We start from the raw sequence: 144179 nt of genomic DNA, 5'->3' as shown, positions 1-144179 counted from the left end.
AACTGACAGACCCCAGAATGTTCGATCAGGATCCACCTGCTCCACATCCATCACACTCAACACTGGTGTACCACAGGGCTGTGTGCTAAGTCCATTTCTCTACTCCCTCTTCACCTCCGACTGCAAGCCTGTGTATGGAACTAATTCCATCGTCAAGTTTGCGGACGACACTACGGTGATTGGTCTCATCAGCAACAACGATGAGACTGCCTACAGGGAAGAGATCCAGCACCTGGCCACATGGTGCACTGAAAATAACCTGCTCCTCAACACCACCAAAACGAAGGAGCTCATCGTGGACTTCAGGAAGGAGTCAAGAGGCACACACGACACCATCCACATCAATGGAATGGCTGTTGAGCGTGTCTCCAGTTTCAAGTTCCTGGGGATCCACATCTCGGCGGACATGTCGTGGACGACCAACACCTCCAGCCTGGTCAAGAAGGCTCACCAGCGCCTCTTCTTCCTGAGGACACTGAGGAAGAATCAGCTCTCCTCGGCTATCCTGGTGAACTTCTATCGCTGCGCAATAGAAAGCATCCTGACCAACTGTGTGGCAGTGTGGTATGGGAGCTGCTCTGTTGCGGAGCGCAAGGCACTGCAGCGGGTGGTGAAAACTGCCCAGCGCATCACAGGGACTCCACTGCCTGCCATCGAACACATCCAGAGGAAACGCTGCCTGCATCGAGCTCGCAGCATCCTCAAGGACTCCTCTCACCCAGCCCACAGACTGTTTTCTCTCCTGCCCTCCGGCAGGCGTTTCAGGATCCTCCGGACCAGGACCAGCAGACTAAAGAACAGTTTTTTCCCCAGAGCTGTCTCTTTATTGAACTCAAACCCCCGTTGATCCACTTCCCTCATAAACTGATAACTCTCCTACCTCACATCTGCCTTCACTTTGTTATTTGCACTACTGACTGTTTATTACAGTAACACTGTTTACTTATGCATTCTGCACCACCATACCGTAACTGGATTATGCTCATCTGCACTGCCGACTGTATTTACAGTAACAATGTTTACATTTGCATTTTGCACCGTACTTCTAACTGGAATATGCAACCACTTTCCACTGCACTTTTACACTTTCTTTCGGATAGCTCTGTCCATAATTTATTGTACTAACTTAATCCACTGCTATATTCCTCATATTAGCCTAACATATTACTGTATACCTCTAACTGTAAAATTCTGTTCAAGTAATAACCGTCTGTATATTTATTCATAGTACATAGTCACCTGTAAATTCTGTTTATAGTAATAGCCATCTGTATATTTATTCATAGTACATATTCACCTGTAAATTCTGTTTATAGTAATAGCCATCTGTATATTTATTCACTGTATATATTCATCTGTAAATTCAGTTCTACTTATAGTAATAACCATCTCTCTACTTATACATATTTATATATATTCAGAACATTTTTATGTCCTGCACTTACGCAACCATTGTATATATCCTGCACTTGCTGCTATTGCACTTCTGGTTAGACCTAAACTGCATTTCGTTGCCTTGTACTTGTACTTGTGTAATGACAATAAAGTTGAATCTAATCTAATCTAATCTAGAAGGGGCCAACACGACAACGTCATCCGCAAAGAGCAGAGACGAAACCGTGTGGTCCCCAAACCTGACACCCTCCGGCCCTTGGCTGCGCCTAGAAATTCTGTCCATAAAAATTATGAACAGAACCGGCGACAAAGGGCAGCCCTGCCGGAGTCCAACATGCACCGGGAACAAGTCTGACTTACTGCCGGCAATGCGGACCAAACTCCTGCTTCGGTCATACAGGGACCAGACAGCCCTCAGTAAAGGACCCCGGACCCCATATTCCCCCAGCACCCTCCACAGGACGCCGCGAGGGACACAGTCGAATGCCTTCTCCAAATCCACAAAACAAATGTGGACTGGTTGGGCAAACTCCCATGAACCCTCCAGCACCCTGTAGAGGGTATAGAGCTGGTCCAGTGTTCCGCGACCAGGACGAAAACCACACTGTTCCTCCTGAATCCGAGGTTCCACTATCGGCCGGATTCTCCTCTCCAGTACCCTGGCATAGACTTTCCCGGGGAGGCTGAAAAGTGTGATCCCCCTATAGTTGGAACACACCCTCCGGTCCCCCTTCTTAAAAAGAGGGACCACCACCCCGGTCTGCCATCCCAGAGCCACTGTCCCCGACCGCCACGCGATGCTGCAGAGGCGTGTCAGCCAAGACAGCCCCACAACATCCAGAGACATCATCCACCCCCGGTGCCTTGCCACCGAGGAGTTTCTTGACCACCTCGGTGACTTCAGCCCGGGTGATGGACGAGTCCTCCTCTGAGCCCCCAGCCTCTGCTTCCTCAATGGAAGACGTGACGGCGGGATTGAGGAGATCCTCGAAGTATTCCTTCCACCGTCCGACAACATCCCCAGTCGAGGTCAACAGCCGCCCATCGCCACTGTAAACAGCGTTGGTAGGGCACTGCTTCCCCCTCCTGAGGCGCCGGACGGTTTGCCAGAATCTCTTCGAGGCCAGCCGATAGTCTTTTTCCATGGCCTCACCGAACTACTCCCAGGCCCGAGTTTTTGCCTCCACGACCACCCGGGCTGCAGTCCGTTTAGCCTGTCGGTACCTGTCAGCTGCCTCAGGAGTCCCACAAGCCAGCCAGGCCCGATAGGACTCCTTCTTCAGCTTGACGGCATCCCTTACTTCCGGTGTCCACCACCGGGTTCGGGGATTGCCGCCTCGACAGGCACCGGAGACCTTGCGTCCACAGCTCCGAGCAGCCGCTTTGACAATGGAGGTGGAGAACATGGTCCACTCGGACTCAATATCTCCAGCCTCCCTCGGGATCCGGTCGAAGCTCTGCCGGAGGCAGGAGTTGAAGATCTCTCTGACAGGAGACTCGGCCAAACGTTCCCAGCAGACCCTCACAGTACGTTTGGGTCTACCGAGTCTATCCAGCTTCCTCCCCCGCCATCGGATCCAACTCACCACCAGGTGGTGATCAGTTGACAGCTCCGCCCCTCTCTTCACCCGAGTGTCCAAGACATACGGCCGCAGATCAGATGAAACGACTACAAAGTCGATCATTGACCTACGACCTAGGGTGTCCTGGTGCCATGTGCACTGATGGACACCCTTATGCTTGAACATGGTGTTCGTTATGGACAAACTGTAACTAGCACAGAAGTCCAATAACTGAACACCACTCGGGTTCAGATCAGGGGGGCCGTTCCTCCCAATCACGCCCCTCCAGGTTTCACTGTCATTGCCCACGTGGGCGTTTTTAAACAGTACCATTACAGACAAATCTATATACGGCTATACGGATCTATCCATCAGAGCAGATCTAAACGGATAGAAGAACTATATAGCACATTTTGAAAAAATAAAAATTATATATATATATATATATATATATATATATATATATATATATATATATATATATATATATATATATATATATATATATATATATATATATACAATCCCATATAATTTTTTTTGTTTTCTTTTAATAGTTTAATTTTTTTTTTTTAATGAATAAAATATTAAAATAAAAAAATAAAATAAAAAATATAAAAAAATAATCCAATCTAATATTATATTTTTTTATTGTATTATTTAATTTAATTTTTATTTCTATTTTATTTATTTTTATTTATTTATTTTTTATTTTGTTTTATTATTTTTTTAAATTTAATATTTTATTTATTTAATTTAATTTATTTTTAATTTATTTTAATTATTTTGTTTCATTATTTATTTCATTTTTTATTTAAATTTTAATATATTTATTTATTTTAATTAATAATTGTATTTATTATATATATATATATATAAAATAAAATAAATTATGTTATGTAATGTGTGTTCCATTTTGAAATGACATCATTTTGGAACTACTTAAGAATGAGAAAAAGAATGAGATTTGACAGAATTTTCTTTTTTAGATGAACTATTGTTTCAACTTTCTCTGGAAATGAAGTTTCATAGTTTATATGTTTTTTGAAAACAGAAAGAACGATTACAAAACAATCAAATGAATGAATATGAATGCAATAAAAGACAATAACATTTGAGCTTGCGCTCCGTCATTTGCTTGAGAGAGTTTTTTTTTTAATGTTGGATTTGAAGCACTTACAGTAAAATATGTGAATTGGGTCTTATCTGTCATTTTAATGCTCCATTCTGGACGTAATTTGCATTTTAATTTGAGCTTGAACCTGCGCTTAATATCATTTTTTTTAAAGACGCTTTAAAGGTTCTCCAGCCTCTAGTCCGAGGAAATACAAAAACTGACAGACGGGTTCACCCTCAAATATTGACTGTAACACATAAGAATAACCAAAATAATAACAACTCTTCTTTAAAATGCATTATTCCAGCTCTGTGAGAGCCGTCTAAATGAGAGAATGCTTTAACCTTGAAATCCTTCAATGGATCTGTAAACTGAAAGATAAAACACAAAATGCTTTCTATCCATCATCAATTGCTCAGCAATAAGGATAGACATTTTTCACATTGTAGATTGTTTTGCTGTGGATTTGGAAGGCCGTATCTGTGAAATAGGAAGTGGTCTTGTCAAGCGTTTCACTGTTTACAGCGGCTCTGAAATTCACATTTGAGTCAATATTGGGTTAGGCTGGGAAGGAGACGGCGCTCTGATGCATGAAGAGACTGCTGTCCTCCCACAGATGCAGAAGATGAAGTTTCCTTTTCCATAATTAGAGATGAGAGACTCCGGTCGTAAACAACATGTAGGCCAGCGCTGCGCTTTCTCCTCAGCTGGAGAGCATGAACTCTTCTCCAGGGGTTTTACAGCATGTGTGCCCTTTGTTGCCATTGTGTGTTTACGTACGTGTGTATTTTTAACATGTACTGCACGCTTTTTTGCACCTCTGGATTTTTTCACTATGGAGTAGAAAACAAGTGCCGTCCTTCTGTGTGTCATTTGACAAACACGTTTTGCTAAGCCTCAGAAGAACATTATATTACAGAGCTTGGGAGGCTTAATGGAATCACATTTTGTTCAAGTATTATTTTTATCTCTGGTGTTTGTTTTTTGTTTGTTCGGGAGACACAAATGGGATCTCTTCTGCTTTTTCAGGAAAAAAGCCGGGCGAAGAATAGTTTTGTCATCAAAATTGTCCCTAGTGAAAAATAAATGTACCAACATGTTTTTGAAATACATTTATACTATGCCAAATACTGCAAATACGTGTGTTATGTGTTTGTATGTTTTTCAGGAGATCCAATTCTCCTGCCAGGCTGTTGTTGAAAATAAGAACTTGTTCTTAAGTAACTTGCCTGGTTAAATAAAGGTTAAAAATACATTTACATTTTTATGTACTCCATCTAAATACCATACAATTGCACTTTTAAAATACTAAATTGGTATACTTAAAGTCTACTAAATGTAACAACAAATCTTGTGCTGAAGTCCAAGTATATTTGATTACATGTGTTGAATTGGAACTATTGCCAGTATATTTTAGGTACACTGTGCATTTAAAGACTGACATTATACAGTGATCCTTACTAATAGTGGGCTATAGCAGTACTTGATGTATTTATTTGAGTTGATGTGGGCGTCGACTCTGGACTGTCTCAGTATTTGAATCATAAAGAGCGCGCGCTCTGTGGGCATGGTCGCATTACTGGATAATGAAGAGGCTTGCGAGTGACTGACATCTATCTCTTTTCAAGCAGATTACATAAACACAGAATATTTGTTTTCGATTTGGTTTACATTGTGTAAAACCTGACATTTCAACGTTTCTTTAGACATATTTCTCATGTTTGTGAGACAAGTATTCACTAATCTAGAGTTCCTTTTCTGAAGACTATCTGAATGAACATCTTTGACAGAGAGGCTGAAGATCGTGCATCATGTTTGTTTTCTTTATTTTGCAAAAAGCAAAACATTTTGTTTTTATTGTGACTGTACACAAAAAAATAGAAACTTAATAAAATAGAATATAATGATGTATAACACTTGCCTGAATGATAAAAAACGACAAAAGTTATTTGAGTCTCTTGGGCACTGATAAGAAAAAAGCGAGTCGATCGCGCCGGCGCGACCGCCGACTCAAAGGGGTTAAAACACGTTTGGCTTAAAAGAACTGTGCATTGTGCTATAAAGACTATTTCAAATAAAGTTTAATTATAATATTTATAATATTATAATATTTAGGGATGCACCGATACTGATACCAGTACTCTGGTCTCGGTCCGATACTGTTTTCAAGTACTCGTACTCGTAAAACTACCCCGATACAACCGCACCCGATACCACTTTATGGCAAGGCATCTTCGGATGCGGAGCCGCGTGGTACATAATTCGGCGTGCACACCCGCACACCGCGGCGCCAAGTGCAAAGGGATCTTGCGCTCTCAAAGCGCACAACAGCCATGGCGTAATTTTTGCTGCGCGCACCCGAGCGCTAGTGCGGACGCGGCGAGTATAAGCCAAGCTTAACCGCTCGTGAGGCAGATCCTCTCGTTAGTGACTGCCGAAAGTGAAAGGCTGTTTAGTAGGGATGTGCGCAATGACTAGCCTAACCCCGGTAGTATAACAAGCCTCAGCAAGCTTAATTGTTATAACGTTACTAGTTTGACATGACATGGAAGAAAATGGAAAAGTTTTGTGTAAGCTTTCAAAATCCTCCTTCACCCGAGTGGAGATTTATCTGAAGCCTCCGCAAGCGCCAGAGAAAACCAACGCATGCAAAACCTGAGGTAAAATTAAATGATTTTGTTTTGCTGCAGATATACACTTTTCAAAATTATATATTCATTTCAAGATATAACATTAACACGAAAGTAATTTAAACATAGCCTTTGTAAAAAATATATATATATATTTAAAGCAAAACCTTAAATACAAAAAAAAAAAAAAATGTAAACGACTAGTATTTTCCAAGTCCTCTTGCAGCAGCACTAACGTTTAATCGACTAATCTCGCACATCCCTAGCTCAGTGTCACACATTGTAGATGAAAACAGGCTCGCAGCTGATAATGCAGAGAAGCTTATTTTCATCTCCAAAAAGGGCTGTATGGCTATGGTAACATATACTAATTGAATTCAGTGGTTTTGCTACTATGTTGTGTGGTACTGGAATCCACTGAATGTTACAGGTTACATTTATGTGAAATGGGCAGCAGTGCCATGTTTGTTTAGGAAAACACCAAGTTGAATGTTAAAATGTCAGCAACAGCATCAATTTGTGTATTTACTTTGTTACAGTCAGAAAGTGAAAAACATCTGATGAAAATAAAACATTGTTAGAAGAACTGTAATGGTATTAAGTACTCGTATCAGTATATAAGTACTTCTACCCAAATATAAGTACTTGTACTTGTATTTGGTCTGAAAAAAAGCGGTATCTGTGCATCCCTAATAATATTTATAACTTGGTGATGTAAGGCTTGGATGAGCTGTTCGGCCATGGAAACCCATTCCATGAAGCTCTACACACTGTTCTTGAGCTCATCTGAAGGACACTGAAGTTTGGAGGTCTGGAGCTCTTGACTCTGCAGAAAGTTGGCGACTTCTGTGCACTGTGACCCTCAGCATACGCTGACCCTGCTCTGTGATTTTACGTGGCCTACCACTTCGTGGCTGAGTTTCTGTTGTTCCCAATCGCTTCCAATTTGTTATAACACCACTAACAGTTGAGCGTGGAATATTTAGAAGTGAGGACATTTCACTAATGGACTATCACACCTATCACGGCCCCACGCTTGAGTTCTCTGAGCTCCTGAGAGCGACACATTCTTTCACTAATGTGTGTAGAAGCGTCTGCAGGCCTAGAGCTTGAGTTATACACCTGTGGCCATGAAGTGATTGAACACCTGAAGTCAGTGATTTGGAGGGGCGTCCCAATACTTTTGACATAAAAAATAACAAATTTAACGTAGAAATTCACCCGCAAATTATCGCGTTAATTTGCGGGTGAATAATTTTTTCAGTTTTACGCATTAAAAATATTTAACGCAATTAACGCAGCGTCTGTTTTTATATCCATTTTTGCCCAGCGTTATATTTTATGATCACGCGCGACAAGACACAGAGCACGCTGTATGTCAGTGTCCTGTCTGTGTGGCTGCGTCTCAATCCGCTCCCTAGTTCAGTACTCAGGGCACTGATCAGGGAGTCGGCCACTAATCGAGGGACACCCTGACACACACACACACACACACACACACTCCAGTGTCGTGCACACATCGAGTTCTCTTTCGCTCTTGAACAAACAATAACAACAACACAGAGAATGTTGCCAAAATGTCAGTTTTGTGGAGTATTCTCATATTAGGAGTCTTAAGTTGGTTAAATAACGTCTTAAATGAGAAAATGAGATGAGCGGGACAGTGTGTCAGATCCGCGTCATGTTCGGCAGCGGCCAATCTTAAAGTGACCGCAGCACTAATGATGTCTGGCATTAATGTTCATCAAAGAACAACGGGAACAAAAAAAATTTAGCTTTAATGTAGACTGGGTAAACCCAGCCTATGTCTAACAGGGAAGGCCATGGGTTAATATAACATTTATTATAAAGGGTTAAATGTAAAGATTGTTTTAAGTTCAATTAAATTAAAAGTTGTTATTTTTTAAAGCCTAATAAATGTTGAAATTGGTAGCTTTCACTTTTACTGTAATGCAACGTCATTAATGTTTCATAGACATCTATTTTTTTCATCATCTTTCGACATCTTGAAATTATTACAATATCAAAATATTAAAGACTCCAATGTTTTTTAATTGCGATTAATTACAGAAAAAATGTGATTAATTCGTAAAAAAATGTTTATCGATTCACAGTAGTTGAAATACATTTACAGATATCAAGAATTATCATTTCAACTAGTGACAATTGAATTATTGATATCAAAAATCATATCTTGAAATTGGAATTTCAACCAGTAAGAAATCAATTCCTGATTGAATTTGAATGGCAGCCTATGGGGAAATTTCACTAGTGAAAATACAATTACAGATATCAAGAATTACAATTTTTTTTTTTTATTGATACATCAAGTATTTATATTGTGATGACATCATTGTTGATATCAAGAATTTACATTTTACTAGCGGAGATTAAATTCCTGATATCCTGCAAATGATTAAAAGTGAAAACGGCTTGCCAATATCACTACCTTCAGGAAATGTGAAATATAGTCATATGATCTACTTTTATGGTGCTTTTTAGAACACAACAGCCCCCTCACTATATGCTTTCACTGCGTGAACTTTGTGCTCAACATCTTTTGTAATGCAGACAGAAAAATGTAGTGACACAAGGGTGAGGGAACGATGACTTTTGTGCTGAATTATTCCTTTAACTAAAGAGTAAATGAAGACTTTGGCTGTCTCTCTGCTGTCTAACCACTGACATATGAAAGATATCTTGTTTGCCATTGTGTTTCCTACAGACGCTTTTCACCCAGTTCCAACTTTTTCTTTGCAACAGCAGTAGTTGTTATGTAGCCTATATAATATGTGCCTCACCCTGTGGTCTGTTCCTACACACTGCAGTGTGGGTGACTCATCAGAAAGAGGACAGCAGCTCCAGCTCGCAGAAGGAAACGAGGAAGGGTCTGCAGCACATTGAACCAATTAACTCCACACCACTGGCAGTGCTGACCTTTGGAGGCGTTTCACACTGATGTAATTGACACTGCAAAGGCTGTTGCGTTGAGGATGATAAAATGCTGCCGCATTACCATGGAGCAAAATATAATTTGTGCTGTTATGTCAATAACAGCTTACAACATAATTCAGTCCTTTATTTTCTTTTTTTTTTTTTTTTTTTTTTTTTTTACAATCATGGCCCTGTCAAAAGGCTGCTATGGCTGCAGTTCTGTAACATTTATTCCATGCTCGGCAGTGCAGAACCTGTCAAGACTCTAAAAACCATGTAAAAAGAATTTAAAATCAATTCTGAAACATAAATGTAGGCCAACGCGACAGAAATGTGTGCTGACTGGTTTCCCACTTTGAGATGATCACTGCATCAGTGTGAACTGGCACCAATAAATCTTCAAATGAACGTAAAGCAGTAAGGGGACACTAAATATTCAACTATATTACTGATCAGCTCATTTCAATTATCATAAAGTCCTAATTAAGGGATAAAATGTTGAAAATATGGTTTTAAATGTCCTCATTATTAGATAAAAAGTCAAAAATATGATTTTAAAAGTCATAAGTGAGATAAAAAGTCAAAAATACAACATGCTAAGTCATAATTATAAGATAAAAGGTTGAAAATATGATTTTAAAAGTCCTCATTATTAGATAAAAAGTGAAATATGCTTTTAAAAGTCCTCATTATTAGATAAAAAGTCAAAAATATGATTTTAAAAGTCATAAGTGTGATAAAAAGTCGAAGATACGACATGCTAAGTCATAATTATAAGATCAAATGTTGAAAATATGAATTTAAAAGTCCTCTTTATTAGATAAAAAGTCGAAGATACGTAATGCTAAGTCATAATTATAAGATAAAATGTTGAAAATATGAATTTAAAAGTCCTCTTTATTAGATAAAAACTCAAAAATACGACATGCTAAGTCATAATTATAAGATAAAATGTTGAAAATAAGATTTTAAAAGTCATAAGTGAGATAAAAAATCAAAAATATGACATTATTCAACATGACATCATGACTTTGCGTAAACATACACGGCACTTTCTAAAGCCAAATGGCGTGTTATCTGTATGCATTTTGAGCTATCCGCGTGTATGTCTACGCCGTCTGATTCCGCGTGAATGTAAATGGATTTATAAACATACTAAATTATGTTTTTTCGAAAATGTAAAAATGCAGAATGTTTCTTGTGATGGGTAGGTTTAGGGGCAGGGGCAGTGTGTGTGTGTGTGTGATGGGTAGGTTTAGGGGCAGGGGCAGTGTGTGTGTGATGGGTAGGTTTAGGGGCAGGGGCAGTGTGTGTGTGTGTGTGTGATGGGTAGGTTTAGGGGCAGGGGCAGTGTGTGTGTGTGTGTGATGGGTAGGTTTAGGGGCAGGGGCAGTGTGTGTGTGTGTGTGATGGGTAGGTTTAGGGGCAGGGGCAGTGTGTGTGTGTGTGTGTGATGGGTAGGTTTAGGGGCAGGGGCAGTGTGTGTGTGTGTGTGATGGGTAGGTTTAGGGGCAGGGGCAGTGTGTGTGTGTGTGTGATGGGTAGGTTTAGGGGTAGGGGCAGTGTAGGGGGATAGAATGAAACAGCATTGATAAACATGCTAAAAAGCGATTATGTGTCTTGATAACACGCCAAAATGGCATACGAATTGGCATGTCATACATACGCCATTTCATGGGATCAGTCTGCATTATTACATAAAAAAGTCAAAAATACGACATGCTAAGTCATAATTATAAGATAAAATGTTGAAAATAGGATTTTGAAAGTGATAAGTAAGATAAAAAGTCAAAAATATGCCATGCTGTCATAATTATAATATAAAATGTTGAAAATAGGATTTTGAAAGTCATAAGTGAGATAAAAAGTCAAAAATATGCCATGCTGTCATAATTATAATATAAAATGTTGAAAATAGGATTTTAAAAGTCCTTATTATTAGATAAAAAGTCAAAAATACGACATGCTAGGTCATAATTAGAAGATAACATTTTGAAAATATGATTTTAAAAGTCCTCATTATTAGATAAAAAGTCAAAAATACGACATGCTAAGTAATAATTATAAGATAAATTGTTGAAAATATGAATTTAAAAGTCCTCTTTATTAGATAAAAAGTCGAAGATACGACATGTTAAGTCATAATTATAAAATAAAATGTTGAAAATATGAATTTAAAAGTCCTCTTTATTAGATAAAAAGTCAAAAATACGACATGCTAAGTCATAATTATAAGATAAATTGTTGAAAATATGATTTTAAAAGTCCTTTTTATTACATAAAAAGTAAAAAATACGACATTCTAAGTCATAATTATAAGACAAAATGTTGAAAATATGAATTTAAAAGTCCTCTTTATTAGATAAAAAGTCAAAAATATGACATGCTAAGTAATAATTATAAGATAAAATGTTGAAAATATGAATTTAAAAGTCCTCTTTATTAGATAAAAAGTCAAAAATACGACATGCTAAGTCATAATTATAAGATAACATTTTGAAAATATGATTTTAAAAGTCCACATTATTAGATAAAAAGTAAAAAATATGACATGCTATGATTTTGAAAGTCCTCATTATTAGATAAAAAGTAAAAAATATGATTTTAGAAGTCATAATAGTATAAAAAGTCAAAAATATGACATACTAAGTCATAATTATAAGATAACATGTTGAAAATATGGTTGGAATGGATCATCGAAGGTCAGCAGTAAAGACACTGGTTAAAAAACATATTTGTTATTTAATTATTGCAGGTTTGCGTAATATTCTGAGTTTGCGGTTTTAATTCATTTTGAGGAATACCTAAACTTTTGTTTTTGTGCAGGTGAGATGAGTAAATGCTCACATTTAGTCTAGAACTACAATAACCATCATGTTCACACACAACGCCTCACGATTTCACATTTCCTCTCAACAAGAGGACAGGAAAGTGTCATTTAAATAAATGGGAAAGCAAAGTAATGTGCGTTAATTATTTGAAAAAGTAACTTGGATATTTTGTTGTAATTTTAAAAGTAATCAGTTACTTTACTAGTTATTTAAAAAGTAATCTAACGACTTATGTTACTAGTAATGTGTTACTCCCAACACTCTCTGCCAAAACATTGATGGATTGGAGATTGATTTAATATACACTATAATATACATTTTTAATATACACTATATTTTGAAATTCGTAACTGCTTAGCCACAGTTTGGACATGGTTTAATCTTAAAACAGATGATAATTTTCTTACCAGTTTTCTCTCTCATTGTTTGGTTAACAACTACACTCTAAAAAAAAAAGGTGCCATATAGCACTAAAAGTGGTTATTTGGCTCGTAATCATAGGAGAATCACTTTTAGTGCTATATAGCACCATTTTTTTTAGAGTGTAGTCTTAGGGCCCTTTCACACCTACCTTGTTTGGTCTGGATTTTCCGACTTTTCAGTTTGATCCAAATTTACAGGTGTGAAACCTCCCCCGGACCACGGTCTGGATCAAACTGAACAAAGGTTTGGTTCCTTTCTAGTGTGAAAGCATTTTCTTTATGGTTCGGACTTTCAGACCATTTACAGGAAGTTCCGGTAGTTCCCGCGTAGCCTAAACAACTGAGAGAAGACGACAGAGGATAGCAGGTAAAATGAGCCATGGTAGCACATGGGGAGAGGAGCAGAGAAGGTTTTTAATTGAAATATTGTCTGACAACATAAGTAGTAGTCAACTGAAAAAAACCCACAAAAATGCAGACACTTTCCAAGAATTTTCGGAGAGGATGAGAGAGAGAGAGAGAGAGAGAGAGAGAGAGAGAGAGAGAGAGAGAGGTAACCTGTCAGTAAGCTAAGTCAGTAAGTCATGAATATTCAATTAAAACATTTAAATGTTGTTGTTGTTCTATTTCTATGCACGGAGAAATGCATTGAAATAAGGACACAATTATAAATCACCCATGACAACTCATCTTTTGAAACAGACGGCCAGTATGGAAACAAATTGCCACTCACTTTGGTCTCTGCCCAAATTGAGGTGCCAGGGCTCGCAGGATTGCTTGCAGTCTTCTCCTCCTTTCCTGCCGGCGACGATAAAATGTTTGCACAATGAGGACGTTCATTTGGCGAATTTGAACTAGCCTTGAGTTGGTGCTGCAGTAGAAATGCCATAATGATAACAGTATAATGGCAACAATATGTGTCTGTTCATTCATTCTTGTCAAAGTTACCCGCCAAATTGACAACGCACTGACGTCAGATGCACGTCCGTTTACAAACCAATCAATGTCCAGATGCAGCCCACATAGAGTATGACGAGTGGACGAAGTGCGTCATGTAAAGTTCTTTAGTGTGCTCGCATAATTGCAATGTGAAACCAAACCAAAACTAACCGAATGTATAAAATCTATCAAAACATGAACTTTGGTTCGGACCTTTGTAACGGCTGGGACAAATCAGACATAATTACTTGTTACATTTAACAAATATGATTTAAATGCTTTATGCTTAGTAACGGACCTTCCCCCAAAAGTCTTGTGGCTTGAAGGAATGTGATAAGGAAGACCCATAGCCCTTCAACAGACTTTCATGCATTAATTTATAGAAAAATGAACATGCACCCCAGAGCAGGTCTTGTAAAATATCCCTTGTATCATATTTCGTTTTATGCATATCTTATGAGCAAACTACTAGTTTGTGTAACCTCATATATGTCGCGTCTCCTATCAAATTAATGCTCGTTTCAAGACTTACACATTCGTGTATGTCACTTCTTCATAGGAGGCAGTATGTGTTTGTTGTATTAAATGGAGTATAAATAGGCACAAACCCAGTTTAATCATGCTTGAAACAAAGAGCCAGAAAATCTCCAACAGAGGAATTTCTCGCTGAGAAATCCCAACAATCCCATTGGTCAAGTCGACTCTAGGGGGTGTGAATTCACGCAGACCTTAAAGAGAGACGCACAGATTCTCTCTTCTCTTCTGTTTCTCTGGACCGACAACCAACGTGTCACATCAGCTTTCTCGCAGCGGGCCAAGCAGGCCAAGCTGGTAAGGCCCACACACACATCAAGCCACGAGCGTGTGTGAGACAGGAAACCCTGACCACACGGTCACGGGCCAGCAGGTCCAACACCTCAAGTTGTGTGCAACTTCCTCGACAGAGTCGAAATAACTGCATATCTTCTTGAGCCAACGCAGAAAAAATCGATTGCAACTTCAACACCATCGGACCGACCTATCAAGACTTTCTTCTTTGATTTTACATCGGACGCTCTTCAACAGCTCAGGCTAAATGTAAGTACGATATACAAATTGCTGTGTAATTAGTAAAAGCTGTAAACCCCTTTGTTCAGACAAAGGAGCTTGTAGTCACTGATGGCTCTTCCAGGTGTTTTCATAGTTTCATTCCTTTGTTCCGGTTCTTCATTCACTCATTTCCCATCTTACTAATGTATGTGTGCTTTGTGTGTATGCGTTTATGTTTTTGTTTTTTTTCGTGTTCGGGATTTACTTAATAAAATTTGTGCACAATGCATATTTGGTTCTGACTCCCTGCCTGCAAACAAATTGTCACTTAAATGATCGATCTTGTTACGCGCTCTAAGCATTGTACATGCAAAGGAATTATTATTTTTCTGTGGCCATGAAAAAAACCCTTCTATTACAATTAATTACTAATCAATATTGAGTGTTCACAGGATGAACTGTTTGATTGATTGCAATGTTAATGTAGCTACTTCAAGTTCATCTCATTAACTGATTAAAATATTCATAATTAATCATAATGAATAATCATAATGAATTATGAATAATTATTAATATTTCCCCCTTGAGCTATTTCACTACACCTTGGTGCATACTTTCAGCTGTAAAAACGCCAGTCCTCCTTCTGTTCCACAGGTTGTCACAATTCTCTCTAGACCATCATAGCTCTATCAAACAGTGTTCAGTTATGGGTAACCGAACGTAGAATATAAGGTGAAGGATAAAAGATGAGATAAATGTAAATGAGAAAAGATTTGATAACAATTCTCTGTTCAACTCTCTATCCAAACACACAAACCGTCCTCGAGGTTTGGGATTGAGATTGAAAATGGAAAGGTGCCATGTAGCACCAGAGTCATTTAAAAATCTTCATTTCAGGACCATGTTCAGATAGCACTGCATTTAACTGTGCTGTCGTTTCACACACACTGGGCTGTCTGTCTGGACTATACTGCAAGAAACCTGTACATCATCGCCTGTGAGGCAGAGAGCTAAGAAAACTTTGGGCCTCATTAGCAAGTTTTGAAAATTACAAAGAGATCAAACAATACAATATGATACATTATTTACCCAACTGCATAATGAAATGTAAATTTTAAAAACTGTAATGTATATATAGGCTGTAAAATGTTTTATGTAGGTCTATTATTTCATTCTATTTGTTCATCATACAAACTTCTTTGTAATAGCTTTCAAAATGTCAGCGAAAACATCAGAGAAAACTTCTACAGCTGAACACAGGAATAACTTGTCACCGACAATCACGCCTGCCTCTTTAAAGAGCTGGTCAGAGGTGATTGGTCATTGTGTTGAAGCCGAAAAATCCCATGAGAGACCTGCGAATTTCAATGCAAATCCGGTTTTGTAGAATATTCACCCCCTGCTGTGGAGTCCTTTATACTGGCCATGAGAAGAAAGCTCTGCAGCGGATGGAAGTATGCAGAAGCTGATAAGAATTTATAAATCGGAGTGCACACCGCTCCATTGTGAGATATCTTCAGGATAATATTGTGCTCACTGGCAATTCAAGTTGAATTTCAGCATCACTGGTACTGTAATAAACTGGTTACAATACAAATGTGTGGTTTACTAAATAGAGTTTTTTATACAACAGTCCTTTCTGGTTCTTGAATCTGATTGGCTGAGAGCCTTTTCCCGCCGTGCGATATTCACCCAGGATTGGCCCACCGGTTCACTGTTTGTATCACTCCGCTTGAGATGACTTTCGTGGCGGTCGAGCAAATCCACCATAAGTTTTAGAAACACTACTGCTATTGTGTCACGAAATTTACATTTATTCATTTAGCAGACACTTTTATCCAAAGCGACAAGTGAGGAGAGCAATAGAAGCAACTAAACAAACAAGGGGCAACAGCATGCAAGTGCTCTAACAAGTCTCAGTTAATCTAGTTTTTTTTTTTTAACACACAAACAGAAAAAAAAAAAATTGAATAGTTAAGTGCTAGTTTTTATTGGTCAGGTGCTGCTGGAAAAGATGTGTCTTTAGAAGTTTTTTGAAAATGGCTACAGACTCGGCTGCTCGAATTGAGATAGGCAGGTCATTCCACCAGGTGGGAACGGTCCAGGAAAAGGTTTGTGAGAGTGATTTCATGCCTCTTTGGAATGGCACCATGAGGTGTCGTTTATTTGCAGAACGCAAGCTTCTGGAGGGTGTGTAAGTCTGAGTTTAGGTATATTGGTGCAGAGCCTGTGGTTGCTTTGTAGGCGAGCACCAGTGCCTTGAATTTGATTCAAGCGGCTATAGGTAGTAGCAAACTGATGAAAAGAGGCATTACGTGCACTCTCTTCGGCTCGTTAAATACCACCCTCGCCGCTGCATTCTGGATCAGTTGCAAGGGTTTGATAGTGCATGCCGGAAGGCCCGCTAGAAGAGCATTACAGTAGTCCAGTGTGGAGAGAACAAGAGCTTGGACGAGGAGTTGAGTGGCCTGCTCTGATGGGAAGGGTCTAATCTTCATAATGTTGTATAACGCAAATCTGCAGGACCGGGTAGTTGCAGTGATGTGGTCAGTGAAGTTTAACTGGTCATCAATCACAGCTCCAAGGTTCCTGGCTGTCCTGGACAGAGTTAAGGTTGATGAACCTAGCTGAATGGAGAAATTTTGATGAAGTGCTGGGTTGGTTGACACCACAAGCAGTTCTGTCTTTGCAAGGTTGATTTGAAATGTATTTTTAACAGTTTTTTAGATGAGAAAGTAGTAATTTTGACCTCAAATATGTGACTCGTATATGAACATAGCGCCTATTTTACAGTTTGTTTAGTCGCTTTCACAGATGCGAGCTCCTGACCGTCAGCGGCCGTTCATCGGTCCTGTACCCGCAGAGAACAGCTTCATCTCAGACAGTCCTTCGGGAATTTGCCACTGTCTCGTATGTAGATAGTGCTTAAAAATGAGTTTGTGTCATTTGGGGTATATCAAATGTGCAATCTTTGGTCTTATTAATCTCTAACATGCTCCAGAGCAAATCGATTTTGTTTAAAGGTCCCCTATGTAACATTTTTTGCAATAAAATATCCAAAAACCACTTGGCCAGTGTTATATATTTTGTTCAGTTGAGTACTTACAATATCCCAAATGTTTCCAACTATTTGTAAATTGTGAGAAAATTTCTATTTTAACCAAGGAACCGGGACGTGTGAGGGAGTCGCCTGTCGATGGCGTCATATCTGCGTTTCCCTTGGTTTCTGGTTCCCTTATTCTGCAGAATTGCTTTACTCTCACTGCAGTGTGAACAAGTGTCATAGCAGCCGCTGAGAGAACACACAGAGTAATGTCATCAAATCATCAACACACTCAGATGTGTCTAATATGATCAACAGAGCTGCGTTACCTCATACTCATGACCGGAGAAGCGGAAGTGGCGACTGTGGCATAATAAAAGTCCCGCTGCTCGTGAGGCGTGTGTTGTGCTCATCTTATTAACAATCGCTCCAGCGGTTCCTCAGCTCCACAACCCTCGGTCCTGCTTCTGCTTCATACTATAGTAAAGTTAATAATCACATCCATCAACATGATTTCTGCCCGAGTCAGATCCCGATTCTTTCCCACCGGCTGTGAGGTGAAGACCACATGTCCCAAGATTCTGCACTCAAACGCGGCATCATCAAACTACTTCTTCGTTTTGAATAGGCGACCTCTAGCGGAAGGAAAAGTTACATAGTGCCCCTTTAAGGGGAAAGTTAAGTTTCATAACTTTATATTTAGGCTATATTTAACTTGAATCCTGTACTAGAGCTGCTTCTGTACGTTTGACTGAATTGTTTGCTTGAGTTTATTTCCTCTTGTCTTTTATAATGGCTATTGTTGTTCATTTAAATATTAATGTTCAATAAATATTATTCTATATAAATAATATTCAGTATTTGGTATTGAGAAAGGGTCCGTTAGTGATTGTGAAATGGACTTCAGTGAAAGTTACATTATTACACCATTATATGGCGGCAAAGACTGTCTTTATGAGTGAATGGTTGTAAAAAAGGAAGTTGTTTTAGCACTGCCTTAACTGTTAAAAGGACACTAAAACAATTTTTTTTATAATGTATATAATATTATGGACATGTTCGTGAAGTATGAAAGCTATATCAGATGCAGGTAATACACTCGTTTAGTCCATCTTTCTCTCATATAATACTCTACATTATACAACACGCTTCAATGAAGCGACTCAACGTTCCTTTGTTACTAGCTCTAAAGTGATTCTCTAAAGTAAAGTGCTGATATTGCTCATATAATTGTTTTAAATATTGTTATTTTTTTCCTAACTGTATAATGGACTTTACTGCATGTTATTCTGTGATATGCTGCACATACTGTAGTTATACGTGTTAATTTGCTGATGCTGCTGAAGCTTTGTCTGTTAATGAATGGAATATAAAGAGTGTTTGTTTACATTGTAATTCAGTGTGAAAGTAGCTGTGTGCACTTCAAAGTTGAATTCACAGGAAAACCAGATAAAAACAGAGAACAGAAAATATCTATAATTAGAATCTGTGGACTTCAGACGTAAACCTTTGCTGACGCTCAGCAGCCTCTTCTTACTTTAGCTAGTGGAAAAGATCAAATAGGACGCATTTACTCTAATCTGTGCATGCCTTTTGTCCAGGAACAAAACTTCTGGAGCTACCGCTGGTTTGAGTTGGTTTGTTTGTAAAACCACTTTGAAATGGTCATTACTGATGTTTTCTAAGTTTTCAAGAATCATTATTATATGGCTTATTTCGAGGGTTGATGAAAAAAAGTAACTTATGAGCCAACAGCTCTTACATGTCCTGAATGTGCACAGTTCTGACAGCGTGCTGTTAATTTAATAGGCAGTCAAACTTGTGTTGTTTGCATGGCTGGGGATAAAACAGGCAAAAATATCCCATAGGCCTCCAAAGAAGAAAATTAGGTCCAAACTTAATTGTTGCAAGCGCCAAATGCAAGTCTCTTCACAATTTTTCTACTTTTAACTCAAGATGTTTATATATAATGCTTCCTTTTATGTAGGATATTCTTGACATTATGACACAATATTTCTTCATTTTGTGTTTGTGTGTGTGTGTGTGTGTGTTTGTTTGATTTTGTGATTTATGAGGACACAAATTTGTATAATTACAGGGTTATTACACTGGTATTACAACGTAAACATGAAATATGAGGACATTTCAGATGAAAATAGCTTTAAAAACATACTAAACAATGTTTTATTAAAAATTTAAAAATGCAGAATGTTTCCTGTGATGGGTAGGTTTAGGGGTTGTGTGTGTGTGTGTGTGTGTGTGTGTGGGTGAGCTGAAATCCAGTCCAGTAGTCATAGCAACTTTTTTTTTACAGTGCTGTTATGTTTATAATGCCTTAATGCTTTACCATAGAGCAAGTTTTAGGGCGGGCCAATATGACGATGTAAAATATGATACATCTAGAGTGAGTCTGGTGACACTTTGGCATCAAAGAGATGCCATGGAGAGGTGACCACACACAATAACACCGGCCATAGGAAAGTCAATGGTGCGTGCCCACTGGTGTGGAGCAGAACGAGCGTTTTCAATTCATTCCTATGGAAATTGAGCTTCACACTCGCATGGTACATTGTTGGATAGAGAAAAACACACAGCAGCCGATTGCTGTGAGGTTCAGTTAGTGACGTCTGTCTTGGGCATTTACAAATATACAGGTTGTGACGGAGCTTATGCTGGATTTAGAGCGTAAATCATATTGTTTACACATTGGATGCCATGTGGCTGTTATATATTTGTGTGTTAAATATTGCAGTTTGGATGTTTTCATTGTGATTATACTGGTTGAGTTTACGAACGTTTATAATATTGCTTATATCTTTGGGTGTTCGGAAAACAAAGCTTGCCTCTTTCCAAGTGTAATCGTGCATATCTGTAGATTATGTAATCGTATTGGTATCATGTTTCATGTCAAAATAATCCTCGTTTAATTTCTTAAACATTGGTGTATATCTCCTCCTCATAATGTGCATTGTATGTTTGTTATATTAATCAGAATATAAAGGGACACAAAATTACCAGCCCACTCTGATCATGCAAATGAGTCAGCTTCCAAACACAGGTCAAAAAAATTAGTTTAATAAAACTTTTGCGCACATTCATGCATGTGACTTGAAAATGTCCTTTGCAAAAGTGTTGTAAGTCCCGTGTTGCAAGTGTGACGATGCAAATTGCTACAGGCTTTGAGTAGTACTGTATACAGTAAGAAATGGCTATCATCTGTTACAACGAGAATGAAATTTCTTAGGGTTGAGAGTGGTCGCTGGTCAAAAAGGTTAATTTATTGTAATAGTAATTCTGTTACATTAAGTTAATTCTTACAACTCATCCCAAATATTTATAATTAATCATTCATATTTCCCTTTTGAGCTCATTTGCTACAATGTCTTTTCTCATGTAACGCATCAGTCATAGTCCCACGCCGGCTAAACACCCTCTGGCTCCGCCTTCTACAGTAGCCACGCCCCAAACTCTTTCTATTGGTTGATCTGGAAAGAGATTGACGAATCTGAGCGGTCGGCTCCCAATGTTCTCATGTGGCCTGGGTCTCAATGTTTGCAGTTTTGGGGGAGATAAACCCATGAATGACATACTAATAGTAAGAAACAATACACTTTATTTTAACATAAACTTACATACTTCAAATTTAAATATTGGTCTACTTTGTTCTATTAAGAGATTTAAATGCAGTAAGCAATTCTCAAAAAGTATTAATGGAAGTAAGATTGGTTGTCGCAGATGAAAAGTGTGAAACACTTGGGAGTGTTCAAAAGTAATTATGGGATTTGGATAATGGTCAGTTTGTTTCTAAGCGAGAGTGTACCATTCTCAGAAAACATCAGTGAAGATAAGATTAGCTAGCCTGGATGCCAGCCGAACTTAGCTCGCCCACAACATTTTAACTCGGGCAGTTCGGTCTGGACTTGATCCGTAGAGGAGTAATTATGCCCGAACAGAAACTGTTCGGACCAATTGTCAGGGCGGGCTTTAGACGATGATGGACAGATGATCAACAGTAATGTAATCATCCACGTCATCAAAGGCGCTTGGGTTGAATTTGATCTAATCCTAAACGGAGAACTTGTTCGTATATGCATTCACCTTTACTTTTTCTCTCAGAAATGATGATCGTGTTGGTAAGTACTCTGTGTATCCTTAAATTCTTTTTTTACAACACCGGCAAAGATCGTTTACACTCATCTTTTTCTTCTAACGTTAGGCTACTTATTCCAGCGTACAGGTAGACAGGGTTGCCAAGTTATTTCAACAAAACCCACCCAATTGCTACTCAAAACTAGCCAAAAACAAGCCCACTAGCTTTCCGGGGGGGGGGGGGGGGGGCATTTGGCATTTGGGAGGTAAAATATGTGTTATTTTGGCAGGGCTGTTCGAAATTCGAATTCCTGGGTCTGTATATCACATAATTGGGTCGCTTCAACCTGCGGACTTGGCAACACAGTGCAGTTGAGTTCTGTTGACATTTGACAACTAACGTTATGCGTTGCTCCGTTGCTCTGATTGGTTGTAGGTCTATCCAATTGAGGTCTTTCCTGGTTCAGTTGAAACACGCCCCATAATCACAGCCCAACTGAACAGTTTCAGACTCATATTCTGACTAGAATTGAGTTTGACGACGTCAGGCTAAAGATTAGCTTGACTTTAGTGAAAAAGAGTCTGGTGTTAGTTTAACATTTTCCAAATGTAATCAGCAGTCATAAGTTACGATGTTGAGAAATATAAGGCATGTCTTCAATTCAAATGAGTAATTTCTCTGATTTCAGACAGAATTATCATAATGGGATGACATTCCTTACCGTGGTTTAAAATCACTTATCGGCCCGGTTTCACAGACAGGGCTTAGATTAAGCCAGGATTAGGCCTTATTTCAATTAGGACATTTAAGTAGTTTTTAGAAACGTGCCTTAGAAAAAAAAAAAAAAAACATTACTGATGACAATGGATCTGACATCTGACATTTTAAGATATGCTTTCAGTTAAAACAGCTCAAACATGCATCTTAGTTTGGGACTAGATTAAGCTTTTATTTTGTTTAAGGAACCAAAACTGTGAACATTAGGTAAGAACTATGCACTGGCACTTTAAATGATATACTATAAAATATACACTTTGGGATGTCTATGCATAGGAATTTTCAAATATGCAATTATGATAACAAGTATTTTTATCTAAGCATGGATACTTTTTTATCTCTATATGTATGTTTGGTATTATGTTTGTTCTTTGTCTGTTCTTTTGTTTTTTAGTTTGCCTGTTTATCCATCTCTGGGACTACAGATGGAAATGAGCTTTGTGCTAAATCCAGTGTATTTACGTCAAATAATATTGTGCGTTCATCAATATGCATTGTCCCATCCAAATAAATACTTTTTTTGTTTTGTTTTAAAGCCTTGTCTGTGAAACCAGGGGATGTTGTGGTAAAGAGATTGGATGACAATTATGTATATTGTGCAAAGGACTTTGTTTAAACTTAGTAAACTTTGTTTACTTATATTGTGTTAAAGGTTACATTTTATATTAGGTGTCTTTAACTATGTATTTACATAAAAAATAAGTACAACACACTTATTATTTTGATGTATTGTATAAAACGTATTGCTGGGTAAGGTTAGGGACATGTTTAGTGGTATAGGTAGGTTTAAGGGTGGGTTGAACATTAAGGGAAGGGTCAACAGTGTGTTTTTGAGTTTTACATCCTTTTACAGCCATTTAAACGTAGTTGTGTATCTTTGTTTTCACTGAAGGGTGAAGGGCTTTGAGCTGTGGTCATTCTTGCATCAGCCAATGAGTATTGCTATGATGTAATTTTCCTGCAGCGTTAATGCAATTTGTCACATGATGTTTACGGCTGATTGGTTCAAAAGTGCACGTGCCCTTGAGGAAAGACAGCAGAATGCAGGTCACGCACTACCCGAGGGTCATGACCCAGCCAAGCAGCTGCCATTCATATGAATGGAAAAAATAACTTCTTCCAAGTTTAAAAGCTCATCTTATCATTGATGAATAAACAACATTACATTATGTATCATGGGTTGTACAAAAGTGTGCACAGATTATCCACAGGTTTCTAAACTGGTCAGCCTTGGTGCTGCTGGAAAATAATAAATATGAAACGCCGTGTGAATGCAAATATTACAAATAGGTATGAAGAAATGAATGGGCATTTTATCATCAGATACTATCAAGCATCTAAAAAAAAAGACCACAGCTGACATTTATTTGAAGAAAGGAAAGTAGCCACAAAAAAAAAAAAAGAAGGGCCAGAGTGAGTGGCCCTCCTGTAATCTGTCAGGATCTGAGGCCTCTTTGGAGATCAGAGAGATTCATCTTGTTTAATACACAGAGGCAAGCGTGGAGGGAATGGACAAATGGAGGGGGTGAGGAGGAGAGGAGGAGAGGAGGGGACAGAGAGCTCAGATGAGAGGCAGCAGGCAAGGGACGAGCCACAGGGGTCAGCCTGGGCTCTTGATAGGAGTAATGAGGTGCATATCCCCACTGACACGCGCGTCAATGCGAGCGGATCTTTACTGTCTCCTGTGTCATTTATTAAACCTCTAGCACAAAGTCACTGCTGTCTGCCATCCTGGACGCCCGCCCGTCCGCCCGCCCACCACAAAACAAGCCCATGCTCAGATAGCCCTGATTAAAGAGGGCCGTCTGTATATCTTCACACTTCTCTTCGGTGATGTGAGAACGTCACACTGTTCTCAGAACAGCAATAGCAAATTCATTTCTAAAAGAGGCCATGCGTCTCCAAATAGTGGAAAGGATTAAACAAAATTAATAAACATGGGATTCAAATCTACAGTAACACTTTATTTTACTGTCCTTGTTACATATGTTGCATGTAGTTACTATAGTAATAACAGTACATTATGCATAATTACATGCAACTAACCCTCAACCAAACCCTAATCCTACCCTAACCCTACAGTCCTTAAATATATAATTGCAATGACAATGGCATCTTAAAATAAAGTGTAACCCACGTTATTTTAGTGTCTTTGTTACATGCACTTCCTACAGTAATAACATGACAACATTAGCACAGCTTTGTTCACTGAATGATGCAACAAACACCATATTTATCATATAACCATCCCGCAACCTAACCACAAACTCAATTGTAAACACAACCACAGAAACTCTTTTAAATGTCCAACATAATTACCTAGTTTTGTCATGAAACTAGATGGCGCAGGCTGATCGGTCATTAGCTCATTTGGTAGCGATCACATGATTATCTACATAGCAAAGCTGATTGGTTGCTGCTGGATCAGCGGCCAATGAGCTGCGGCTCACATTTAAACAAATAATATAATTAATAATTTGTTACATTTATATAGCGTTTTTCCAGGCACTCAAATCGCTTTCCATAGAAGGGGGAATCTCCTCATCCACCACCAATGTGCAGCACCACCTGGATGATGTGACGGCAGCCATATTGCGCCAGAACGCGCACCACACACCAGCTGAATGATGGAGAGGAGAGATATATGGGGATGATTAGGAGGCCATGATGGACAGGGGCCAATGAGCAAATTTGGCCAGGATGCCGGGGTTACACCCCTACTCTTTATCAAAGGACATCCATGGATTTTTAATGACCACAGAGAGTCAGGAACTCGGTTTAACGTCTCATCCGAAGGACGGGTTACCAGTAGTGCCAGTACCAGTAGCAAATACCAGTAGTGTTGCTGTTGCTGTTAGCAGTGTGCAGCGCGCTTTCAGAAACCCTCCACCTTCCCCAGCTCCACCTGTATAGATCTGCTATGGTTGTTAAAGCTGCAGTCCGTAGTTTCCTCTTTGTCGCCATCTCTGTTTGAAATCTGCAATTGCAGTTTTTCGCGGAATTATCAACTTTACGTGAATTGTGCCTCGGCACGGCACAGCGCAGATTAATCCAATGTTTTTGAGCAGAATGTGCGGCTGTCAGTCATCGTACCGGTGTGGATACTGTCATTCGGAATCACAGATTCTACTTTTTGAAAGCATGACCAACATAAGAATTTTCACCGGAAAATGTAATCTGAAGTAGCTAACATCCAATTTGTTCTGACCAACTAAGTGAAAAAAGCATTGCAATAAATGATTAAATCTAACAATCGCTTATCATATCACGTCAAAACGTGAAAATTATACTTTGTTTTCAAATTGTTAATGTTAACAACATCAGCATTGCATGACTACATTTAATGTGTATTAGGGCTACCTGTAGTTCAGTTTCCATTTCTGTGCAGTCTATTTTATAATCGTCATATACCAACAAATTAATGTGGAGTAGAGGTGAATTGCTCCCTCTCATAGCTAGTGCAACATAATTGATATTTACCATAATGCACATAGCAAAACAAGAAAGACACAACCAAGAAAACTCTGTAACTGTATGAATTAAGCGAACAAGTGACAGTTAAGTGACTGTTACATCATTTAACCAATGAAATGTCTTACCGGTCCAGCAGTGTCCTTTTTGAACCCCTTCAAAACACAGAGTTCACTCCACCTTTCAAAAGCTCTTTTTATCCTTGTTTTCACATGGGCCCGGTTGAAGTCCTTTTTTTTTTCTGTAGCCACTCCGAAAGTCCAAAGTCTTTTGCATTTTACAATGGGTTAATCTCCAGTTGTCACTGGTGATTGTGTTTGAACCTTTCTGGATCAGCCATTAAATTGATAAGTTGAATTATATCAAGTGCTGTGAGAAAAGCCTCTAAATCTCCACCTACAACATCCTCACAGGAAATATAGCCTACTAGACGGGACACCTTCTTAATGTGTACAGATGTGACGTAATGACGCAAAGACATGCTTGAATTTCCCGCGGAAATCCCCCAGTACCACTGGAATTAAAAACATTATTACAAGCTTACCGTTGTAAATCGGGCTAAGGTAAGCAGATAGTATTGAACACTGGCTGGTTATGTACTTGCTCAAATTTATTTTGGATCATTTTTAACCCCAAAAAAGTTACAGATTGCAGCTTTAATTCATGTATGTTACATGTGCAGCAACAGTGAAGCAGATGTATTCTAATACATTAACATTGCCATATCCATTACCATGTCAATCTCTTTTAGCAATCTCTCTGAGAGTTGTCATGATAGAACTGAACATTAAACCCTAGCAGGTCTTTGCCTTTAGTCAAATACGTATAAAATAACACTTAATTTCATTAATTACTCTCCCAATTGAGTTCTTTGAAAAGCATGCTGGAAACTAAAAATCCGCCCATGCAATTTCAAAACAACAAAATGTTGGCTTTCCATCGCTATCTATGGTTGAACGATACACTTGGAGTTGATCTATGTGCATCAGTTGTGCTTCAGCACTGTTCTTCTGAACAGAGGCATCTGATTTAGCATCTGTTTGAGGTCACCGGTGGTCATCATTTCAGGATATGTCATTAAACACCAAGATAATTGATAATGAGAAGAAAGACCTACAAGGCATATATCTGAAAAAGATGTTGAAAAATATGAGCAAGTAGCATTTCTGTAGCAATAATGGAATTTTTTTCAGTTCAATTCCATAGAGCACCTTTAATGCTTAGTAACCGCCTACAGGCTAATACATGAATGAACAATAATTGTTTACTGTGGTTTTTAGGGGTAAAGCACTGAATTGTGCGATGGCACCTATTGTATCCATTAGATTTCTTTTTCTTCTTCTTCTTCTGCCATGGGAGTATATGGCAGCCCATAGATGGAAAAAAGCTGTGAAATTTGGCACACTGATAGAGGTCAGTCCAAACATTCACCACAGCAAATTTGGAGTCTCTAACTAGAAACACAATTATTATCTTTATCTGATTCTTTGGCTCAAGCTAATTCGATTGGAGCCTATGACGTCAATTTTTTTCAAAATCCTCCTAGACGCTTTGTCTGATTTTCATGAGAATTGAACCAGATCATCTTCAGACCACGCTGGCAAAAATGTTTCAAAAGCTTGTTGGTATACCCAACCATTCTCGAATAATGCGCAAACGAATTCGACAAGGAAATTGGTCCAAATTGGACGCAAGGCTATATCTCCGCATTTCTTTAGCGTATTCAGACCAAACTTGGTACATGTCATCCCAAGCATGACCAGAGGCTACATGCAGAGTTTCGGCACAGCTTCACCTACTGGTCGAATGATACCCAATTTTCCCATATTGACTTTTGTGGGTGTCGGCCATTTTGAATTTTAGGCTGAAATGCTGTATTTTACGAACACATTAACGTATCGTTAAGAAACTCGGTATGTGTCATCGGGACCATGCCCTGGAGGTACTCAAAAAGTTTCGAGACAGCGCCTCTTTGTGGTCTAAAGTTACAATGACATTTCAAAAATGATTGTTGCCGTTTTTCTGAAGCTCCCAGCCATGCTTGCATGTCATATTGTTCCTTTTGTGCTTGGCCACAATAATTGCTGCTTGCAGCTATATTTATTATTGTGATTATTATTAGTAAATCTAATTATTGAACTATTGATTTGCATCTTTCATAATATTGCTGTAACTGTTTCATATTAAATCAATCAAACACTTGATGTTTACTGTATGAATGTATTATATAAAATAAAAAGAAAAACAGCAAAAGAACTGTTTGCAATTGAACATGGCTTTAAACACGTTATATGTGAAAGTGAAAAGACTAACTAGCGATCAGCATTCCTCCACAATCAGCCGTGACAGCTGTTTATCAATGACTTATTTCTTATGAGGGGACTGTGATGCCGGGGCTGATCTTCAGAAATGCATCACGCCTGTATCTGCTCGGCCCAGAGAAACGTGTCTCGCTTAACAATAGCCACATGAAAAGCACCGCAATCAATATTTCTCCCGCTAATTGAAGGGCTTTTTATCTGAACTGGTCTCATCGGGCCTGTGGTGCTGCAGAAGGCGAGAAGGAGATTGGTAGGAGCAGCTATTCCGCATTCAGTCCACACGGCATCTTGTGTATCTTTACTGTATGCTTTAAAAGTTCTGTCAGCTGCAGGAAATGCCGTTCAATTGATATAAATGGGATTTCACCTCAATTGCGCTTTGATGGAGAGTTGATGTTGTTTTTCTTTGGATCAGTGTGATTGCTGCTATTTCCACAATAAATGCTATATCAAATCTGATATGCAGAGATTTGTTCAAAGTCAAACCTTTGTCAAAAGCGAACCCATATTTACCTGGATATATTCATTTGGGTGTTGTGTCTTACAACATAATGTACCCGCATAAAAAATAAAACAGGAGACTGATGTATTCGGGTGGCTATTTTGTCAGCATACATAACCTGGCTTTGTTTCATTGATAAAATTAAAAATCAGTATGAATAAAGGTTCTAGACTCCCTGGTGATTCAGTTTCAAGCTTCCTATACAACCCTCAGTCTAAAAAACAAACACCTCAGAGGAGCGCGAGTTAAACGACCCGTGTCTTTACACACATGCACACACTGGCATGAGACATATGCTTTATCAAATGAGTATGCTCCATGTGTCCCTCCCTCAGCTTCATGTCAGCCTCTCGGAGCTGATGGTTCCTGAACAGATGAAAAATGAATGCATTTTTATATATTTTTTTTAAGCAATACGTTACGAGAGGCTGCTCCGTGTCCTGCCAACAACACTCTTTTTTTCCGTGATTATATTGACAATATAGCATTGCATCTGGTAATTCGTTGCAAAAATGCATACTTAAATGATGGATCGATTAATAAATAGAAATACAGCATACATTATAATGTTGTGTAGATACTTTGTTTATATCATAATTGAGGAAGACTTTAATTTACAGTGTCCTTGGTACATGGTCATAACATGTACTTGCTGTATTAATAACAGTAAACCATTCATAATTACATGCTACCAACCATTAAGGGTTACACTTTATGTTAAAGTGTCATTGTTACAGTGTAATCATAATATTGAGTAATATTAATTAACTATAATATTGATGTGCTTACTAGGTTTAGGGTTAAATATGTATGTTTTATTATTTTTATATTCTGTATAAAATGGGTGTGTTTAGGTTTGGGAGTAAATTTACAGATATCTTAAAAAGATTTGTAAATATTTAACATTTTGTAGCTGTAAAAACATAATAATGCTACGTTTAAACATTACCAATATGTTCATATTATACGTTTCAGCATCTATCCAATCGTACAAAAAGGACGTTTCGTGTCTTTGAAAGTTACATATTAATCAACCCAGGCTCATTTTGGAAAAACTTACCTGTGGGAACATTTCTGCAAAACACAAAATACGTACCAATACGTACATATCACTGCAGTTTCAAACAGAGATGAACACTAGAGGCAGTAAAACAGCAAGCACTTTTAATCCTTTTCGATTAATAAAAGCTTGTTTTCACATCTCGTTGCACAATATTATGTTGTGATCTCAAAACACTTTTTACCATAGTGCATGATTTGTAAACGAATACATCTTGGACTTTGCGTCGCTTAACCAGAACCATATGTTTGGCTTTTCTGTTGTAACAAGCTTCCTCGGTAGCTCAGCTTGTACAGAATTGTACTTGGGATGTGAAGAGCTTGGGTACGAATTCCGTGAAGCTTGACTCACGATAAAAGAGCTCAAAGACGAGAGAACAAAAATGAAAACAAGCTAAAATGGAATGAATATGAATGTTTTTATATCACATTGGCTTTTGTTAACACTAGGGCTGGGCGATAAAACGATAACGATAATTATCGCGAAATAATTTTCCTTGATAAAACGATAACAACAGTTCGATAAATGCTCGATATAATGCTTATGCGCTATGCGTAATGCTGCGCATGCGGTGTGCAGAACGGGCTTCTGGGTGCCGCACTCGGTGTTGTTGACAGTCACAGTGACCGACAGGCTGACATGCTTGGAGGATTGGAGCGAGAAAAATGAGCGATAGTGAAGAAAATTCAGCGCTTACGACCAGCTCGGAGGACACAGATATCGTTGACAAGAAAGGTCACTCAACTTCAGTGGTTTGGTGATATTTTGGCTATTTGCAATCCGACATAAAAGCAGAGCGACGTGCACTGCTTATCATAGGTTCACCACACGGTAATATAATTATTCAGTTATCTTGCTTCTTCGAAGTTCTTCCATATAGCATTGAGCCCAACACAGCGCAAAATCTACATTAGTCTGATATCAGTTCACGCACAGGCTAATCGCCTTAGTTGTAGTGGGGGACTTACAACAAGCTAACGTTACCAAACTATAATCACTAAAACATTGGAATTTGTGGAAAAATACATTGGTATCCAAATTTTTTGTCTTTGGTGATTTATTAATAACTCCGCATCACCTGTATCAAAAGAGAAATAAAATCATTTCATCCGATGTTTAAAGTGAATAAAATTCATCAACTACTGAACTTTGTGCTCTCTCCCAACCTCACCGCAGTTGTGTGTGTGTGTGTGTCGGTGAGGTGCACCGTGGACCAATCCACTATAAGGCAAGAGATGGGGGACTCAAAATGTTTCTAAACTTAAACGCATTTTTTGCCCATTTGCATTTTAATTGTTTTACCACTTAAAAAAAATTGTTTTAATTAAGTATATATAACTATATTATTGATATTTAGAGTGTAGAGTAAAAAATACTGACCACATTTAAGATTTTTATTTTATTTATTTATTTTATTTATATTGTCAATGTAATTTATTTATAAAGTTTGGCATGCTGACCAGAAAGATTATCTTTAAAGCACTTTAACTTTGCATTTGTAGTCAGCAGAGCCAAATGTTAGATCATTACAGTTCTAGATTTTACTATAGATATTTATTTTATACATTCTATTTATATAAATAATATTCTACTCTATTAATATAGATTTTATTAGTAATAAATAAATCTACCTCGGTTTTGATAAATTGTTCACTTGTTTGGGAAGTGTTTGTCATGTTTTGACAATTAAGGATAGTTTAAAACCACAATTAAATGTCAGTTTTCTACATCTTTAACTCAGGATCAAAAATATGCCTTTAAACTTTAAAGAAATAAAGATTTGACATTTATCGTGCTAATTATCGATATCGACTGATATGGAAAATTATATTGTGATAATTTGTTTGGGCCATATTGCCCAGCCCTAGTTAACACTATTGGGTAGGTTAACACCATGCTACTTGTCTGTCCACACCAGATGCGACTACGAGATGCGACAAATCATTCAAAGACCACAGCCAATCAGAACAGGATGTGGGCGGGCTCTCGCGGCAAGTGTATGGCACCAGAGATTAATCTCAACGGCACTCTCAAGGAAATGGATAAGTAGCCTACAATAATCAAATTCATGAATATTACACCATTTAAACATTAATAAAATACTTAATGAGTTACTAAAACAATCGTTATCATAGAATATACTTGTTTGTTTACAGTTTGAACGTTCTTGTTTCCATTGGTTGAATTTCAAGATCTGAGGTGAATTATCCATTGTTGCTTTTAGTGCGACTAAGTTACGTTACAAAGCTGGGAGCACTAAATGATATTCAAAGTCACATTACACGTTTTTAACATTAAATAAAGCACATAAACATTACCTGAGATTATATTTTGTGTTGTTGTCCCAGCCGCGACGTCGCAGAAATAGAAACCATTTCTATAATAGAATCATTGCGTGACGCCGTCGCGGCTGGTTAGGACAAAAACTCTAATTAACATGGAAAAGATACGCCGTGCGTTGTTAGGACACAGTGTTAGGTGTAGTGTTGGTGGAACATTATTTTAAAACATAATGGAGCAAGCTTTTAGCGCCACTCACCGGGCATTTCAAATCCGAACTGAGGTGATATGTACAAAACTAACGTACTAAAATCGTACCATATTCACTTTTATCTGTTTCAAAAAAAGCTGAACCTGCGTTTAGAGCCACTCACTGGACAATTCACTTTGAAACTGTCACGAAATGTGCATGACGCTACGTATTTTCGTTTTGCAAAAAATGTTCCCACGGGTACGTTTTTCTATGTGCCTGGGCTGGTATTAATAGTTACGTATTAATAATGAGACCAGGTTGAACAACCAAAACGAAATGATCTGCACAATAGATAATCTTTACAGTGAACGGCATATGGCATATATCTCTTCAATAAAACACCTTACTCACCTGTCGAGTAATAAAAACACCATCATCTCCATCATTTCAATGTCCATCAGTTCTCTCCGTCTCCTAAAGCCAAGCTCATGTTGGTTCTTGTTTTATTACGAGCTTTATTGACAAAAGTTACATAATGTGCCTTTAATTAATATTACTCAATACTTAAATGAATAATTACACTGTAACAAGGACACCTTTAATTAAGTTTAACCCATAAGCATATCAAACGGCCAACTAAAATGTTTTGTAAACATTTTTTGAACATTTCAGACACTGGATGAATGTGTTTTTTATTGCATTAGTATAGTTTGAACATGCGATTTGTTATGTGCTGTACTGAACTGCACAGTGAAGTCGAGTATGTCTTCATCAGAAAGCCTGAACTCTTCTCTCAGTGAAGACAGATCCAGCAGGCGCAGATATCTAGATGTTCCGTTTGAGTGACCAAAGCCAAGATCCATTTGCTCCTTGTGCTGCTCTGCCCGACAGACCATTATATCAGACAATCCTGATGTCGACTCTCCTTCAAGAGAAGCGGCTGAACTCTTCACCCACGCCTTACAACCACAGACCTGGTCAAAACAAAAAGAGGAATTGTGCCATTAAAAAAAGTGTAGCAGAGAACACAGAAGTATATCAGAAAGTTAGATGAACTCATTTGATGGATGGATGCGCTTTTTTGGGCTTCAAAATATCAGGTACCATTAACTATCAGCAATACATATTGCTGCATTTGATTGCGATATATTGTGACACTCCTAATAGTTAAAGTTGTGGTACGACTTTATTTGGAGGGTCCAGAATTATGCATTAGTTAAGCATGAACACACTAGTAATTAATGATTAACTCAACATATAGTAAGAGCATATAAGGCTACACGGTCTCACTCCAACTCGTCACATATTGAAGCTTGGTCAGGACCACTAGGTGTCACTTTTTTTTTTTTTAAAGCAAGGGGTACATCTTTAGCGTCATTGTCTGACGCTCACGGAAATTCATTGATTTAAGTTGACTCACGAGAGCCAATGCAATTTCACTATCACAGCTGATGTAATGTTTCTTCGGGCGGCAAATTTTGAATGTGTGCATGATCTTCGACGGATGGAGACGCTGATCGCTTTTGGGTCTTTTCATCACGCAAATCAATCGTTTGGCCTCAGGACACTTGGAATATTTATACTTTCTGAATAAATTGTGCCTGTAGTTGTATCTGCCTCACTGTAAAAATTTTTAATTTTTTTATATCCATTTTTGCTTAGTGTTACATGATCACCACGCTCTTATTCATGTAAATGCTTCCAAGCGCGACAAGACACAAGAGAGCGCGCTGTATGCCAGTGTCCTGTCTGTGTGTGCGTGTGTGTTAATGCGTCTCTTGTCAGCTAATCAAGGGACACTGACACACACACACACACACACACACACACACACACACACACACACACAAACACAGTCGACGCATGGATAGACTCGCGTCAGTTTCCTGCTAACATCGAGTTCTCGTTTGCTCTTGAACAAACAATAACACAGAGGATTTTGAGTATTATCATATTAGGAGTCTTAAATTAGTTAAATAACGTCTTAAATGAACTTAAAGAGTTGTGAGGAAATGAGATGCGCGGGACAGCGCGTGAGATCCGCGGCTGTTCTTAAAGTGACAGTAGCACTGATGATGCCTGTCATTAATGTTCATCAAAGAACAACGGGAACAGAGACAATTGTAGCTTTAATGATGATTCATCTATATTTCATTTATTATTTATGCAGTTAAGGAAGGTTTGATAACTATTACATTTCTATAACAGGGAAGGCCATGGGTAAATATAACATTTATTATTTTGGGTTTATGTAAAGATTGTTTTAAGGTCACTTAAATTAAAAGTTGTTTTTTAAAGCCTAATAAATGTTGAAATTGGGAGCTTTCAGTTATACTGTAATGTAACGTCATTAATGTTTCATAGAGACTTTAGTATCAGTGATACTGGCTTTCATTCATAAAAAGATGACAATACAACACATATTTAAAATATGCTGTCTTTAAATTGTTTATATATTCATTTGGAGAGTAACTGAAATTATTACAATATCAAAATATTAAAAACTTAAAATATTGAAAACTTGCGATTAATCGCGATTAATTACAGAAAAAAATGCATTTTAATCGATGCCCAGCACTAGTAAGGATATAACATTCACTTAACAACAGGGGGTTAAATTGTCTTTTATTATTACTTTATTGGCTTATTGTGGTCAATGAACATAAAAATCACTCAATAAGTGCCATCACTAATGAGGATATAACTGAAATATAGTACATCTGTCATGATCCCAGCCTGTGTTTCCCTGTCTTGTGAGGACTTTTGTTATTTCCTGCCATGTTTTGTAGTTCTTTGTAGTTTTTCATGTTGATTAGTCTCCCCAGGTGTGTCTGGTTGCTGTAACGCAAGGGGAACAAAAGGGGAAAAAAAAAAAAAGGGAGAGCTGGATCCAAATGCAAAATAGTTTAATAACAAAATAAACAAGGAACGGATAACAGAATGAGTCAAGCCAAACGTACATCACAAGACCTGACAAAGAACACAGGAAACACAGGGGTTTAAATACACAGGGGCAAACAAGCTTACACTGCATGAAAAGTGGGATTTTCGTCAGTATGTGACACTGTAGATTGCCGTGAAACTTCAGGTTTACGACTGTGCACGGCAATTTGCAGGCAACACCGAAAACTGCCGTAAATTGACGGAAATTGACGTGGGCCTTGCTTGGCAGTTGTCCCCCCATGACCCCCCCTCCCCTTAATTCTAGGGGAGGCTTTATCATGTAAATGAAGATGCTGTGAGCTACACAAATGCAAATCAGAGCAGCAGCAGGGGGAGTTTTATCTAGGTTCTCATTTTTTTAAACTAAAACATTTTTCAGTTAAATGTACTCGTTTTAGTTCACATTACTAAAAAATTTTTTTAGGGCAACCAGTTTGCTCCAATTTTTTAAGTAGATTCAACTTGTCCGGGCTAACAGTAGATTAATTACTCTGTATGTCATTAGCAATAACCATGTAAAAAAAAAAAAAACACACAAAATAAAAAGTTACGGTGTTATGCCTATATGTAATTGAAGCACTTTTGCCACACCCATTAACTTAAATAAAGTGAAAATAAATATAATAGGTTTTTCTGGAGCTCCTTGGTGGTCTGAAACCTCAATGAGGTTGAAGAATATAGGGATAAATTAAGCCCCTCTGTGGACTGATTTCCTGACTCTCTCTCTCTCTCTCTCTCTCTCTCTCTCTCACACACACACACACACACACACACACACACACACACACACACACACACACACACACACACACACACACACACACACACACACACACACACACACACACACACACACACACACACACACACACACAGGTCATGGCCATGACGCGTACAAAACTTGAAGACGAGCTTTAAACAGACGTGTTTTGGGCCATGTCCACACAAAGCCAGAACTTTCCCTTTCCGATCTTTTTTTTCCCCTCGTTTCAAGATATATCAGCGTACACACGAGAGCATGAAAACGGCTCAAAACGATGTAGTTTACATGCCAGGCCAGTATGTGGCACTGTAATTCTGCCACAGAAATACACTAAAAATGGAGAAGAAGAGTTGTGGCTAGAAGGGGTACGGCAACAGTCGGAGGTGAGGTAAAATCTCACAATAAAATAACAATAAATAAATTTGCTACTTACCAGATGTGTTTTATTAACACATACACCTATCCCAACCCTAAACATACCCTTATAATAATGCAAAAACAGTAATTAACAACGCAGTATTGATGTGCGCATGCCCAGTGCCCGTAGTTGTATCCCCTTTAAGTCTTCCCTGCGCAGGACGTGGTGTGATGACATCATCGTTTCACAAAATAGACGGATTGGCCGCATACACGAAACCGCAAGGGTGTCGTTTTCAGATGTATCCACTTTAGGACCCGGTTTCAAAAAATAGCGGTTTCAGTCTCCCAAAACGCCGGATCCGTGTGGACGAAACGCCAATACGATAAAAAAAATGTATACGTATACAGTGATACGCGTCTCCGTGTGGACGGACCCTTGGACTCTTTTTGCTTTGTGTTTTTTGCTGCTTTGCTTTTTCGTGATCAACAACGACAGGACGCCATTTCGCCTTCAGCTCCCCTTCAACTCCTCTGCATGGACGCGGCTAACTTTTTCGACTAATTTCCAGCTGTCTTCGTCTTCACAACTCTGAGGCAAACTGCAGGCGCTATGAACCACAGCATGGGTAATGTAACGTTACGACTTAAAGAATATGCTTTTATTCAGCTGTATAAGGAAATGGATGCGTTAATTGATCCGAGCTTAAAACTGCACATTTTGTTTACACAGACTATCCTCGCCTCATAACGAAACCGTGAGCTCTTATCTGCTTGGAGCGATTTCCGCGAGCCCAGATTTAAACAATGATCGCGACGAAATTGTGTGTAAGTAACTTCTAATGTGTTTCTCATTCCTTGTTTAATTTTACCGTGACTGTTTTTATTAATACCAGTCTCATGTAATTGTTTTCCAGCTGCCTGTAAGACGTATTATGAATCGACACGCCGCAGCTTCAGATACAAACAACCTGAACTTACATCGCAGGCAGAAACTGTCGATCAAGAAGAAAAAGGGTAAGATTTATTATATTAGATCCGTTTTTTGTCAATGTGAGTATTTTTCAGGTTGCTTATTGTCTTTATGGATTGTATTACAGTTGCTGGAAGCGAGAGTGTGCTGGATGAGGTGGACATTTGGAGTCCGCGACCATTGAACTCATGTTTGACGAGGAAGACGGCTTTGTTGACAGGGTGTCTGGATGGATTGTGCGGCCACCGCCCTCTCGCAGCCTGGAGCTCGCCGAACTTTACATTACATTACGAGACTTTACTGCTGCACTGTACATAGTTGTGTGTTTAACAATAAAGCTCTTTCTTTGAATAAACAGCTGTGTTTTATAAATTAAGCCCTTTCTTTGAATGAACGGCACGGTCCGTATAATTTTCCCATATATTCCTTGATGGTATGAATACTTCATAGCACAATAACATCAATATAAAACAAATTATTACAACATAAATTATATATTTATTATTATTATTGGGGTTTACATTTATAATGAGCCAGGGGGACCAATAATGATTGGTTTGCAGTGATCTGCCAACCAATCACAAGGGATTTTTCTTTTTTAAATGTAGTGGCTTCAGCCAATAGTGAGTGAGTAAATTCAAGTCTGGCCGTTGACTCTCTGGTTTCGCTGCTATTCATATGTTAATGAGAATCGTCGCACCTCCGCGGGCTCTCTCAGCGGGGGGCTATCCACCTATGTCATGGTTCGTTTACGACAATTTGTGGCACAGACGAAAGCGACGTTCGTTGCCTCTAAATTGACGAAAACTGCCAAAAATTAGGGAGATTTCCGGGAGTATACAGGCGTTTACGGGGGGAAAATCCCACTTTTCATGCAGTGTTAACAAATTAACAAGACACACCCGGGGAGACTAATCAACATGAAAAACTACAAAGAACATGGCACAAGACAGGAAATAACAAAAGTCCTCACAAGACAGGGATAATGACAACATCACTACACAAGAATAATATATGGTTTGTTTCAGGGCCGTGCACTAGAGCCCCTGCCCCTCTGCCCTCATCAGCTGAGGTGGCCCTCTCGCAGTCTATGGTCGCTACCAGTGTTCTGCTTTCCCTCCGCTAAAGATCCAACGATTCCACGAAACCGCTCCCATGTTTTCCCGCTCGCTCCCCAGCGTCACTCAGAGTCTGTGCGCGGAAAACTGGAAAGCGGAGACAACAGTTCCAGAATGTCGTCGTATTAGTAGTCTTCGTTACAATCCGCGGAATTAGTAATTTGGTAGTTTGTTTTTGTATTTCTGTCGGTATTATTTTGCTCCAGATCATTTAATAGTGCTAACAACTTGTACAAAATACACGTTCTTGGAAGAGAATTATAATTCTTGTCTAATCAAATTTTTCTACCCGATCTGATCTAATGTAAATAACACCAACTTTGCTGTTGATGGCAGACTTTGTAGAATATATATAGGCCTAATTTCATATAATAGCCCATAAAGTGTTACAGAATGGATAATTTTATATAATTCTTATTACTATTTATTTATATTTTAAAGTGTCATTAATGTAAAATACTAAAAATATTCTAATTCTAATTTTATTTAGACAATTTAGTAGAATAATTGAATATCCCATTAAAAGATAATCATCTGAAAGGTATTTTTTTAATGACTTATGTACAAGCATATCAATATTTACTTATTTAATTGCCCATGTTTGAATTGAAGATATGTCATTATATATATATATATATATATATATATACACTCACCTAAAGGATTATTAGGAACACCTGTTCAATTTCTCATTAATGCAATTATCTAATCAACCAATCACATGGCAGTTGCTTCAATGCATTTAGGGGTGTGGTCCTGGTCAAGACAATCTCCTGAACTCCAAACTGAATGTCTGAATGGGAAAGAAAGGTGATTTAAGCAATTTTCACCCACAACCATTTCTAGGGTTCACAAAGAATGGTGTGAAAAGGGAAAAACATCCAGTATGCGGCAGTCCTGTGGCCGAAAATGCCTTGTTGATGCTAGAGGTCAGAGGAGAATGGGCCGACTGATTCAAGCTGATAGAAGAGCAACTTTGACTGAAATAACCACTTGTTACAACCGAGGTATGCAGCAAAGCATTTGTGAAGCCACAACACGCACAACCTTGAGGCGGATGGGCTACAACAGCAGAAGACCCCACCGGGTACCACTCATCTCCACTACAAATAGGAAAAAGAGGCTACAATTTGCACGAGCTCACCAAAATTGGACAGTTGAAGACTGGAAAAATGTTGCCTGGTCTGATGAGTCTCGATTTCTGTTGAGACATTCAGATGGTAGAGTCAGAATTTGGCGTAAACAGAATGAGAACATGGATCCATCATGCCTTGTTACCACTGTGCAGGCTGGTGGTGGTGGTGTAATGGTGTGGGGGATGTTTTCTTGGCACACTTTAGGCCCCTTAGTGCCAATTGGGCATCGTTTAAATGCCACGGCCTACCTGAGCATTGTTTCTGACCATGTCCATCCCTTTATGACCACCATGTACCCATCCTCTGATGGCTACTTCCAGCAGGATAATGCACCATGTCACAAAGCTCGAATCATTTCAAATTGGTTTCTTGAACATGACAATGAGTTCACTGAACTAAAATGGCCCCCACAGTCACCAGATCTCAACCCAATAGAGCATCTTTGGGATGTGGTGGAACGGGAGCTTCGTGCCCTGGATGTGCATCCCACAAATCTCCATCAACTGCAAGATGCTCTCCTATTAATATGGGCCAACATTTCTAAAGAATGCTTTCAGCACCTTGTTGAATCAATGCCACGTAGAATTAAGGCAGTTCTGAAGGCGAAAGGGGGTCAAACACAGTATTAGTATGTGTTCCTAATAATCCTTTAGGTGAGTGTATATATATATATATATATATATATATATATATATATATATATATATATATATATATATATATATATATATATATATATATATATATATATATATAGATTTTGTATATATTTTTTTATATATAGACCCTATAGATTATAGATTTTGTCTTCACTCAATAGGTTTTAATGAAAGTGAAGATGCCTGAAATGTCCAATAGACGGCCATCTAAATCATGAAAATATTAAATAATAATAGCCCCGTTAATTACAATAAGTATTACATTTAAAAACAATAACACGAGTAACAACATGCCACTTGGGGCCTTTTGTGCCAAATTTGGCTGGGTCATCTTACCCCAAGAGTCTATTTTTTTCTTTTTACTTCAAAATAAAAGCTATAACATTTACTCCACAAATCCCTCATTAACAAATAGACACAAACACTTTGATATTCAACATAATAAAATGTCATATATCACTATTTACGATAGACACTAAATTTAGATCAAAACTGTTTTGACTGACCAGTAAAATGGATGATTTGTATGGACAAGCACCCAATCCTCACCCCCAATGCCACCCCACCCCAGTGACCCTTTTTTTGGTTTGGGCCACTGCCCCTCAAAATGTCTGTGCACGGCCTTGGTTTGGTTTGAAAAGTTGTAAATAATGGCTAAACGGCTTTTACTGTACATTAAGTTAATTATGAATTACTAGCTTATTTTTGCCTATCGCATGAATGTGGATCCTTAAAATGTTTAATAAATCATAAATAATGACTAAAATACTCTTACTATGTTAAGTTAATCAGTAATTACTAGTGTATTTATGCTTAACTAAGGCATAATTCTGGACCCATAAAATAAAGTATTACCAAAGTAATAAATATGGATATTTTTCTTAGAGAAACGTATGGCTTCACTTCAGAAGGCTTTTATGGAGCTGTGTGTATTACTTTTATGATGGACAGATGTGCTATTTTGTACCATTCACTCCCATTATAAAGTTCGGAAGAGCCAGGAAATGTATTAATATAACTCTGATTGTGTTCGGCTGAGAGAAGAAAGTCATATACACCTAGAATGGCTTGAGGGCGAGTCAATTATGGGATACTTTTCATTTTGGGTGAACTATCCCTTTAAATATGTTATTGAAAGTAAGTCCTTTTATTTCACTAATATTCTATTATCTGTAGATACATTCTTTTAAGATTTACGAAGATAAGCACATTTTCTCACAAGGGTATGTCTGAGCATGGAGGTGATGTACAGTTTTAATAGTACTGTTTCTCAACACAAGATGGATCACAGCATGGATCTGATAGGTTCATGTCTGCCCAAATGAAACTCCATGATAGTTTTTCTTCATATCACATGGTAGAAGGTAAATAAATCCAGCAGATGTCAACATGGACAGGTTATATGATCACCAGGATATGCTCATGCTCTTGCTCATGCCCGTAGGCAGGAGGGGTTTGGGGGGTTTGAACGACCTCACTGCCAAAGGTCCAGAATTTAAGTCTGTTTTTTTGTAATAAACAAGTTTTCTTTTAAGTAACGACGGCCAATAATTTGAATCAGGACCTCTGTATTTTTCTATGTGTAGGCTATATAATAAATGTTGTGAAATAAGTGCCTAATACAGTATTAAGACAACTTTAATGCGGTCTGTCACTTTAATGCGACCTGCGGTCTGTCGCCGCTCGTCAATGGCAAAATATTTAAGATGACCAATCAAAACAAAGTAGGCAAGCTTTATTTTCACTAAAGGTGCTAAGTGCGATTCCAGCATGACATAAAGTGCGAGATAAGATGATAGCTAAACTAAACATTTCATATTCGGCAGCTAGATTAGGATTGAAATGTTAAACTACTGACAAAAATATTCAGGCAAACTAATAAACTTTTGATTAATTTTGCCATTTTGAATTGAAAATAGGCCTATATAATTTACATGATTCATGTAATGTAATACTTAGCAACTGTCAATGTGAGAGGACAAGAAACATTAACAAAGCTATCTTCATATAAGGCATAAGATAAATAATAAATGTGTACATATTGTGAATTATCATTTTAAACATATTTTAGCGTTCGTAGCCTTGTCTTAGAAAGTGATTCATAAAAAATATTCTAAATATAAATTGACCCTATGATTACTTTCTTGACTGCTTTAGAAGGGGAAGAGACAAGGAGATAAGGAGAATGAGAGAAAAAGAAAGAGTGATGGAGATGAGGAGAGAGCAGGAATTGAAAAATAATCTACTGCCCACTGACTTGGTTTTAAAGCCATTTCTCTTCCATTTTTTGGCTTTCAAACATCTTAAAATGCACATATGTAGTTCAGCGAAAAACATTTTTTCCGGGGGACCATACCCCCGAACACCCCTGACTAGCTAGTGTGTGTGTGCTTTATTAATAAATAGGCTAAAGCATCTGTGTTTGCTGACCAATTAGTGATCATACACATGTTAATTGAGCAGAGGCGGACAGTACTCAAGTATTTTTACTTTCCAAGTAATTTTATTTTTCAAGTATGTACTTTATCAGTGTTCTTCTTTGGAAAACGTTTACTTCACAACCTTCCAAAACATAACATTGTACTTTTTTACTGCACTATGTTGCATATTGAATATCATTTCATACTTAATTACATAACATTTTTTAGTAAAAGTAATTAAAAATATTACTTGAGTACAAGTAAGAAAGTACTATATTTTTTATGTAATTCAGTATTCAAGGTAAAAAAACAACAACGACAACTTTTATTTATGAAATGTAGTGCAGAAAAAAGTATGACATTGTAAATTACGCTTTGGAATGTAATGCATTACAAGTTAAAGGGTTAGTTCACCCAAAAATGTAAATTCTGTCATTAATGACTTCCCCTCATGTCGTTGGACACCTGTAAGACCTCCGTTCATCTTCAGACACAAATGAAGATATTTTAGTGTAAATCCGATGGCTCTGAAAGGCCTCCATTGGCACAATGCACTGTTCACTCTCAAGACCCTTAAAAGCACTAAAGACGTCGTTACAAAGTCCATCTCACTACAGTGGTTCTACAATAACTTTATGAAGCGACGATAATAGTTTTTGTGTGCAAAAAAAACCTAAATAACGACTTATAGTGATGACCGATTTCAAAACACTGCATCATGAAGCTTCGAAGCGTTATGAATCAGTGAGTCGATTCAGCGGTTTGAATCACCAAAGTCATGTATTTCAGCAGTTTGGCGGTTTGACACGCGATCCGAATCATGATTAGACTCACTGATTCATAATGCTTCGAAGCTTCATGATGCCGTGTTTTGAAATCGGTCATCACTATATAAGTGACTATATATCGTATCGTGACATTGTTGGTGATACACAGCCCTTGACACTGCTTTTTTAAGTAATTTTTCAGTCCCTCCAGAAAAACGTGATTATGCGATCGCATGATTTAATGCATAATCAGCCAAAGTCTGCATATTTATGTGGGGGCCGCATTTTTTCAAATACGCTGCACTTTCGCCACATAAATTGCCTATTTCCGCATGCAAAATATGCGGGGCTAGCATGATTTCATAATTTGTGTTCCGAAGATGAAGGGGAAGTAATTATTGACAGAATTTACATTTTTGGGTGAACTAATCCTTTAAGAAAAACACTGATCAAATAAAATATATCCTTGAAAAAAGTAAAAATACTTAAGCACTATCCGCCTCTGTAACTGCATGACTTCTTCAAAACTTCAAGTTTCACAACATGAAACAAAAACTTGTTAGCTTAATAGTTCTGTCACGTGAATTTGTGATTTGAACATTGTGGGCAAGTTTTGGTTATCCATGCCTAATAATATACACAAATATACACTTCACACAGTGTGTGTCTGGACCAAGCGGCAACCTCCCTCAGTTTCTCTTGAAGCCAGTACGGAAGTGACATAAACTGCAATTCATCGACTGGCCGCTAGAGACAGACTCCAGAAGGAGCAGAATCTCATTGAGCCCCATGTTAAAATGTCCAACTTTTACGGCAGATTAAAACATGTTTACAGTCTGGGACAAATTGTGTTTTTGGTCTATACGGCTATTTTTGCCCTTCATGATGACTGGGAGGGGGGTGAATTTTTTTATAACTCATTCGTTTACATTATATAAAGCCTTAAAGTTCTGCATAGTTAAGGGCGTGGCAACTTCGAGTGACAGGTGGAGAGCCGTTTGTCTGCTGTCTGTTAGTCACGCATCACTTAAGCTCCGCCCACGTCCCGCCTTTTTGCCCATTTTCTGTTATCCGGGAGTGACGTGCTGCCAAGATGGCAACGGCCATCTCGTCCGTACTTTGCACTTCAGAACAGCTCTTCAGAACCCTATGGGTGACGTCACGGACACTACGTCCATATTTTTTTACAGTCTATGGTTTGGACTGAAGAAGTGGTACATGATCTCGGTTAGCAATTTGACAGCATAAGCATGCTTTTTGATGCACAGAAAATAGCCTGTTAAGAAACCGGCAGACAAGATAATCCAGCACAAATTAGTGCATACAAATTTGAACCTCATAATTAAATACAAAATGGAAATGGGACTGAAAAAGGTCCCAAAAAAAAGGCTTTACAAGGCTGGCTACGGGCCTGTTTCGATCGCTGGGTGTATGAAAAGTGCTTGATATAAAGACGTTTTTGTTACATTTGCACGACAAACAATTTTGGTGTGACAGCATAGCCTAAAAGCCACAAATCTGTTTTTTTTTTTTTTTTTCATTTCAGCAGTAGGTATTGTTAAGTAATAGCACATATTTATTACAACAGAAATACAAAGAGCAAAATAACTGCTTCAATTTTCACATCTGCAGGATCAATTTTCTAAATCATTGCTGTACGGTGACTCGGCACGCATGTTTACAAACACAAAACTAATTTCGGCGGTTCAAGTGGTGCCGTTTCAGTGATTGCAAGCAATATTATTTGTCAGGTGCTTTAACCTGCGGTAGGCCTCGTCGCCGTTCCATTATAAGCACAACACAGGTGAATTTTGCAGAATCGCTCCTCTTCATCTTTCATCTAAAGCAAATAAATGCTTGCTTCTGTGTGTGTGCTGAGGGCAGCGCTTCCCTGTAACATCACTGCATCTCAGAACACCATCTTAGCGGAAAATAGCCAAGTCAAATCAACACGACAGCATTAACCCTCCTTGACTGATTCACCCCGGGGCTCTCATGCATGTTTTACCCTCCTCGTGTATTTACATACCGCTGTTAGAACCACACATTCACTGCAATGTCAACATTGCCGGGTGCTTTCCATCACTTTGAGGGCACCGACAGCGCAGCAGGGAGAAAACAGCTGCAGGACAAATGGAAGCTCGCAAGGCCGATATTTCTAGATTTGAGCGCTTAACATGGTGTATGTTTCTGTTGATCGTTATGTAGAATAGTTGATCATTATGTAGACTTAAATATGCAACCCTCTGAACCCCAGCTCATGCTACCGGAGGAAGGAAAGTCTGTGAAGTTTAACTGGAAAGCGGCGCCTGTGAGTCACTGTTTATTCTTCTGCGATGCTCCGATCACTTTGACTTCATTGCTATGCTGACAAGGTGGGTTTATGCAATGTTCGCGTCTCGTACTAGAGCAGTAAAGCATGGTGAGAAGGCGGCCTGTCAGATGCCAGTTTGCTGTGAAATTAACATAATTAGCGAAGGTCATTCATATGCATAAGGTTAAATGTTCTAGACTGATGCAAGCGAGTTGTTTCTAACGAATAAATGAGACTCCAATCAGTATTGAAGAGGCAAACAGAGTTGAAATTTCCAATGGCCGTGTATTGGATTTTTGATTGGCCGCCACAGGCGAGTCTAATTAGTTAGTAAAGTCAGAGTGCACAGAACAGGTCGAAGGGCTGCACCAAGTTTGGGAAATGTAGCTTGAAAGGTTGATCTCAATGTCAGGGAATATGAAAAAGTTTGGGTAACACTTTATAATAAGTATAGTGTAATCAAGTACTTACAAATCATTTGCAAACTACCGGTAGTTCATTAAGATTTCATAAACTGGCATACAAATAGTAAGTTCTTCATTCATTATCCCTGGCCTGTAATTAGCAGATTGCTATTGTTTATTCAGCTCATTTGTAAATATGACAGTTCTCACTTTAGATTAGGTCACAGAAAATGACATTAATTAAGTGCTTTAAACCATTGGACATTAATTGCATTCATATTTAGTGTTCCTTAAAATGTATACATATACATTAAATGCACACACACCCACACACACACACACGTTGGGTTTCCATGTTTTATATGGACTTTCCATAGAAATAATGAGTTTTGTACTGTACAAAATATATATTCTTCCCCCTAAACCCCTAATCCATATTGATGTATTTTATCAGTCATTACCTTTACATGGACAACAATACTCCAATATTAATCTGATTAAGACCATACTCTGATTAAGAAACTACCATGTAAACAGCGATTTCTAATTACCTTAATCCGGTTAAAGCCATACTCGAATTAAACGAAAATCGAATTAAGACATGTGGAGTATGCCTATTTTAGTCGCATTATCGACGTGCATTGAAGACATGTACCACCTAAATCTAACTATTAACGTTGTGTAGGAGTTTTCGCCACATTTTGTGACAGGACACGCACACACACACACCAGGCAAGTGCAGAGGGGAGGGCTTTGGGGGCTCGCGCCCCTGCCCTTTTTAAAAATGTATCAAAAGTGCCCCTCTCAACAATCATCAATAATATTGTGACAAATAAAACAGAATTTGAATTATAATTAATATAACAGTGCGTACAAAACAGTAACAAAGCGCTCAAATGTCCCGTTTATCTTTTACGTAGCCTATCTGTCAGTCTGAAATGTCATGGCCATGACGTGTGTGCGGCAGCCGTCCGTGAGGGGCTGCCTGCATTTTACTTTCAGTTTGTTTGTTATTTATCAAAGTCTCCTTCTTCCCATAACTAAAAACGGTGTTACATTGGTGCCGAAACCTGGGAGGAAGGAGGGACATGCTGTCGGAGAGCCCTCGCTGCCGAGGGGGATCGCGGTGCTGAGGAGGTCGGGCAGCGCGGAAGAGAGAAGACCACGAGTGGCTGCCCGAGGCGGTGGTGCTGGAGCGAGTGAAGACCCAGTGGAGAGGGGAGAGCTCGCTGCCGTGCCCCTGGCTCGAGGTGGGGTGGCTGCCGTCCGAAAGGGAGCGGAGGAGTAGCCGGCATTTGCCGTGGGCTAGAGCCTGCTGCCGTCCGCCATGTTGGGGAGGAGCAGAGAGCGCGGGACCAGGGGGCGGAGGAGGATCGAGCCGTCCACCAAGTGTACAGTACCATCGCATGGCACCGCAAGGAAGAGCCTCTCGGCTGGCTGAGTGTGTGTCCGCGAACTGGACCAAGTTTTTTTTTTTCCCTCTCTTGTCTTTGTTGCTCCTTGTGCTTCCGTCTCCTTTTCTCTCGTCTCGTCTGTCCTTACCCCCAGGTGCTACAGCCACCAAGACTGGCCCCGGGGGGGTGTAGAGCGCAGTCTCGCGGTTACCCCCTGGCCTGCGAGGGGCAATGGGGGTATGTGACGAGCAGGGCGAGCGAGAGCCGTGAGAGAGCGATGCGAGGCCGGTGAGTGATTGGATCATGAGCGCCAGCTGCGTGTCACACCGGTCTCAGATCTCTCACGGAGGAGTGGCCTGGACTTTATGTTATGTTTTGTTTACGTTGTATTATGTGTGTGTGCGGCAGTCATCCGTGAGGGGCTACCTGTGCTTTACTTTCAGTTTGCTTATTATTGATTAAAGTCTTGTTGAACGTTCGCTGTTTCCCACCTCCTTCTTCCAATAACTACGAACAGCGTTACAGTAACACTTTATTTTAGGGTTCAGTTCTCACTATTAACTAGTTGTTTAGTAGCATGCATATTACTAGGATATTGCCTGATTATTAGTACTTATAAAACAAATATTAATGCCTTATTCTGCATGACCATATTCTACATCCCTTAAAGGTCCCGTTTTTCGTGTTTTTTTGAAGCTTTGATTGTGTTTACAGTGTGCAATATAACATGTGTTCATGTTTCACGTGTAAAAAAACACAGTATTTTTCACACAATTTACTTATCTGTATACCGCTGTTTTCACTGTCCTCAAAACGGCTTGAAAGATTTCCTTGTTCTATGAAGTCCCTCCTTCAGAAACACGTAACGAGTTCTGATTGTGCCAGCGGTTCCCGTGTTGTGATTCGACAGCAGCTTAGCGTATGTTGCCCGGAAAGGTCACGCCTCTTACCATAACGGGGAGATGAACGCGCTCAATGATCTCTAAGTACAGCGTCCCTGGGAAAGCCAAACAAAGGTGATTTGACTCCGGAATGAAAATAACAGCGTCTCGACGACATGGCGACAAACACACTCTACGAACGTAACACTTCCTCTTCTCCACGCGGGAGCAACAAGACCACACCTCCTTTTTCGCGTATTCTTGTGGGCGGAGGTTAGTCAACAAACTGTTCTACTGACGTCATTAAAGCAGGAAGTACCAGGATGTCGTCCAAACCGGCCGTTCGCTGTAGGCTTTGAAAGGGAACTTCTGTTAAATAAAATATCTCGCTTGGCATTGAACTTTGAGCTTTATAATTTTACAGGTATTATTTATGCTCTAACAGCAACATTACAAACTAACTAAAGTTTGAAAAATGGGATCACGAAGAACAGGACCTTTAATCCTACCTAATACCTAAAAACTACAAACTATTAATAAACAGTAATTAGGAGATTTTTGAGGCAAAAGTTATTAGTGAATGTGTTCGCCATTCTAAAGTGTTACCAAAACAAAAGACAATATTTTGACTTCTAAAGGCACTTTTTATCTATTCAGACTTTTCTCGTCTGCAACATTATGTTAGCAAACATTATTGCTAGTTGTGATTTAATTTAGTTTTTTAATCAACATGTCATGCATATCACGTCATATAAGCATTATTTGACAATAGCATACATTCAGGATGTTGGTTTGTCAAGACAATGCAATGAAACTTTTTATTCAAATGTTTGTTTTTCCGTGTCGTGACGCAAGAGGCAATCATTTCCATGACATCACAGAATAACGACTCTGGAAATGGTGAGTAAAATATCAAGAGAAAGTCTTTTGATGTAAGTCTGCCTCTGCAACAGAATTATGGCTCTAAATTGGTTTCAAGGGACTGCAGCGATGCATGAAATAATGTCCTGTGGCATGTTGCGAAGACTGACTCCCAATGGCAGCACGCACTGAAACAGCCATGCAACCAAGCTTTCCCGTCTCATCCTGTAGCGGGAACATGCATATTTCCCCTTCTGATTAACAACCACTATCAGAATAATCAAATCGGGGCAAAGATTCAGCAGAAATGAAGTGGTTCATCAACAGCCTTTTCAACCGCCTCGCAGAGAGCTCTCCTACGCCGCACAAATCATATGCTATAATGAGAAACGAGGCTGGAATGTGCAGACGGGAGTCTGGTTTACCCATAATGCCTCTCTCTTAGGCAGGTATGTCATTAAAGGACACTCAGATCAACGGAAGACACCCACTTAGCACAGAAGACCAGAGCAGCCATGGAAATAATAAAATAACGTCAGCTCCAGGTAGACTTAACTACAATTTTCCAGCCCTGCACTGAGCTTTTCATGGGGGGGAAAGGATGAAAATGGTGATCTAATTGAATCTCATTGCTTGCTTTCACCATGACTATGGAAACATCAAAGCCCATCGTGGAAGGACGGATTCAAACTAGTTATGTTGCTTTTGGCACACTGGCCACTGAATTTAATTTTATCACCAGTTCTGTACATATTCTTTAAAGCCTTAAAGGCTGAAACAAGCGAATCAGACACAGCCCACACGCACGCATATGCAAATATTGCGACTTCATTGCACATGAAATATCACATAAACACAGACGATTCACACTTCACTGTGTGCTTCATTGCACTGAACTGTGCATTTAGTAACTAAACCATTTGGCAGTAAGAGAATGGAGGACAAAAAACAGACAATAAAATGCAACTTGCTTTTAATTAACCGTATGGTTTTCACTTTTTCATCAGTGTTTCCATCCATATTAGAAAAAGGGAGCAACAGTGCCTGACCTTTCCTATGGTTTCTATGGCAACAGAAAATGGGGTAAGAATTTCAAGCACGTTCAATAAATTCCTCTTTGGTATCTCAGCACAAAAAGCAAAGCACTAAGCAATTAATCAGGGGCTTTTTGGGAGGAAAAAAAAAAGTATAAAGGAGTCTCATCCAGATAGGAGGTTGAGAAAGCCATTTCTTTTCTACTTGATATATTCAAATGATCAACTCAACAGTCAGAGGCGATTTTAATATGTCTTAGTAAATATAGAGCGTGTACATGCGCGAGTGGGGGCGGCTTTAATTCAGTAGATATCTTCACATATTAACATGGAAATGAAAAGGAAGTGGGTTTAGAGAGCAGACCTTTGTTTAAGCGAAAGGGCTCTCCTCACATATTAAACATGAACCTGCGAAAAACTGAATTATTATATGTAATGTCAGGTATTCCCTCGGGCGAGTCAGCACTCTGCTCATGTCAACAGAGATGTAGAAATCCAATGAAAACTTTAGATATGGTACACTTTCTGAGATGTATGGAGAAAAACTCAAGTGTTCAGGGTATCTCAGATTAAACAACCAGTTTTGGCAAAAAAATAAATAAATGCATTTTAAATCCTATTTACTTTTTAATTGGAAAAAGTACACATTCCTGTTTTTTTGCACAGTTCATCAATGAAAGCTGCATAATCTTTCTTCGAAATGTAATAACTTGCAATGCCTCTGAAATGATAGTATTTTTGTCAATTATTATAATAGTAAATTATTGTCACAATTTAAAAAAAAAGTGAACTCCTGTATTAAAATGTATTCAATCTTCTACCTCTATTCTGTGATGTGTTGTGAACTTCTTTTATTTCTTGAAGTAGAGACCAGGAGAACTTGGATAGGTTTTTTCAGCAGGATTCTTTATTGAGAAAAACGTGCTGTCTTTCCGCTGAGGTCATCAAGTCTCACTAAAAGAGTTATCCATTGTAATTTATCTACATTTTAGGGGGGGGGGGTGATTATACAGCAGGGGAGGAGACACTCTGAACAATACAATGCAAATGTTGTATAGGTAAAAGGACACACCCTACATACCTGTGTCACCTGTCCAGATTCAATCAGCATAACAGTGTCTTTCAAATGCATAGATGCTAATCCAATCACTCAAGGGCTCCAAGAGCCATTAAAGACAAATGGTGCTCATTTTACTTACAATGAAGAGAACAGGAACTGGCCTGGAAGATACAGGTTTTGGGAAACCCGCTCAGACAGAGTATCACCAATCCTAATCTCAATCAGACAAACGATATTGTGCTCTGAGCTTGTTATGCTAAATGGTCAGGAAGTGCATAAAGACAAAAGACTTAATGTCTCCAACCCATGGGCTGATTAACTTGATCATGTTAGAATTTAGACAATCTTTACCTTAAACTGTACAACAATATATTTCAAAGAATAATAAATTTGTAATCTTACAGATGTCACACCCCATATGAATGTGTACTAGGGGAGTAACGGTACACATATTCGTACCGAACCATTTCGGTACAGGGCTTTCGGTTCGGTGCGCGCGTGTACCAATGCAATCTTTAACAGTTAACAGTCGGCTTGTTTTAAGCGCACAATAAACGTTTTAATAAAGGTTTTAATAAAGGTTTTAATAAACCTGTCATGAAAATGACAGACACTGTGTATAAATGATTATATTTAAACAACAAATTGGAGAAAAAACTATTTTATAAATAGATATAGAAGATATTACAACCTTATGTGAAGTTTACATACTATGTTATTTGAGTGTTGATTATTTTACCTAAAAATGAATTTAGGCTAATAGTTTGGGCTCTGTTGTTAACCTTTAATATTAATGTGCAAGTAAGGGCTCCCTCTATAGTTTACAGCAATACCTTCAATAAACTTTAAATTATAATTTAAGGATAGACACTTTTTTTCAGTAAACCAATAAAAATAAATAAAAAGCCATTTTGTAAAACTGCTGTACTGAACCGTGACTTCAAAACCGAGATACACACCAAAACGTCAGTTTTGTGTACCGTTACACCCCTAATGACACATAATGTGAGTGAAGTTTCAATGCTGAGCAATGCTTGATATTTGTTTTGTTTTTTAATGACATTTTCTGACTCCAGAACCTTTTTTCTCTCACTCTAATACTACGTTCACACAGCGTGAAACGTACTGCTCCGAGATAGAGGCTGAGAATCCAAACGCAGCTTTATTGAAAGGGTAATCCACAATCATAGTCAAAAACAGGCAATAGGTTATACACAGGCAAGCCGTCCAAACAGGCGAACAAGGGAGGAAAGACAGGCAAAAGGGTAATCCACGGAACAGGCAAGTAATCCAAGACCAAGGGATAAGAAACCAGGGAGAATGCTCAGAAATGCAGTATATAACAAACAAGACTTTACAGTGAATGACAGAGTGAACATGGTTTATATAGGCTGGGGTAATGGGGTAATGAGGTAATGAGACACAGGTGCAAACAATGAGTGATAATGAGTCCAGGTAAAGGATTATGGGAGATGAAGTCCTTGATGGAGTGACAGTCCGGGGTGGAGTGCCCTCTGGTGGTAACCACAGGCACTCACACTGGTAAATTGAGACACAACGAGCCTTAGTGCTCAATTTCGATTTATTACTCAGATCAGATTTTGTCTTGTTTTTTTGTATAGCTGTTAACATTCTTGTTTGAAAGTGGTAATGAACTGCATTGTTTTATTATTTCATAATGTTTCCTGAAGTGCACTTATAATGTTAGTATGATTTTCACACCAAAAATTGTCATAATTTAGTTTTAAAAGGGATTTTTCCTTCCCTGATTTTAGCCTCTAATTTGAATCACTGCTGTGATTGGCTGCTGTGGGACTTCAGTGTATATGCCCACTGCTGTGATTGGCTAACAACTTTGCATATGAAATAGCTATTTTGGGTGAATTCACCCAAAAATGAAAATTCGCCCATGATTTACTCACCCTCATGTCATATTAGTGTAATGCCTACCGTTCAAACTACCCGCTCCAAGCGGGACTCGAACCCGGGTCCGCCGGCATGAGAGTTGGATGCTCTAACAAGGAGGCTAAATGTTGCAACTCCTAGCGTCAGTCGTTAGAGTGTCTCTTGAGATCAGAGGAGTGAGGTTTACTCGCACAGCGACTACTAGCCGGCCTCCGTTACAGTAGGTGTATATGACATTCTTCGTTCAGACAAATAAAATCGGAGTTATATTAAAAAAAGTACTGGCTCTTCCAAGCTTTATAATGGCAGTGAATGGTGTTTTGTTTTTGAAGTTCATAAAGTGCATCTATCCATCATATAACTGCTCCACATGGCTCCGAGGGGGTTAATGAAGGCCTTCTGAAGCAAAGGCGTGTTTGTGTAAGAAAAATATCCATATTTAAAACTTTATAGACTAAAATGACTAACTTCCGGCAGAAAGCTGTACGTAAGTCGACTGACACGAAATAGTGACCCCTGACGCGACGTACAGGAGAATTGCAAGCTTTGACGACGCTCGCGGATAGTGCTGGGCAACAAACTCAAACTCCTCTTCTCTTATAGTTTTGGGACGCCTGCCTTTACATGCACATGAACTTTAATGACATCCTATTCTTAATCCGTAGGGTTTAATATGGAGTTGACCCAGCCTTTGCAGCTCTAACAGCTTCAGCTCTTCTGGGAAGGCTTTCCACAAGGTTTAGGAGTGTGTTTATGGGGATTTTTGACCATTCTTCTAGAAGCGCATTTGTGAGATCAGGCACTGATGTTGGACGAGGCTCTCAGTCTCCGCTCTAATTCATCCCAAAGCTGTTCTATCGGGTTGAGGTCAGGACTCTGTGCAGGCCAGTCCAGTTCCTCCACACCAAACTCACTCATCCATGTCTTTATGGAGCGACGCTTTGTGCACTGGAGCGCAGTCATGTTGGGACAGGAATGGGCCGTTCCGAAACTGTTCCCACAAAGTTGAGAGCATGAAATTGTCCAAAATGTCTTGGTATGCTGAAGCATTAAGAGTTCCTTTCACTGGAACTAAGGGACCAAGCCCAACCCCTGAAAAACAACCCCACACTGTAATCCCCCCTCTACCAAACTTTACTTCTTGGCACAATGCAGTCAGGCAAGTCCTGTTCTCCTGGCAACCGCCAAAACCAGATTCGTCCATCGGATCGCCAAACAGAGAAGCATGATTGGTCACTCCAGATAACACGTCTCCACTGCTCTAGAGTCCAGTGGCGGCGCGCTTTACCCCACTGCATCCCACGCTTTGCATTGCACTTGGTGATGTAAGGCTTGGATGAGCTCCTCGGCCATGGAAACCCATTCCATGAAGCTCTACACACTGTTCTTGAGCTCATCTGAAGGACACTGAAGTTTGGAGGTCTGGAGCTCTTGACTCTGCAGAAAGTTGGCGACTTCTGTGACCCTCAGCATGCGCTGACCCCGCTCTGTGATTTTACGTTGTCTACCTCTTCGTGGCTGTTGTTCCCAATTCTTTCCACTTTGTTATAACACCACTAACAGTTGAGTGTGGAATATTTAGTAGTGAGGAAATTTCACTAATGGACTATCACACCTATCACGGTACCACACTTGAGTTCTCTGAGCTCCTGAGAGCGGCCCATTCTCTCACTAATGTGTGTAGAAGCGTCTGCAGGCCTAGAGTTTGATTTATACACCTGTGGCCATGAAGGGATTGAACACCTGAACTCAGTGATTTGGAGGGGCGTCCCAATACTTTTGGCAATACAGTGTATACAGAAGTAAAACAATGGTTTTAATATTTAAAAGTCACTTGAATCCAGAAAGAAACACTTAGATTAATCACGCATAAAGCTTCATTTGAGCAAACAGAAATTAATCATTAGTTCAATTAAATTAATCCATTTAACTGCTGATTTTCAAGACGCACTCTTTTTCCCGAGCCTGTAAAAACAGCTGTAGGCCAGTGATGTCAGCGTGTTGACGCTGCGGGAAGATTTCCAGAGGATGCATCGGCACAATTAGCGTGATGAGCGGCTACGGGGGGGGGGGGGTTAGGGGGGTATAATAATTAGGCTGTTTTTCTGACTGTTTAGGTCAGTGTCTGCGACATTTGATAGACTGATTCTTGTGTTCCCTCAAACCACACAGTTTCACACTTACTAGCGAAGCTACTGTGGGGAATCGGTGGGAGATGTCATTAGATTAATGTTTGCTATCTGTATAATTACACATAATAGTGTGCCATCATTTATGGGCTTGCTTTTGCTCTAATGTGTACTAATGTATGCTAGCATGTTGTGCCCTGCAGCCAAGCCTATAGTTAAACTGCACTCATGCAATTAACATACAGTAAAGGAATCTTTATATTAAAAGGAACCTTTTTATCGGAAAAAACCTAACCCTGTGCCTTTTTTTTGTAACTCGCAAATGTTCTTTTTAATACCGTGAGTCACAACTCATGTAACTTCATTCAAAACAGATCATTCAGGAAGAAAAAGAAAAAAAAGTTAGGGTGGGACTTGATTTTACAGCAACATTAACTGCTATTAAATGACTATTGGAAAGGTTTTAAAAAGCAAAACAATAAGACCAGGAACTTGATTTACGAAAGTAAATAGGGTCCGTTTTGATAGCACTTAGAAGAAAATAAAAGAGAATGGTTTGCTTAATTAAAACGTCGGCCGGTCCACAACAGGACTCTATTAATGGACTCGCCACTCTTTAGCTCGTAGATAGTGAGATTCATTAAGGAAAGGAATAAGCTTGTAAAGCTAGTCAACCATTAACTGAATAAATAAATGCAAAATAGTGCCGCATAAGAACAATTGGGAGCCGATTCTGCCTTCAGTTTAAAGCACTCAGGAAAATGTAAGACTTTGTCACAAAATATAGCGGTAAGAGTTCCTTAAAAGCCATGAAAGGCACATTCCTCTGAGACCAATAGGCTCATTAGCGCTAATGGGATGAAAGGAAGGCAACAAAAGATATGAACTGACATTTTAGCTGGCTTAGTCTGCCCTAAAAACAATATCTCTCTCATTCCCTCCCTTCCTCTCTGAACCTTGATCAAGGTTACTTACTGAACAGGAAAATTAAGCCGACGGTCTGGAAAGTATGCGAGCCACCAGCATCAACATTAGCAGAACGAGACAAACGGAAAGGACATTTAAGAAAAGAAAGCGACATATTTTTCATGAGGTTCCACTGTCGATATTGCTTCTACGTTGAACATTTGTTGAGTTCTAATGTTTGTTCAACCGAGGCATGACCTGGTTTTTCACAGCAGGGAGAAAGTAGGAACTTCACTGCCCTGCCCATTAACAACCTACATTTCATGATCCTTCTGCTCTTTCTCAAGGTAAAACCATTTCATCAGTGCCCACTAAATCAAATACAAAAGCTATGAAATCTGGCCAAGATATATTTCAAATATATACACATATTTGTTCTACCCAAATCCTGGGTTGAGCCTTTTGGGTCTTTTTTTGGGGGGGGGGGGGGGGTTTCAGTGTTGGGGAGTTTTTGTGTTAAAAGATCCTGGGTCAGACGTAACAACCCAGTGTTTGGGTAGTGTTTGTGTTACCCAGATCCTGGGTCAGACGTAACAACCCAGTGTTTGGGTAGTTTTGTGTTACTCAGATCCTGGGTCAGACGTAACAACCCAGTGTTTGGGTAGTTTTGTGTTACTCAGATCCTGGGTCAGACGTAACAACCCAGTGTTTGGGTAGTTTTTGTGTTACTCAGATCCTGGGTCAGACGTAACAACCCAGTGTTTGGGTAGTTTTTATGTTACCCAGATCCTGGGTCAGACGTAACAACCAAGTGTTTGGGTAGTTTTGTGTTACTCAGATCCTGGGTCAGATGTAACTACCCAGTTTTTGGGTAGTTTTGTGATACCAGATCCTGGGTCAGACGTGACAACCCAGTGTTTGGGTAGTATTTGTGTTTCCAAGATTCTGGGTCAGACGTAAAAACCCAGTGTTTGGGTAGTTTTTGTGTTACTCAGATCCTGGGTCAGATGTATCAACACAGTGTTTGGGTAGTTTTTGTGTTACCCAGATCCTGGGTCAGACGTAACAACCCAGTGTTTGGGTATTTTTTTGTGTTACCCAGATCCTGGGTCAGACATAACAACCCAGTGTTTGGGTAGTTTTTGTGTTACCAGATCCTGGGTCAGACGTGACAACCCAGTGTTTGGGTAGTGTTTGTGTTACCCATATCCTGGGTCAGACGTAACAACGTCAGTGTTTGGGTAGTTTTGTGTTACTCAGATCCTGGGTCAGACGTAACAACCCAGTGTTTGGGTAGTTTTTGTGTTACTCAGATCCTGGGTCAGACGTAACAACCCAGTGTTTGGGTAGTTTTTATGTTACCCAGATCCTGGGTCAGACGTAACAACCAAGTGTTTGGGTAGTTTTGTGTTACTCAGATCCTGGGTCAGATGTAACTACCCAGTTTTTGGGTAGTTTTGTGATACCAGATCCTGTGTCAGACGTGACAACCCAGTGTTTGGGTAGTATTTGTGTTTCCAAGATTCTGGGTCAGACGTAAAAACCCAGTGTTTGGGTAGTTTTTGTGTTACTCAGATCCTGTGTCAGATGTATCAACACAGTGTTTGGGTAGTTTTTGTGTTACCCAGATCCTGGGTCAGACGTAACAACCCAGTGTTTGGGTATTTTTTTGTGTTACCCAGATCCTGGGTCAGACATAACAACCCAGTGTTTGGGTAGTTTTTGTGTTACCAGATCCTGGGTCAGACGTGACAACCCAGTGTTTGGGTAGTGTTTGTGTTACCCATATCCTGGGTCAGACGTAACAACGTCAGTGTTTGGGTAGTTTTGTGTTACCCAGATCCTAGGTCAGATGTATCAACCCAGTGTTTGAGTAGTTTTTGTGTTATCCAGATCCTGGGTCAGATGTAACAACCCAGTTTTTGGGTAGTTTTGTGTTACTCAGATCCTGGGTCAGACGTATCAACCCAGTGTTTGGGTAGTTTTTGTGTTATCCAGATCCTGGGTCAGACGTATCAACCCAGTGTTTGGGTAGTTTTTGTGTTACCCAGATCCTGGGTCAGACGTATCAACCCAGTGTTTGGGTAGTTTTTGTGTTACCCAGATCCTGGGTCAGACGTATCAACCCAGTGTTTGGGTAGTTTTGTGTTACCAGATCCTGGGTCAGACGTAACAACCCAGTGTTTGGGTAGTTTTTGTGTTACCCAGAACCTGGGTCAGACTGACAACCCAGAGTCTGGGTAGTTTTTGTGTTACCCAGATCCTGGGTCAGACGTGACAACCCAGTGTTTGGGTAGTTTTTGTGTTACTCAGATCCTGGGTCAGACGTAACAACCCAGTGTTTGGGTAGTGTTTGTGTTACCCAGATCCTGGGTCAGACGTAACAACCCAGTGTTTGGGTAGTTTTGTGTTACTCAGATCCTGGGTCAGACGTAACAACCCAGTGTTTGGGTAGTTTTGTGTTACTCAGATCCTGGGTCAGACGTAACAACCCAGTGTTTGGGTAGTTTTGTGTTACTCAGATCCTGGGTCAGACGTAACAACCCAGTGTTTGGGTAGTTTTTGTGTTACTCAGATCCTGGGTCAGACGTAACAACCCAGTGTTTGGGTAGTTTTTATGTTACCCAGATCCTGGGTCAGACGTAACAACCAAGTGTTTGGGTAGTTTTGTGTTACTCAGATCCTGGGTCAGATGTAACTACCCAGTTTTTGGGTACTTTTGTGATACCAGATCCTGTGTCAGACGTGACAACCCAGTGTTTGGGTAGTATTTGTGTTTCCAAGATTCTGGGTCAGACGTAAAAACCCAGTGTTTGGGTAGTTTTTGTGTTACTCAGATCCTGGGTCAGATGTATTAACACAGTGTTTGGGTAGTTTTTGTGTTACCCAGATCCTGGGTCAGACGTAACAACCCAGTGTTTGGGTATTTTTTTGTGTTACTCAGATCCTGGGTCAGACATAACAACCCAGTGTTTGGGTAGTTTTTGTGTTACCAGATCCTGGGTCAGACGTGACAACCCAGTGTTTGGGTAGTGTTTGTGTTACCCATATCCTGGGTCAGACGTAACAACGTCAGTGTTTGGGTAGTTTTGTGTTACCCAGATCCTAGGTCAGATGTAACAACGTCAGTGTTTGGGTAGTTTTGTGTTACTCAGATCCTAGGTCAGATGTAACAACCCAGTGTTTGGGTAGTTTTGTGTTACTCAGATCCTGGGTCAGACGTATCAACCCAGTGTTTGGGTAGTTTTTGTGTTATCCAGATCCTGGGTCAGACGTATCAACCCAGTGTTTGGGTAGTTTTTGTGTTACCCAGATCCTGGGTCAGACGTATCAACCCAGTGTTTGGGTAGTTTTTGTGTTACTCAGATCCTGGGTCAGACGTATCAACCCAGTGTTTGGGTAGTTTTGTGTTACCAGATCCTGGGTCAGACGTAACAACCCAGTGTTTGGGTAGTTTTTGTGTTACCCAGATCCTGGGTCAGACGTATCAACCCAGTGTTTGGGTAGTTTTGTATTACCAGATCCTGGGTCAGACGTAACAACCCAGTGTTTTGGGTAGTTTTTGTGTTACCCAGATCCTGGGTCAGACGTATCAACCCAGTGTTTGGGTAGTTTTTGTGTTACCCAGATCCTGGGTCAGACGTAAAAACCCAGTTTTTGGGTAATTTTTTGTGTTACCAGATCCTGGGTCAGACGTGACAACCCAGTGTTTGGGTAGTTTTTGTGTTACCCAGATCCTGGGTCAGACGTAAAAACCCAGTTTTTGGGTAATTTTTTGTGTTACCAGATCCTGGGTCAGACGTAACAACCCAGTGTTTGGGTTTTTTGTGTTACCCAGATCCTGGGTCAGACGTATCAACCCAGTGTTTGGGTAGTTTTGTGTTACCAGATCCTGGGTCAGACGTATCAACCCAGTGTTTGGGTAGTTTTTGTGTTACCCAGATCCTGGGTCAGACGTAACAACCCAGTTTTTGGGTAATTTTTTGTGTTACCCAGATCCTGGGTCAGCCGTAACAACTCAGTGTTTGGGTATTTTTATGTGTTACCCAGATCCTGGGTCAGACATAACAACCCAGTGTTTGGGTAGTTTTTGTGTTACCAGATCCTGGGTCACACGTGACAACCCAGTGTTTGGGTAGTGTTTGTGTTAGCCATATCCTGGGTCAGACATAACAAACCCAGTGTTTGGGTAGTGTTTGTGTTACTCAGATCCTGGGTCAGACGTAAAAACCCAGTTTTTGGGTAATTTTTTGTGTTACCAGATCCTGGGTCAGACGTAACAACCCAGTGTTTGGGTTTTTTGTGTTACCCAGATCCTGGGTCAGACGTATCAACCCAGTGTTTGGGTAGTTTTGTGTTACCAGATCCTGGGTCAGACGTATCAACCCAGTGTTTGGGTAGTTTTTGTGTTACCCAGATCCTGGGTCAGACGTAACAACCCAGTTTTTGGGTAATTTTTTGTGTTACCCAGATCCTGGGTCAGCCGTAACAACTCAGTGTTTGGGTATTTTTATGTGTTACCCAGATCCTGGGTCAGACATAACAACCCAGTGTTTGGGTAGTTTTTGTGTTACCAGATCCTGGGTCACACGTGACAACCCAGTGTTTGGGTAGTGTTTGTGTTAGCCATATCCTGGGTCAGACATAACAAACCCAGTGTTTGGGTAGTGTTTGTGTTACTCAGATCCTGGGTCAGACGTATCAACCCAGTGTTTGGGTAGTTTTTGTGTTATCCAGATCCTGGTTCAGATGTAACAACGTCAGTGTTTGGGTACTTTTGTGTTACTCAGATCCTAGGTCAGATGTAACAACCCAGTTTTTGGGTAGTTTTGTGTTACTCTGATCCTGGGTCAGACGTATCAACCCAGTGTTTGGGTAGTTTTTGTGTTATCCAGATCCTGGGTCAGACGTAACAACCCAGTGTTTGGGTAGTTTTTGTGTTACCAGATCCTGGGTCAGACGTGACAACCCAGTGTTTGGGTAGTTTTTGTGTTACCCAGATCCTGGGTCAGACATAACAACCCAGTGTTTGGGTAGTTTTTGTGTTACCAGATCCTGGGTCAGACGTGACAACCCAGTGTTTGGGTAGTGTTTGTGTTAGCCATATCCTGGGTCAGACATAACAAACCCAGTGTTTGGGTAGTGTTTGTGTTACTCAGATCCTGGGTCAGACGTATCAACCCAGTGTTTGGGTAGTTTTTGTGTTATCCAGATCCTGGTTCAGATGTAACAACGTCAGTGTTTGGGTAGTTTTGTGTTACTCAGATCCTGGGTCAGATGTAACAACCCAGTTTTTGGGTAGTTTTGTGTTACTCTGATCCTGGGTCAGACGTATCAACCCAGTGTTTGGGTAGTTTTGGTGTTATCCAGATCCTGGGTCAGACGTAACAACCCAGTGTTTGGGTAGTTTTTGTGTTACCAGATCCTGGGTCAGACGTGACAACCCAGTGTTTGGGTAGTGTTTGTGTTACCCATATCCAGGGTCAGACGTAACAACCCAGTGTTTGGGTAGTTTTTGTGTTACCCAGATCCTGGGTCAGACGTAACAACCAAGTGTTTGGGTAGTTTTGTGTTAACAGATCCTGGGTCAGACGTAACAACCCAGTGTTTGGGTAGTTTTTGTGTTACCCATATCCTGGGTCAGACGTAACAACCCAGTGTTTGGGTAGTTTTGTGTTACTCAGATCCTGGGTCAGACGTAACAACCCAGTGTTTGGGTAGTTTTTGTGTTACTCAGATCCTGGGTCAGACGTAACAACCCAGTGTTTGGGTAGTTTTGTGTTACTCAGATCCTGGGTCAGACGTAACAACCCAGTGTTTGGGTAGTTTTTGTGTTACCCAGATCCTGGGTCAGACGTAACAACCCAGTGTTTGGGTAGTTTTTGTGTTACTCAGATCCTGGGTCAGACGTAACAACCCAGTGTTTGGGTAGTTTTTATGTTACCCAGATCCTGGGTCAGACGTAACAACCAAGTGTTTGGGTAGTTTTGTGTTACTCAGATCCTGGGTCAGATGTAACTACCCAGTTTTTGGGTAGTTTTGTGATACCAGATCCTGTGTCAGACGTGACAACCCAGTGTTTGGGTAGTATTTGTGTTACCCAGATCCTGGGTCAGACGTAACAACCCAGTGTTTGGGTATTTTTTTGTGTTACCCAGATCCTGGGTCAGACATAACAACCCAGTGTTTGGGTAGTTTTTGTGTTACCAGATCCTGGGTCAGACGTGACAACCCAGTGTTTGGGTAGTGTTTGTGTTAGCCATATCCTGGGTCAGACATAACAAACCCAGTGTTTGGGTAGTTTTTGTGTTACCAGATCCTGGGTCAGACGTGACAACCCAGTGTTTGGGTAGTGTTTGTGTTACCCAGATCCTGGGTCAGACATAACAACGTCAGTGTTTGGGTAGTTTTGTGTTACTCAGATCCTGGGTCAGACGTATCAACCCAGTGTTTGGGTAGTTTTGTATTACCAGATCCTGGGTCAGACGTAACAACCCAGTGTTTGGGTAGTTTTTATGTTACCCAGATCCTGGGTCAGACGTAACAACCAAGTGTTTGGGTAGTTTTGTGTTACTCAGATCCTGGGTCAGATGTAACTACCCAGTGTTTGGGTAGTTTTGTGTTACCAGATCCTGGGTCAGACGTAACAACCCAGTGTTTGGGTAGTTTTTGTGTTACCCAGAACCTGGGTCAGACTGACAACCCAGAGTCTGGGTAGTTTTTGTGTTACCCAGATCCTGGGTCAGACGTGACAACCCAGTGTTTGGGTAGTTTTTGTGTTACTCAGATCCTGGGTCAGACGTAACAACCCAGTGTTTGGGTAGTGTTTGTGTTACCCAGATCCTGGGTCAGACGTAACAACCCAGTGTTTCGGTAGTGTTTGTGTTACCCATATCCTGGGTCAGACGTAACAACCCAGTGTTTGGGTAGTTTTGTGTTACTCAGATCCTGGGTCAGACGTAACAACCCAGTGTTTGGGTAGTTTTGTGTTACTCAGATCCTGGGTCAGACGTAACAACCCAGTGTTTGGGTAGTTTTGTGTTACTCAGATCCTGGGTCAGACGTAACAACCCAGTGTTTGGGTAGTTTTTGTGTTACTCAGATCCTGGGTCAGACGTAACAACCCAGTGTTTGGGTAGTTTTTATGTTACCCAGATCCTGGGTCAGACGTAACAACCAAGTGTTTGGGTAGTTTTGTGTTACTCAGATCCTGGGTCAGATGTAACTACCCAGTTTTTGGGTAGTTTTGTGATACCAGATCCTGTGTCAGACGTGACAACCCAGTGTTTGGGTAGTATTTGTGTTTCCAAGATTCTGGGTCAGACGTAAAAACCCAGTGTTTGGGTAGTTTTTGTGTTACTCAGATCCTGGGTCAGATGTATCAACACAGTGTTTGGGTAGTTTTTGTGTTACCCAGATCCTGGGTCAGACGTAACAACCCAGTGTTTGGGTATTTTTTTGTGTTACTCAGATCCTGGGTCAGACATAACAACCCAGTGTTTGGGTAGTTTTTGTGTTACCAGATCCTGGGTCAGACGTGACAACCCAGTGTTTGGGTAGTGTTTGTGTTACCCATATCCTGGGTCAGACGTAACAACGTCAGTGTTTGGGTAGTTTTGTGTTACCCAGATCCTAGGTCAGATGTAACAACGTCAGTGTTTGGGTAGTTTTGTGTTACTCAGATCCTAGGTCAGATGTAACAACCCAGTTTTTGGGTAGTTTTGTGTTACTCAGATCCTGGGTCAGACGTATCAACCCAGTGTTTGGGTAGTTTTTGTGTTATCCAGATCCTGGGTCAGACGTATCAACCCAGTGTTTGGGTAGTTTTTGTGTTACCCAGATCCTGGGTCAGACGTATCAACCCAGTGTTTGGGTAGTTTTTGTGTTACCCAGATCCTGGGTCAGACGTATCAACCCAGTGTTTGGGTAGTTTTGTGTTACCAGATCCTGGGTCAGACGTAACAACCCAGTGTTTGGGTAGTTTTTGTGTTACCCAGATCCTGGGTCAGACGTATCAACCCAGTGTTTGGGTAGTTTTGTATTACCAGATCCTGGGTCAGACGTAACAACCCAGTGTTTTGGGTAGTTTTTGTGTTACCCAGATCCTGGGTCAGACGTATCAACCCAGTGTTTGGGTAGTTTTTGTGTTACCCAGATCCTGGGTCAGACGTAAAAACCCAGTTTTTGGGTAATTTTTTGTGTTACCAGATCCTGGGTCAGACGTGACAACCCAGTGTTTGGGTAGTTTTTGTGTTACCCAGATCCTGGGTCAGACGTAAAAACGGCTCGGGTTATGTATATAACCCTTGTTCCCTGAGAAAGGGAACGAGCACTGCATCGGTAACGACGAATTTGGGGACACTCCCTAAGCAACAGCGCGTCTGAAGTATGAATGAAATCAGGCCAATCCTGATTGGTGTTGCGTCATGACGTAACTATGACGGCATACCCGGAAGATACATATAGGGCAGCCCAGGCATAGTAATGGCAGTTATCGCGATGAAGCATGCGCTCCAGGCCTGCCGAGGTGTGGCGACGAGATGCAGTGCTCGTTCCCTTTCTCAGGGAACAAGGGTTATATACATAACCCGAGCCGTTCCCTTTCGAGGGAACTCCCACTGCATCGGTAACGACGAATTTGGGGAACGAGTACCCACTAGGCCACACCGATGGTAGCACCAGTCCTAGTGTGAAGCCGGAAACCGGGCACAGCTAGGACTGGAGTACCCTAGCACCGGGCGTCGCAGGGAGGTGCAGACTATAAAACCTAATAAAGGTGTGTGGAGTAGCCCATCCGGCCGCCTCGCAAATGTCCTGCAAGGGGACCCCAGAAAGGAGGGCCACCGAAGAGGCCATGCCCCTGGTGGAATGTGCCCTCACGGCCATAGGTGAAGGCAGGTTGCGCACCTGATAGGCCGTGGCTATTGCCTGGACAATCCAGTTACTAATAGTCTGGGTTGACGCAGGCAGCCCCTTCTTAGATGAACCAAAACACACTAATAGCTGCTCAGACTTCCTCCACTGCGCAGACTTCTCCACATATAATTTAAGTGCTCTGACCGGGCAGAGCAGGTGAAGCCTCCCTTCTTCCGCCGTCACGTGAGGCGGAGGATGAAATGCCTGAAGAACCAAAGGCCTGACCACGTTTGATGGCACCTTGGGCACATAACCGGCCCTAGGGTGTAAGATGGCCTTCACTTCGCCAGGGGCAAACTCCAGGCAAGTCGGCGTAAGCGCCAAGGCCTGAAGGTCCCCCACCCTCCTCAGAGAAGTGATGGCTAAGAGAAAGGCCATCTTAAGGGTCAAGCTCTTTGGGTCTGCTGACTCTAGTGGCTCGAAGGGGGCCTCAGCCAATCCCTCGAGAACCACTGCCAGGTCCCAGGTTGGGACTCTGGACCGAGCCGCAGGCCTCATCCTCCGAGCCCCACGGAGGAACCGTACAACCAACTGGTGCCTACCCAAAGGCCCATCACCCAACGGTGTGTGGAAAGCCCCAATGGCAGCCACGTACACCTTGAGTGTGGACGGGGTAAGCCCTGCAGAGAAACGATCTTGGAGGAACTCCAGCACTGAAGCCACTGGGCAGTTAACTGGGTCCACCTCACGCTCTCTACACCAAGTGGAAAACACATTCCACTTGAGGCTGTACAGTCTCCTTGTAGATGGAGCCCTGGAACTGAGTAAGGTCTCGATCACATCGGCCGGCAGGCCAGCCTCTAGGTATCTGGCCCCCTCAGGGGCCAGACCCAAAGGTTCCATAACTCGGGCCGGGGGTGAAATATCGTGCCCCCTGCCTGAGACAGGAGATCCCTCCTCAGAGGAATCTCCCAGGGTTGACCTGCCAGCAGAGATATGATGTCCGAGAACCAAACCCGAGTCGGCCAACGTGGCGCCACCAGAAGCAGGTTGGCGCCCTGTCGACGGACCCGCTCCAGGACTCCCGGGAGCAGAGCGATCGGGGGAAATGCATACAGACGTAGCCTCGGCCATGTCTGCACCATGGCATCCAGCCCCAGAGGGGCCGGATGCGTGAGAGAAAACCACAGTGGAAAGTGGGTCGTCTCTCGAGACGCGAATAAATCCACTTCCACTGGGCCAAACCTCTCGCACATGGCCTCCACCACCTCCGGGTGGAGTCGCCATTCCCCGGGCCTCAGCCCCTGCCTCGACAGGATGTCTGCTCCCTGATTTTGGACCCCCGGGACATACATTGCCCTGATGGACAACAGTTTCCCTTGGGTCCACAGGAGAATCTGATGCGCCAGTCTGTATAGAGGGCGCGATCTGAGACCCCCCTGCCGGTTGAGGTACGCTACGACAGACGTATTGTCTGTCCGTACCAGGACATGGTGACCGCCGAGGTCCGGGAGAAAGCTCCTGAGAGCTTTGTAGACCGCCATCATCTCCAGGCAATTTATATGCCAGGAGGAATGACGGCCCTCCCACGGGCCCCTCGCAAAGCGGCCGTCCATGACCGCGCCCCAACCAGTGAGGGAGGCGTCTGTTGAAACGGATTTCCGGCAACAGGACGCTCCCAACACTGGCCCCTGGGACAGAAACCAAGGTTCTTTCCATATGGCTAGGGAACGAAGGCAAACGCGCGTTACCCTGATCATACGGAACGGGTTCCCCCTGGGGGAAAACCCCTTGGTTTTCAGCCACCACTGTAGGGGTCTCATGTGCAGCAGTCCAAAAGGTATTACGTTGGACGCTGCTGCCATGTGACCCAGCACCCTCTGGAAGTGCCTGACAGTGATGCTGTGGCCTAGCCTTAATCCTGAGACCATCGCCTGCGTGGTCTCGACTCGTGCGGGGGCTAATTGCGCCCGCATCGAAGTCGAGTCCCACACGACTCCCAGGAACGTAGTTCTCTGGGATGGCGTCAACACACTCTTCTTGGTGTTGAGTCTCAGCCCCAAGCACTGTATGTGGGCCAGAACGACATCTCGATGCCGAACCGCCATATCGTACGATTGGGCCAGAATGAGCCAATCGTCGATATAATTCAGCACACGGATGCCCTGGAGTCTCATTGGAGCCAGAGCTGCATCCATGCACTTTGTGAATGTGCGTGGGGAAAGAGCTAGACCAAAGGGAAGCACTCGATATTGGTACGCCTCGCCCCCGAAAGCGAACCTCAAGAGCTTCCTGTGACATGGAAGGATGGAAATATGGAAATATGCGTCCTTCAGATCTATCGTGACGAACCAGTCCTCGGACTGGATCTGACTCACGATAGTCGGGATGGTGAGCATTTTGAACCTGAACCTCATCAGAGATCGGTTCAAATACCTCAGATCCAGAATAGGACGCAACCCTCCATCCTTCTTTGGAACTATGAAGTACCGGCTGTAGAACCCGGACTCCCTCTCTGGCGGGGGAACATACTCTATGGCCCCCTTTACCAGCAAGGATTCTACTTCTTGTTCCATAACCCGAACCCGCTCTGGTTCCACTACAGTCCATGTCACTCCACAAAATTTTGGTGGAGGGTGACTGAACTGCAGTCTGTAACCTTTTTCTACAGTGCGCAGGACCCACGTAGAAATACTCGGAAGGCGTTTCCACGCACCGAGATAATCTACTAAGGGAACCAGCCTCTCGAGGCTGGCTTCGGGTATCAACCGAGCCTTGTCCCCAACCCCCTGAAGCGGCGAACCGGCAGGGAGCAGTTGGGGACAATTTTCGGTGTACGGACGTGTTAACTGCCCAGTCGCAAGTCCTCCCGGAGGCGGCTGGAGCAGTGAACGTCCGCGGGAAACTGATGTGGCCCGAAGCGTCTGTGACGGCGGGATTACCACATCGATTTCCCGAGAGCGCCGCGGCGGGGACAACCTCGGTTGCTCCTGCGCGGGGGGGACCGCTCTTTGAAGTCCAGCCGAAGCTAGGACTTCTTCCCAGCAGCCTTCCTAGCCTGAAGGACGTTTCTCAAATCGCCCATAGGTGCGGAAGCCTGCTGGTGCGAGCGCCGCCTCTGTTGCCAAGCTCCAGGAGGAGGGGCTCGAGAGGCGACGCTCTGCTTTTGCACCTGCCGGTGCGAGGAACTGGTGGACGGCTGAGGCTGCCCGCTGGAGGCAGCCTTCCCTTTGGAGCGACGAGGGAGATATTGGCGGAAAGCTGCTGACTGCTTCCTCGCCTCCTGGAATCTGTCGACGACGATATTAACAGCGTCGCCGAACAAACCAGAAGGCGAGATCGGGGAATCCAGAAGGAAGGTTTTATCCTTCTCCTTCATCCCCGATAAATTCAGCCATAGATGTCTCTCCACAGTCACCATGGATGCCATAGAGCGGCCCACAGCGCGGGCCGTCTCCTTGGTGATGCGGAGAGACAAATCCGCAGTCTTCCGGAGCTCCAATATGTCCCCCGGAGAGGGACCATCACCCTCGTCCAACTCCTTCAGGATGTCGGCCTGGTAGGCTTGCAAGATGGAAAGGGTATGCAAGGAACTACCAGCCCGCCCAGCCGCCATATAGGCTCTGCCCACCAAGGCTGAGGTGTCCCTGCAGGGCTTGGTGGGCAGTACCGGGGCTTTCAGCGACGACGCCGATTCGGGAGAAAGATAGCCCGCGAGCGCATCTTCCACCCGCGGCATCGTCCCGTATCCGGCTGCACGCGCCCCCAGGACATTAGAATAGTCCAATACAGGGGGATTGGAGACGCGTGCCGAATACGGCTTTTTCCAAGACTTGCACAACTCGTTGTGCAAGTCCGGGAAAAAAGGCAAACCCCGGCGAGGTGTTTGAGCCCGGCGTGAAAGGAATCGGTCATCCAGCCTGCTTGGTGGCTGGACTTCCTCATTTTCCTGTGGCCAATCTAATCTTAGTTTGGCCACCGCACGGGTCAAAACCTCGACCAGTTCCTCTTGAGCGGGTGGGTGAAGTGGCGACTCATCTGGTGCTTCACCGCCCGCTTCGATGTCCACCTCATCTGGTTCCTCGGAACCAGAGAGAATGAACATCGGATTCTCCACCCCGGGGGAAGAAGCCGCAGCGCGGGCTTCCACACGGGGAGGGAGAATCTCGGAATCATCAGACGAAGTTTGGGAAAGTGCCTCAGCAGTCCCAAACCTGTCTGACAGATCCCGCTGTGAGCCCCAGGATCTGCGACGCCGCTTTGCCTCGGCAACAGCGGGTCCAGAACCAGAGGGCTCACGAGGCTGGCCGGCCTCATCGAACACGGCCAGCCGAGAACGCAAGAGCCTGAGTGTGAGCCGCTCACAGTGTTCACAGGCGGCTCCCTCGAGAGCCGCCTGAGCATGCTCAACACCCAGGCATTGAACACAAAGCGAGTGTGTGTCCGAGCCCGACATGTAGCGAGGACACGGGTGCACACACTGCTTAAAGTCCCTTGCCTTCTCAGTCGCCATCTCACACACTTTCTTTCTCACAACGAACAACAATAAATAGACAGACAGATTTACAAAGAGCGCTATGCTGAAGAGCGATAACTGCCATTACTATGCCTGGGCTGCCCTATATGTATCTTCCGGGTATGCCGTCATAGTTACGTCATGACGCAACACCAATCAGGATTGGCCTGATTTCATTCATACTTCAGACGCGCTGTTGCTTAGGGAGTGTCCCCAAATTCGTCGTTACCGATGCAGTGGGAGTTCCCTCGAAAGGGAACCCAGTTTTTGGGTAATTTTTTGTGTTACCAGATCCTGGGTCAGACGTAACAACCCAGTGTTTGGGTTTTTTGTGTTACCCAGATCCTGGGTCAGACGTATCAACCCAGTGTTTGGGTAGTTTTGTGTTACCAGATCCTGGGTCAGACGTATCAACCCAGTGTTTGGGTAGTTTTTGTGTTACCCAGATCCTGGGTCAGACGTAACAACCCAGTTTTTGGGTAATTTTTTGTGTTACCCAGATCCTGGGTCAGCCGTAACAACTCAGTGTTTGGGTATTTTTATGTGTTACCCAGATCCTGGGTCAGACATAACAACCCAGTGTTTGGGTAGTTTTTGTGTTACCAGATCCTGGGTCACACGTGACAACCCAGTGTTTGGGTAGTGTTTGTGTTAGCCATATCCTGGGTCAGACATAACAAACCCAGTGTTTGGGTAGTGTTTGTGTTACTCAGATCCTGGGTCAGACGTATCAACCCAGTGTTTGGGTAGTTTTTGTGTTATCCGGATCCTGGTTCAGATGTAACAACGTCAGTGTTTGGGTAGTTTTGTGTTACTCAGATCCTAGGTCAGATGTAACAACCCAGTTTTTGGGTAGTTTTGTGTTACTCTGATCCTGGGTCAGACGTATCAACCCAGTGTTTGGGTAGTTTTTGTGTTATCCAGATCCTGGGTCAGACGTAACAACCCAGTGTTTGGGTAGTTTTTGTGTTACCAGATCCTGGGTCAGACGTGACAACCCAGTGTTTGGGTAGTGTTTGTGTTAGCCATATCCTGGGTCAGACATAACAAACCCAGTGTTTGGGTAGTGTTTGTGTTACTCAGATCCTGGGTCAGACGTATCAACCCAGTGTTTGGGTAGTTTTTGTGTTATCCAGATCCTGGTTCAGATGTAACAACGTCAGTGTTTGGGTAGTTTTGTGTTACTCAGATCCTGGGTCAGATGTAACAACCCAGTTTTTGGGTAGTTTTGTGTTACTCTGATCCTGGGTCAGACGTATCAACCCAGTGTTTGGGTAGTTTTTGTGTTATCCAGATCCTGGGTCAGACGTAACAACCCAGTGTTTGGGTAGTTTTTGTGTTACCAGATCCTGGGTCAGACGTGACAACCCAGTGTTTGGGTAGTGTTTGTGTTACCCATATCCAGGGTCAGACGTAACAACCCAGTGTTTGGGTAGTTTTTGTGTTACCCAGATCCTGGGTCAGACGTAACAACCAAGTGTTTGGGTAGTTTTGTGTTAACAGATCCTGGGTCAGACGTAACAACCCAGTGTTTGGGTAGTTTTTGTGTTACCCATATCCTGGGTCAGACGTAACAACCCAGTGTTTGAGTAGTTTTTGTGTTACCAGATCCTGGGTCAGACGTGACAACCCAGTGTTTGGGTAGTTTTTGTGTTACCCATATCCTGGGTCAGACGTAACAACCCAGTGTTTGGGTAGTTTTTGTGTTACCAGATCCTGGGTCAGACGTGACAACCCAGTGTTTGGGTAGTGTTTGTGTTACCCATATCCTGGGTCAGACGTAACAACCCAGTGTTTGGGTAGTTTTTGTGTTACCCAGATCCTGGGTCAGACGTAACAACCCAGTGTTTGGGTAGTTTTGTGTTAACAGATCCTGGGTCAGACGTAACAACCCAGTGTTTGAGTAGTTTTTGTGTCATCCAGATCCTAGGTCAGATGTAACAACCCAGTGTTTGGGTAGTTTTGTGTTACTCAGATCCTGGGTCAGACATAACAACCCAGTGTTTGGGTAGTTTTTGTGTTACCAGATCCTGGGTCAGACGTGACAACCCAGTGTTTGGGTAGTGTTTGTGTTACCCATATCCTGGGTCAGACGTAACAACGTCAGTGTTTGGGTAGTTTTGTGTTACCCAGATCCTAGGTCAGATGTAACAACGTCAGTGTTTGGGTAGTTTTGTGTTACTCAGATCCTAGGTCAGATGTAACAACCCAGTTTTTGGGTAGTTTTGTGTTACTCAGATCCTGGGTCAGACGTATCAACCCAGTGTTTGGGTAGTTTTTGTGTTATCCAGATCCTGGGTCAGACGTATCAACCCAGTGTTTGGGTAGTTTTTGTGTTACCCAGATCCTGGGTCAGACGTATCAACCCAGTGTTTGGGTAGTTTTTGTGTTACCCAGATCCTGGGTCAGACGTATCAACCCAGTGTTTGGGTAGTTTTGTGTTACCAGATCCTGGGTCAGACGTAACAACCCAGTGTTTGGGTAGTTTTTGTGTTACCCAGATCCTGGGTCAGACGTATCAACCCAGTGTTTGGGTAGTTTTGTATTACCAGATCCTGGGTCAGACGTAACAACCCAGTGTTTTGGGTAGTTTTTGTGTTACCCAGATCCTGGGTCAGACGTATCAACCCAGTGTTTGGGTAGTTTTTGTGTTACCCAGATCCTGGGTCAGCCGTAACAACTCAGTGTTTGGGTATTTTTATGTGTTACCCAGATCCTGGGTCAGACATAACAACCCAGTGTTTGGGTAGTTTTTGTGTTACCAGATCCTGGGTCAGACGTGACAACCCAGTGTTTGGGTAGTGTTTGTGTTAGCCATATCCTGGGTCAGACATAACAAACCCAGTGTTTGGGTAGTGTTTGTGTTACTCAGATCCTGGGTCAGACGTATCAACCCAGTGTTTGGGTAGTTTTTGTGTTATCCAGATCCTGGTTCAGATGTAACAACGTCAGTGTTTGGGTAGTTTTGTGTTACTCAGATCCTAGGTCAGATGTAACAACCCAGTTTTTGGGTAGTTTTGTGTTACTCTGATCCTGGGTCAGACGTATCAACCCAGTGTTTGGGTAGTTTTTGTGTTATCCAGATCCTGGGTCAGACGTAACAACCCAGTGTTTGGGTAGTTTTTGTGTTACCAGATCCTGGGTCAGACGTGACAACCCAGTGTTTGGGTAGTTTTTGTGTTACCCAGATCCTGGGTCAGACATAACAACCCAGTGTTTGGGTAGTTTTTGTGTTACCAGATCCTGGGTCAGACGTGACAACCCAGTGTTTGGGTAGTGTTTGTGTTAGCCAGATCCTGGGTCAGACATAACAAACCCAGTGTTTGGGTAGTGTTTGTGTTACTCAGATCCTGGGTCAGACGTATCAACCCAGTGTTTGGGTAGTTTTTGTGTTATCCAGATCCTGGTTCAGATGTAACAACGTCAGTGTTTGGGTAGTTTTGTGTTACTCAGATCCTGGGTCAGATGTAACAACCCAGTTTTTGGGTAGTTTTGTGTTACTCTGATCCTGGGTCAGACGTATCAACCCAGTGTTTGGGTAGTTTTTGTGTTATCCAGATCCTGGGTCAGACGTAACAACCCAGTGTTTGGGTAGTTTTTGTGTTACCAGATCCTGGGTCAGACGTGACAACCCAGTGTTTGGGTAGTGTTTGTGTTACCCATATCCAGGGTCAGACGTAACAACCCAGTGTTTGGGTAGTTTTTGTGTTACCCAGATCCTGGGTCAGACGTAACAACCAAGTGTTTGGGTAGTTTTGTGTTAACAGATCCTGGGTCAGACGTAACAACCCAGTGTTTGGGTAGTTTTTGTGTTACCCATAACCTGGGTCAGACGTAACAACCCAGTGTTTGGGTAGTTTTTGTGTTACCCATATCCTGGGTCAGACATAACAAACCCAGTGTTTGGGTAGTGTTTGTGTTACTCAGATCCTGGGTCAGACGTATCAACCCAGTGTTTGGGTAGTTTTTGTGTTATCCAGATCCTGGTTCAGATGTAACAACGTCAGTGTTTGGGTAGTTTTGTGTTACTCAGATCCTAGGTCAGATGTAACAACCCAGTTTTTGGGTAGTTTTGTGTTACTCTGATCCTGGGTCAGACGTATCAACCCAGTGTTTGGGTAGTTTTTGTGTTATCCAGATCCTGGGTCAGACGTAACAACCCAGTGTTTGGGTAGTTTTTGTGTTACCAGATCCTGGGTCAGACGTGACAACCCAGTGTTTGGGTAGTTTTTGTGTTACCCAGATCCTGGGTCAGACATAACAACCCAGTGTTTGGGTAGTTTTTGTGTTACCAGATCCTGGGTCAGACGTGACAACCCAGTGTTTGGGTAGTGTTTGTGTTAGCCAGATCCTGGGTCAGACATAACAAACCCAGTGTTTGGGTAGTGTTTGTGTTACTCAGATCCTGGGTCAGACGTATCAACCCAGTGTTTGGGTAGTTTTTGTGTTATCCAGATCCTGGTTCAGATGTAACAACGTCAGTGTTTGGGTAGTTTTGTGTTACTCAGATCCTGGGTCAGATGTAACAACCCAGTTTTTGGGTAGTTTTGTGTTACTCTGATCCTGGGTCAGACGTATCAACCCAGTGTTTGGGTAGTTTTTGTGTTATCCAGATCCTGGGTCAGACGTAACAACCCAGTGTTTGGGTAGTTTTTGTGTTACCAGATCCTGGGTCAGACGTGACAACCCAGTGTTTGGGTAGTGTTTGTGTTACCCATATCCAGGGTCAGACGTAACAACCCAGTGTTTGGGTAGTTTTTGTTATACCCAGATCCTGGGTCAGACGTAACAACCAAGTGTTTGGGTAGTTTTGTGTTAACAGATCCTGGGTCAGACGTAACAACCCAGTGTTTGGGTAGTTTTTGTGTTACCCATATCCTGGGTCAGACGTAACAACCCAGTGTTTGGGTAGTTTTTGTGTTACCCATATCCTGGGTCAGACGTAACAACCCAGTGTTTGGGTAGTTTTTGTGTTACCAGATCCTGGGTCAGACGTGACAACCCAGTGTTTGGGTAGTGTTTGTGTTACCCATATCCTGGGTCAGACGTAACAACCCAGTGTTTGGGTAGTTTTTGTGTTACCCAGATCCTGGGTCAGACGTAACAACCCAGTGTTTGGGTAGTTTTGTGTTAACAGATCCTGGGTCAGACGTAACAACCCAGTGTTTGGGTAGTTTTTGTGTCATCCAGATCCTAGGTCAGATGTAACAACCCAGTGTTTGGGTAGTTTTGTGTTACTCAGATCCTGGGTCAGACGTATCAACCCATTGTTTGGGTAGTTTTTGTGTTACCCAGATCCTGGGTCAGACGTAACAACCCAGTGTTTGGGTAATTTTTTGTGTTATCCAAAGCAACATACAGAGGCGCGAGTCACCTACACAAGTGTTATGTCCATCTTTGATGGAAACGCCAGATGCTTTTAATACAATTTTATGATTTTATTAAAAAAAGATACAGAATATAAATAATGTTCTCAGAACTGTACACTGATTGTTTATGGACAGGTTATTTAGTCAGTCATATTTCGGCTACGAGTGAAACAAAAAAAGCGGCGATCTGAAGTTAGAAGTTCTTTTTTTTAGAGTGCATGGTTGAAAGTTATATTTCTTTTCCTAAATTGAAAATATATTTTGTTTTATATTAATGCAATATGCAAGATAAAACTTTTTAAATACTATAAAAGTATATGTGTTTAAAGGGGTCATAGAATGACATTTTTGTGCAAGTTAATATGATTCTTTAGTGTCTAAATGAAAAGTTTGTAATATACTTTAATTAAAAATTCTCATTAGTATTGTAAGAAAACACTCAATTTACCTGGTCAAAACCAGCTCAGTTTTCAGCAAGTCATTTCAGTGTATGTGACTTTAAATGATAATGAGCTTTGCTCACCCCGCCCCCTCTGCTCTGTGGGGCGTTTGGTTCAACCCGACACAACACCACAACACATGTGGAGGGTTGCCTTGACAACATTTGAGGGTATATTTTCGAGAAATAATGGCAACGGGAGTCTCTGAAGACACATCTAAGCAACCTTATCATTTTGAACCGGAGTCGGACCAGGAACAGATGACGAACCCATCGAAGTTCGAACAGGACGTTTCTGAATGGTTGGTTAATGTCATGTCATTTTGATCTATCTTTGTACTGGCAGAGTAGCGTAGTTGCTATGTGTTTACTGATGTGTTAGTTCATTGACAGATTGATGTTATGTTATAAGATTTTTTTTTTTTACATTACTTCTTAATCAGTAACAGACACCGTTATAAACCATCTACAAAAGTAAGCTTAGTGTACTGTTACCACGTTAACTTTATCACCCGAGTACACAGTTTGTAATAACAAACATAACGCGTTGTTCATTATAAACGTGGGATTATGAATTATATTGAGAACGTCATACACAGAAAGCATGCCGTAATGTAACTTACCCTGTAAACATTAGCCTCATTCATCGTGAAGCGTGCAAGCGATTTACAAAGATTAATATAAAGGTTAATAAAACGTTACACTCACATCTTCGATCTTCCTGAGGTGCAGCAGGAACACGATCCTTTTTTCAAGAGCAGCTTATTAGCAAAACCTGCTTTATACTGACGCTCGTTTATAAAGCAGTCTGCTGAGAAATGATTCACGCAAACATTGACGTTGATCGGGGGGAATATTCCCTTCTAAAACAAAACTCAGCACTGCAGCCACTGGGTCTTCAGCAGTTCGGATTTAGGAACATCAAAATGACTGCTGTGTTCGTTATTACACCCAACAACACAACACCAAAATCGCTTCGACGCCATTCTGCTCCAGAGTATCAACAATGGCGGACTGATGACAGCTCGCTCAGGGTCTGTGTTGAAACGCTGCTGTCAATCAACAATCTTAGGAGGGGCGTACACCGTGTAACGTCACACGGTCGGACGGCTCGATTTGAGACAGGGGAAAATATATAAGGAGATTAAAAAAAAACACTGGATGTATTTTTATCAATATAGGATGGTTGTGTACAGGCACTGCCAACACACATTTCCGTATAATCAACTTGTAAAAGTGCATGTACCATTCTATGACCCCTTTAAACTGCAAGGGACACACTTTAACAGACTTTAATCTATATATGTATGAACTAATCTGAGAAACTAATCTGTCCTCAAAAACCAATCCAAATATTGTTCCTGATTGTACAATGGTCTGCATCCACAAACATGTATTTATTCTAAACAAATGGATGCTGCAACTTCGGAGCAAGAACGCCAACCTTTTTATTTTCCGATATTTGCAAAGAGTGGAGTGCCAGCACCCTGGGCACATGCAGACGGCTGATAAAGTTGTTATTGGCAAATGTCCTTGGTGCTGGCGGAGCAGTGCTCAGTAATCCTTCTGTTGTCTCAGCACTCCTCCATTAGTCTCCCTAAACTCCACGACTCACTGTTACAATGAGAGGCTGCTCCTCTGCTGATAATGCCGCCTCCATTCACCCTCAGATCTGTTTATTGACTGCAAATTGACTGCAATTATCATGGCTGCGGACAGTTATTGCCATATTTTATTGGCATGTGCAAGTCTGCAATGTCTTGAAAAAGAGGGGGGAGCTTCATTGTGTGCGTCCGCTCCTAAGCACAGAGGATGCTGTGGGTTTGAAAGCTCTGTGCATCGTGCTTTTGGTTGGCTCAGTTCTTTTTTAAATTTTATATTTCATCTAAAACAAATTCTAAAACTTTGCATTTTTATTCATGACATGTCTAAATATGTGAGTTTGTAACGTGCGGCCCTCTAGTGGTTAAAAACAATACTGCATGCATTTAACGGAAGAAAATTGTTTTGGTTGTGCTTCGGCTCTGCGTGACTGTGAGGATGAATATTATTCATTCTCATAACTAAAGAGAGACAGAGAGAGAGAGATTCGTACTGCTCATAAAACATTCACTGCTAGGCTTGAGAGATATAACCAGTTTAGATGGAAAGGACCTCAATTAATTCTCAATTCCTTGAGAATAACTCCAGCACAGCTACAACAACCATTATGATATTATCTGCGCAATAGATAATCTTTACAGTGAACTGTTATAGAGCTACATTTGGCAGTTTATCTGTTCAATAAAACACCTTACTCACCTGTCGAGTAATAAAAACACCATCATCTCCATCATTTCAAAGTCCATCAGTTCTCTCCGTCTCCTAAAGCCAAGCCCATGTTGATTCTTGTTTTATTACGAGCTCTGTCTCGTTCTCTCTTCTCCAGCTCTTTTATCCTCTGCTCACCAATTGTTTAAAACAAGTTATTCTCCGGAGGTTGGCAGCTCCATGTCAACCTTTCTCACTCGTTTGGACAACTAACCCCTGACCACACACACACAACTGACCACTGCCACTCTCAAAGCAGACGGAGCAACTTTATTTAATGGATATGTTGAGACACACACGGACGAGTGACGCATGTGCGCAATTTCCTGCCAAAACCATCCCACCAATATAAACACTTATGATAGGCTTACCATAGTGAATCAGAGTAAGACAAAAACACATTTTGGAACAATAATGGATGATGTAGTGACCAGTGTTCGAACTATACCGTGGCCTTTGGGGAGTTTTTTTTTGGGGGGGGGTTGGTTCGTGCCCTTGCTCGTGCCTCACAAAGATACATTGTGGATACATAACAGCTACAAGTGTATGCACTACTTGCTTTATGCAAGCACTATAGGATAAATCACAATTCAGGATATACCCTATTATACTTTATCGACACAAATTGATAGTTCAAACAGCCACCCACGAATATAGTCTATATACAAAGCATTCGGCTTTCTTTGAGTTCACATGCACAACGGTTAAAGTTACTCGTCAGGCTACAGAAGAATACCATATTACATCCGTTCATTAGGTCTAAGACATCGAGCGTCACGCAGATCTATATCAACCCACCCACAACATAATAACATGCCTTACCTTAAAGGAACACACCGACTTTTTGGGACTTTGGCTTATTCACCGAGTTAGATAAGTCCATACATACAATTTTCATCTCAGTGCGTGCCATAACTCTGTCTGACACACCGACCGCTAGCCTAGCTTAGCACAAAGACTGGAGGTAAATGGCTCCAGCTAGCCTCAATAAGTGACAAAATAACACCAACATTTTCCTATTTACATGTTGTGATGTGTATAGTCACAGCGTGTACAAATAACAAGGTTACATGAGACACAGCCATCTTATAAAGGTATACATACTGGGGACTATATTCTCAGAAGGCGCAGCACTGCTCTACTTCTGCGGAGTGCGGAGTGATTTGCTTGCAGCACCTGAGAAGCCCCGCAGTGAAGAGCAGAGAGTTCGCTCAGAGTTGGAGTAATAGCGTCAGCAATTACTAGATAGTTTACAATCATGGGTGTTCGCTGTATTGTAAAGAACTGCAACGATAAACAGGGGAGAAAAGGTAGTACCATGACATTTCATAGAATTCCAATCCAAAACGCTGACCTGATGAATCGATGGCTACTTGCTCTGCAGTGTTGTGCGTGAACGAGTTCAAAAGAACGCGTTCATTGAACACGCTCATTTTTTCGTGAACGTTGAACTGAACGCAACACATTTTTTAATAAAGAACTTGAACGTGAATTAGTTCACATTATGTGTCATGAACGGCAGACATCACTGTAAATGAATGTTGGAATTTGTTTTCCATTGAAAACTGAGTGACATCTGTTTTCTCTTTTGAAACGCAACGAGAGAAAGTTCCTCCCTCCTGTATTCTCGCTGGTGCCGCTTAAATCATGTATCACCAGACAGAAATGGTTTTGACATTGTGTGCGCAATGCATTGCGTGCAACGTAGTGTCCGGCTGAGAATAGCATACTGGCTTCCGCACAAGTTACGTTACCCGTGATGAATTGCAGCAGAGCGGGGTAGGCATAGCAACGCCGCGTAGCAGGCAACGACGAGAGCGCGGAGGGCTAGAGGAGCGAGAGAGAGAGAGAGAGACAGACCAAAGACGAGAGTGAGAGAAAGCGCTGCAATTTAAAAAAAAATGGCTAGTGGAAGTGATGGCACGGAGACGGACACCGATTCTCCTTATGAACATTTAAAACAATTTTACACTCTTGCAAACCAAGACCCCGACGGCAAAAATCTTACCTTTCTGTGTAAGATATGTCCACCTGCGCAGCAAAAACAAGTTAGGACATCAACAACGTCCTTCTCGAATTTGAAACGGCACATGGAGTTAAAACATCCATCCAGTGTAAATGCATATATGCACGCCCTCGAGGGTCATAAGGGAGGAAAAGGAAAAAAGACCGCCTGCCAACCCCAAACGCAAATGACACTGCCAGCAGCCTTCAAGAGGTCCGTGGTGGTCTCACAGGAGCAGGTAGATAAACTGACTATCGACTACATTGTGGAAGATTTACAACCTCTAAGCAAAGTTGAGAAACCCTCGTTCATCAGACTAGTGACAGGTTTGCAACCAACCAGACATGTGCCTTCAAGAAAGCAAGTGCAGGGACTACTGAATAGAGAATTTAAGGAGGTTATCAATAAATTAAAAAGTGAACTTGCCGAGCTTGATTTTGTTTGCACAACAGCTGATTGCTGGTCAGCTGTCAACAAGGGATTCATGGGCATTACAGTTCATTGGCTTGACAAACATGATCCATCACTCAGGAAATCAGCTGCACTTGCATGCCGTCGTGTCAGGGGGTCACACACATATGATGTACTGGCAAAAGTACTGGCAGAGGTGTACAAGGAATTTAAAATCCAGAACAAAATTGTGTGCACAGTGACAGACAATGCCTCAAATTTTGTTAAGGCATTTAACTGTTTTGGAGAGGGTGTTGCTATTACAGCTGCGGCTGCAGCTGCTGATGAAAGAGTGGAAGAGGCTTCTGTCCAGGCAATTGACAGTTTGGATGATGGTGATGGTGATGATGATGATGATGGTGATGATGATGGACTTGAGCCAGCACCCCTCTCAGCGTTAGAGGATCCCTGCCTCCCCCCTCACAGAAGGTGCATGGCCCACACCTTAAATCTTGTTGCTGCCGACACAAAGAATGTAACTGACAGGCAGTACAACACACTGGCGAGGCCTGTGTTTTCCAAAGCATGCGCTCTGTGGAACAGAGTTAAACGGAGCTCAAAAGCCTCAGATTTGGTTGAGGAAAAGCTAAAGATTGGCTTTGTCACTCCAAATAACACACGATGGAACTCAATGTTCCTCTCCATGCAGCGCCTGAGTCACATAGCCACATTGACTCCACAGGCCAGCGACCTGATAGCGCCAGGTGATCCAGCTCCTGAATATGACAGGCTGCTTCTGCACAACGTCTGTGATGAGTTCGGCCTTCGGCGGTTTTCCCCACAGGAGATTGATTTCATCCATAACTTTGTGAGTGTGATGCATCCCTTAGCCGCTGCACTAAACATTCTTCAAGGGGAGAAAAGCACATTCCTTGGGTACCTGGTGCCTACAATTGTGCAGCTGAAAAATGACTTGAGAGGGCTGCTGGATGAGAGCTCAAAGCCTACAGCTACAGAAGGTCTGGCTGCATGTCGTCCTCTCATCCAAACCATGATTCAGGCAATCTGCAAAAGATTGGATGACAGGCTTGAAGAAAAAGAGAACATCCTGGCAGCTGTACTACTCCCAATGTTCAAGTTGGACTGGGTGTCGGATGACATTCAGCGCTTGCAGTACAGAGTGATGCTGAAGCAAGAAGTGCAATCTATCTCTGTGGTGGAGTCTGAACAAGCGCAAACCTCTGCAACAGAGAGAAAAAGCAGTGCTTCCTCCTTTTTTAAATTCAGTCGAAGCCCAGTAACAGTCACCAAGTCCGAGGTGGACATGTACCTGGATGCCCCAACTGCTGACAACTTCAATGAGTACACAGTCCTACCCAAGCTGAAAAAGCTGTTTGTGAAGTACAACACAGCAATCCCGTCAAGTGCTCCAGTGGAGAGGCTGTTCAGCACTGGTGGCCAGATATTTAGGCCCAGGAGAAACCGATTGGGAGATGCCAACTTCGAAAAACAGTTGGTGTTGAATGCAAACAAAAAACTCTTTGGACTGACCTGAGGGGAGAAAGAAGTATCCAGGGGGTGGGGTTCAGTTTTCAGTTCGCACTAGTGTAACCATGTTCCTGTAGATCATGTCCCCAGCACTGAATTGAAAAGGTCACCAACTACTGTATGAAAGTTGAAGTTACCTACCTAAAGTTGCATAAAGTTCCATCTTACACAAAGTTACATCTTACAAATCACTGTATCAACCATAAAGATACGCAGTTTCCTTAAAAATAAAGTTTTTTGTGCCTTTGAGTTTTGCCTTCATTACCTTCATTCAAGAGTTTTGCTCATTTCATACACACACATATGTATATATAATATCATATATATCAAATAATATATACATATTTCATATTATATATTCTTTTTTTAATTAAATGCTGGTAGATTTCATTGCACTAAGTATAGAACTGGTCTACCTTGTCTGTACTGCTGCAAGTTTCATCACCTGGTAAGAAACCCACAATTGCATTGTCATGAGCAAATGTCTACAATGAGCAGCTTCAAAGAACGTATAGTGATTTCTAGCTCGTAGTGTGAAAAAAAGTATTTATTTGAATATCTCACGAAAAAAGTAAAATGAACTGAACTTTGAACTAGTTCAGAATTAAAAATGTGAACTTTGAACGTGAACTGTTCACTTTGAGCACGTATGAACTGAACTTGAACTAGTTCAGAAAAGCTGTGAACTGGCACAACACTGTTGCTCTGGATATAGATCCAAACACACCTGTAGCCATCATCAAATACCATCTCAGAATTTGCTCAGAATATTTAACTGAGGACGACTATTTTGAAAAAATGGAATTTGCCACACGGACCATGAAATGTGTGCTGAAGGATACGGCCATCCCCATCAGTAGTACAGACAGGACAAAGCAGATCACCTGCGGCTGCGGTAAGTGTTCCGTTATGTTTTTAGACGACTAGCCTCCTGTAACAGTGCCATTAGCTAGATCTAATGTAATGTTAGTGACATTGTTACATGAATAGGGTGGTCATACTGTATTGCAGTTGTTCCCGTGCTCCATGTATCCTCTGTAATGTTAGTATTGTGTTGTCACGAACGCGCTCTGACTGTCACAGTAACAAAGGAGCGGTGCTAGAGGTAATTCGGCATCTTGTCTATCAGCCTCCAAAGTTTGTAACTCCTCGTCTGTGTATTCTGACTCAAAACTATATGGTTCTGGATTTTGGTTTGATACCAAGTAAAAATCCTCTGACAATTCCTCAAAGTCAGCCATGATCACCAGTCACGTTCGTTACTAGCTACCTAGTCACGTTGGTTTTGTTGAAGGATGTAACAACGGGGCTTCTCAGGTGCTGCGGGCAAATCACTCCGCACTACGCAGAAGTAGAGCAGTGCTGCGCCTTCTGAGAATGTAGTCCCCGGTATGTATACGTTTATAAGATGGCTGTCTCATGTAACCTTGTTATTTGTACACGCTGTGACTATACACTAGCCTGACAAGCCAGACCCACATCAAGATGTTGGGTCTGGAAAGTCACCATTGACAGGGCTCAATCCGAGGGGCGGGATAAACGGTTGTCTTTCAAATTCCCTCTGCAGGCAATTGGATAGCGCCATGAGCGCCACAACCAACCAGAGCAAAAAAGAAGGTGAAGCCGAGCTAATGTTAGTTGATAGACTTTCGCCATATCCGGTCGGCAAAACTTTGAACATATCTTCTTTTCTTAAGAATCACTTCAGTGCCATTCTTTGTTCTTTTCTCAAAGAAAAGCTTAACTCCAAGTCTTCCAGTGTCGCAGCCAAAGCCGATTCAATAGACAGCTGTTCGTCAGCTTCTTTGTTTACGAGGAGCACGCGGAACCTCCGCAACTCTGCCGTGACGTGCCGTCATTATGTTAAGCCCGCCCACCGACTCTACACACGCTGTGATTGGCCTGACCAGAGTTTGGTTTTTCCAGCTCTCAGGTCTACCGAGAGTTGCTAGACTACACTCACGGCAAAATAAATGTTCTGCCACTAGGGTGCTTCTAGATTTCTAGGCTAACTATACACATCACAACATGTAAATAGGAAAATGTTGCTGTTATTTCGTCACTTATTGAGCAGTAGGCTAGCTGGAGCCATTTACTTCCAGTCTTTGTGCTAAGCTAGGCTAGCAGTGGGTGCGTCAGATAGAGTTATGGCACACACGGAGATGAGAATGGTATGTATGGACTTATCTAACTCTGGGGGATACGGTTAATAAGCCAAAATCCCAAAAAGTCAGTGTGTTCCTTTAACACAGAATCGACCACAGAGGCCTGGGGTCAGCTTCCTTTGCTGTTCGTCCAGAAATCCAAGTGGATATGCGTTTATATTTTTCCTATGAATCTTTGAGTTGATATGTACTAAACATAAGTGGAATTTGCACCGTAGTGCCACCACACCTTGGCGCTCATGACAAGAATAACATGTTTAGTTATCTTTACTGAAGTGAATTATGTTTAAATCGCCGTCATGCATGAATTATTTTTGCAATTTTACACATAATAATCCACGATGATCACAACTGAAATTGCACTTCAAAATAACACATTGTCAATATTTTCTGAGACCCCCCCCCAACATTTCACAAATCTCGTTTTCAGGGGAGCCCATGACTTATTAAAGGGTTAGTTCACCCAAAAATGAAAATTCTGTCATTAATTACTTACCCTCATGTTGTTCGACACCCGTAAGACCTCCGTTCGTCTTCGGAACACAAATGAAGATATTTTAGTTGAAATAAAAATGATTTCAAAACACGGCCTCATGAAGCTTCGAAGCGTTATGAATCAGTGAGTCGAATCATGATTCGGATCGCGTGTCAAACCGCCAAACTGCTGAAATTTGGTAATCCAAACCGCTGAATCGACTCACTGATTCATAACGCTTCGAAGCTTCATGAGGCCGTGTTTTGAAATCAGTCATCACTATGTAAGTCGTTATTTAGGGTTTTTTTGCGCACAAAAACTATTCTCGCCGATTCATAAAGTTATTGTAGAACCACTGTAGTGAGATGGACTTTGTAACGACGTCTTTAGTACCTTTTAAGGGTCTTGAGAGTGAACTGTGCATTGTGCCAATGGAGGCCTTTCAGAGCTATCAGATTTCAACTAAAATATCTTCATTTCTGTTCCGAAGATGAACGGAGGTCTGACGGGCGTCGAACGACATGAGGGTAAGTAATTAATGACAGAATTTTCATTTTTGGGTGAACTAACCCTTTAAGGGAAGCCGAGCTCCCTGGTAGTAACTTCTTACTAAAATTGTGTTAATTTTGAACCAAAAAGAGTAACAATGTACCTTTAAGTTTGGAATGTGTGAAACAAATGGGTAAAATGTCAGCAATAAGACCCACTAAAATGTATATATAGCATTTTTTTTTTGGTTGTCATTGTATTTCTGAGAAGGTTTAAAGTGTTTAACTGACGTATAAGATGTACCGAAACAAGAAAGAGAATAGGTGACCCCAATGGGTGACAGTTATTTGGTGGTAAGAAAGAGAGGGCAAGGCTATGAAGACTTTGTCTGAACATACCTGACGAACATCTGAACCCATAACACTGCATACACGGTGAAGGTGAACTGTAATGAAACTGTAATCAGCTACGAGAATTGATGCTGAGACAGTTTCCGACAGTTCAAAAAGGAGCAGTACTGCATCCAGATTTTCTGTGTCATCTCTGTCCTTTGCTATTTTGTGCTCATCCAAACAGAATTCCTGAAAGGATGTCAATGCTTGTGTGTGAGATGTCTGTGAGTATGATTTAAAGAGAGAGAGAGACGAAAGAGTGTTTCTTTCATCTTTTTCATCACGGGCAAAGATTTTTCTAACAGCTGAAATAAGTAAGAAATAAGACTTTCTACTAGGCGGAATTTCGGTATTGAGTGGAAAATTACTGTTACAATAATCTTAATCTGCTACGACATCTCCACACATTTCATGTTGTGTAACTGGTCTGTCATCCACTTTATGTCAGTCAACGAGCAAACTATAATTTTACAAACAAGTCTGTAATTAAAAATAGAGAAAGCGAACAAGAAAAGAAAAGCAATAACTAAAAAACAATGAGAAAAAAAGGAAAGGGGATGGATAAAAGTACTCATTGCCAAAGAGAAACCATTTAACCAATAGAAATATAAAAGGAATTTAAAGGATTTTAAAGAAATAAAATGTAGAAAGGGAAAAAAATGAAACCTAAATAAAATCCCTTTAAATATATGTATGCATGTATTAATTCTAAAGAAAAACCGATATCAATTTTAATTAATTAATTTTAATTACGTAACTGATTATTTGTCTTGATTTTCACATTAACGGTCAAATTAGAACTTCAGCTAGTTTTTTATTTGGCTCATTGGTTTAAAATTGTATTGCACTACCTTAATCCACTGCCATATTCCTCATTTTAGCCTAACATATCATTATATACCTCTATCTGCAAAATTCTGTTTATAGTAATAGCCATCTGTATATTATATTATATTCATAGTACATATCCACCTGTAAATTCTGTTTATAGTATTAACCATCTGTATATTATTCACTGTACATATTCACCTGTAAATTCTGTTTATAGTAATAACCATCTCTCTATTTATAGACATATTTATATATACTCAGTACATATCCATGTCCTGCACTTATGCAAACGTTGTATATCCTGCACTTGCTGCTATTGCACTTCTGGTTAGACCTAAACTGCATTTCGTTGCCTTGTACTTGTAGTTGTGTAATGACAATAAAGTTGAATCTAATCTAATCTAATCTAAAATAACCAAGAAAACTTCATAGACTGGTGTTTTGGAAATTTGTATGATTTTTTTGGCTATCGAAACACAAGACCCTGATCCTGATCCTGATCCTGTGTCTGCCACATTGCCTAATAGAGCCAGAGGAAAACCTACGTTCTCTCACGAACACCACAATCAAGACACAACTTTATCTATGGTTATCATGAGCAATTGATGAAAGTCAATGAGGAAATGTATGTGTCGAAATGTGTTGTTCAGCCTGGTCTCATTATTAACTCTTTCCCCGCCAACGTTTTTAAAAAGTTGCCAGCCACTGCCAGGGTTTTTGATCATTTTCACAAAAGTGTATTGGCCCATAGAATATTCTGTTGTATGCATATCTGAGCATGCAATATATCAGAAAGAGCAGACCCTCTACTTTAAAACTTTTTTATTTTGGCTTCATGCGTTCCTTTTATCAACACTTAAATATGGGTAGTTTCATTTTTTAAAAAAAAAGCAATATTTTGAACAAAAAGCTGAGAAAATCACGTTTTTGTCAGAGCGATGATCAAACACAGATGGAGTAGATGGAGTCCATCAACACCCCTAATGCTTGCACAGTCCTATCGCTCCCCCTGTGTCCACATTTCATTCAGTGACATTAGATAGTTTTGATTTATATGATGTGTAATGTTGATGATCACGTTATTTTACATATACATCTGCTTACATTCGATCGCTTGTATTTTTTGCGTCTTCTTCGCCTGTGTTTTGATCAGGAGATTCTGTGCTCATTCAGAAGATGCGTAATAACGCCCCCTAGCGTATAACAGTGAAAAGACGGAAACCCGGAAAATTCTGTGTTTGACAGGGAAGCGTTTTCTCACAAATAACGGAAATTTCTGGGTTTGGCAGGGAAAGAGTTAATACGTAGGCATTAATACGTAACTTTCAAAGACATGAAACATACTTTTTGTACGTTTGGACAGATGCTGGAATGAATAATATGGACGTATCGGCAACATTTAAACGTAGCATTATTAAGCTTTTACAGGTATGAAACTTTAAATATTTACACATTTTTGTAATCATATCATAAAGATTTCTGTATAATTTCCCTTTTACCATGTTTTTATTTATTGTGAAAATGTCAGAAGCGGTACCAAAAATCGTTCAGATTACGCGGGATTTGGCGTTTACGCTAGATTGAAAACGTCATTGATATTACTATTGAATACAATAGAGTCAAAACATTAATGCCACGATTTTAATATTCTTAAATATAAATATGTAAATGTGTACTTTGGCAAAGTTGTTCATATGTAATTTTTTTTACATTTTAGTGCTGTCTATATTATACGTTTCATTGTGTAGGTATTTGAAAACGTAAATAAATATACGTGTGGTAGAACTTTATGTAAAAATACACACGTATTCTCATTAAAGGTCACGTTGGCTGTTTAATGGTCTCAGTGTAAATCCAATCACTTCTACTCAGGGTTCGTTCTACTGTGCTAATAATAATACATATTCACTGCCAGTCATATTTTGGATGTGTTTTGCAACAGATCAACGACCTCTTTATAAACCTTGGAATTGAACTTGACTGGGGTGTATCCTTCATCTAACCTCAAATCCATGGGCATGGGAGAATGTAGCCTATTAAGAAGACCCTTGCTTTAGGATTGCATGCATCCTTCCATCTCCCAAAAAGCATCATCTTCTTTTGTAAGACGAGGAAGGACAGAAGCCTAAAGCTGTGCATGGATTATGAAGGTTTAAATGCAATAACTATAATGGGTTTTTGTCTGTACCTCTTGTCCATGCATTCTGGAGAATAGGTCAGAGGTGCCAAGATGTTCCAAAAATTACATTCAAGGAGAGAATACGATCTGAATTAGAATTGAGAGAGAGATGAGCAGAAACTTACTTCGCCATCATGCATGGGCAACCGTTGCTTAATCTCTATAATGAGTTTCACTAGACTCTTCTAAATCTTGCTCAAGCATTGGAGTCATTGTACATTTTCCACTTTCCACTTTATTAGAAACATTGTTTCATGCAATGAAATGTGCTTTGCAAACTGACAATGATATTAGGCAATGCCAGTTCATGTTTTACCATCACATATTTTCCCTGGGCATCAAATCCACGTCCTTGCTGACACAAATCTATTTTCACATTTGAACCGCGGTATGATTGTGTCATTTATTAGTTTCAGCCGCAGATGTTTTCATAGATCAGTGGTTCTCAATTGGTTGCAATGCAAAAGAGGAAAGTGGGTGCTCACCCTCACATACACTATATTAAGTATTGGGACGCTCCTCCAAATCATTGAGTTCAGGTGGTCCAATCACTTCCATGACCACAGGTGTATAAATCAAGCCCTAGGCCTGCAGACGCTTCTACACACATTGGTGAAAGAATGGGTCGCTCTCAGGAGCTCAGAGAACTCAAGTGTCGTACCGTGATCGGTTGCCACCTGTGCAATAAGTCCATTCAGGAAATTCCCTCACTACTAAATATTCCACGCTCAACTGTTAGTGTTGTTATAACAAAGTGGAAGCAGTTGGGAACAACAGCAACTCAGCCACAAAGTGGTAGGCCACGTAAAATCACAGAGCGGGGTCAGCGCATGCTGAGGGTCACAGAAGTCGCCAACTTTCTGCAGAGTCAAGAGCTCCAAACTTCAGTGTGCTTCAGATGAGCTCAAGAACAGTGTGTAGAGCTTCAGGGAATGGGTTTCCATGGCCGAGGAGCTCATCCAAGCCTTACATCACCAAGTGCAATGCAAAGCGTGGGATGCAGTGGGGTAAAGCGCGCCACCACTGGACTCTAGTGCAGTGGAGACGTATTCTCTGGAGTGACCAATCATGCTTCTCTGTCTGGCGATCCCATGGACGAGTCTGGGTTTGGCGGCTACCAGGAGAACGGGACTTGCAAGGAACATTTTGCACAAACACTCCAGTGCACAAAGCGTTGCTCCATAAAGACATGGATGAGTGAGTTTGGTGTGGAGGAACTGGACTGGCCTGCACAGAGTCCTGACCTCAACCCGATAGAACAGCTTTGGGATGAATTAGAGCGGAGACTGAGAGCCAGGCCTTCTCGTCCAACATCAGTGCCTGACCTCACAAATGCGCTTCTAGAAGAATGGTCAAAAATCCCCATAAACACACTCTTAAACCTTGTGGAAAGCCTTCCCAGAAGAGCTGAAGCTGTTAGAGCTGCAAAGGCTGGGTCAACTCCATATTAAACCCTACGGATTAAGAATGGGATGGCATTAAAGTTCATGTGCATGCATTTAAAGGCAGGCGTCCCAAAACTTTTGGCAATATAGCATGTTCATTGATCTCCGGAAACTTAATGAAAATATTTCTGATATTCTCTACATTTTCTCATCAAAATTAACATGGAAGAGAAAACTCTTTCCATGTCTCTTGTTATTGACATCAAAGGATGTGCATCCAATCAACTATACAGTATTACGGTGCAAATTCATCTCTGACTGTGAAGGCAAAGTTTAAATTAGATTAAAGGTGCTATAGTTTTGAACAGAGTGTTTGATTTTTGCTTGAACATTTGAGGTTTGCGCTGTTTGTAGGTTTCAGTGTCTTAGCAACTGAGAAAAAAACCCCTCAAAGGCAATGCAGGCTGCCTGGAGTCAGTATAACTTTATTCCCGCAGGATTGAAGCTGACTCTCAATGCATTAATCTAGTCTGGGATCAGACTTTGGCAGACTGGCGAGTGCCTCATTGATTTGGTTATATCAATTTTCATGTCAGTAGGTACCGTTCTTGTTATTGCAGCAGAAGCAATTAACATCTGCACTTGCCATGGTATAAAGGCAAGTGATACAGGGATAAAAGCAGCAAAAACTGTTATAATAGAAAATATAATGGTGAAATCAAACCAATGCTGTGTTTTTTTAAAAGGAAAAGCTATTGCCTTTAATGGTGTAGAACCAGAGTGAGGTGGAAAGCCAGGTAAAGAAGGGCTTGTGTTGATGATTAAATGCAAAGTAGCCATTACAAGATTCATGTATATTAAACATGTTCATGTTCATTAATCACTTTAGTCAACTACTGCACAGAAGGTCATTCATTACTCTTCAACATAAAAAAGGGTAAATTGCTCATTTCCATCTGTAATCAGAGGCTTTCGAGAGGTTAAAATAGGGTAAACTGAAATGAGGCAAAGCTAATAAAAGTAAAATTGCTTGGCTCAGAAGTATGAGCCTGAATGGAGTTTTAAAAAAAAAATAAAAAAATTTCTTTTTACATGTGCAATAAGGTTTCTGAAATTTTAGGTTTAAGAAACTTAAACAGTAAATATAAACAGTAAATATAACATAAACAAAGAAACAAGAATTTTGATTCTCATGAGAAAGATGTATGCAGTGATAATGCAAATTTGCTGTGTACACTGAATCATGGGTCATTCCTTTTCCTATGCAACACAATCACCGAAATGCTCTTTATTTTTGTATTTATTTTGGTAGAACTTTATTTTACAATTTATCTCACAATCCCCTTGGACATACTTCGTACTTACATAAGGCAGACCTAACCTTAACCCATGTAGTTACCATATATTACCAGTACTTTCTTAGGGTAAGTACACTGTAAGTACACATAAGTGAACATACTGTAAACACGATTTTAACGTGATGTCACACGTTACTACATGCACTTCATATAGTAATAACAGTCAATTATGAATAATTACAAGTTACCAAACCCTAACCTTAACTCTATAGTAAGTACATGTAGTTATTTATTATTACTCAGTACTTACTACGTCACCTTGAAGTGCAACCTATTTTACTACTCTGATTGAAGCATATATTGCTGTTTTTGCCCCAAGGTGCATGCATTAACATCTAAATTTAAAGTCTAGCAAAGTTTTTCTTCAGGAAGATATTATGTTCTTGGGAATATGCTTTACTTAATCAATTTAAAAGTGTTAAAGAGTTTAAAATGCATGTCTTCCATCTCATTTTTCAACCTATCAATCTTTTGGAATATTTAGTAACTAACAAAAGCCAGTTGCTTAACGTGATATGCAGTTCTATCAAAATATCAAAACGTTCGACTTGACACACAACCTCAGGTAAGTTTTAATGACTCTAAAACTAAACTCTACATTTTCTTATTTTAAATCAATGTTTTAAAGTTATGTTTAATTTGCTCCGGATGAATATTGTTGCTGTTACAGGGCTTGCATTTCCTGTGGGATTACATGTATTGGGCATAATTTTATTCATGAGAGAGCAAAAAAATGCTCTTCTTATTTAGTTGAAATTGTACTTATCTAGTAAATACATCTTGATTTAAGAATGTTTAAATATTTAGACTAGAAACAAGACACAAATTACTAAGAAGAGCATTTTTTCTACATTTTTTGTACTATTTTTTATGTTTTTAAAAGTAGTCTCATGCTAAAAAAATTTAATAATAAAAAATTTAAATTAAGATACAATTTATACAAAACTAAATTCACTTAAAAAAAAGCAATTATCTTTCTACAAAACAAAACAAAAAAAATCACTTTCTACAAAACAAAACTCCAGAATAATTTCTGACAACATTTGATATTAAATAAAAAAAATAACATTAGGCTATGATATTTAAACATCAATATAAGGCAAAATACGTTTGACTGGTACTTTATTTATAGCATTTGAGCAAACATTTTCGAATAAAAGCTTTATTGATGTGACAGGTTATTTTACAATAAACACTATAATCTGTTATAATCTGTCCAAAACAAGCCAAATAAATCTTGTAAACAGTCTTGCGTGTATGACATTTAATGTTGCAACAGGATTCATATTTAAACTGTCTTTTTGCATTTAATATTCACAGATGCTAACAGAATAAACTGACCTTACAATCAGCGGTGGAATCCTTTGCTCTTAGAAACGAACAGCTTTGCATGAGGAGAATAAATCCAGGATTATTGCTCAAACGCGTCTCAAAACGATATAGCTGAAGTAACGTTACAGCGATTCACTAGATGTGTTTGTATGAGTTGATGTGTGGGCGTTGATGCGGGGATCGTCAGTATTTGAATCTGAAAGAGCGCGATCCGTGGGCGTGGTCGCATTATCGGATAATGAAGTTGCTCGTGGGTGACTGACATCTATCACTTTTCAACCAGATTACATAAACACATATATTTATTTTCGATTTTGTTTACATTGTTTAAAACCTGACATTTCAACGTTTCTTTAGACATATGTCTCATGTTTGTGAGACTAAGCTAGAGTTCCTTTTCTGAAAACTATCTGAATGAACGTCTTTGAGAGAGAGGCTGCAGATCGCGCATCATGTTTGTTTTCTTTATTTTGCAAAAAGCAAAACATTTAGTTTTTATTGTGACTGTACACAAAAAAAAATGAAACTTAACAGATTATAATGTTGTATAACACTTGCCTGAATGATAAAAAAAGAGTTATTTGAGTCTCTTGGGGACAGATAAGAGAAAAAGAGAGCTGATCGCGCCGGCGCGACTGCCGACTTGAGGGGGTTAAACAGTCAAACACACACAATATAATGTCAAAATGCCAGTCTTGGCAAGTATTTATGTAAACACAGTCAGTTCTGTTTTGAGTGAACATAAACAGTTGAGAAGAAAACCCATGTGTATCAGTGTAATGGATCCGTGTGTTAGCTCTTAAAGTGATAGCAGCCTAATATTCCTGCTGACAAATTATGAGATGATATTACAAATATCTATATATGAAAGTTTTTCCCCATGGTATCGATGTCAAAATTGTGGCCAGAGTGGCTAGTAACTTTGGAAAACCACTTGCCACAGTGACTGGAGAGCAAAAAAAGTTGATGTCAAGCCTGGCTTATAAAACATTATAATACTTATCTATTCATTGTTACACTTTTAGGATGTAAAATGCATTCTAACACATGACAAACAACTACTTTCAGATGTAACAAGTGATGTGCAAATGCATTACAATGTACATTATGAATGCTTCTATAATGCATTATAAATAGGAAAGAAAGGTTTGAGTTTTAAAACATCATGGCCTTACGTACTCTTTCATTGTCAATGCAGGCTGTCTGGAGTCAGTGTAACTTTATTCTCAGTGCATTAATCCCGTCTAAGAATCAGAGCACTTTGGCAGACTGGAAAGTGCTTCATTTTCTTGGTTATTTCAATTTTCACGTCAGTAGGTACTGTTCTTGTTATTACAGCAGAAGCAATTGACATCTGCATAGTATAAAGTGGCCAGTGGTACAGGGATAAAAGCAGCCTAACTGTTGCATTCGAAATATAATGGCTAAATCAAGTCAATATTGTGTTTTGTAGAGGAACAGTGATTGCATTTAATGGTGTAGAGTCAGAGAGAGGTGACATAACCTTTCCCAGCTGAAAAGAGAAAAAACGCAGGTGAAGAAGTGTTTATGTTGATGATCACATGCAAAGCAGCTGTTACAACACTCGTGTTCATTGTTTCGAAACACTTAATCACTTTAGCCAACTGCTGCACAGTAGGTCAATCGTTTCATTACCAGTGAGCGTGTTTTTGCTGGTAGATTGCTCATTTTCATATGTAATCAGAGGTTATCCATAGCCAAATTCATTCAAGAAGTCAAAACCTTCAGGTCGGGTCAAATCCTTCAACGAAGACTCGTTCCATAGACGGCGCTGAGGGAAAGCAAGGCATTATTTGTATCATTACTTTTTGATGAGCCATTTATTGGTTGCGCAATTAAAAAAAACTTTGGCATTAAGGTTTTATACAAAAATAACCCCGGGTCAAGAGCGAAGACGATTACGGAGCGAAGCATAACTCTTAGTCGTAATGGAGGGCTGTCACTGCATTCCTCTCTTTCACTAAAGAACAATGATCCATGGAGGTTCTAACGATAATTGCAATAGCCGCAAAGAAATTCCTCACTCATGGGAACCATCATTATAACTTCAAAGTGTGTATTTAGGAGTGCATTCACAGGAGAGGAAACACTATCAGGCTTTAATTGTAAGGCAGTAATTATACCTTTTACACAACCATGGGCTATCTGCAGAAGAGCGATATGATGAACCAGGCCTCTTGATTAGGCTTTTTAAAATCAACTCTTCTCTTGTCAGACTCGAAGTAATGGTGTGACGTTTGCATACATTTGAAAGACCTTAATAACAGCGATTTAGAGACATGATGGGGGATTGTGCTATAAACATAGGGGGCTACCAGAGCTAGGCAGCATATGGCACATAGAAATAGCAATACTGAGACTTGATATTGACCACGTATAATCAGCAACTGTGGATAGTTATTTGCTTTGAGGATTTAAGTACAACGTATGCCCTCAATGTTTCATTAATGTTGGTAGCCTACAACAGAACCCAAATAGAAAACCTTTGCACATGCAAAAACAATAACTGTAAGGCCCAAACAAATGTTTCTGCTTTTATGGCACAGACATTTGAAGAAAACTCTATCGCACCCCTGAGTACTGAAGCATTAGCCAAGCATTTGTTTACTTTTTGTAAAGTATTGTAAATCTCTGGCCTGAGGGTGTGATGTAGCAAATGCCACCCTGAATTGTATTTATAAAAACTAAAAGACTGAGATGGAGTCCTTTCCTCATACCTTCATAAAGTTGGGCTTTGCTATGCAATTGCGAATTTATTCTAAGGGTAGATTTTTGCGGCGTGTCCCACATGATGGCTTTAGTCGGGCTGTTTTAGATCTGTTCAAGCGCAGCTTTTTTTAGCCGATGCAAGGCGACAACATAGGGGAGCGCGGGGCACAACCTAACGCGGGGTTAGTTGTAACACGCATGTTTTAACCCTTTCCACACATGCCAGAATGATAAAAGTTAGAGTATTTACTAGTTGCCATATCAACATTATTTAGAGAAAAAAATAGCGCCAAAATTTAAAAAATCTCTGGGAGATATCACTGAACATTTATTTAACCATAGCAAAAGTACATTTCTTACTTAAGTTCATTTTTCATCTCTGTTTTTTGTGTTTATTTAAAATAAGACAAATCTGATATTATTTTAATCTTATATCTGTTTTTTAACAGTTGAGATCGTTCTTTAATGCTGATCTAACAGCAGAAGACACGAGCCGTCATTTAAATCCCAGTTGAGCAGGTTAGAAAATATTAGAAATATGCCATTATATTCTATACTTTAATGAATTCTTTTGAGAAACCATGAGAAAAGGGTGAATAATGACTGAGAGTTAATGTTCAGAAATTATTCATTATTATTATGTTCAGAAACTATGCTGTATAGCTGTATTTAGCGATGTGTTTGTTGTCAAACTCAAAAATGAATATATTTTTAATGATTAAAAAATGCCATTATTTTATTTGAATAAGTTAATAATTGTATTTTGTTGATAAAATATTTTAGTTTGTCTTGGATATTTTTTGGATTATATCAGATAACATTTTAAGCTGTTATTTGGTCATGTTACGATGTACCCCACCTATGGGGCATGTTGTCACATTTCACTTCCATTCTTTCGGGGTAAATCAAGAAAAAAGTATACACTGTATTAATGAAACAAAACCACACAATTGTATTAGACATGTGTAAAATTAATGTGGGAAAAAATAAATACTCTGAACCCCAAGTGGATTTACACAAACTGAGAAAGTCAACAAGCGTTAGGTTGTGATCCGCTCTCCCCTACTTTCTATTAAGGGGCGATATTTGTCCACCTTAAATTGATTTCCTGGGGCATTCAATCACACAGTAACCTGTCAAAAAAGTTCCGACTTCATGGACTCAGTCCAGATTTCAGAAATATCCAATCATGACAAAACAGTGATGCTCTCTAACAGGATGTGCTACCACAATGTAAAAAGTTGCTGCCTTAAAATTTTTAAGTACAATCAACTTGGATGTTTAAGTCATTTCAATTAAATTACATTAAACTGACTTGTAATGAATTAAAGGGTAAGTTCACCCAAAAATTTAAATTCTGTCATTAATGACTTCCGGTCATGTCGTTGGACACCCGTAAGACCTCCAGTCATCTTCGGAACACAAATGAAGATATTTTAGTTGAAATCCGATGGCTCTGAAAGGCCTCCATTGGCACAATGCACTGTACACTCTCAAGACCCATAAAAGGCACTAAAGATGTCGTTACAAAGTCCATCTCACTACAGTGGTTCTACAATAACTTTATGAAGTGACGAGAATAGTTTTTGTGCGCAAAAAAAACGATGACTGATTTCAAAACAAGGCATCATGAAGCTTCGAAGCATTATGAATCAATGAGTCGATTCAGCGGTTTGGATCGACAAAGTCACATGATTTCAGCAGTTTGACATGCGATCTGAATCATAAATCATGAAAAACTATTCTCGTCGCTGCATAAAGTTATTGTAGAACCACTGTAGTGAGATGGACTTTGTAACGACGTCTTTAGTGCCTTTTATGGGTCTTGAGAGTGAATTCATCTGTGCAAATATTTGACTTTTGACCAGTCGGCTGTGGAGCGGGTTTGCGCTTAAAGTCCAACACGTTCTCACTCCCAACTCGTCACATATTGACGCTTGGTCAGGACCCCTCGGCGTCAATTTGTTTTTCGGGTTTTTCTATGCACAGGGTACTCCATTGATTTCAGTTGTTTGCCCAATGCATCAGATCAAGACGCATTTAATTCTTTGCATTTGTAAAAGCCGACATGATTTTATGAATATTTATCAACCTGGTCTCATTGTGAAAATGTACCTCTGGCAACGTTTTTGCAAACCGCCAAAATACATACCAATAAGTACATATCTCTGCAGTTTCAAAGTGAAATGAACACTAGAGGCAGTAAAACAGCAAGCACTTTTTATCGTTTTTTTTTTCCATGTAAATGAATACATTTTGGAGTTTGCATCACTTAATCTGCTCCATATGCTCAGCTTTTTTTATATAATAAGTTTGCTCAATAGCTCAGCTGGTACAGATTTGTACTTGTAATAATGAAAGCTCAGGTACGAATCCCGTGAAAGACAAGTCATGATAAAAGAGCTCAAAGATGAGTTCACACAAGCTAACAAGACATGGTTACTATTGTATTTTTGTCACATTTGCTTTTGTTAACACTATCGGTTAGGTTTAGGGTTTAGTGTAGGTGTACGTTAAAAAAACAATGTCACAAAACGTCAGATTGACGCTCATCTGTTCCGGGAAAAAAACGAAGCTTTTGGCGGCACCCAGTGGACATATCACTTTGAAACGATATGTACATATTGGTACGTATTTTGGGGTTTGCAAAAACGTTGCCAGAGGTACATTTTCGCAATGAGACCAGGCTGATATTTATAGGCTACTTTTGTAATTTGGAGCAACTAACCCAACTCCTACCCTAAACCTACCCACTTCCAAACAATACAAAACACACAACAGGCTAATACAAGTACAGTCACATCTATTTATTGCAAAAACTGACCAAAAACAGTATAAAAGTATTAACTCATGTTGCACTCCCAGTCTTCTGAAGTCATAGGATATCTTCATGTAAAGAACAGAGTTGATCTTAATGTTTTAATCACTGAAATGATGATCCCGCCACTTGTGAACGCACTCATTCAGATCTCATTCGAAAGATACACCCGACTCATGAGCATGACACAATCGGTCACGAGACACACGAGAGCCAATGCAATTTCACTATGAAATCTGACGTAATGTTTGTTCGAGCTGCACTTTTTGAATGTGTGCATGATCTTTGACGGATGAAGAATAATAATGTAAATAAAATTATGCTCACTGATTAAATCAAGAATCACCCTCGAACAGGTTATAGTGAACGCGCTTGCTACTTGACAGTTGCCTGTAGTCAATTCAGTGTGTTCAAGCACAGATTTTTTCTGCAACGCAGGCGATGCGAGGTAAGAACACAGTGGGCTTTCATCAGCGCTAGTTCTTTGGCTCCGGTTTGGTGTGTCCTTACCTTAAGATGACTAAATGATTGGAGAAGCCCTGCATACGTTACCAGAGAGAAGTCTGATGTTTCACCGGAAGATCCAGTAATGATATTTTGATTAAACATTACAAAGTCAAATATTTGCACAGATGAATTGTTCACAATACGATCTATAACATGCATTTAGTAAATATTTCATTGAATTTTCTGACCTGTTTCGGCGGGGGAAAAAATCATGTGGGAGGTTTTTCTCCATTTGCTAAGAGGCTAACTGTGCTGGTTAAGTGCTAGATGATTGCTTACTACCCATCTCAGAGAACCCATCACAACACTGCGATGTCTGTGTGTCAAGTCCAAAGTATGCTTCAGTTTTCACATCACTGACACGCTGCAGTCAACATCAGCAGGATCTGCAAGGACTGTGTACATGCAGCCCAGGTTTTCTAACCATGTACACATCTCATCTGCACATGTGCCCAGACTTGACAGCATTCATTGCTAGCTCCACTAGGTGTCAACACTCACAGATGGAAAATGGCAATTAAAACAACACATAGCGAAAACAATGGATGCGCGAGGATGTCAGAAGATACCCGTTTGGCTTTTAGAAAAGCTACTACTAGAGTAAGATGTAACCCCAGGCTTCATGCTGATGGCTATACTTTCCCATGTCACCTCTGTGAAAATCTGATAGTAAGTTCAGTCACTTAAAAATGAATAGCAGAAACATGTGAAAAAGTTGAATCTTTGGGTTTGTGAGCACTAATAACTCTGAAACTACACTATGCAATAAAATAATGTAGCATCTGTTTTATACACTAAATCTGAGCCTGAATCTTTTTCAAAGACAAAACAGCCTCAGCAAAAATCAATCAGTGGACCACATCTAAGAGTTTGAGTCAGATATTACCTTGAGCGTGAGCAAGCCCTACACAGGCGTTACCTTGTACACAGCTGCTACACCCCATCATGTAAAAGGCTCACGTTGAGAGGTCACAAGAGGACCAGAACGGGGCTGCCTCTGCTATCAAATGGAGGTCAACGGGAGGTTGGCCCGGGAGCACGAGTGATTTGGCCAGCCAGCTGAGCGCAGCTGCAAACAAAGGCCCTTCAGACTGCTGGCCATGGACATCAGCAATGAAATCTCCATTACTTTGTTAAACTGTGTCTCAGGCAGTGCCCTCACTATTATGTCAATGTCTAGGCTTAATGCTGATTCATATACTGCAGAAGAAAATCCCAGATTAAGTCCAGATGGCAGGACCCACTTTTAGCAGTGAAACTGCAACACTTTAATGGCCAGATAGGATCCTCATAATGATTTTTATTTATTTCAGCAAATTTCTCATGCAAATAACAGAATATGGGCCCCTTTCCACCTGGCACTAGCATGTGTTTTTCTATCCTGATATTATCTGGATATTCTTTAGCTTTTACATCTTGCATTCCAACGCGTCTCCGGTATGATCAGACGGTCACACTTACCCACACACCACATATACAATTTTGCATTTACAGAAAATGTTTCATGATTTACTGAAACACATTGAGAGACAAAAAAAAGGGATTTTTTCTATTGTGTTTCTCTACGTTAGAAACATTCCCACAGTAAAAGATTGCAAAAGGGATTCGAAGTGAAGAAAAGAGGAGCAAATCAAATTTTAGGCGTGAATATTTAGAAATGAGAGATTTTAAATGTCATTTTGTGTAATCATTTATGGGGTAATTTTCAGTAAATCAGTGAATGTGTTCATTTACATATGCCTTTGCATAACAGCATAACACAAAACTAAAAGAACCCCTTGTGTTATTACCATATTATACTAAACAATGACACAGTAACTACATTTGGTTGCACTTTATTTTTAGGTGTCATTGTTGCAGTGTAATTATACATACTGAGTAATATTAATTAACATAAAAGGAGGAGCGACGACAGGGCAAGACGAGAGAGGACCAGGGCTGGTAGTCATGGTATACGCAGAATAATTGATAAGCAATTGACAACGGGCTGTTGAATTATTGAAAAATAATGCACACCTGCTTTCGGTGCTGCACTATTGTTCAATAATTCAACAGCCCAACGTCATTCCTTATATAAAGCTGGGTAACTTCTGTAACACTTCTTACACACGAAAGCTACAGTATGAATTGTCACTTGTTGTCAATAATCGAAAATGCTAATAGTGAGTATTTCAAGGCAATATCTGAATTTGTCTGAATTTGAATTTGTCCCTGATCACCTCATGATCATGATTCGTCTTTGGCACATTTCCCCCTGCCATTTATTGTAGTTAACTGCAATCCAACTATCATCAGATCATAAAAAAAACTAAACAATTTAATACAGGTATAAAATCTAGCTCACAGAGTTTTGTTGTGCAGTGTACCAGAGTAAGCGATAGACATTTTTAATGCGTTTGGTTTTGTGCAGGGATTTATTTATCCATTTTTGTTGCTCTCAGCTTTAACGGATAAGATGTTTGCTTCCAATCGTCAATCTGTCCTTCAGTGTTGACCTCACCAGGTGAGTGAATTTCGTTGCATTTCCGACAGAGTGAGAGAGAGAAGGAACGCTAGGAAAGCTTTCTCACAAGCAAAAATGATTAGCCCCTTGAACTGTTGCAGTGTAGCTTCCTAAATTAGTATCATCTAAAAGTGACATTGTGACTAACCACTACAGCAATGGCAAGACAAGGCAAGTGCACATATTCACATCAAAAACCCCCGACAGCTAGAAAAAAAAGAGAGAAAAGTCAAAAAATGTGCCCCCGAAGTGCCTTTGAGAAATAAAAAAGGCTAATTTTCAAATTAAGCCGAGTGATTTGGGGAAGGGGAAAAAAGGGTCGGTCGAAGAAGAAGTGTGTAGTGTGAGAGGATCAGCTGATTTCCATATTAATTGAAGGAGATGTGTGTGAGCCGGAGAGGTGAGGAGCTCTTGGCTGTGCTGCAATATTATCCTCAGCTCCACTAGTCACTAATGTCTGAAGTACCCAAACTCAGCATGACTAATAAGACACAGGGGATGGAGAGGGGCTGCGGCACGTCCTCGGAGCACAGCGCCATCAATCACACAAAGGAAAAACAAGGCAATTAGCAAGACCACAAAAGAAAAAAAAAAAAACATTAATTACTTTACTAGTCGTAAGCAACAACCTTACACATTGGTTATGCTTCCAGAGCTTGCTAAAGTTGCTAATGTTAAATATGATTGGCTTTTGACATCCATATGGATGTGTTTTGGTTTGCGCGGGATCGCTGATGTTTACTCGGGTAATTGGAGCGCTGTACCTTTAGGCCATCGCTGAATTCAACAGTAGATCTCAGAAGTGGACGCTGTTTTTTTAACAGAAAATTACCTCGTTTTTCTTCAATGTTCATGCATTTGTAATATTTCAACAGACTTTAAAATGACTTTCCTTTTCATCTGACAACACCTAGTTGTTGTTAATCAATAGTCACATTTTAGTAGTCATTATTTTAGGCTACTTTTGTAGGTAATGTAGCATAAATCAGTGTAATTTTTCCTTTTTTATTTGTGCCTTTCTTAATGGCATCAATAGTTATGAAATATGATGGTGGAACACACCGTTAATGAGAAGGCCACCAGTGAATGGTTGCAGGCTAGTGGCAAAAAAATATATAATTCACATTTGTTATCCAGGAACTCAATGCATTGCATTTGTAAAGGAATATATACAGTGTTTACAGGAAAATGCAGGAAATGATGGAGCCATTTTATATGAAATGTATTTACTATGTGCAAACATTTAAATTAATCATTCGGTGCAATGCACTTATTGTGTACATGCATGTTTTTACACTTAAATACCTGCATGTACAGCTGTAATTAATTTTTGTAATCACATCTATAATTACACGGTTGACCTTAACCCACCCACACCTGCAACTTATCATTCACTCAATAGAACTGCAAGCATTAGCCGTCATTTCACATTTTGGGTTGGGAAGAAATGTGTGAGAGAGAGAGAGAGGAGGAAAGGAATGAAAAGGACCACGAGCCGTGACTCAAACTCTGATCAGCCAAAGCGCAAACATGTTACACGTTGGAGAGCTGCCCATGAACACTGAAAACATACCGTATGGCCCTCAGTATGTCTCAAAACACACTGTCTTTAAATAGAATAAGACATTATATATTTTGTATTGCTTATACTAGTGTTATTTTAGTATCATTGAGATATAGGACCCGATTTTAATGATCTGAGCGCATGGTCTGAAGCGCATTGCGCAGGTGCCCTTAGGGTGTGTCCGGATCCACTTTTGCTAGTTTAACAACCGGAAAAAACGTCCAAAAGGGTTGTGTCTCGTCTCTTAATGAGGCATGTGTGTGTTTTGAGTGTAACATGCAATAAACCAACCAGAGTCTCATCTCCCTTTCCCTTTAAAAGCCAGTTGCACTCGCACCATGGCGGGTTCACTATTTACATGTGAGCGGAAAGACTGAACGCTTCTCCAGAGAAGAATCCTTTTATTTTAATACTTAAAAATGTGTGTGTGCTGCTGCGTGTCCCTGTGTGTGTAATAAGCAGAGTGTATGTGCATTGTGTACCTGTCTATAGGTGCATATTACAAGCACACCCTTTAAATAACACACAAAATACTGCGCTATTGACTTTAGAGCAGGTTTGTGTTGGTCAATGGCGCAGTCGTTTTCAGTTCCTCAAATTAGCAACCCGCCAACAATGCTCCTGAACACACCTGGTTTTCAGACCAGACGAACAGATGGGCGCGAGTGCATTTGATATTTGAACAACGTGGCCCTGGACGTGAAAATGAGAAACACGTCAGACTGAAACTAGCAAAACACACTTCACACTTAGCGTCGCATTGCGCCGGGTGTATGATAGGGTCCATAGATTTGATTGAAATAGTGTCACGTCTGTTTTGGGGTTTTGGCTCACGTTTATGTTTTATGTCTTTTATTTTAAAGGTTCCTTTTTTTCTTGTTTTGTCATGTGAATCTCTCATACCATCATGTGTTTATGAGTACATCTCAATCAGCTCCCTAGTTCACTAGTGAGGGCACAGGTCTCTATGTTTTTTTTATTATTATTATTTAATTGGGATTTATTGATTTTATTGAAAAATAAAACATGATAAACCTGTATTTTTTCGACTGTTCCGTTCATTTTTCAATGTGGGGTCTGTTTGGACCCCGAAGACCATGAGTGTATTTTTCTTTTTTTTACCTTCAGAACAACCGAATCAAACCCATTTTTTGCGTGTGTGTGTGTTTAGCAGTGATGGGAATAACGGCGTTATAGATATACGGCGTTACTAACGGAATTCTTTTTTTCAGTAACGAGTAATCAAACGAATTTCTCCCGTTACAACACCGTTAGCATAACTAAGAATAAAATGTGGCGTTATTATAATGGAGCTCACTGAAGCGGTTTTCATCTGAACAGGCGCTCTGTCAGTCGGATCTGCAACGTTTTTTTAAATCTAATTTGTTGGTGTGTGTACGGGTGTGTACGGTGTGTGTGCATTCCATGCGTGTTTGGTACACATAACTGATGATGATTAGTGGGTGGGAGACAAGGTTGAGGTTGATAGGTTGAGTTCGAACACACACACACACACACGCATATGCACAGTCACACACACCAACGACCAGGAGGAGTCAGACTTCAAAGGTACACTCTAAAAAATGCTGGGTTAAAAATAACCCAAGTTGGGTTAAAAATGGACTAACCCAGCAATTGGGTTGCTTTAATACAGTGATTGGGTTGTTTTAACCCAGCAATTGGGTTGTTTTAAGCAAAGATTTAACCCAACCGCTGTGTTAAAACAACCCAATTGCTGGGTTAGTCCATTTTCAACCCAACTTGGGTTATTTTTAACCCAGCATTTTTTAGAGTGTAGCTTTCGTATACTGGTATAAGTATAAGCACTACTTTTCCCTCGTTGAGGTGAAAGGTAAGAATGTTTATGTAACGTGCAACTTATGCCAAGGAAGAAAGAGTCTCTCCACGCCGGTGGCCAGTCATTCTAATCTAATGAAGTCTCACATCACATGCCACCACAAAACTAGTGGCTAAAAACCCAGGTGATAACGCAAGCTCCACTACCAAAGGAGAAGTATAGTACTGATAATATTTGCACAATATTTACACTTTAGTAGGCCTACTGATAATATTTACAATACCTAATGTATTGAAATTAAAAGTGTCTCTCACATTGTCCCACAGCAACATTACAATAGTATACATTAATGTACAATGTTTTATAATAATCATTTATTCTATTTACTGTCCAATTCCTTCATTTAACATATTTAATATTGGGGCATCCAAGAAATGGCAACATTTCTCCTGTTAGTGTTCTTCATATTTAGCAAGGGTGCCAATATTTGTGGATCCCACTGTATTTCTTTGTTTTCGTGTTAGTGAAGGAGAAACCAATCATTACTTACAACACACAGGATATTTCAAAGCTCTAGCACCGATCCTCAACAGCCAAGCGACGGTGGAGCTTGAAAAAGGCGGTTCATAACAGGTGAGATAATACACAGCTTAACAATCTAATTTTCGGCGTCTGACAATCCCACCGAGCCCCGTCACTGAACTCACTTCTATCAGGATCCCCGTCAGCTCTCGCTGCTGCTGACTCAATGCCTGTCCTGGTCCCAAGATGCCGGAGACGATTCAAAGTTCCTTCGCTTTCCATTTGATTAAAGCCAGAATAAATTTACCTCAGGGCAGTTACGCAGAGGGAATCGCAACCCGCGCTTCGACGAAACCTCATTGTTTGATAGACAAGGCTAGGGTTGCGTTCCTTTTTTGTATGCACAACCTTTTTGAAATCGAAATCTTTCGTTTTTCTGTGACACCAGGAGATAAGGCTGCGTTATGAGTGATTTTTTTTCACTGACACATACTCTGATAACAGTTCAAAAGAAAGCCCACTCATATTGAGCCTCGATGTTTATCTGGAAAGCTTTGATTGAATATTAAAAGTAGTCTTGATATGTAACACAGATATTTAGCAAAGCTCATTCAGGATAACAAGAGTCCTCTGATCTGTTCAAAAGCCATGATGCATTGTAAAATAATGAATTCTTAATCTGCTTTTTGACAGTTTTGCATACAATGCAAGATTGGATTATATATGGACACATACGTACTTGACACTAGAGATAATGACACAGAAACAGGGCCTTGATCTTTGCAGCTTAATTCGTTTGAAATAATCAGAATGAAAATGAAATGTTTTTAGTTAAATTCAGAGCCCAAAACTTTATTCTGCTGTATTGCCCCTAAATAAAGAGTGATCTGTTACTATTTCCATCTAATCCTCTCATCAAAAAAAGGATATAACAGGTGCACCTGATATACAATATGACCAAGACAAGCTGTGTGTACACAGAGACCATTTGAATGCTTTGTGGAAGTAGAAATGTGTCGACTGTTAGAGGAACCATCTGTATCAAGCATACACAGACTATATCAAACGTGGCAAAACAAACCTCAAATGTCATTAGTCATGTGACCTGCAACAACCAATAAAGATTGATGTTAGTATGTTTGAGGTTCGCCAAAATTTAACATAGTCTGTTCATACAATGTTTTGATTTGAGATTGAATAGAAGCTCAGATTTTTATCATTTCATCTTACAAGGTGACCGTGCTGCTTCAAAAGTCATTTGGATTCACTTCACACTGCCTTTATGTTCTTTTCAGAGCTTGAACCTGATTCTGGTTTCAAAACAAGGAAGTTGTGTGAAACGCTTGCGTGGTTCATTATTAAAATCTTTAAATTAGCTAGAGCCAAAAACAGACTGGAAGCTCAAAAGCTCCGCCTAAGCTTTCAGAGCGCAAGCTTTTAAAAGTTTCAAATCTTTACAACTCTCACATCAAAAACAGAAGCTGTCCCACATATAAAACCAGAAATGGTACAGTTAGTGGTAACCACTAGGGCTGGGCATTACATTGAATATTAAAATGAAGTGAAATAGGGGTGAGTAAGGCACTGCCTAATGTCGAGTTCAGACGGCACGGTTTTCAAACTCGTCGGATCACTGCTCTTTTCATAATGCATGACTATCTTTGGTAGCATTCAGTCACTGCTGTGTTCACACTGACCGGTGGATCGGCGACAGGGGTTTCACACTGCATGACTGTATAAGAGGTCGAATCCCAGACAACTCTGTCCCGTCAGCAAACTGCATTTCACAATACAAAAACATGCGAGAAGTAAGTAGGGAACAATGCGAGTCCGTCAGACTGGAGTTGTTATTAAAAATGATAAACTGCTGAAAGTTTGCGATCCAAACTGTCTGTGCATTGATTTGCAGCGGAAAGGAGAAAAAGAAAACAGCTTATGGAGGAGGAAATGGTTGGGGTGACACAGGGAGCAAGGATTGTGTTCTGCAAAGAGAGTTGGAGGTAAATAAATCATTTTACAATGTTCTGCTGCTGCGACTGGTCAAGCAAATGTTTGTGCTTTGTTTCTGTTTGATATAATTGTAAATATATCTATTAAATACTGATATTCTGCTCTATAACTCCTCCCTGGTCCTCCAGCTGACCTGTATCTCGTTCTCTCATTGGCTGATCATTGCCGGTGTCATTTTCAGTCAGAACTCATTTCACACAGCAGGAGTTTGAATCACAGACAGGTCCAGATATTTAGCATGCCAAATATCTCACGGGCGTCTGCGATTCTCTCTGATCGCGTCTTTCACGGTGTGAACTACAGGGGAGCTTGGCTCCCCTTAATAGGACATGGGCTCCCCTGAAAATGTGATTTGTACAATTTTGGGGGGTCTCAAAAAATATTGACAATGTGTTATTTTGAAGTGCAATTTCAGTTTTGTGTAATGTAGTCATCGTGGATTGTGTAAAATTGCAAAAATATAATTCATTCATGCATGACGGTGATTTAAACCTATTTCAGTTCAATAAAGATAACTATACATGTTATTCTTGTCATGAGCGTCAAGGTGTGCTGGCGCTGCGGTGCAAATTCCACTTATGTTTAAAACATGTTAACTCATAGGTTTGTGGAAAAAATATAAATGAATATCAACTTCTTGGATTTCTGGGCGAACAGCAAAGGAAGCTGACCCCAGGCCTCTGTGGTCGATTCAAGGTAAGATATGTCATTCCCAATTATGTTGTGGCTGGGCTAGGTCTGCGTGACTCTCTATGTCTTAGACCTAATTGAATGGATGAAATATGGTATTCTTCTGTAGCCTGACGAGTAACTTTAACCGTTCTTCATGTGAACTCAAAGACAACCGAATGCTTTGTTTATAGGCTATATTTGTGTGTGACTGTTTGAACTATCAATTTGTGTCGAGAAAGTATAACAGGGTAAATCCTGTATTGTGATTATAGTTTAGATCCTCTGCCCGAGCCCGAACTTGACTCGACCCGACCGGGCCCTTGATCAAAGCATTTGTTTTTTATTGGGTGGGCAGAAAGCTATGCCATAATCAGAAATGATATATATAAAAAGTAATAACTAATACAACAACTAAGAAACAAAAAGTCAGGATTAGTGTAAAGATGCATCTAAATATTTAAACATTCTTAAATCAAGATGCATTTACTAGATAAGTACAGTTTTCAACTAAATAAGAGGAGCATTTTTTTACTCTCTCAGTCACACACCTGAAGCTCATTCATTATGCAGCTCATTATGCAGGGTCATTATGCGGCCTATTATGATCTATTGTTATCTCAGGTGTTATCTCATCATTATTTATTAGATATCACGCCTCCTCGCATACGGGCTTTGTGAGGAAAAACTGTCTTACAAATTTAAAATCAGTGTATTGTTTTATGTGAATGAGTAGGCTCAATGATTCGCACATCTGTTCGAAGCAAAAACTCAATGCAAATACACCATGGAGTCAAAAGCCTTGTGAACATATATATATTGTGTTTTTTCAAAAATCATGCATAAACATTTTTCTCTCAAAAATACAAGCATGTACATACATGTTGCTTAGATATTATGGTAGCCCAGTTTGTGCTGAATACAGTGTAATTACACTTTTACCATTATAACTTTACTTTATTTTTACTTTATAAGCAACTTTATTTTTTACTTTATAAGCAACTGAAAAAAACACAAATGTCAGAGCATGTCAAAACTTCTAAATGGCCCCAAAACAGCTCAGACTTCAGAGGGTTAAACTCACAGCACATGCAGTGATGAAGCGCAGCATTCTGAACAAACTTTGAGACGCCAGTCATGAGCTGCTCGCGTGAACATGCAATTTGCTTAAATATTTATTTTCATTTCGAATTGTTTCGTTTAAAAGTGGACATTTCAAGCTTTCTATACACATATTTCTCATGTCTGTGAGGCAAGTATCCTGCTGAGGTTTGTTTTATTTATGAGACGTGTTCAAGAGTAATTGTGATCACTCCGGCGCCTCCATGTCACGATTAATGTCTTATTGTCTATTTATTAAATCCAGGCAATTGGCTGATGAAACATAGATTAAAATTAAGATACAATTTATACAAAACGAAATGCACTTTAAAGAAAGTCCATCCATCCATCCATCCATCTTCTTCCGCTTATCCGGGGCCGGGTCGCGGGGGCAGCAGTCTAAGCCGAGATGCCCAGACTTCCCTCTCCCTAGACACTTCCTCTAGCTCTTCCGGGGGGACACCGAGGCGTTCCAAGGCCAGCCGGGAGACATAGTCCCTCCAGCGTGTCCTCGGTCTTCCCCGGGGCCTCCTCCCGATTGGACATGCCCGAAACACCTTCCCGGGAAGGCGTTCAGGAGGCATCCGGAACAGATGCCCGAGCCACCTCAGCTGTCCCCTCTCGATGTGGAGGAGCAGCGGCTCTACTCCGAGTTCCTCCCGAGTGACTGAGCTCCTCACCCTATCTCTAAGGGAGCGCCCAGCCACCCTGCGGAGAAAGCTCATTTCGGCCGCCTGTATCCGGGATCTTGTCCTTTCGGTCATGACCCAAAGCTCATGACCATAGGTGAGAGTAGGAACGTAGATTGACCGGTAAATCGAGAGCTTCGCCTTACGGCTTAGCTCTTTCTTCACCACGACAGACCGGTACATCGACCGCATTACTGCAGAAGCTGCACCGATCCGTCTGTCAATCTCCCGTTCCATCCTCCCCTCACTCGTGAACAAGACCCCTAGATACTTAAACTCCTCCACTTGGGGCAGGAACTCTCCACCAACCTGGAGTGGGCAAGCCACCCTTTTCCGACTGAGGACCATGGCCTCGGATTTGGAGGTGCTGATCCCCATCCCAGCCGCTTCACACTCGGCTGCAAACCGTCCCAATGCATGCTGAAGGTCCTGGTTAGAAGGGGCCAACACGACAACGTCATCCGCAAAGAGCAGAGACGAAACCGTGTGGTCCCCAAACCTGACACCCTCCGGCCCTTGGCTGCGCCTAGAAATTCTGTCCATAAAAATTATGAACAGAACCGGCGACAAAGGGCAGCCCTGCCGGAGTCCAACATGCACCGGGAACAAGTCTGACTTACTGCCGGCAATGCGGACCAAACTCCTGCTTCGGTCATACAGGGACCGGACAGCCCTCAGCAAAGGACCCCGGACCCCATACTCCCCCAGCACCCTCCACAGGATGCCGCGAGGGACACAGTCGAATGCCTTCTCCAAATCCACAAAACAAATGTGGACTGGTTGGGCAAACTCCCATGAACCCTCCAGCACCCTGTAGAGGGTATAGAGCTGGTCCAGTGTTCCGCGACCAGGACGAAAACCACACTGTTCCTCCTGAATCCGAGGTTCCACTATCGGCCGGATTCTCCTCTCCAGTACCCTGGCATAGACTTTCCCGGGGAGGCTGAGAAGTGTGATCCCCCTATAGTTGGAACACACCCTCCGGTCCCCCTTCTTAAAAAGAGGGACCACCACCCCGGTCTGCCATCCCAGAGGCACTGTCCCCGACCGCCACGCGATGCTGCAGAGGCTCGTATGCGAGCGCCTGGTGGCCGGGCCTTCCCCCATGGGGTCCGGCCGGGCTCAGCCCGAAGGAGCGACGTGGGGACACCTTCCCGTGGGCCCACCACTCACGGGAGGGACCGTAAGGGGCCGGTGCAAAGCGAATCGGGCAGCAGTCGAGGGCGGGGGCCTAGACGACCCGATCCCTGGACACGGAAACTGGAAACTTTAAAGAAAGTCTTTCTACAAAACTTAATATTAAATAAAATATAATAACCACCAAAATCATTTCTGACCCACTCACATCTTTGCACTTTTCATAATCAGATGAAATTTAAAAATAACTTTATAATATTTAAACATAAATATGAAACAAAATGCATTGTTTAATTTCTACAACAAGTATAGTAGACTATAGTAGGGATAAATGTCATGTCTGAGCGGGATTTGAGTGAACGTCATTTTACCGGTGAGTGGTTCATGGGTGGAGCACGCTGGCATAGAGCAGATTATTCAGCTGAGCGTGACACCGATCTTTTTTTGCGCCTGATCTACGATCTAATTGTGATGTATCTAGTGCTTGCATAAAGCAAGTTGGCTAGTGTATACACTTGTAGCTGTTATGTGTCTTTGTAAGACCTCGAGCAAGCAAAAAAAAGAAAGAAAAGAAAGTGGGCTCCCCCAAAGGCCACGGTATAGTTCGAACACTGGCGTCTTTGATCATTCACACTGCGTGATTGTCACTCACGTGAACAAGCACCGATTTGCCAATGATTTGGGGCTTTTGTCTGCGATTTTGCAAAACATGTCTGCGAATCAAAATCGGGGCTAAAATCGGGCAGTGTGAAATCGCCATAACGCAGGGCTAGTTGTAACACACATGGTTTCAAAGTTTCCACACATGCCAGCATGATGAAACTTAGTGTATTCAACGCTATCTCACAACCAATTCGTACATATTTGTACAAATTGAACATGTCATAGAAAAAAAAAAACATTACTTATGTGCATCATGAGATAAAACAACGACACCAACATATTTAAAGATATATCTTTGCAAGTTGCTTTCAGTTAAAGCCTCTCAAAAATGCATTTTAGTGTGGGATCAGCTTAAGCCTCGTCTGTGAAACCGGGGGACTGAGATATACATGTTGAGCTATATTGCCCAGCCCTATAGTGACCACCACAGCAGCTCATCTTCTTCCAGTGTTGATCCAGTTACAGCTCTGCACTTTTAGTATTTCCTTCTCTTCCTACTACCTCTGTCCTCTCAATATCCATCTGTCTCCACTGCATCAGCTGCCAGGACATCTGCAGCCTTCCAAAACTTTGGAGGTAGTCATTTTTTACACCTACCACAAGCTATTTTCAGCCAAATGTGCAATCAGAACAGCACAATGGAATCACATTGGGCACCATATTGCACTGTTTGTACTCCCATCAGTATTTCTCACCAGGCACGAGAACTTGAAAAGCGTTCAAAACCCGCAAGTAATAAATAAATAAATAAACTTAAGAATTGTCTTGTTTTGAGCACAGGATCAACTCTTGTTCTTGGGATTTAAAAGGTTTGGCTAATACCAACATAATATGCAATAATATACTGCCAAAGCTAGTGGAACCTGATTTAATAGAATCTCTTATAGACGAAAAAAGTGGAAACTGGATTCATAATTTGACCATACGACAGTTTGACCCACTCAAACTCTCACCTCAATGCAATCAAAATATCGGCGCTAAAATATCTGAAGGAAGCAATGCACCATAATAGATCTTTGAGCCCCACATGGCAGCCCACCCTCGAGCATCAACAGATTAATTCCAGTCAACAGATTCTCTCTCCTTTATCATTTATGCTTCTGAAATCAGTCAAGCCTGGGTTGCAAAAGCAGAAACCACCCTTCAAAGTCAGGCCAATGTCACCGTTCCACATTCCCCAATGCCCAATCTATCACAATTATTAGCTTGTAGTCCTCTGTTTGAGTTTCCTATTAAAGCAGCACATACATGATGAGGAAAGGATTGGATTTGAAAATGAATTCTGGCTGGAGCTGTGGCTGAGGTGTTAGCGCTCATGCTGTGGATGAGGTCCAGGGAGACCTGCTTTTGCCTTCATTTGTACTTTGTAGAGACAATTGACAATCTAGCCGTCTTTCAGCACATTAATAATATGCAGACAAATTCCCTTTAAGTAAAATAATTATTAAGACATCTTATTTGGATCTCAACCTAATAAACCAATCACTGTCATATCATCCGATCATATTCCTGGAAAACAAAAACTAAATATACACTAAATATTCTGCTCTTGCTTTAACAGGTTAGCGTAGCAGATAGCGAACATAAGAAGCATAAAATAAAGACCCAGGAAACCGGAGTAGAGAGAGGCCTTTAGTAAGGATCTTTCCAATCTTTTTTTGTAAAACTGTGAAAACATAATAATATGGCATTACAAACTGCCCACATATACATATATATGAATATACAACTCAAGTCTGACATGTAAATAGCTATCACATAAGAAAAATTAGCCATTATAATGAGACTTACAGTATTAGTAAGCATTTAAGCTAACTTTAACATGGATGTCAATGGAGAGATGCTAATCGCGATTATCCTCTATTAGTACAACATTAAGCTAAAATGGACAATACACAAAGACTATAGCAAAGTAGAAATACTTCCTACAGAAATACTCACAGACTTAGGGCTTCATAAACTATCAAAGGCAAAGAGAAAAGAGTAGCCGCTGCATGTCCTCTCCGTATATTAGAGTCAGAAGCAAAACAGAAAAACTACGGCAAGAGAGGAGGGACTAAAATATGAGAAATCAAATGCAATACAACTTTAAACCACTAGATGTCTCTAATGCGACACAAAGTGGGGGCAGAACACTAAATATACATACGTATACACCGATCAGGCATAACATTATGACCTAATAGTGTGTAGGTGAAAAGAGACCACAGCCACCTGGGAATACCGTTTCCATGAAAGGGTGCACATGGTCTCAACAATGCTTAGGTAGGTGGGGGTGTCAAAGTAACATCCACATGGATGGAGGACCCAAGGTTTCCCAGCAGAACATTGCCCAAAGCATCACACCGCCTCCGCCGGCCTGCCTTCTTCCCACAGTGCTGGGTTAAAAACAACCCAAGTTGGGTTGAAAATGGACTAACCCAGCAATTGGGTTGTTTTAACCCAGTGAATGGGTCGTTTTAACCCAGCGGTTGGGTTAAATGTTTGCTTAAAACAACCCAATTGCTGGGTTAGTCCATTTTCAACCCAACTTGGGTTGTTTTTAACCCAGCATTTTTTAGAGTGAATGCTGCCCCATACACAACAAACCGAGATGCTTTGTGTATTCTGACAGCTTTCTATCAGAACCAGCATTAACTTCTTGAGCAGTTTGAGCTCCAGTAGCTCGTCTGTTTGATCGGACCACACGGGCCAGCCTTCACTCCCCACGGGCATCAATGATCCTGTCTCAGGTTCTCCACTGTTCCTTCCTTGGAGCACTTTTGATAGACACTGACCACTGCAGACCAGGAACAGCCCACAAGAGCTGCAGTTTTGGAGATGCTCTGACCCAGTCGTCTCGCCATCACAATTTGGCCCTTGTCAAACTCGCTCAAATCCTTACGCTTGCCCATTTTTCCTGCTTCTTGCACATCAACTTTGAGGACCAAATGTTCACTTGCTGCCTAATATATCCCACCCACTAACATTAGTATTAGTATATAACAATATGTCAGATCTGCCATAAGAACAGTTAATAACATATCTCTTTAATCTTTTTTTTTTTTTTTTAAAGCAAATTCAATCTGTCAGTTTCAGTCAACAAATAGACTCCTCTGTGCTGTTCCGGCACTGCTCCCAGTTGAAGCCTCATAAATTATTCATATTCAAGTTAAAATGAAGAAATATAGCAGCTCTCTCTTTTTAAAACATTATTTTCACTAACTTGCTTCATTAGCTTCATCATGCTCTTTGATGTAAGAGCCTTTTATTTTTTAACAAGAAAAGCATTTCCAAGCCTCTGTCTGTTGTACCATTCTCTCAATCCCATGAACATTACTTTTATAGAAGGTTAAATAAATTAATTTTGGCTTGCATTGAGTTGGTTGTGAAACATTATCACATTAACTGCAACATATACATGTGTATTTGTAGAATAAAGCACAAAGTCAGAATTTGACAACGATAACTGTGTTCCTTATCCAAAGGCAAAGCGAATCCAGCAAAGACAAAAAAGAACAGAGAGTTAGGACAAAAGTGAATTGTAGATAAAAGTCTTGAATTGGATAAAAAAAAATTCTGTGGAAAGAAGAAGCTCATAAACTACAAGGGAATCGTTTTTATCAGTGACTGATTGTCTTTGAAGCCATTTTTAATTTAAAAGGCTTAATCAAAAACATACATGGAGGCTACATGGCATTGTTTTGCATTGATATTTAATGCTTTAAATAAAATGTATAATGGCACTATTCATTATCATAGCAAATTAGTTTTCGGTGTGGTATTGAATTTGTGGCATCTAACATAATTTTTCATATACACATAACATATGCATATCTGTATTTGTGCATTCATTTTTATTTCCATTTCCAAAAAGTAAATTCAGTCTGCTAAATTTAGCTGTCAAACGGTTGTGTGCTGTTCAGGCACTACTGCTAATCTAAACGTAATTAATTATTCATGCCAACATTTTAACATGAAGAAACAAAGCAGCTCTCTCCTCTGAAACATTCTCTCTCGCTTGCTTCATTAGCTTCAGCATACTCTTTGATGCCTTTCTTTTAATGTAAAAATAATAATGCTTTTCTAAGAAATGCCTGATGTACATTTTCCTAAGCTTTACTGGATCACCACATCGATGTACTGTATATGTCTGCTAGCATAGACATTCAGAGAGCATTTCCTCTATTAACTGGAAACAGTTGTCAGAGATTCATTGCATGTCAAAATGTGAGGTTCAGATTGCAGAATGACAGTTGAAATGAGTCGAAAATATGCACATCCTACCCGAGTTGACCGCAGATTCAAGCTGCAACGTGAACTGAACTACGTGTTTCAGTAGCATGACAGCAGTTCAGCTGTTTTCAAAACAGAGTAGCATTTTCAGTAACAAGCTCCATTTTCTAATGAGTAGTGTAGCCCAACCACTACAATACTCTTTTAATCTTAAAACTGATGGAATAATCAGACACACTCATCTAAAAGGTCATCAATCTCTCTCTCTCTCTCTCTCTCTCTCTCTCTCTCTCTCTCTCTCACACACACACTCACACACACACACACACACACACACACAAACAAATGTAATATTGGAAAGCCAGATTCATTTTATAAGCTGCTTCGTCCTAAAAGCTCCTTTTTCCCCATATGTAGTGCCAGAAAGTTTGATTTAATTTAACTAATCAGTTCATCCTAATCGGTCCTCTCTTTCATATACTGAATATAGAGTGGGAAAAAAAGTCATTAGGGTTGGATTCACAGAGTCCATATAATACATATTCCATATAGCACTAAAATGTCAAAGCAAGATGGTGGTGTACCCTCTATTAATTGAACACACAAAAATACTTCCAGAAAATGAAGAACAAGGAATGTGCATCAGGTGTGTTTTGCTTTGTTTTCATTGTAAATGTTGTAAATGAAAAATGCCTGACAATGTCAATAATTGTATTGTTAACATGCTGTTTCCGAGCATGTACTGTATCTTTAAATGCAAATGAGCTGCTGCTCCACCCACTTTGCAGAAGAGGGCGGGGCCTGTACAACTCGTGCCTCCGATGCTCTGGCAAAAACTAAAACATCTGTTTGGTTTTGATGATCATCTCTATCATGCTCATGTGACAATGCAATTCATTTTAAAGCCATATCAGTCTAAACTTCTGAGATATGGTTTTCTGAGCTCACACACACACACACACACACACACACACACACACCCACGCCTGAAGCACACGCACAGAAAGCTATGTGTCAGACGGGACATCCCGTGAGTATTAAACTAAGTTCTCTTTCACGTCTTATTGCGCTTGAACCAGAAACCAGAACCAGAAAATCACTCACTGCTCTCGACTGAATAACTTTAGTAGCTTTAATAAGAACACATTTCCTACTTGAACACTCTGGAGAGGAGATAAACATGGCAGACTGTTTTCAGCTCACTGAGGGGAGGAGCTATGCTAAACGTGGAATCAATGTGATAAATCTGTGCACTAAAGACTGCCGTGTGGAGGTAATGTAAAATGTATGTGTGTGTGTGTGTGTGTGTGTGTGTGTGTGTGTGTGAGTGTGCCAGTGCCATTCCGCCACCAGATCAGGTCCCCTTCTTCACAAAAGAAGAAGCCACTTATATCCACTGCGAAAACCAGCTGAGAACCGCTGACTCAGACTCAGAAGAGGATATTAAGTGCAAATAGCGTTAAATGCATGTACACTAAGTGAAAACAGCAGTATTTTCTTTGCACATTAAAGTGAAAATAGCAGTGCAAATTATGTTAGCAGATGCTATTGATAATTTGATATGCCTACTATTTGCACGTCTGCATGTAATAGTACTTTATCAAATGGTGTGTAATAATAACAACATAGTAAGTGTAGCTGTATGATTATATTTAATAAAATCGTAAATGGATGCTGCTTTATTGGGAGATTAGAGTCCCTGTCCCTAAAGTCCACCCTACACCATACATTACCATGACCATATTTAACCTGCTGATCAGTAAAAGTGTTCTCGAAGGTACAGGAAGGGAGATACCGCTTTGTGCACAGTTACAATATGAGCTGCACGACATCCAAATATTTTAAACGAAACATAAAATCTCTGGGCTCATATACAATGGGAATACGAGAGGAATGGGATCGGGAAAAAAGTGGATTTAAACTCACGCCAAAATCTAATGTTGCTAGAAAGGTCTCTTTCTTAATTTTGTACACTTTGCTCATATATACTTTATACTATTAAACCCCATCTACGTGAAGAAGTGATTGGCTAACCAGACTGAAATGTATAACTTTGATATATATGGCATAGATACAGAGTGCCTCTGTAGTAGAGGACACTGCAAATGGAAAATATTGTAAGTACTTAAATATTGTCAGTGTTGGTTGCAGTAATGAAATTAATTATAGGATCTATTTCTATTTTTATTCACAACTTGGGTCAAAATCAAAGACAAATAATGAGTCAAACTGAGGACTATATATAATTACACATGTTGACTGAGAGAGAAAACAAGAGACAGGTTGGGATAATCAATCAAACAGTAACTATGACAACAAACGAGAAGCGGGAACAAAGGCAACGGAAAACAAGCAAACATAAGCCTAACAAACATGAATATGCAAACAACATACCGAGCTCGTCAGCATTTTTTTTTTTTTGTAAAACCACTGATACATATTCACATTTTCTAATTAACTGCACTCTCCTCTGGAGATCTGGAATGATCTCAGCTCTCAACCCCTGAGGCTATTAATTAAAGCATACAGACTCTACACACGCAGCCACTCATACTATCTGCCTTATCTTCACTGAGGAAATATGACAGACCATTTGATAAATATATTATCTTCATGAAATGAAATCTCACTGTAGGCTTTTAATTAGCACACAATAACCGCATGTTCTCTGACTATGAATTTACCCATATCTAACAGATCCATTTTTTGCAGTCTGTAAATATATTTGATTGTCTCTACAAAACAAATGAAAATACAAACCTTGTCTGCAATCCCATGTGTTGATTTGCTTTTCTACCTGCGACATGAAAATGTCTCACACTCTGAGGTGTTTAATACTCGGTTTGTTTCATGGGTCTCTTTAAGTGCGGTTCACTTATATTTAGCATTAAGAGCACATAGGATGCCAATTTACATTCCATCTGTGCCTTTATTGTTTCATTCTCTTACATTCAATCTAGCTTCCTGTGTGAACAGACATAATACAGCACTGAGCTCAGACCAAGGCGGTGTCTGAAATCGCACAATTCCCTACTACATACTAACAGTATGTGACAAAAGAAGTATGTCCAAAGTCACGGTACTCATTAAAAGAGTAGGCAAAAATTGTTCGGATGACCTACTGCTTCCGGCGAGATTATGAAATGTGCATACAATGGACACTTTACTATCCCATGAAGCCATGGGAGAGGATTTGTGAATGACAGTGAAGCAACGCAGCTGAAGCTGGTAGGTCACATGATAATGTAACGTAGACTCAGACAATGGATGATGGAAAGAACCGAAAGCAGGTTTATTGAAGACACAGGTGAGTATACAGGATAAGACAATGGTTCCATATCAAACAGGGAATGGTAACAATGTGGCAGAGCAGGATGCAATAGAGTCCTTGAATAGTAGTAAAACTCACTATACAGGAACACATAAGGAGATGACAACACTGGAATGGAATGGAAGGCAATGAAGAACAGAAACGGGTAAGTAGTATTTCAGGTTGATGTTCACAGGATGTAAAGTCTGTTGCCGTAATGCTGACCAAACAATGAGTGAACTGAGTGAGTGTCCTTTATAGGGCATTAATGAGACTGTGATGGTGATCAGGTGAAAATCGTGAGGGATGCTGGGTAATGTAGTTTGTGAGTGAGAGTGTGGTGAAGAGTGAGGCAGAGTCCGGTGTGTGTTTGTGTGTGTGTGACAGAACCTCCCCTTCCAGGAGGGGATTTCAGACTCTCCAATAAACAGAACAGTCCATGGGTTAGTGGAGGCAGGGAGGAGACAACGGAGTGAGGAACCAGAGGATGATCTAGAGAAGAGCCACCCAGATGAAGGCCCTTGGTGGAATTGATGGAGGGAGGAGCCAGGGTGGAGCCAAGATCCTGCCCAACTGAGGTGGACCCGGGAGAGGAGGAGACCCAGGTGGAGCTGAGGAGCCAAAGATCCAGGATGCCACTGATGGACTGGAGGGCAGAGGTGGAGACGGGGGCTTGGCAGACAGGGTTGGAGCCAGTTGGAGTGACCACAATGGTGTAGCCAGAAATAAGGAAGAATCCCGTGAAACTGAAGCGGTGGAACGATGAGGCGTAGCCAGAGGACTGGAAGTCTCTGGCGCAACCAGGGTGATGACTGACCATGGTGGAGCCGGAGGGACGAGGGAGCCTGGTGGAGTCTGAGAGATGACAGACCATGGTGGAGCCGAGGGAGCGTAGAGTCAAGGCGCAGCTGATGGGTCGGCGGGCCAAGGTGGAGTCCAGGGCTCAGAGGCTTGATGTGAAGCTAGGAGATCATCAGACCAAGGCGGCACTGATGACTTGGAAGCCCAAGGCAGATCCACAGAAAGGGGGAGCTGAGGGTCTGAAGGGAGGCGAGGCCGAGGAAATGGAGGGCTAAGGCAGAGGAGGAGGGAGAGGGAGGCTGGGCAGGACCATCCACAATAAAGGAATCTTGAAGCTGGGTAAAGCCAATGGTGAAGAAGGAGACTTGGAGATGGGCAAAGCCAATGGTGATGAAGGAGACTTGAGGCTGGGTGAGACCAACTGTGACAAAGGATTCTTGAGGCTGGCTGCTACCAGCGCCAACAAAGGACACTTTAGGCTATGTGGGACCTAGCCTGGCTCCACCCTCCTACGTATTTCCACTAGTTTTTAATTTTCCTTCAGTTCTCCGTCTGGGACTACGGTATATTCTTAGGTTTTCTCCGAACAATTTTTTACCGGTCCAATCAGCCAACAGAGGGAGTGGCTGAATATGATGACGTTGATGTTGTGCGCTAGTTTGAGTTGTAGTTCAGTAATGGCGGCGGAGAAAGATGTGAGTGAAGCCATTCATTCCTGGCACAGCTGCCATATATCCAGAAGTTAAGGTCAGAGCAAGAACAATTTTTGCTGAGTTTTATTGGTGGCCATGTTGTTGTGGCCCGAGAAAAGTTTGATTTTCCAGCTCCGTTAGTGGTGGAGGAGTTGGCTGAAGCCGTCCATCTCCCACCGCCCACGTTAAAATCCCCGGCCGAATTACCTACTGTTTTAGACAAACACCAAGATCGAGTGGTAATTTAATTGCTCTCCGAATCCACATCTCTGAGTTTTCAAGAATATATCTTATATCTTATCTATATCTTTGACCAGAATATAACCAGAATATGACCCCTGCAGAGCACCGTGCAGTTGCGCTTCGCTGTAATTTGGATGCATTTCTAGACTTGTATTTCTTACATGCTGGCGAGTGTTTACAAGAGCAATATATATTTCATCATCGTTAAAAAAATAAAAAGAAGAAAAGCTCGTAAACATTTGAATTGGGACGTTATTTACGGCAGCATTTATTCTTATCATACCAAGCATATGACAGCATATTTACAGCATACAATCATGTTACGGACCACGAGAGCAGCGCGTTCCCGATCACAAAACTCTCCCCGCCACCGTGAATAAATCACAATCCAAATGCATGAGTTTTAGGTTTTATCACTGAGGTGGTGTGAACATTTATTTGCGGACTTCCATGTGAGAATCAGAGGCGAACGGCGCATGACATACATCATGACCAAACGTTAGCAATTGGTTATGGCAGATCAGAGTGACTCTGAGCAGATCCAATAGTTTTAAACTTCAACAGAATACCCACCTTCAAGGAAGTAAACGCTTGTCAATGAAGAGTGGCCAAACTCTCTGTACAAATTAAATGTACGAGAGTCTGGCAAGTCCAGGCTAGGTGGGACCAGCAGGGCTGGAAAGACTCCAGAAGGAACCGGGACATCCAGACAGGAAGGTATCGGCAGAGGAGGAGTCTCAATCATAGAAACAGGGGTGGGAACTGACTCTGTGCCGTCTAGGGCAGGGGTTTTCAAACTGGGGTCTGGGGACCCCCAGGGGTCCTCCAGAAGGTTCTAAGGGGTCCCCAGAGAATTTCAGAGAATAAAAAGACAAAACAAAAATGGATAAAGTTTACAGAATATTCATTCTGTTTCATTTCTAAATGTTTCTCTCCTTTCTTGCCGTATACATTCCAGAATTGTATATGTTTGCTTTGTATCTTTAGTGAGTATTTCTCACTATAGTGCCCTTTATCTCGCTCACTGGGGTTGTAAGGCAGTTTCCTTAACGCAGTTTGTGAGCTGCTTATACAAATACATTTTAACTTCAGGTTTATACATCCAATATCAATATCCAGTTTAAGTTGGGAAACAATATATTGTATTTATAATGTCACACTTACTATTCATCTAACAGTTTAAATTTTCTTTCGTACATAAAAATAGATGAATTTTAGGAAGGGGGTCCCTCATAAAGGTTCATCATATTTGGGGGTCCTTGGCATCATAAAGTTTGAAAACCCCTGGTCTAGGGTACTATGATGTTAGTCCTTACCAAAGTTAAAAACAAACGTATGCTCATATTTTGTACTATGGTATATTATAGTTGAAATTTGCTATATTAAGTCAAAATTCAAGTCATTTATTTGTATAGTACTTTTAACACATTATTTCAAAGCAGCTTAAAATATTTGTTAATTTATACAATATCAATATTGTCATGCCTTATAGTCGCATTTAGCAGATTAGAGCTGTGCGATAATATAGTTTACATTCTGTGACGATACAAGCAGTCAATCAGTTGAGATTTGCTATTAAGTTTGTATATAGTGTTTTATGTGAGTGTATATATGCAAAGTTTTGTATATACTTATATATCCAATTTTATATAAAGAGCAGGGCGAATATATAGCTTACAGGCAGCCAAGGTTTGGTGTATATTGCTTTATCTACTTCATATAAAACAAATGGATCATTACTCAGCAGAACACAATCTTAACACAACACTCAATGTACCTTTGAGGCACTTAAGTTCACAGACTCAATTGACTTATTCCTTGCCAATGGCTGCGTTATTTTTTTAATTAGTAATGAGGAGCGAATGTAGCCAGGGATGCGTTTATTTGGCTTGGGATGGTTACATAAGCTGAGCTGACAACACTCTCAACTCTCAACTCTGGATAAGGTTTAGGTTTATTATTCCACAACTCTTTTGCATAAAAAGATGGTGTTAATGCTGGCGATGTAATGAAAGCGAATCCTAAGCTCTTTTGTAGTGTCATTGCTGCACTGAAAGCACAGGGATAGCATCGCTTCCATAATGTGAAGTGGCACACATCTCACATGATACACTATCTGGAGGACTTGTGAGGTTTCAGACAAGCGGGTGGAATGTTATTTTAGTTTCACATATGGGTGGGTTTGATAGAGTCTGCTGGAATGAAAACCACTGGTCTTTCATCACTGCTGGACAAGTCTCGTTCTCTTCCTCCATTTATAATAGGTCTGTTCAAAAGAACGTGCATGTCACTGTTCAAAGCACCATGTACTTCAGTAGTTGTTTTAAGGCGTATTTGTTTGTAATGTATTAGAAATATCTCTTTACGTGAGTTTAAATGAAAATGATTAGATGGAAAGTCTAAATGTATTTACAAAATATCAATTTCATTTACTTCATGAAACAATCCAGAAATCTAAGTGATTGGATGTACCTTTTTTTCCATCATGGCAGACGGTAAAACTCAGTTTTGTACATTCAATCCCATTTGCTTTAGAAATTGAAAACGAGCGAACACTTTATTTTGATGGTCACCGTTAGGCATTCAATTAACTATAAGTAACTTTGCTAATACATGTCAAACACCTCTCATTAGAGTATTAGTAAACTGCTTAAATCAGCTTAATATCTGCTACAACTTTGTGATGATTCTCCAACAGACATTCCACTATAAGTATCTTTGCAAGTACATCATTTTAATAATTTAATCATTATGTTTGCTCAACAAAAGTATTTTTCAAGTTACAACCACTGTGACGGGTAACTGATCCGACTAAAACGGACGATCAAAACTACGAAAAATAGAAAAACTTTAATTGAAGCAGTGTCAACACTTTTGTACAATACGATTTTTGTACAAAATCCTTTTCATGCAGAAAAACTGGCTAGCAACGTTCTAAAACATAATAGAAATGTGCCAATTCAAGCTAACAACATGTTAAACATGTTAACAATGTGTAAAATAATGCCAGCAACATGTTAATTCATGTTAACAATGTGTTAAATTATGTTAGCAACATGTAAATTTGTGTTAGAAAAATGCTAATCATGATAGCAAAATGTTAAAACATGTTAACAAATTGTCATGCTAACAACATGCCATTGGTAATGTTAAAACATGATAACAATGTATAAAATCATGCTAGCAAAATACTAATCTTAACAAAATGCTAAAACATGTTAACAATTGGTAAAATCATGCTAGCAACATGCTAATTCATGTATGCTTTGTGGTAAATCATGATAACGTGTTAAAAATGTTAACAATGTGTTATATCGTGCTAGCAATATGTTAAATCATGCTAACAGAATGTTAAAACATGTTAGCAATGTGTAATGCTAACAACATACTCATTAATTAATGTTATCAAAATGTTAACAAAATGATAAACATGCTAACAATGTGTTAAATAATGCTAACAATATGCTAATTCATGATAACAACATGTGAACAAAATGGTAATTATGCTAGCAGCATGATAGAAAATGCTAGTAAAGTATTAAATCGTGCTAGCAACATGTTAAAACATGTTATCAAAACATGATAAATCATGTTAACAACATGCATCAACATGTTAAAGGATGTTAGCAACACACTTGCAACATATTAAATAATGCTATCAATGTGTTAAACCATGTTAGCAAAATACTAATCATGTTAGCAAAAATTGTTAAAACATGCTAACAACATTTTTAATATTGCCAGCGAGGCAGCAAAATGCAAATTCTTGTTAGCTTTGTGGTAAATCATGATAACGTGTTAAAAATGTTAGCAATGTGTTATATAATGCTAGCAATATGTTAAATCATACTAGCTAAAACATGTTAGCAATGTGTAATGCTAACAACATACTAAATCATGTTAGCAAAATGCTAATGTTAACAAAATGATAGAATATGTTAACAATGTGTTAAATAATGCTAACAACATGCTAATTCATGATAACAACATGTGAACAATATGGTAATTATGTTAGCAGCATGATAGAAAATGCTAGCAAAGTATTAAATCATGCAAGCAACATGTTAACACGTTAGCAAAACATGTTAAATCATGCTAACAACATGCATCAACATATTAAAGAATGTTAGCAAAACACACTTGCAACATACTAAATCATGCTAGTAAAATATTAAATAATGCTATCAATGTGTTAAACCATGTTAGCATCATACTAATCATGTTAGTGTGACCCCTAGCGGGCACCCAGATTCACACTTTGTATAATTAAACTAGAAAACCCAAGTAGCCCTCCCCTTAAGGCTATCTAGGCAGGTTGTCCAACGAAGGAACACAAATGGGACTGATGTAATCAAAAATATAATTTTATTAAAACAGTAGACACAATAAATACAACCATGAATTGGGGCAAGCAAATATTCTGTTGAAAGCGGTGAACCAGTAATAAATAAGTCACAGCAAAATGTGTTCACATTGTAACTTGGTGAATAAAGTCGAATAAATGGGTATTGTACAAACACACTCCAACACTACAACAGACTCCACACCAAATAGGCCGTACACACACACGGCGTTTCACACTGCACACCGGTGGGCACTACAAAAGGAACACTGCCCCACAAGGAATATTGCACAATGCCCAAGGCCAAATACAAAATTACAATGGTTGCACAACAAACAGACAACAAAAAAAAGGAGAGAGAAAAAAAGACAAACACAAACAAACAATGAAGCTAGCAGGCTAAGCTTAGCAGGCCCACCAAGCTCCAGGTCAGAGCACAGTTGTAACACGCATGCTCAAAGCAATAAAAGTGTGAAGGATGGTTTAACCCAGGAAAAACAGTGGCTAGTTGGACAGAGGAAGTAATCCTCCTGTAAGCAAAAGCATATGATATGAGCAATGATTGAACTACTAGGTTTAGTAGCAACTGCATACAGGCCTTCGTCAATCAAATGGCTACACAAAGGAATTAAATAGACTTACAGTTGAAGCCAGTAGATGTAGGACCTACAGTAGATGAATTCGAAGCCAACGAAGTTTAACAGTGTGGGTGACTAGCTGAGCACACTCACCAGCGTCAGCGTTGCTTCTGTTCACAGATAATCAAACAGGAAACAATCAGAGCTATAAATAGCATATGCTACGTCTGAGGGAGAAAGGAACCAAGTAAACTTACGTTGCTGCAAACCCGTATGGAATCACTAACGTTACTCGCTATACTGTGAGCAATGTAGACTTGTAACTGCGTGTACCATTTACTGGTCACCATATGCTCCAGACACCAGGCCGAGCTACAAACAAACAATGAGCCGTGTTAAGCGCTACTCAATGGGAAATGAGTTTAACGTTACAAACCCATGGACATAACATTCCAAAGAAAAAGACTCACATTCTCCTGACCGCACAGCTTAACTCCAAGGCTCACTCCTCGAACGCACACCACACTATTGTTCACCCGTCCACGTCTTGGACACATTTAAAAAGAAAGCACCCTGCAGCCACCTGATCAAGTAATTAATGCCAGTGGGCCGGCCCTCATACCCTCTTCCGGTCTCAACAACCTCACCTGCTACATTAGCAAAACCTGTTAAAACATGCTAACAACATTTTTAATATTGTCAGCAAGACAGCAACATGCTAATTCATGTTAGCTTTGTGTTAAATCATGATAACAACGTGTTTAAAATGTTAGTATTGTGTTATATCCTGCTAGTAATATGTTAAATAATGCTAGCAACATGTTAAAACATGTTAGCAAATGTGTAATGCTAACAGCATACTAATTCATGTTAGCAAAATGCTAATGTTAATAAAATGATAGAACATGCTAACAATGTGTTAAATAATGCTAACAACATGCTAATTCATGATAACAACATGTTAACAACATGGTAATTATGTTAGTAGCATGATAGAAAATGCTAGCAAAGTATTAAATAATGCTAACATCATGCATCAACATGTTAAAGAATGTTAGCAAAACACACTTGCAACATACTAAATAATGCTAGCAACATATTGAATAATGCTATCAATGTTTTAAACCATGTTAGCAAACATACTAATCATGATAGCAAAACCTGTTAATACATGTTAACAACATTTTAATATTGTCAACAAGGCAGCAACATGCTAACACGTTAGCTTTGTGATAAATCATGATAACAACATGTTAAAAATGTTAGCATTGTGTTATATCATGCTAGCGATATGTTAAATCATGCTAACAACATTTTTAATATTGTCAGCAAGGCAGCAACATGCTAATCATGTTAGCTTTGTGGTAAATCATGATAACAACGTGTTAAAAATGTTAGCATTGTGTTATATTATGCTAGCAATATGTTAAATCATGCTAGCAATGTGTACATAGCCTACTAATTCATGTTACCCACATGAAAAAATACTAGCTATAGAATATTATTGTATATTATAGTAAAATTACAGTAAAATTACTCTAGTAAATACTATAGTGTTTTTGAACCATACTGTAGTAAAGAAACTTCAGTAAATTGTAGTATATTGTAGTATATTATAGTAATTACCACACTTTGTTAATTTACTGTAGTATATTTACTATAGTACGGTTCAAAAACACTATAGTATTTACTAGAGTAATTTTACTATAATATACTATAGTATTTTTTCATGTGGGTAGCAAAATGCTAATGTTAACAAAATGATAGAACATGTTAACAATGTGTTAAATAATGGTAACAACATGCTAATTAATGATAACAACATGGTAATCATGCTAACAACATATTAAATAATCCTGTCAATGTGTTAAACCATGTTAGCAACATACTAATCATGTTAGCAAAACCTGTTAAAACATGCTAACAACATTTTAATATTGTCAGCAAGGCAGTAACATACTAATCATGTTAGCAAACAAACAAATTCACGCTGGCAATGTGTTTTTAAGTTCAAACTTTTATACAAGGCTTTGTCAAGCCAACATCCAATTTGTTTGTAAACCTATTCTGCTAACCCCTAACTCTACTAATTCTAACCTTACCCCTAACAGTCTACTAATACTCTAATGAGAGTTAGTTGACATGTAGGTGCAACGTTACTAGTCAACAGAATGTCTCAAGTGGACCATCAAAATAACATGTAACCTACATAAAATGTAAAGGGTTTACTGTATAAATCTGTCTTTGTTTGCATGTGCATGTGCTTCTCCTGCCATTATTGACATTAAACTTCTTTTCACTATAAAACTACACTGCATGTTGTGATTAAAAGTGCAACAAAGGGCTGTATCAATTCACACATGAGGAGGCCATTTACATATAGAAGTCTTAAAGGCAAAGAAGCAAACGACGGCTCATTTAATTCAAATAGAAAAAGTCTCGCAATACAACACTTGCTGAGAGCCATTCATACAGGACATAAAACCAACTGGGCAACAGTTGAACAGTTAAAAGACGTGTTTTATCTTGACATGCAATTTAAAAATGGCGTGAGATGCTGAAGAACAGCAAGATGTGACAGCAGCCGAAGACTCCAGTTTGCGTGTGTACAGTACAATGACTTACAATTAAAAGAACAGCATTCAGTATTGTATCTACCTAAGACAGATTGACAAATAAAATGGATTTCTTAGACTGATAGTGGCTGACAGAGATAGGGATTGACTTCTAAAGCCACTTTCTTGTCATTTTTTCAGCACTTTACTGATCTACCACAATGATGTACTGTCTTAAACTGAGTGTTTTTCTCTGCAAATGTTGATTTTTAATTAGTTCATGAGAATATTTTTTATGTTTTTTTCAAATATTCCCTTTCATGCAGTGTGTAATATCGCTGTTTATGAATGTAAAAGTTCTGCAAAGTTGTAAAGTTGAAAGTGCTGGATAAATAAAGTCATTGTCTCCCAAAAGAAAGAATCGGCTCTGAACCGCCTAAACGAGTCGTTTTAGTTTTCGAATCCCACTGCGTTATGGTCAGTGTTGCCACAGTTACTTTGAAAAAGTAATCTGATCACTGATTACTCCTTTAAAAAGTAACTTAGTTACTTTACAGATTACTTGATTTTAAAAGTAACTCAGTTAGACAACACCCCTGCCGCCTCAACATAGAAATGACAACCGTTTTTGCCAACACTCACTTTATTGGAAGTGCATTTTTAACAGTAACGTCAACAATGTATCTCCTGACATTTTAAGTTGAAATTAAAAAATATTTCCTGAAAAAAAACAAAAACATGTTTTAATAAAAAATGTAATAAAGACAGTCTGGACCCACTTTATATTAGATGGCCTTAACTACTATGTACTAACATTTTAATTAATCATTTGATACAATGGACTTACTGTGTACATACATTACATTACATTGCACTTACATTTTTAAATATACCTGTATGTAATTACAAATGTAACTACATAAATTAATTACAGATGTAATTACACTGTTGACCCTTCCCTTACACCTAACCCTACCCTTAAACTTACCCACACCACCACACCTGTCCCTAACCCTACCCATATCCCATCTCAATATCAGCAAAAGTGTTTTGCAATACAATTTAAACACAGTAAGTACATTGTACTTATTTTTTTATGTAAGTGCATAGTAGTTGAGGCCACCTTATGTGGGGCCGACAGTCTTTCTTGACTTCACTTAATATATATTTTTACTAAGGAAAATGACTAAAATAGTAACTCACAGTGATTTGGATAAATTACTTTAATCTGATAACTGGTTTGGAAATAGTAACACGTTAGATTACTCGTTACTGGAAAAAAGTAGTCATTAGAGTAACGCGTTACTAAGTAACGCATTACTGGCATCACTGATTATGGTTCTACGCCATTAGATAAGACATTTGCATAATGCCCGCCTATGTTGTACATCGTCCGCCCCACAACTTGACCCGCCTTCAAACACGTCATTTTACAGACAACTGCTTCTCAAATCTCAGAGTTCAACGCGGGATTCACCAAACTTGCTATTGAAAGATGGGTCAGTACAAGTTTATTTGGACCAGCTCCTCAGAATCACATGTAAGTATGAATAATTATTGATGTATATATTAGGGGGAAGCAGTGCCCTACCAACGCTGTTTACAGTGGCGATGGGCGGCTGTTGACCTCAACTGGGGATGTCGTCGGACGGTGGAAGGAATACTTCGAGGATCTCCTCAATCCCGCCATCACGTCTTCCATTGAGGAAGCAGAGGCTGGGGGCTCAGAGGAGGACTCGTCCATCACCCAAGCTGAAGTCACCGAGGTGGTCAAGAAACTCCTCGGTGGCAAGGCACCGGGGGTGGATGAGATCCGCCCTAAGTACCTCAAGTCTCTGGATGTTGTGGGGCTGTCTTGGCTGACACGCCTCTGCAACATCGTGTGGCGGTCGGGGACAGTGCCTCTGGGATGGCAGACCGGGGTGGTGGTCCCTCTTTTTAAGAAGGGGGACCGGAGGGTGTGTTCCAACTACAGGGGGATCACACTTCTCAGCCTCCCCGGGAAAGTCTATGCCAGGGTACTGGAGATGAGAATACGGCCGATAGTAGAACCTCGGATTCAGGAGGAACAGTCTGGTTTTCGTCCGGGCCGTGGTACACTGGACCAGCTCTATACCCTCTACAGGGTGCTGGAGGGTTCATGGGAGTTTGCCCAACCAGTCCACATGTGTTTTGTGGATTTGGAGAAGGTATTCGACTGTGTCCCTCGCGGCATCCTGTGGAGGGTGCTCGGGGAATATGGGGTCTGGGGTCCTTTGCTAAGGGCTGTCCGGTCCCTGTATGACCGAAGCAGGAGTTTGGTCCGCATTGCCGGCAGTAAGTCAGACTTGTTCCCGGTGCATGTTGGACTCCGGCAGGGCTGCCCTTTGTCGCCGGTTCTGTTCATAATTTTTATGGACAGAATTTCTAGGCGCAGCCAGGGGCCGGAGGGTGTCAGGTTTGGGGACCACACGATTTCGTCTCTGCTCTTTGTGGATGACGTTGTCGTGTTGGCCCCTTCTAACCAGGACCTTCAGCATGCACTGGGACGTTTTGCAGCCGAGTGTGAAGCGGCTGGGATGAGGATCAGCACCTCCAAATCCGAGGCCATGGTCCTCAGTCGGAAAAGGGTGGTTTGCCCACTTCAGGTTGGTGGAGAGTTCCTGCCTCAAGTGGAGGAGTTCAAGTATCTAGGGGTCTTGTTCACGAGTGAGGGAAGGATGGAACGGGAGATTGACAGACGGATCGGTGCAGCTTCTGCAGTATTGCGGTCGATGTACCGGTCTGTTGTGGTGAAGAAAGAGCTAAGCCGTGAGGCGAAGCTCTCGATTTACCGGTCAATCTACGTTCCTACTCTCACCTATGGTCATGAGCTTTGGGTCATGACCGAAAGGACAAGGTCCCGGATACAGGCGGCCGAAATGAGTTTTCTCCGCAGGGTGGCTGGGCGCTCCCTTAGAGATAGGGTGAGAAGCTCAGTCACTCGGGAGGAACTCGGAGTAGAGCCGCTGCTCCTCCACATCGAGAGGGGTCAGCTGAGGTGGCTCGGGCATCTGTTCCGGATGCCTCCTGAACGCCTTCCCGAGAAGGTGTTTCGGGCATGTCCAACCGGGAGGAGGCCCCGGGGAAGACCAAGGACACGCTGGAGGGACTATGTCTTCCGGCTGGCCTTGGAACGCCTCGGTGTCCCCCCGGAAGAGCTAGAGGAAGTGTCTAGGGAGAGGGAAGTCTGGGCATCTCTGCTTAGACTGCTATCCCCGCGACCCGGCCCTGGATAAAGCGGAAGAAGATGGATGGATGGATGGATGGATGGATGTATATATTTTCTACCGGGTGTTCAAAACATGTAGCTTTGTGTTTCATATTGTTTAAGTTTCCGACTAACTCACGTTCTTACTGTCTTTTCTAAAATACTTCTGCTCATCAGCTGTGGGCCACCATCACCTAAAACTGAGTCTATTAATGCAGATTGTCTGTCGTTTTTACTACTTTGAGCAAAGATAAATGATGGAGCATGATTTGTTTCACACACTTTGATGTTACACCAGTCATTCACGTCAGTGCTGGGCTAACATATGCGCTGTTATTGATAAAGTTCCTGCACGATCACCGCAGTAAATGAGAAATATACACATGGGTTTGTTGATGGACGTCCTCTTGTTAATGCTGATGGAGAGGAATTACAGTTGAAACATCTCATAATGGGTCATTAATGAATGACCCATCATTGAGAATCATTGTGGTGATGTGCAACGCATATTATGGGAAAATTATTTTTGATCTTTGATGCCTGTAAACCTGTTGTAGGAGACTCCAATGCAAAATCAGGAGCCTTTAAAATAGCATAGTAGGGGCACTTTAAGTTAATTTGATCTTTTGAATAATTGAATAATTCATACTTTAATGAATTACAGCCCAAAAATATTCAAAGTATATCTCAGAGGGGTTAAAATTAATAATAAAAAGGGGTCCATAACCCCTTTAATTTTTTTGAACGGGCCTCTTAAAATAGAAATTTTAATACTTATCGAAATCAAAGACAATGATTTCCATCTTTAGTTTCTATTGCATGTGGAGGAAGTTGATTAGTATGTAACCTGAGTGGATTATAACTTCATAATCCAAACGCTGATGAGTTTCTCCAGCGCCTTAGGCATCTCCTCTTATGGCCTGAGGGGGTAAAAAGGGCGGAAAGATTAAAAGTTTGGAGTAATACCAAGTGAGTGAAAGTGATGAAGACATGTTAAATGGAAAACATTTGGTTTTCGGCAATATGGAAATGTTGGATGTGTATAGAAATCCAACCTGCCAAATTCCCACTTCAGCCTACTTCCTGATGCAGGAGGCAGCATACTCGGGTTTATTTGAGCTGCTGGGCTATCAAATACCCTTTCTTTTGCTCGAATACTGCATCCCACAAACAGAATGGTGAACATAATTGCATAATGAATCTTAAAGTACTCTGCCAAGCGTTAACTAGCTCTTAGTACAAGCAAGCTACAACGTGATTACAGCGCATTTCATTTCAGCCATAATAACATTTCATTACCACACAATCCCAAATCAGAACCTCAGTTTACATGAGAGATGAAGCTGTCACCCCAAAGAAATAACAGACATAAAGAAAACTGCACTCACGTTCTAGATAGCGTTTGAGAGTTTGCAATAATATGTCCCCTGATGTGAGGGCACAAAATTCATTTTGACAGCTGTGAAATACAGTAAACCCTCGCCTGCTGCGAGCAAGTATTTATCTTTAAAGCCTCACATTTTGATGCCACGAATGTTTAAAAGTGATGACAAGCTTTCTTTTTTTATACCTTGAACAAATTATAATTTCATGCTGGATTATTAACTGTATTGACCAGCTGGAGGGCAAACTAATTGATGTGCATCTGTCTCCGGGTAGTAAGATCTTCATTAGGTCATCTCTATGTGTGTTGTTTGTGAGTGTGTGTGTGTGTGTGTGTGGTTCTGGTAAACCCGACATTGTGAGAACCAAATGTCCCCAGAGATAGTAATACAGTAATACAGTATAAAAACCATTATGTCTATGGAAAGTCCCCATAAAACATGGAAACTCAATGTGTGTGTGTGTGTGTGTGTGGAAACTGCTGAAAATGTCCACGTTACACTTGAAAAAAAAAATTATTAAGGAAAGTAAAAAGTTATAGTATCATCAAGGGTTTTTTTTTTCTTCTCCACATTAGTTTCTTGACAAGTTTGATGGCCCCCAGAATATTTTGTTGCATGAATATCTGAATATAAAAAGCAACATTTCGAAATATGAAAACACATTTTTGTCAATGTCTACATCAGGATGGGATTCAGAATGATGATGAGAACACAGATGAACACCCTCAAAGCTTCACTGTCCTATCGCTCGACATTTCATTCAGTATAACATTAGATAGATTTGATTTATATGCTGTTTAATGTTGATGATCACATTATTTTACATATGCATCTGATTACATATGATATCACTTGTTTCTGCTTCTTCTTCACATGTGCTTTGATCAGGAGATTCTGTACTCTTTCAGGAGATGTGTAATAGCGCCCCCTACCACATAGCACTGGAAACACAGAAAATTCTGTCAATGGCAGGGAAGCGCTTTCTCACAAATAATGGATAATTCAGTGTTTGGTGGGGAAAGAGTTAAGCACCCAAAATGTGTCCAGATTTTTGGCTTTTTAATTTTGAGTAAAATAATATTATAATAATAATAAAAACTGAAATATGGAAATAAAATATTAAAGCAGTACAACAAATACTACTAAAATGTGTTTTTTCTTCTTCACATCGATCTACAGTCCATACTCAATGATTACACAGCATCTAGGTTGTGAATATTTCCCTGGTTCCCTGAGACGGAACGAGGCACTGCATCATAATGTTGATGCTATGGGAACGCCCTTTGCGTGACCGGTGTCCAGTGTTGTGCAAGTTACTTCCAAACTGTAATATATTAAAGATTACTTGTTACTGTTATTTAAAAGTAATTCTTTACCTTACAATATTACTGTCTCAGAATTGTAATGTGTTACATTACTCCTGTATTACTTTTGAGTTACTTTCAGAAGTAGAAGTAGAAGCAGAAGTAGAACTTAACATTCTAAATTGACATAATGTACTACAGAGCATTTTACATGCAGAAGGCGATATGATGTGGCATAATGACTGTGGGCTATTAACACCATAGCATATAATTGGCAAAGTGAAGGCTCAAGACAATGCAAGAAAGGATGAATCACAAATGATCCAAGTCTGTTAAAAGTATGGTAGAGGTAAAGTGATTATCTGGCAATTTCTGGGAATAGCAATAGCAAATAGGAAATAGCAATTTCTGGGAATAGCCCAAAAATGAAAATTCTGTCATTAATGACTTACCCTCATGTCATTCGACACCCATAAGACCTCATTCAACTTCGGAACCCAAATTAAGATGTGTATATTCTCAAGACCCATAAAAGGCACTAAAGATGTCGTTACAAAGTCCATCTCACTACAGGGGTTCTACAATAACTTTTTGAAGCGACGAGAATAGTTTTTGTGTGCAAAAAAAACTTAAATAACGACTTACATAGTGATGACTGATTTCAAAACATGGCATCATGAAGCTTCGAAGCGTTATGAATCAGCGAGTCAAATCATGATTCGGACCGCGTGTCAAACCGTCAAACTGCTGAAATCACGTGACTTTGGTGATCCAAACCGCTGAATCGACTCACTGATTCAAAACGATTCGAAGCTTCATGATGCAGTGTTTTGAAATCGGTCATCACTATATAAGTGTCACAGTTCCTGTCTGTCTCTGTTGTTTTTTGTACTTCCTGGTTTCAGTTATCACATGTTCCTTTGTCTGAGTTTCCCGCCACTTGTCTGTTTCCTTAGTTACCCTCATCTGTATCACCTGTGCCCCTCGTTAGTTAGTCATCTGTGTTTGTATTTAAGTTCCTCCCATTCCTTCAGTCTCTGTCCGATCTCGTTTGTGTACGTGTATGTATGGTGTGCTACTTGGTTATCTTTGAGTCTTCTAAGTATTAAACATTGTTTGAGTATTCTACTTACCTGTCTTTGCCTGTTCCTGCCTGCACACCCGTAACAAGTCGTTATGTAGTTTTTTTTGCGCACAAAAACTATTCTCGTCGCTTCATAAAGTTATTGTAGAACCACTGTAGTGAGATGGACTTTGTAACAGCGTCTTTAGTACCTTTTATGGGTCTTGAGAGTGTACAGTGCATTGTGCCAATGGAGGCCTTTCTGAGCCATCGGATTTTAACTAAAATATCTTCAATTGTGTCTGAAGATGAACGGAGGTCTGACGGGTGTCGAACGACATGAGGGGAAGTCATTAATGACAGCATTTTCATTTTTGGGTGAACTAACCCTTTAAGTCTATTCATATTAGACAAGATGCAAATTTGTTCTTTTCTTATTGTTGTCATTATTTTATTCTCTTTGAATTCAAGAGGCTCACAACACAAAGTGCAAAAGATGTTTTTTTAAATTGCTAGTGCTATTTCGCGACGTCGATAGTTCTTTCGGTTTTAGACAAAGGTTGCATTTGACTGCATTTGCATTTGACTATTACGTTCTTCTTGTCCTTATATCTGACAAACTCGAAGTAATGCGTATACGTCCATCTCGTGAATGTACAGTCATCTGTACATCAGGCTGCGCCTTCTGAGAATATAGTCCCCAGTATGTATACATTTATAAGATGGCTGTGTCTCATGTAACCTTGTTATTTGTACACGCTGTGACTATACACATCACAACATGTAAATAGATAAATGTTGGCGTAATTTTTTCACTTATTGAGTAGTAGGCTAGCTGGAGCCATATACCTCCAGTCTTTGTGCTAAGCTAGGCTAGCAGTGGGTGGGTCAGATAGAGTTATGGCACACACAGAGATGAGAATGGTATGTATGGACTTATCTAACTCTGGGGAATACAGTTAATAAGCCAAAGTCCCAAAAAGTTGGCGTGTTCCTTTAAGCCTGGTTTTACTTTCGTTTGGCTCTGTAGCGCCAGCCTCCGCTGACTGCGTGCACGCCTCGTTCGCTTGGGGAGGTGTTTATACTCGACTTGCTCGCCGGCGTTGCTATTCTTTGAAACGACAGAGCCTTTAAGCCTTCTTTATTTACAAACTTGGACACCACATGTGGCTATTGACTGACCACGAACAGGTAATAACATACTTGCATTTTTCATACGTTAATGTCTCGCGGTCTTGCTGTTTTTTGTTAGTTTTTTTCCCCCCGTTTTTTTTAACAATTACATTTTGGGCTAAAAGTGTGTTGTAACGCAAGCGTTACTGAACATGTACCGAGTAAAATATTACTGAAAATGTATTAGTAATGCCTTACACTACTGCGTTACAGCAAAACTTTTTTGTTATGTTACTGTAATGCATTACTTTTGTAACGCGCTACTCCCAACACTGCCGGTATCTGAAGCATGTGTGAAAACACGCCCATTGATTGGCAGAGCCCTATGACGTCAAGAAGCACCCGTATAAACAGTTTCCTGCCTTAGACGTCATCAGCTTATTGTCTGAAGGAGACGCACAGGCATGCCTGAAGCATGGCAACGGGACACAGTGTCTTATTCCCTCTCTGGGAACCGGGGTTATATTCATAACCTAGACATTCCCTTTCGAGGGAACGCGCTGCATCATAACGTTGATGCAATGGGAATATTAATACTCACTTCGCCATGCTGAACAAGTACCTGCCTCACTAAGCTGTGAAGATATGCACAGTCATAGCAAGCTTGCACCAAAAACGCAGGGACTGGAAAGTCCCTTCAGGCGCATCACTGTGAAATGGCATTGTTAACAGCAACCCATACCCAAAATGCTTGGGGAGGGCCAAGCTCTAACACTTAGCCTCAATGGCTAATGGTTGATCTAGCGAGGAGGACAGAGAGTAGGTCGCCACAGTCTTCATACTCCTCACAGTCCTTAGGAAACATTTTACATAGATCCACTATGTCCACACTGGAGGGGTGGTAGTTGATAAAGTGGGACGTGAGAAGTGGAATAGCCACCTTCTTTCAGCTATGTCTGGCAACCCTCCATCTATATATTTATTAAGGATGGTAGGCATTGCTCAACTATCATCACAGAAAGAGTATATTACTACTACTTCTAAAATTAACATTAAGCTGCTTGAGTTTTCATGGATATAGTTTTCTCGTATGACGACTGAAATGGAAAACAAAACATCAATATCTCCCATGTATTTGTGTAAGGACACTGACAGTAACCGGCATGCAGCACAAACTGTGTGGGATGAATTACACATTGAAGTATTACTTAGGTTATGGGTTACGTTCATATCCCTAACTTCAAATATGAGCTACATTAATAGTGAGAATTGCCCTAGGAAAAACTTTAAAAGATTGGCTTGCAAGTCTCTTAAAAATGAGAATGACCACTGCTGCCTGTCAGGGCTGTGAAACATCCAGGATTGAATTGTGTAGGTATGAAGAGGCATTATTGGTGTATCGCCAACTCAGTCGTCCGCCAACTCATTCTCTCCTGCTACTCACGATCTGTTCAGCGGCTCTTATGCCAGACACCAGCACAAATATACACACACACACACACACACTACCTGTAAATACCGTGAGGAATTGCATACTACTCTCATCCAGTCATCATGAATCATATCCACTAAGAAAGAGTATAGAGGGAACAATAGTAATGTTAAAGGTGAAATATGTTTGATGATTCTTTTTCCACATCATAATTAAACATGCAAACGACTGTTACCTAATTTGTAGGTTGGTTCCTCCAGAGATCTTTGTGGTGTTATCAAAACATTCTAACATAGCAACAATGGTTCAACCAATAGCATGAGTTTGGGGAGTTGTTATCTGTTTGTTCAACCAATAAAAGACAGGGAGAGTTTTCACAAACCTGTAATCATACAGGGCCTTATTTTAACAATCTGAGCGCATGGTCTGAAGCTCATGGCGCAGTTGCACTTAGGGTGTGTCCGAATCCACTTTTGCTAGTTTAACGACGGAAAAAAACTGTCGGCCTGCCAGGCTCATTGTCCAAAAGGGTTGTGCCTCGTCTCTTAATGAGTCATGGGTGTGTTTTGGGTGTAACGTACAATAAACCAATCAGAGTCTCATCTCCCTTTCCCTTTCCCTTTAAAAGCCAGTTGCTCTCGCGCCATGGCGGATTCGCTGTTTACATGGCGGGATATTGACACCCTCAACCTGACGAGTTAGTTTAAATACATGTGTGTATTGTCACGATTGGACAATTTCAGTCGTCATTACTGCAAATAGGTCATTTAGAGCAGGTTTGTGTTGGTCAATGGCGCAGTTGTTTTCAGTTCCTCAAAATAGCAACACGCCAACAATGCTCCTGAACACACCTGGTTTTCAGACCAGCACAGCCATGGGTGCAGCGCCACCGCTCCCACCACACACATCACAAATGCAGTTTTAGGGCACCAAGTGCTGAGGGGGCCCCAGAAATAGCCTAATGAAAAATCAATCATCATAGTCATAATAATTATAATGCCGATATTATTTCATTGGATTGCATGGCGCCTGACGAAGTTTGACAGTAGGCTGGCAACTTTTTTGGAAATGGCCCCGAAAAGACAGCAGGAGTCAGGATCAGAGAAAAGAAAGAAGAAGAAACTGCGACATGATGCCCGTACATCACTTGCAGGAAAGTCCATGTTTAATCGTTCTTAAATACGGGAAATGTGCTGCTAAAGTAATGCCGATACATACACCTCGAACTAGCTGATGTTAATGTTAGCAAACTCAAATATGTTGTTATAACTTAGTTGCAAGCTAAATTGTGATTTTACTGTTAAACATTTACAAGTAACTGACGCCAGCTAGCTGTTATTTTCTTTACTTTAAATATTGAGCAGTAGTTTATGGTTTAATTTGACGTGACGGTGGTTAATACTTTCTCAGTAACAGTTAGCAGTCAGTGCAGTGTACAAGGTAGGCTAACAATTCCTCTTGCTTCAGTGCCATTTTGCTTTTATTCCTGTAGGTAAGATATAAATATAAAGTGTCATTATGAATGAAATAAAGCAAACATTATTGCTGAATTTTGTGCAATATTGCAACTCATTCTATTATGCTTTTATATTAGATTATATTATATTAATCAAATAGTTGATAAATAAGGAATAAAGGCTGCAGCATGCTTTCAGTTTTAAATGTTTATAATTTTTTTCCTGTATAAGATTCTTTGTTTCCTTATCTTTGTTTCATTATCTATTGTCTTTGCTTAGGGCACCAAAATGGCTAGCAGAAGCACTGCATGGGCAAACAGATGGGCGCCAGTACATTTGCTATATAAAAAACGTTGCGCTGGACGTGAAAATGATAACTGCGTTTGGCTGAAACTAGCAAAAAACACTAGTGTTGCTCCTGGCGTCGCATTGCGCCGTGTGTATGATAAGTGTGCTCGTCTTCAGCGCCTTCGGCTGGATTTGGGAGTTTGGTAGACAGAGACAGAGCCGTCATGTCGGAAACTTTCTTCTCATAGTGACACAAAAAGTTTGTGTAATTTATCACAGATGAAGTGGATCAAATGCAATATTTGTCAAATATGAGTCAAATACACAGATGTTATCATGTAGCAACAGAAACACTTTTCAATAAATACTTTACGTACTGCGCCATATGTACAAAAAATAAAGTTCACCATAAGCCTGTATATGTGTTTTATTTTGATACCCGTCACAATATAACATTAAGATTACATGAAAAGAGTTTTTAATATTTTAAAACAGAAATTTGTAAGCATTAGTGCAAATTAATAAATAAATAAATACATATTCAATCAGAAAATAAACACGAAACGTTTCGGTTACTAACGTAACCTCGGTTCCCTAAGATGAGGGAACGAGTATTGCGTTTTGCTAAAACGCTATGGGGGAATTCCTTTCCTCGAGATATTGAAGCAAATTTTTATCCAAAAATACCATGTACACGCAGTGCAGCTGCACAGCTCTCAGCAGGAAGCAGCTGCGTGCTGATTGGCTGTGCTGCTGCAACTGCAGCAACCTATGGCGAGACCGTGGGGCGGGACGGACCAATCAGGTCCTTCCAAATTCCCGCCACAAGGGGCAACAGAATTTGCATAGCCAAGGGTATATAAGACCCACTCTCGCAAGGTTAGTCAGGTTAATCGACTGAAGCGACTCCTGAGCAAGTGAGCAAGCACGGCAAGCAAAACGCAATACTCGTTCCCTCATCTTAGGGAACCGAGGTTACGTTAGTAACCGAAACGTTCCCTTACGAGAGTACTCTCGTATTGCGTTTTGCTAAAACGCTATGGGGGACCAATGCAAAACGCTGTGCTTGCTTAACGGCTCTAACGCCGACGACACCAAACCCAGGCCAACCTAGGTGGGCCCGTAATATGATATCAAGAAGTCCCAAAATGAGCCAGACCTGAGTCAAGCCCTTAATGAGAATGAACACGATATACGTGTAATATAATATATAGACCGGACATAGTCGGGCCAGGAATAATGAATGGCCAGATAATTCGAGCCGTATAAGGAATGTGCTATGACTTATACAATACTTAACCCAGACCGGACTTTCCGAGCCTTAAGGGGTTAAAACTGTACACAGCAAGAAGCCCAGCCTATAAGGCCGGGACATCTAATATAATCTGATAAGTGGACGGGGAGGCCCAGCCTGCCGCCACACATATCATTTAGAGAAATGCCAATAGACCAAGCCCACGAAGAGGCCATGCCTCTAGTAGAATGGGCTTTAATGCCTAAAGGGCAGCTGAGATCTTTAGACTCATAAGCCAACGAGATAGCATCTACTATCCATCGTGACAAGGTCTGCTTTGTAACCGCGCACCCTAAGGTGCAGCCGCCAAAGCATACAAAGAGCTGTTCAGTTGCCTAAGCAGCGGAACGCTCCATGTATATCCTCAGCGCTCTGACAGGACAGAGCAAATTAGCATCTTCTTCATCTATCGGTGATGAAAGTGCTGAGAGTGAAATGACCTGTGCTCTGAACGGAGTCAAAAGCACTTAGGTACATATCCATGTCTTGGTTTGAGGACGACTTGAAGTCGTTTGGCCCAATTCCAGACACGAAGGCGCTCACAGAGAGCGCGTGCAGATCACCCACTCGCTTAACTGACGATCGCCAGCAGAAAAGCGGTCTTTAGTGACAGGAGCTTAAAGCTCACCGAATGCAGAGGCTCAAGTGCAGAGCTCTTCATGACATCCAAGACACTGGACAAGTCCCATATAAGGACTGAAGAGGGGGCGAGGTGGGTGAAGCCTTCTAGCCCCTTTAAGGAAGCGAACAATGTTAGTCCGTTCACTTGAATGTGATACGCTGCTATAGCAGCCACATAATTTTGAGCGTGGAGGGGGAACGACCCGCGTCCAGAAGCTCTTGTAAAATGTAAGCACTTCTGACACTTCACAATCCTGTGGGGTCAGACTTCGCGCTTTACACCAGTCCGAAAAGACTGACCATTTGTCTGAATAGAGCCGCCTGGTCGCGGGGGCTCTAGCTTCAGTAATGGTATTCAATAATTTTTCAGAGAGGTTCTCATGTACCCGCTGATGGGCCAGACATGAAGCGCCCATCGATCGGGACGGGGATGCCAGATCTGCCGTCCCGCCTGCATGAGGAGGTCTCTCCTCAGCGGGACCGGCCACGAATCTGCATCCGACATCTGATTCAATAGTGAGAACCAAGGTTGATTTCTCCAAAGCGGGGCTATTAAAGCACAGCGCATCTGCTCTCCCTAATCCTCTCTATGACCTAAGGTAACATTGAGATTGGGGGAAAAGCATAAAGAGGAAGGTTGGGCCATTCGTGGGCCAACGCATCCTTGTGCTTGGAGAATTATATTCGGCATTGAGCATAGCCTTGTGAGGCGAAAAGATCCACTTTTGCCTCTCCAAGAACTGCCCCAATTGTCTGAATTGCACCTGGACAGCATGTCCGGACCCAAATTCAGAATTCCTGGCACATGAGTCGCTCTCAGCGTATTGTGCTCTGCCCATATTAGGACTTCTTACGCCATTGTGTGCAGATCGATTATTTTCAGACCGCCTTGGCAATTTATATAGGCTACCACCGACCTGCTGTCCGTTCGGACCAGGGCATGGTGGTGCTTTATGTACGGAAGGAAAGCTCTTAGCGATAGCGTGATTAGTCCACGTGCACGTTAGCGGCAGGGCTAATGGATAGCGCGTGCTCTGCAGGCGCGGGTCTACCTAGCCACTAGAAAGCTCTGATTCATTGTAAATAATGTGTGGTGGCGCGCACTGTATAATGGGCGCCACTACATTAGAGTATTCGCGGCGTACGCCAGCGAGCGAATTCACAGAGGTAAACGCATAACAGCGTCAATGTGCAACTGAGCATGTTTGGCCACAGGCTAGTTATTGCAATGTTACATCTCCAGTCACCTGAACTAAGGGAACTGGGAGAATATCAGGTTTATTGAGTGATTTGTGGCACTGAATTAACAGTGCTTATGCAGGAGTGCACACTATGTAGTGGACACACACATATCATAAACACACATACATAGTATAAAGGATATTTTAACGCCGGATGGCGCAGCTGGAAGGCAGGCTGAAGGCGGAGAATCCGACATCCTCAGGCTGCGTGTTCCGCTGGGTGCGTGTCGACGGCGGGCTTCGATCCGGAGCTCAACGATTGCAAGTCGCTGAAGAAGAATTAATCTGACTAACCTTGCGAGAGTGGGTCTTATATACCCTTGGCTATGCAAATTCTGTTGCCCCTTGTGGCGGGAATTTGGAAGGACCTGATTGGTCCGTCCCGCCCCACGGTCTCGCCATAGGTTGCTGCAGTTGCAGCAGCACAGCCAATCAGCACGCAGCTGCTTCCTGCTGAGAGCTGTGCAGCTGCACTGCGTGTACATGGTATTTTTGGATAAAAATTTGCTTCAATATCTCGAGGAAAGGAATTCCCCCATAGCGTTTTAGCAAAACGCAATACGAGAGTACTCTCGTAAGGGAACAGACTTGATCATTGTCATCTGTGATTCTGGCCAATCGTGAAACAACTGTGTTGTCATTACGGAAATTATCTAAGTTTAATATTGATAGGCCGTTGATGTTACATGTTTGGTCTGTTTCACTTGTGTTTTTGCTTATGTCACATGTTCCTTTATTCTGTTTCCCGCCACCTGTTTGTTCCCATGGTCACCATCATTATGAGTTCATCTGTTCAGCTGCGTCTTGTTAATTACCACATTTGCCCTGTGTATTTAGGCTGTGTTCACACTGCAGGGCTTAATGCTCAATTCCGATTTTTTGAAAAAATTCGATTTTTTTGCAAGGCCGTTCATATTTCCAATTAAATGCGACCTTTTGTGATCCCCTGTTACCCCTTTTCCACCAAAGCAGAGCCAGAGCTAGATCGGAGCCAGAGCCTAGTTTCAAATCGGTTCTTTGTGTTTCCACACCCAAAGCTCCAGCTCCGAGCCAGGAAAAGAGGTTCTTAAGTAGCACCAAAACATTGCTGGGCTAGAACAGGGCTAGAAGTAAGAACCGATTAAGTCAGGCTCTGGGGGCGGGGTCAACAAGACCAACACAAACTTGAGATCCGCCATGTTTGAAATAGCAGCTAATGGAGCTAACAGCTGCTGTTCATTTGTAATCTCCGTCTATACAAATTACGGCGAACTACATGAATGCGTTGGATTCGCTGTGTTTGCGTTGTGTTTTGATGCCGATGTAGGATCGTAAAGCCATGTGAATGAATAGTAACGCAACATTTGCATTGTTGATGGAAGGCTTGTTCGCAGCGGTGCTGTGCAGAGACCGATCGCCGTATGATAACGAGTCCAGCGAGAGCATATGACTCCTTATGCTTTTGATTCACTCATGCGTTTTTTTTATATCATACGTGGATCAGTCTGCGCAGTGACGATGCGTCTCGAACAAGCCTGGTGTGTGTGTGTGTGTTTCCCGCTGCCCAGGGTTGCCAGGTTTTCACAACAAACCCGCCCAATTGCTACTCAAAACAAGCCCAATCGCGTTCCAGGGGGGGATTCCCCATTAAAAATCACATTTGGGGG

General features: G+C 40.7%; 1 long non-coding RNA gene across 1 annotated transcript; it reads right to left on the bottom strand.

Moving 5' to 3' along the window:
* Positions 1 to 29629: 29629 nt before the first annotated feature.
* LOC307139343 lies at positions 29630 to 126116 on the bottom strand. Its single transcript, XR_013818112.1, has 5 exons — positions 126022 to 126116; positions 125809 to 125923; positions 125616 to 125721; positions 31999 to 33570; positions 29630 to 30568 (listed from the first exon to the last, which is right to left on the bottom strand). It is a non-coding gene; the product is annotated as an uncharacterized lncRNA (long non-coding RNA).
* Between the last annotated feature and the right edge of the window lie 18063 nt (positions 126117 to 144179).

This window comes from Gobio gobio, assembly GCF_949357685.1.
Source record: "Gobio gobio genome assembly, chromosome: 16".
NCBI lineage: Eukaryota > Metazoa > Chordata > Actinopteri > Cypriniformes > Gobionidae > Gobio > Gobio gobio.
The sequence above is the reverse complement of the archived record's forward strand: the minus strand, read 5'-3'. Positions and strand labels throughout refer to the sequence as shown.